We start from the raw sequence: 131,417 nt of genomic DNA, 5'->3' as shown, positions 1-131,417 counted from the left end.
TTTGAACATATTGATGTGTGTCATGTCAACATTTAAATCTTTACAATGAAGACTTGAAGAACTCACCAACTATATTTGTTTGCTTTGATTTATAACGTTACTATGTGTTTGAAACTGGGACCATAATCAGCGAGAACATTTGTTTCTTGAAACGTAGGTAAGAATGCAGTCAAGTCAAATGGGAATGTAATCTTGTAGGAGACAGGATTAAACATTTGGTGCTAAAATGTAATCTCCTCTTCAGGATACATTTGAACTCTGAGATTCCCAGAATGATTATTCCCTATTACCAGTTTATCAACTTGTAATTTGACAAAACTTTTGTTCATTAACAAATACCTGTTAGCCTTTTCAGTACCAAGGTCCCTCCAAAAGGAAGGGATATCATTTCTGGTGGAAATACAAACCGTTGGCTGACCAAATCCATATCTGCCATGTCATGTTTCTGCAATCTCTCCTGCTTAGTGTCAAACACATAGAGCTCTAAAGTATCTTGTGATTCACTTTGAATGTTGCACAGCCAGCATGCATTATGCATACTGTGGCCAGCAGGACATGTTTGGATTTCAGAGACTTAACAGTAACACTTGCATGCTGATCCTGCTCTATAAAAAAACGTTTTTTGTGAAAAGTAGGTATTGTCTCCTGCAGAGAACAACACATTTGATCCTGTTTGCTATTGCTTGTGGTGTCAGGCAATGAATACATACGAAGTGACATAAGATTTTCAACTGCATAATTACTCTGTAGCTATGTCAGATTGACAATAAAGAACCTTGAACCTTGAACCTTGAAGAGGTTAATAATCTAAGACACATCCTGCAGGGACATCTTGCTTCTTATCAATACTGTGCAATCAGCTAATCTCTCGAAACACTGAATCTACTTGTGAGTGATTATAAAGAAAATTATTTCTAATTGAACACGTGAGAATTAAATGGGAACTGCAAAGATTGCCACACCTGGAAAACTAACCCACCAAGCCTCCTCATCTGCATATTCACTCTCACAGGAAGTCATAAAGGATTTTTTTGATGTCTTGTGGCTTGATAGCACACATAATAATTTACCCTGTCGCTACCGTTTACAGTATTCATGTATTCACAGTGGGATGACTGACTGACGCGGTGCGTGTGGGGGGTGGGTTACGGGTGCAGGGAAGCTGTGTGCGTCTATGGGGGTGCATGTCCATTTAGTGATAGGAGGCATCAAAGCTAAACTATCCTCCCATTTCAAAGCATTAAGGAGACGCCGGTATAGTCTCCTCATCCCCTGTCAATCTGCTGTGTCTGTCCACAGCCCACTGAACTGAAGAATTAATGAGCGACACCACACTGGCTTCCCCATCGCCAGGGAATTTATGCATAATATTAAATCAGGTAAGCACTGCACCCACGTTTCTCACAGCTAACCATCTCCCCGTGTAATATCCAACTGCTTATATCTGTGTGACAGAAGTGGCACAAGAACTGAAGAAAAATTCCTAGCAGTCAACCAAGTATTATAAATGATTAATCCTAATGTGCACAGCAAAGATAATTGACTGTTGATGGGTTACGGTGGTATGGCGTTGAGGCCTCTGCTGATAGGCATTTTCTTACGAAGCACAATGGCATGACCAAAATACAAAGCTTAATGGTAAAGCATTGGGGCTTAGGTTCATACATAAAGACATGATATAAATATATAAAAAGAGAATACAACTCTGGTGAAAATGGAATCCTGCCTCAAAGTAGTGCTGCCTTTACTTCGATATTTCATTACAATGACGTGAGTGCCAAAAAAACTAGTCTTATCTCTGGAAAGAAATAAAAGCTTTTTGTTAGATACAAAAGAACTATAAAAGAAATGCTTTATTAAAAATGTCTGGATGGGCGAAGTGACTGAAGTATTAATATCCGAGTAAAGAATAATGCCTCTGGCCAAAAGCATAAGCACATTTGATCGTAATTTTTCGGTACGGGTTAGGAATAGCTTTGGATACAAAAGAATGATGTCTTGCCAAGAGTTCCATGAGTAGATTGATAGCTCTCTCATTATAAAAGTCAGTTAAATATAAAGCTACAGCCAGCAGCCAGTTAGCTTAGCTTAGCATAGCATAAAGACTAAAAAAGGTAGCCTATTCGTTTTTAAGAGTGCGCTTAAGACCTTCCTTTTTGATAAAGCTTATAGTTAGGGCTGATTAAATTCAGCCCCTAGTTTTGCTGCTATAGGCTTAGACTGTCGGGGGACACCTTACTTCTTCCTCTCTCTGTCTGTACCTGTGTACTCTCATGTTCCCAATAACCCAGCTTCCCCCAAATTTCTTTTTGGTGTCTATCTGCGCTGGGATCCTGAGTCGTGGCTGATCCTGAGTTGATTGATTGATTGATTGATTGATAGCCTAAAGGATACAGCTTTAGCTAGTACAACCATACCACTAAAGGTCAAAATGTAACCCCATATATCTAATTTAATCTAAATAAAAACTAAAGTTTGTATAAAGTGTGTCTGAAGTTCTATTTTCTTCCTGATGGTAAGCTAAGCTAACTGCCTGCTTTGTATTAACAGATGTGAGACAGTGGTATCAAACTTCTCTCCTATCTCTTGGCAATAGAAGGAACAAGTGTATTTTCTAAAATGTCAAAAGGGTTCTTTAATGGAAGTCACATTCTTGGATCTTTTGAGGATAATTTGAAAAAACTCACCAGAAGAAAACTAGCAACCTGAGAGAAAGTTTTTTAGTAAACAGCATGTACAAAATAAAGGGGGTTCAGTTCAGGTAACATCTATTGATTTTGTGCCAAGGTACTGAAACTACATGACAAAGATATCTGGGATTTTTTTGTTCACTCAGTAATCAGTGTTAGGTCGTTGTTTGATCAAATCTACAGCTACACACAACAGGAGTTCGCACCAAAACATAAAATACAGAAATATGTGAAATCCATATATCCTGACTTCAACCATTCTTCTCATCTATATCTGTCTCATTCAAATTCCAGCATCTGAGCGGCCTAGTGCTGCAGCATATCCTGCCTCCCTTTAATCTAACGGTGCCTTTGAAGCCGCTGGGACTAGAACAAAGTCAGGTGTTCTTTAAGAGACGCTGGTTTAGACGACGTGACGGAAAGTGGGTGACACGTTGTGTGTGTGTTTGGGTGTTGAATGTGTTTGTGTGTCCATTAGCGTGGCAATATTAAATCTCTTGAATATTTAAATCATTTTGGTCATAGATGATATTTCTTCTTTAGTTTCTACACCTTTCAAGCTTTCTGTTTTAGCATGGTGCATAAACATGTTTACAATGAAATCAGTTGTAGATTGACCACTTTCAATTTGTGGTTTACTTTGAACATGGGTTATGTATTTCGTACAGCAATGAACAACAGAATGGTTCTCATTTCGAGTGAATCCCGTCAATTTTGAAGGTGGAAATGAAAACCATCCATGGAAAATGTTATTAGCTTATCATCCAGCTAGCAAAAATAATGCAAAAACTGTAGCTTTGCTTGAAACTGTGTTACTAGTTGTCTCTTCGAATTGGTATCTTAACATGTGAAATTATCTTAAATGCACACTTGATGACTAAATAAATAAAATTAGTAACTTATTCAATACTGTGGACAATCCCTGCAGGAGCAATTTGGGGTGAAGTGTCTTGACCAGGGACACAACGACATGCTGGCTGATCCGAAGATCAGCGCACTATACCACTGCCCCACAGCCTCCCTTAGTATGTTCAGAAAAGTGAAAATAGGTCATAGTATCATATGTCGAAAAAAGTGAGAAAAAGTCATAGTACAGTATGTCGAGAAAAGTCATAGTATAGTATGTCGAAAAAACGTGAAAAAAAGTCATATGTCGAAAAAAAAAGTTGAAACATTTGGAAATAAGTCATAGTATAGTATGTCGAAAATGTCGAAAAAAGTAATAGTATAATCCCAATCAGAATCAGTTTTATTACAAAAGAAAATGTGTACAATTATAAAAGCTAAGACTATTGCAACAAGGGAAAAGTATGTTGAAAAAAGTCATTGTATTTCGAAAAAGTGAAAATACGTCATTAGGTTATTTAAGAAAATGTTTCGCCTTTTTCTGTTTTTGAATTTTCCGATCATTTTTTGCAGTGGTAATACATAGGGCATTAATTTTGTCAAGGGTGTGAGGTTTGTTTTAGATTTTTTTTTAAGGTTTTTTAAGTTCAAATTTTGGAAATTCAACCTGTCAATTTAACCAATCTTGTGGTAAAACCTCAGTTAAAATGAGTGATGGTCCCTCCTAGCTCGGCACCTGCCAGAACACGACCATGGCAATTAACCCCCCATTGCTCCATGTGAAGTTGGTGAGTGTCAACCAGTGTAAGACTGTCATTATTTTGAAAAAAAGCATGCATGCTCAGCCGATAAGGGGAAACAAAACAATCAGCGTTGTAAACTCTTTACAAACTTAAAAACTAGTGTTGAAAAAACCTGCAGATAAGGATTTCATCAGTCAATGTTGTTGCCATGCCAGCAACAGCCAAATCTGTCATATATTTTAAATATGCAGAACAATCAAGAGTTGTGTCTTATTAGGGAATAAATGACTGATTAGGGCAGGGTAATGACTGATCATTTCCCATTCATTAAACCTCTATTCATGGCCTCAATTATGCGCTAATGGCTCATTCAGATTCAATCACCTAAATGGATATTTTTTACTGTCTTTTCCCGATGAAGGACAACTAACTACTCCAGTGGAACTTCAGTTTCAAACACAGTCATTTCAACACTGTTTTTATTGTCTTTGCTGGTACTAACTAATGTCCTCTTCTTGCAATGCTACTGTCATGATTTCTTTCTAGGATTTACACACAAGGACTGTCATTTCATTGTGAATGGGTGCTGTGCATTACTCACAAATCAACCTTTTGGAACCTTTCTGCACTTGATATCAATTACACAAACATAGGAAAATATGTCAAGACTCACTGATACATGGGGCGAAGCCTGCGAGCCAGTTCAGGCAGTCAACTCGAGCACCAATGATACATTAACACGTGACGCACCTCGTCCCTCTTACAACCAACCAAACACATTCTCCTAAACATGCCGCTCTATTTAAGCTGCCAGGCCTTCCTGCCTCTGCCTCGCTATGCTGCTGCTGCCACTGCTACGTTCACTTGCTAATGCTACGTTCATGTTCCTGCTGCTGTGTTTCATGTTGCTGCTGCTCGCCTGCCCCACCACCACCCCAGCTTCCACCTGTAGGCTCGGGCGGATAGTTATCCAATCATCACTCAATGTTCTTTGTAAATCTGTGGAGTGATGAGGCCCGAGCCTAGACGCCAAACTCAAACTATACGCTGCTTATAAAAAAACATATTAAGAACACGTGAGTTGTCTGACTGAACTGGCTTTAATCATGCTTAGTTAGATAAATGAAAGATTCAGAGGACCAGTCGCCAATGCAGATTTTACACTTGGTAAACAATATAAACAATACATGCAGAGGAGGTATGGTGGCAGATGAACAAAGTGTTCTTCAGTTGGATGGTGGAAGGAGAAAAATAGGCATAGTAGGTGCATGATTTACAGAATTTTGCACATGGTTTTTAATTCGATTTTTTTATTTTACCTGAAATATTGTGAGGTTGATGAACCTACTTCAATCTGAATAAAAGCCTTTATTTATTACAAGTCTTAGTTCTATTAAAAGCTTCAAGAAGTGAGGGAAATAAAAGATACTTCCAATAAAACTTAATTACATTTTTTGCTTTGTCACATTTTTTATTGAATCTTTTATTTAACAAGAAACATCCCATTGAAATAGGATGTGTTTTTATTCTAAGGAGTCCGTGTCATTAAGGGCATCAAGTAAAAAATGCACTAAAATACAAATTGATAGGGAGGGACTGATAATGTCACAAAAAATGAGAAAAAGAAACAGCAGATACAAAAAACGATCAATTCAGACACATTTTGCTGTATATTACAAGTAAGATATGTAATTCGAGGATAGTGCGTTGATAATATCTATCAAACTATAGATACATATCGACTGGACGTGGATTCTAAAAGTACAATATACACTTCTCGCTAGAAATCTAATCAAAAAGCGTTTTAATGGCCAAACTATCCTACAATTTAGGATTTTACAGAGAGGGTTATTTGTGAATAAACGACCATTTGTAACGTTAGCATTCAACGGGCGAAAACTTTAAAACGTAATTATAGGACGTATTAAGCGCTTGAACAAACGACATATTTGGTCGCAATAAGGGCCTGAACAATCGGCCCATTTGGTCGTATGAGTTGGAGGACTTGTTGGTGCGTTGACATAGTTATTTTCGCAGTCTGTCAGCAGCGTTCGGTTGCAGCTGGTTTCATAATCCAGCCGATCTGACACCTGGATTATCCTGAGAGACGGAGCCGTTGTGTGTCAGGCTCTCCTGAGTGTTGAGGGCTTTGATTAGCGGTGATGTGCTCCACTATTGATCTGGCTGACTGCTCCTTATCTCCACCCGTTATTACGGCTTTACTGCAGAACGCTGGGTGGCTCAGTGCTCTCGAGTGTTGTGCTGGGAATACAATCTCTGACCCACGCTGCGAGGATTCAAAACTCGGTTGAGCAGAGCTAAAGTCCTGGAGAAATATCAGGTTTTTCCTCAAATATCCAAAATGTTCTACTAAAAAAAACCTACATGTTTTGCTTATTTAGTTGAAATACCAAAGACTAGATGTCCATTAGCCTACTTTTAAAATAATGCCAGCAGACATTACATTTTTTCCTCAAAGATTGTATGCTTGACACCAAGTGATGAATTTTCCACAGATTTCTGCTTTTGATTAGCCTCATAATTGCCACAGAAAGAACTCAACAGTTTCAATTTATATATGCATTTAACATTATGGTGGTAAGTGATGTAATGCTCGGAGAAAAATTGCAATGCAAAAGATGTTTAACACAATGTTTTACGCTGTCTCGAAATGGGAGAAATGGGAGCTTGGAGGTAGGGAACAAACATGAATGGCTTTGGATAAATACAGCTATAGTTCTGAACATTTCATGGCAAAGAGAAACAGGAGAAAATGGTGGTATTGGGCTCAGTACTAGTGTTTTTTTTATACAAATACATCAGAAAAGGGTATTAACTTTGAGTTATTATGAAACATTCAATCAGTTTAAGGGTCTTAGCAGCTTGTAATACGCCATGAGTGCTATCATGAGCCTCAGCTGTACTCTGTGTTAGCGCTAATTAGCAAAAGATAGCATTCCACACGGCTAAACTAAGATGGTGCAATTCTTTGAACCTTTTATGAAAGTCTATTGACCATATGGATCATTGGAAACTGAAGTGTTTTCACCAAGTTACTTCATCCTCCTCAAACAACTCCCTAACCAAGTGTTATTAGGCCTGATGAAAGCAAATTGATTCCAGTGGCAAGAGGATTTCTACAAGAGCCTCCATGAGATTATCTTAAACAGAGAGGATGTGGGGTTTTTTTTAGGAAGGGAAGGGGGGGAACAGATGGTGCTCCGTTCCCCTACAGTCCCTGTGAAGCTGTGAAAAAATAAGACAGTAAATGAGGCAAGATTCAGGTCCTGCTTGGAGTAATTGATGTGGCTCTATGAGAAGCTGCATTGTGATTGTGTAGTCACTTCACTGGGACCTGTGGGCCAATCATGCGGAGAACAATGAGGTGAAAGGAGGCGTAAAGATGCACCAGGGTCAATTAACAGAGAAGCAATAAAATCTGTTTAATCTAAAAAGGAAGTCATACTCTCAGGAGGACACCAAGATATTTTCTTCCCGGACCGCAACATTTGGATTAACCTATCCTTTTGTTGTCACCAGCAATTTTGTCTCATTATTGTTTGGATCATTTATTTAGTCATGTAGGAAAAAGGGTGGGGTAGGTGGCTGGGGGGATTGTAAGTGTCTTCATTTTATTCAGAACTAAATCAAAGCTTTTCATTTTGTGTTAGCTTATTCATTTGTGTCAAAATTAAATAAATGTATCTACCCTTAGTAGTACCCAACAACACAATTTGACAATACATACATACTTTGCTGGACATATTGTTGGATATAGAAAGAACTTCAAATCTCCTCTGTCTTAAACTGTTCCCTGAACAACAGCCAAAACATCAGATATGATCTAAAAGCGATCAGCGATGTGAGGCTTAGGCGTAGTTAAGCTAAATGCTAACATATCAATGCTAATGTTCTAACAAAGACAATGCTAACATATTCATGCTAATGTTCTAACAAAGACAATGCTAACATATCCATGCTAATGTTCTAACAAAGACAATGCTAACATATCCATGCTAATGTTCTAACAAAGACAATGCTAACATATCCATGCTAATGTTCTAACAAAGACAATGCTAACATATCCATGCTAATGTTCTAACAAAGACAATGCTAACATATCCATGCTAATGTTCTAACAAAGACAATGCTAACATATCCATGCTAATGTTCTAACAAAGACAATGCTAACATATCCATGCTAATGTTCTAACAAAGACAATACTAACATATTCATGCTAATGTTCTAACAAAGACAATGCTAACATATTCATGTTGAGAATCATTTTCATCTTCGTTCAGCATATTATTATTATTATCATTATCTGGGGAGCATGAATTTCATGGCTATCTTTGGGGTAGCTGAAGGGACATTTCACTCTGATCCATGCTTTACCAATATACACCTTATCATGGCACAAGAGGAAGAGTTAGGGTCACACAAGTCAGTAGGGTTCATCCTCTGGGAAACAAACTTGAATACCCTAAACATGGATGTCAGTAAGTCTCAGAAACTGTCTTAAAGTCAAACTGAAAGTGAGCATCCAGTGCTTAGATCTTTCTAGTTGGATTAGGATCAGAACTTCCTATAGATATTTTGTTATTTGGTTTCTTAAATGATCCATCCTTTCTTTGACAACATGTGTTATATAATACAAGATTGCTGTATATTCTCTAACTCTATCTGAGTGTATGTGGTGTAGTTAGTCAATATGGTTTAAAACAACATAAAATCGAACAAAATGCAGTACACTTATAGACGTTTGCAGTAAAGGGAAGGCAGGGTTTTGAAGGAGCAATTCAAGATTCATCTAAGCGAGAAAAGTAAGTTGAAAACACTAAAAACATTGTGGAACATCAATAAAAACAGCTTTAGAGCAAAGCAGCTTATTTGACAGCATGACAAAGAAGTGTATGCTTTGCAATCGATTACGCTAATGAACTGTTTCACACAGCAGAGCTCTGTAAATATCAGCCCAACAACCAATCGATAAAGACGAACCATCTTACATTCTGTGTGTTGCATTGCTCTGACTTCACAGACGTACATATGCCGCACGCTCTGATCGATCGAGGCACTATCACGAGAGAATTTGTCACGTAAGTCATCAGCATCGGACTGCATCGACAGATTTCAATAATTGCCAGAGCGGCCCTCTCATGATCTGATGGAGTAATAGTCTCATAAGTAATTGCCATTTGCCAAGGTGAGGCTGAAGAAGTGTCTCTGGATAAAGCACTGTGTAGAAAACTGTGTTTAAATGTGTATATCTAAAAGGAAGATAACATTTCTGAAAGGGAAAAATCACTATGAAACTTCCCCAGTCGGTTGCAAACAGCAAGATCATTATTTTCCATGTTTGTTTTTTAGAAATGAGAAAATGTACCAAAATAAAAGCCTAAGCATCAGACACTCAGGGTTAACAAGTATCTCTGTGGGACTAATAAAGGTATTCTGATTCTGATTCTGATATCTGGTCAACATAGTGGAGGATTTAGTAGATAAAGAGCGACGAATACTTCAGTGGGCTCTTCTCCTAAGTCCTTTTGAATTCTCCTATCCACTATCCCTTAACCCCGTGACGTTTGAGGTCAAGGGATAGACGATAGGGATAGACGTTAGGAGCAGATTTTTTGACTATTCGACCGCAACCCAAGAACAAACTTCTACATTGCAATTGTAACTCCTTAGTTTCCTTTTTCTCCCTTGTTGAAGAGATAAGCTCCAGGTGTGTTGCTCTCCACACCTTCTGTTCATTGGGAATGGGCGGAGCCACCTGGCCTCTGATTACCCTAACCCCCAGCTAGGATATTTCCATATGTTGTGCTTCCCCAAAGGAGGCGAATAATAATAATAATCAACCAACCAACTCAAATCCAGCACCAGACACTCAGCGGAGATGATGGCCAGAACTATAAAAATGAAGGCCAGATTTGTAGAGAATTGTATTTTAACTGTCTCTATAAAATAGTGACGTCTACAAAGAGCCCGGTATAAGACCACTACAGCAGATACAGTAACACTAGAGGATGAATGTTCTTTTACGTCAGTGCACATTTAAGGTGTTCTCCTCCCATCCCTTCTCCTCTGCTTACTGTATGTTCATGTTTTTCCTTTCTGCCCAGCTGGTTGCTTCTCCTAACATGTTGGCCTCCCTGCAGGGCTCTTTATAATCATGTAATCCATCCATTCACTAGATGGAACCTCCTCAAATCCCCCTTATATTTACCCACATGTTCTCCTCAGGGCGTCGAGGCCAACTAATAAGCAGCGAGCCACAGTGAAGCTAATGCTACAAATCCTCCAATCCCTCATCACTGATAGAGGAAAAGACCTGAGGAAAGCCGTGGGGGAGAGAGATAGACATGGCTATTAACACTGGACCACATCAACCGTGTGTGTACATCGAAACACACACACACACACACACACACACACACACACACACACACACACACACACACACACACACACACACACACACACACACACACACACACACACACACATACATACGAAGGGCCCCCATAGACATCTTCCATCTCTCGGGGCCCTGCTTCTCTCTCTCCCTATGTCTGGAACACATGCCCATACGTCTAAATTGTGTGTCAACACACAATCTAAATGCAAATGGTTAATCGTCTCTTCTGTAGCCCACAGCCTCCCAGGATTGGACGAACACCCCCAGCAGACATTCGTTCCGTTATTAGGTTAGCGAGGAAGCGATCACAGGTACGATCAAATAATTAAACCTGCATTTTTGAAACCTTCTATTGCCTCGAAAATGGCCAAGGGACTCTTTTGCTGGATGTTTGTGTTTGCCCCGGCTCCAACAAGGGATGCTGTTTTGCAAGTAGCATTATTTTTATTAAAGCATATGTAAGGGATACAGTACAGTGAGCGGGTCATTATTGCAAAATGAACCTTGACGGATGATAAAGGAGACCTTTGTGAATAGTATCCTGCTTATTACACGGCTTAATAAAAAACCCTGACCCAACATTTTTATATTTAGTTTTTATAATTAAAACGACATTGTATGACCTCCTTCAGAGTATGAATAAGAACTGCTTCTATAGAAGGAATCTGTTTTACATCAGCAATACAGAAACCACAGAACGTATTGTAGACCAGAATCGAGCATTCAATAACAGTGGTGCAGTCGTGACATGTTTTTGTAGGCTAAGAAGTAAAAAGCTAACGTTAGCTAACGACTATAACAGAATCACGGTTGCTGTGCATGACCACGGCTAAGCTAAAGGCGGCTAATATTCGGCCTGGTGACATTTAGTCTTCTCATTTAGTCTTTTGTTAGCAACCCATTTTTTTAATGACACATAGAAGCTTCAGACATTCACTAGTGGGGTATTTACTGACATATTTTATATTTTATACCGAACAAAACACACCTTATTTCAGGTATCTAACCAAAAACACGTACAAAATAAATTTGACTTCGAAAAGAGGAAAATGGAAGAGGTCAAATGCTAACTAATTTCCTGGTTTTAGGACTTATTCCTACACCACTCTATGCTGTGTAATTAAAAGTGATATTTAAGGATTTCAAGTTGTCATAATTTTGTTTTTCTATAACTGCTGTATAACCGTATAAAAGGAGAAGTGCAGATTACGTTCAAAAAGCCTTTATATATTATATGCAATACCTGTTTGTGTTCCATACTGGGAGTAGAGCTTAATTACATTTTAATGGTGGTGTAGGCATTTAACCTTTTCTGACACCAATACATTAGCTGTTGTCTGCTTGTTCGATATAAGCTCCAGGGAATATCCTCAGAGCAGGATTACCAATTATTGTTGGATAGTTCAAATCTGCGCTCACTCCCACACTAAGGGAGAAGGAGTCTCACATGTAGGAGTCCATGGTAATGAAGGTGGAAGGGGAAGCTGCTTCTTACCGGTATAATATCAAGTTACATGTAAAGAAACTTCATTTGTAACCTTAAAATGCTTCTGTTTGATGCATGTCAATTACACTAGACTGCAGCACGATAAGTATCTTCTCTCTTCAGGATTTTGGAAGATCACAATGATGAACCATGAATAATTCTGTGCGTTACTTCTCATTGAAATCCCTTTAGAGAGAATCTGTGAATATCACCACCATCTGCTTCTACAGTGCTTAAAGTTTAACATATCTTATCATACGATAACCTACATTTCTCCAGAATTTTTTGGGGCGTTGGTGAAGAGGAGCAGTGTGCAATTATGCAAAAAAAAAAAGAGGAAATAAATCAGATGTGGAGGAATCCCTTGCGAGGGTTGAACTCAAACTAAAGGCTACAGTAGTCGACTTTTGGCTCGCAGCATTTTCTTTTTTGAATAACTTCTCACTTCCTGAATTAATTATTGCCTTTTTGGTCTTTCTGGAGAAAAGGGTTCCACGCTCCAAGGGTGGGCTATCATGATGATGTGTCAAAAAACACAATGCTATTGATTTCAGTGCCTCTGGCATAAATGATGGGAAAGTGTTTCGGAAGCTGGATCTAAAAGACATGGAGGCCGCCCCCTACTGCGAAAGTGTTTATTGCATTAAGGCATGAATCCCTAAAGACTGAGAAAAGTGCTGGCTTAGTTGAGGAGCTCACAGAGAGCAAAAGAGAAGTACTGTAGAGAAAATAGTTCAATGTACTTTAAAAACAAAACAGACTGCAACATTTCTTAGACGACACGCCATTAAAGCTCCCTGCCGCTTTCCTTAAACAACTCAACGCATCACAAGGACGACTCATTCACCTCGGGGGCCTAGAAACAAGCATTTTTTTAGGCCACGCCCTTTTTCGTGAACGGCACACATCTGTCAAAAAAAAAAATACACATTTCCCCTAGAGCATTCCTAGAAATCTCCATCCAAGGACAAATCAATTAGCAGTGAACGACAGGCAGATGGTTCTGAAGGACGTCGGTGCCTGTGCCTCAGGTGAGAAGCGCTCAACGGCAGCGAGCAACTGTCAAGTAGCATACTCGTCTGAGCGATTCCCCCGATGTGATGCGCGCACATCTCCCCGAGAGCCACAGCCAAATATCAGACACACGCCGCCACAAAGAGGAAGCTCGCAGCTTACTGTAGGATGCAAAAATGAACGGCGGGAGAAGAGTGAATATTTCATAGATGTATTATCAAACTGAATCCTAGATGAGCATTCCTTCAAAATCACCCCCAGGTGATCTTAAAGAGGCTCCGTGGAAACTGGTGAATGTTTGTGCGCCTAGAGAGGTAAAAATGGGGGATCAGAATGTGAATAATAAAAAGAAAATGTTAATGTTCAGTGGTGGAGTAAGCAGCTAATCTATTTAGCTGATTGTGTATTGTCCTACAAAGGGACAATACACCAAAGTGGCTAATTATGTGACTTCCCAGCATCTTTCATTTTACCTTCCGACTGATAAGATAAGCGAATTAGCCTGGCTGCTTATCTGTACGTAACCAAGGCGACCGATTGGTAAATAATTGAGGTACAGAAGGAGCCATTTTGAGGACCTGTGGCGAGGAATGATAGAGGACCTGGAAGCTGGGAGAAAGGCCGATCAGTTAAAAGGCTCATTGTCTCCCATTCAGTCGTAATTAAGGCGCACAAAGGCGAGAGGATATAGTACACAGTGGCTCGCATGGAGAGACAAAGCGCTAAAGACAAAGCAGCAAAGATGGGAAATCATTCATTATAAGACAAAACAACAGCTGAGGAAAAAAGCACTTCAACAATGAAGGTGAAAAAAGGCTGATTTTGTATTTTTGAATCCAAATCAACATCTTATGGCATATTTCTCTAGGTCTTTCAAATGTTTTCCATCCATGTAGTCAGAGGTTGAAGAAGAATTGTCACTTAGATGCACGAGTGACTGGACCCTACACTCTTCCATAAGTCGGTCAAAAAGGACCCGTATTAGAATAATATGTGTTTTTATGCCATTTTTAGCATTTTAGTGAAGAAAAATCACTTGTATAATATGTATTATTATAGTTTGGTTCACACTAGAAATATTTTATATTTATTTTTTCACTATTTGTAATTTTCAAAAAACGTTTTGAACATATTGATGCAAAGATCCAACCCTCTCTTACCTGCCCTGTAGCTGAACGACCTATCCTACCTTTATTTCCTCCCACCTTCACTACTGTAACTCACTTCTCTACGGCATCCGCTCCCCCTCCCCCTCCCTCGATAGACTCCAAATTGTAAAAAGTGTAGCCGCCCGACTCCTCACACACACCAGATTGTGGCACCACGTCACACCAGTCCTCAAAGACCTTCATTGGCTGCCCGTCTCCCAACGCATCACCTACAAAATACTGGCCCTCACCTATAGCCCCCCCCCCCCCCCTATCTCACTGGTCTTCTCACCCCCTACCAACCCCCGCAGATCCACCTCAGCCGGTCTCCTGTCCCCCCCAAGTCCAAACTAGGCAGCATTGGGGACAGAGTCTTTTCAGTGGCAGCTCCCAGGATCTGGAATTCCCTCCCCCAAGATCTCCGCTATTCTGAGACCCTCACAGTATTCCAGTCCCTTTTCAAAACTCATCTCTTCTCCTCTGTCTACTCATAGCCCACCCCCCATCAATCCATGCTGGTTGATCAAGTTTGATAGTCCTATGCCCCCCACCCTAACCTTCCCTTATATTGCAAAGTGATTTTGAGTCCTTGAAAAGCCCTATAAAAATATAATGTATTATTATTATCCTTCGCGTCGAAAGGAGCCAGTTGAGGTGGTTCGGGCACTTAGTAAGGATGCCACCTGGGCGCCTCCCTAGGGAGGTGTTCCAGGCACGTCCAGCTGGGAGGAGACCGAGGGGTAGACCTAGGACCAGGTGGAGGGATTATATCTCTTTGCTGGCCTGGGAGCGCCTTGGCTTCCCCCAGTCAGAGCTGGTTGATGTGGCCAGGGAAAGGAACGTTTGGGGCTCTCTGCTGGAACTGCTACCTCCGCGACCCGACCACGGATAAGCGGGAGAAGATGGATGGATGGATGGATGGATTATTATTATTATTATTATTATTATTATTATTATTATTATTATTATTATTATTATTATTATTATTATTATTATTATTATTATTATTATTATTATTATTATACTGACAGGTATCAGATCTTGCTGTGTAAAATAATCTTCCTGAGAGGTGTCACTTGTGATGTAGTGTGTGTGGTCCACAGTGAATGTATTCCTGTCAGCCACAGGTGATAAGAATCAAAGGTTCCCATAGGATCCCATAGAAAATGTATGCGGGTCATTTTTGACCCACTTATGGAAGCTTGGGGTAGAAATACAAAAACTACAATTTCTTAAAATGTATAACATTTAAATTTAAAATGTTTTAAAAATACTGCATTAAGAATGGGACTTCAGTAAAAGTATTTAAGTATGATCAGGCAAATTTACTTATGTACTCTTACGTATTTATTTACGAATAAGGAGTAAAAGTAAAAGCAGAAAATCTTTCTCATTTGAAAAGCTGGAACTGTGTAAAATGTTTACACAAAAAAAATGATTAAACAATAGGTAAAACTGCTGCAAATTATTTTTTTGTCAACCAAAAATGTGTGGTTTAATCTTCATCAAAACATCTTATTTCAAAAGTTCTTTATACAATTGGTGTGTAAACAATGGGAATTTAAAACGTGAGTAGTAACTAAAGCTGTAACATAAATGTAGTAAGGTAAAAAAGTACAATATTCTTAAAGGTCCCATGTCATGCTTTTCCGGTTATTACCCGTCCCCTTGTGTGTTATGAAGGTTTTTCTGCATGTAAACGGTCTGCAAAGTCACAAACCCTCAAAGTACACCCTGTAGCGAGTAAAACTCTAACACAGAAAAGACCTGTCTATGCTGCCCCAGAACGCCTCGTTGGAGATTTCTCTTTTTCCATTTGTTTCTTCCGGGAACCAAAATGGACCAATCCGCGGAGCTCCTCACACACCAGGATCCCTTGGCGTCACTATCAAACGCAGTGGGGGGACCTTTAGCGTAAATGTTCAACTAACAGGGAGTCCCATTGACTTGCATAGAGCTCCCTGGTTGGTAATAGACGAGTTGGGATCGCGGAGAAATGCTCTCCGCAGACCCATTCTCACAGCGTTTATAAACCTTTTTCTTACTCAATATCAAGCCACACTTATTGTTTTTACTTCGGCTGTGAGTGTTTGTGTGTGCTCAGGATGAGTTTCGCGCTGTCTCGCTGTATCGCCGACCCGGAAACCACACCAGTAAGCCAGCTCACTGAGCAGCGAGCCTCGCAACTTCCCGACCAATCAGAGCACACTGGGCTCACAGGGAGGGGGGGGGGGGGGGCAGGAGCTCCAATAAGCCGTTTAGGACAGAGACTACATATACTATACAGAGATGCTGTATGAGAAACCAATGCGAGTTTGGAAAATTGCACAATATAAATCTATTCGAGTAGACCTCAACAATGGAATTATGATCAATAGAAATGGCCATGACATGGGACCTTTAAGTACTTGAGTAAAATGTACTTAGTTACTTTCCACCACTGCATGAAGTTTATTAACCGCACATTATTGACAGACACTACGCAGGGTGCAATCCTGGGGATGGACTGAGCATAACTGCCATCAAACATCCTAATGCCTGCTAATTGAGATTCATGGCTTCAAATACCAATCAGATAAAGTGATTAAGTCTTAGCTTGTCCAGATCTTTAAATCATAGCTTCCCCTCCCAGAACATCATCCTCTGATAGTCCCTGTCTCATTATTAATCTTTCTTTGTTTTGGAGCAGTGTTGCTCCCTTGAGAGCTCGACTCGGTGCAATTAGAAACTTAATTATTCCTCCGCAGCACAGTAAATCTAAACAATCTATATCTGTCCCCCGTCTCCAGTGAGCTTCAATTGTGATGTACAGTGTTTTGAGCATGTTTAAGTTCATAATGAAAAACATGCGTGCTGTGCTTCACTATTGTCACACAGTTCATCATTCAGGGTTAGTAAAAGACAATAAATAGTTCAGAAAATGGAGGGGAAAAAGTAAGAAGTCCTTGGAAAATGTTATAGTCTTTTGTTTAGACACACTGTATGCCCTCTTATTCTAACCTATTTGTATTCATTGTATACCATGCTAACAGTCCTTTGTCAACATTTGCATATGCACTGTACCCAGCAGTATAGTGTTAAATATAATGTAAGGACATAATGTTCAACGTGTTGAACAGTGCTGTTTGTGTCGGGAAAGTCTTTTACAAAGCACATACTGTTGTACATGTGCAATGCAATAGGTCCAAACAGAAACAATACACATGTTAGGTTTAACTTTTAGTTCAATATGGAAACGTGTAAACTTCTGCATATAAGAACAGAGCAAACTCCATCTGCTGATGAAGATCATGTGTTATGTTTTAAAGCTCTGGAACAGCAACTTATCTGACCTTGTAGTGAGATTACTTTGTCAACTGCTGTTCCCAAGGTTAACAATTCACAAAAAAGATTGGGACTTGAACCGGCGACATGTTCTACGTTAGTCAATTGAACCTGCGACTCTTTGGTTCCCAAGCCAGGTCCCAAGTGAAAATAGTTGGCCTATAATATTAACAATACTAACATACATCTGCTAATGAATGCTAATGAGGCAAATCCATTTATTAGTTCCGAATCAATTAGCCATCATGTTTTGATTTTGCATTTTATCTCTCTTTGTTCATAGAGGTGAACAAAGGTAGCACAGGGAGGACATTCAGTAAAGATTCAGTCATTTGCAACAATTGGCTATGATAAAACAAGCCTACCTATTCTATTGAAGGCCACATCTTTGCCCTTGTCGTGGCCAAAAAAGCTGACATACATGTTCGTCAAAATTTAAGACAGGGCATCAGCTGATTGATTCCATAGCCATTATGTTAGGGTTAAGTTAAGCAGGATACGAGATAAATAAAACCCCATTTTTGTTACCTCCGCTACCGCCTTCTTGACTTGGTAGCTGAGGAAGAACTGATCAGATCCAACTTTTCTTTGTTGGGAAGGGGAGACATCCCATTGCACTTTTTCGAGTTTGCCAGTGTAATCACCATTGGATATGGAAAACATGTCGCAAATGGTCTGTATCATTACCAGGAAGCTGTAATGACCTTACCCTGCAGTGACAGCTTAATCTCTGTTGACCAATATCGCGTTTCCGAATCACCACTGATCAAAATGTAAAGCTTTAATCAGCGCCGGGCCAATATAAGTGACAGTAAGCCCGTAGCCAGCCTGACAACTGAAATAGTGTTCACTTCCACAAAGACTGTGTCATTTTACGATGGCACTGAATCAAAAAGGAAATTAAGCACTTTGCAAACACAACATTACCGTGATGAGCTCAGGGTAAATTATGATCAGACATCTTCATCATACTGCAGAAATGGATCATCTTAGTTGCCATCTGCTTTTATTGCTCCCAAGTGAGCGAAGAAATGGTGTTGGGGTTTTTTTTTTTTTTTAGGTAACAATACGCCGACACTAAGTAAATCCATCACCAGCTGTGAAGAGTGAGTCCACATACTGCACATTCAAATCATAAAATAATCTCTAAATCGAAATCTCTCTGCGTTTTTCATTTTCAATTCACTATATACATCAATACATCTCGGGCCAGATGCGCTATTGAAGGCGTGAGAGTGTCTTTTTGGCTCCAAATGTTAATTAAACCATAAATTGAATCTGGCCGTGAAAAAAGGCAACAGCCCATATCTATGATCGGTATAAGAGAAAATGGAGTTCACTGAAGAAGGTCCATTCATCTTGACTTTGAAGAACATTAGGCCGATGGTTGAGCGCGGTCCGTCCCTAACACACACACACTTACAGGGGAATGTTCCATTGGACGTTAAATTCATTTCCCATTTCGAGTCATTAACCTCTTAACAAATGAGTCCTGAGGAAGTGGAATCATTCCAGTCGGACGCTATTCTTCCCCCTATAAGAGCAGAAGAAGCACATAAAGATTTGGAAGTCCTCCTACTCTGCCATGACCTTCACTGCAGTCTGACCGTTGTGTCATGTTTGAAATACCCAAGACCTCTTAGCCATTCTGTTTCAATTGAGACACTCCATTGTTAGTGTCTTTGTATTTTGCTTTGTTACACCCGTGTTTCTCTGTCTTTCCCCAAAGTAGCGTTGATGTGGGTGACAGGCTGGGATCTGCTGCTTACAGAAACTGTCAGCACGGAGGAGTTGATGTATTCCCAGATCAAAGTAGGGCCTGTCTGAGTAGCTGAAGTGGCCTGAATATGTTCTCCCCAGCAGGAGCTGCTCTGTGACTTGGGAAAAGAGAGTATTTATGTAAGAGAAAGACAGATGTGTTGCCCTTCCTTTTAAATAAGTGTTCACTGGTATTTCTTTACAAGACTAATTGTCCATTTAGGATTATGCTCCAACCTCACCCCAGCCTCTAGTAAGAAATATGTATCAAGAGTATAGCATTGGTAGGTAAGGGTTGTTTAGAGCAATGCTGGTAACATTACTAAGAAAACACCCAATATAGAAGATAAGATAAGATAGTACTTTATTGATCCCAGTTTGGGAAATGTTTGTGTTGCATCAGCATAAAAGACATGGCAGGTGCAGGAATGATTCTTAAAACCCAGAAATGATAAAGCGTTCTACCACTTCTGGGTCCCTCCTCTCGAGGTCAACGGCATTTGAACGGGTTTGATTTAGAAGACTGAAAAGAAGGTCTGTAGTTAACACAAGCTTAATAGATGTTCACGGTTTTGTTACAAGACATCAAATATGGCAACACCCCAAAGCACTGAATGTCCAAAGCTTCTAAATGGCAGTTTCTAACCAGGGGCTAAATAAGACTACTACACGTCATCACACCGAACATTAGCCGCCTTTAGCTTAGCGGTGGTGACGCTCAGCCATTTGTTTGTGATGTCTTTCTTTTAAGGCCTAACGTTAGCTTTTTACTTCTGGCTAAAGCATTTACGCTTAAGAAATGATATTAAGTGGTGTTAATCCTACTGAACAAAACTTGTTAGTATCAAAAACATGAGTTTGCCACAGAAGTTGTTTTCTGCTCTTACCCATAATTATTTTGTTTTTTAATTCCTCTATGAGAGATACAGCGCCTTATAGTGCAGGTAGGGTTTCAGTTGATCATTGACTTGAGTTTTGCTCTTTGGAAACCCTTCACTGCCTTACACTGTTTGGGTATTAACCTTATTTCGCTTCTCCTTCTTTCTCCCTCTGAATCCATCTTTGAATTAGATGATTGTGAGTTTTCCCAATTACATCCTTTTCTCCGTGTTCCTTCGTTAGGAGCCTTGTTAGTCCCGTGTGATGCTATCAGTGATTGATCCCAACCATCAGCCTCATATCCTGGCTCACATCCTCCTCCCGGAACATCACGAGCGCTGAGCCTGATAAACATCGCTGATAAACTCTGAATGCATTTGATTAGCGCGACTTGGAGCCCTGCCAAGATGCCTTACCATTAGTCGCGCTGCGTTTTACTCATTGACATAATTTAGGAGCCACAAAGCAGTCAGGGGTAGAACACAAGTGACGGTGAATCATCTTCGTGTCACTGCTTTTACCTCGGAAGCTGTAAACAGATTGAGAAACAATGAGACTTTACAGGCTGCATTACTAAATCACGGTTTGTGTGTTAACGTGTGTGTTTTTGTACGTATGTAAACCCTAATGTCACACTGTAACCTGTTTATCACATGACATAACGGGGTAGTAAAGGGCTCTCATTAACTGTAGAGGTAAGAGCAGTAGTCGTAGAGTTTATCCTTATCGTCATGGGAACAGATGTGTTACTGAAGTGTTTTGCCACCTTTGAGAGGTTTGAATTTATACGGTGTGAAACACTGCATGATCTACACACCATCAATAGGGAGCAGACATTTAGTCTTGTCTTAACAGAGCTTAGAGCTTTAAATGCGTGTCCAAGCCGATCAATAGGTGCTCAATATAAAATAGACCCAGGTGGAAATTAACACACCAGGAGCAGGAGATAACTTGTTTTATTAGGGTTCATTTGGAAAAATACGCCTTGGGGTTGCAATATTGCTGACCATTTTTTATATTTATGACACAAAGTGAGTCTATATGTTATATAAAGATGGCAAATAGCATACTCGATTGGACCTCAAAAGGGAGTACAGATACTTAAGAGAGTTCAAAAAACAAAGTGTACCAGCCAGGGTGGGTTTAGGGAATCAAATGCAGTAAAAAGGCGGCGCAGGTACAAACAAAAGGCGAGATTTAATTAAAGGGGACCTATCATGCAAAATGCACTTTTGTACGTCTTTTATACATGAATATGTGTCCCCGGTGTTCCAGGGAACTCACCAAGTGTCAGAAAACACAACCCTCTCTATTTTCCTCCATACCCAAATCTCTAAAAAAGTGGCTGCAACGGATCTGATAAAAACTGATCCAGATTTGAACACTGTCCTGACGTCAGGACAGTGGCGCTACGGCTATTGGGCCAACTCCACCAATCAGGAGGAGACAGCCACGGCATTGCCGTTCGAAAGCGCTGGAGACGCTGTAGTACATATGCCAGGCCTCTAGATGGTGCTGTTGCTCACAGAATCAGCCCTTGCTAAAACAGAGCTAAAAAATGTCAAATTGAGCAAAATGAGGCATGGCTAAAATGCATGATCTGTTTGGTATTTTGAAAAAAAAAAAGTATAAATATGCCTTATATAGGTATGGTCCTACACTATATTATTTAAATATAGCATGATCGGTCCACTTTAAAGTAAAGCTGAGAGAAAACACAGAAAAATAAATATAAGGCATACATTCAACAACATCACTTCAAATGCATTAAAAGTTAGGGAAAAGAAGGTGGATGAACACAAGATTATAGCAGGCTTAACAAAGCTAAACACAAAACTGGCAATGAATAAACCATAAGTAAGTATATGACAATGTTAGATTGTTCCAAAATGTTAAACATAGGAAAAACGAGAAGAAAAAAAAAACCTGATGACAAAAGGAAACACAGGAGCAGAGACGGGAAATAACTGAATAACAACTATTCTAAGTCTAGATCTCACTACTCTTCTCTCATATTTCCTCCACGTCCTCTCCCAAATGCTCACTCTTTCCTTCATCGCATAAAGTTTTTTTCTTCATGACACAAACTTTCCTGGCACAGATTTACATTACTTATCTTTTATACATAGACAAGTTATTATAGGCTGTCAAAACATTTACTACATAGTATTTTAGCTGCACTCCATGCCTATGGTGGGATGTATTAATGATGATCTAATGTGTTATCATCCACATTTTACTCTCAGTTCTTATAGGCCTAACTGCTCTAGATGACATTTTTATCATTCATTTTTCGCGCCTTCTTCCCCAGACTTCTCTCTTTGACACTCTCCACTTACTCTTTCTCACGCTAAGAGAAACCACACTTTGATTCAATCCATAGTGGTGCTTTAAAAGTTATCAAAGTGTTTTACAACTTTGTGAATGTGCTGCTATCTTAACTTCTCCAACCTCAAGGGGTTACGCTCTACTCCTACTGAAAGTTGCTCGTACACCCTGAACGCAACACAGGCATTTAACATTTAGAAGTTACTTTTTGTCTGGTGAACTACAGCTGAAACTAAAGTAGACCTCCCTTGATCACTGTCGTGGAATATGATTCATTCCTGCGCGGCACCATCTTTTGACACACACATTAGATCACACGACTAAAACACACCCGCCAAGGTGCATATAGACTACAGTACACACAAAGTGAGCAGACACAGTCGCTGTTTCACACACGCAAACTGTGTATGTACACCAGACAATAGCCTGAAACTCCCCTCCAGCCTGCCAGGTAATTGCTGTCTATGGGGGGACAGGTGCTTCTACAATAGAGTGCCAGTGTCCAGGCAGCCTCTATTCACTGCCACTGTAATTACCTAATTGAAAAGCTCACAGGGGGGGAGGAGAGAGGGTGTGTGTGAGGGAGAGACTGTGGAGGATGGAAGAGAGGAGAATGGGAAAAGATAAGCTCTGGGCTTCTGGAATACAATACAGCTACACACACATGACTCACATATTCATGCACACCGGATGCTTCCATCATTTTTGCAGAAATGAACAAAAAGGTGCATGACAACACGCACACACATGCGCTTAAGTATTTTCTGAATCAGACCACTCTGGGGGCAAATATTGTCGGGCTGTGATCGAGGGATGGAGTGAAGGAGGGAGCAGTAATGGGAAAGCTATTGTTGTGCGATGAGGATGCGGCAGGGAGCAGAGGAGGGTCAGGGTGCGCTGGGATATAAAAGCGGCATGGTCACTCTAATTTCTGATGTCAGCCCCTCTATCTCACAGTCCCCTCTGCTTCGGCTTTGAGTTTTATATAGGATCTATAGACAGGGGAGAGCAGAAAGAGTGTGTGATGTGTGTATGCATTTCCTGTGTGAATGTCTATTGGGCACATGAGCATATAAATGTGCAGCTTTTTGTTCCCATTTTTCAAATTCTCTGTAAAATAGATGTACTAGGAATATTTTGTGTTAGAAATAAATCTCTGTGCTTTGCTGAGTTTAACATGAGTCAACATTTTGGAAAACAAGCTTAACTGTATTCGCTTGAGTGCAGAAAGTTAAATGAGAAAGTCTGCTGACCTGTTTTTTTTTTCTCACGAAACTGTGTCTCAGGGCTTTCTTAAAATGTAATAAACTATTAACCTGTTAAGCACCAAGCCTGTTTTTCATGTTTCAGGCTCGAAAATGACATGCCCAAAACAAATGACTACAACTTAACTTCTAAAAGGGTTATATGAATAATTTATTTTATCAAAGCAAGGTTACATCTGTGAGTTGGATGTAGAAGTGTCAGAATCAATATAAATGTTGTTTATTTTAAAGAAAATTCAGATTTTACATAGTAAAAAACTGTAAATTATAGTGTCCGTCCAAAAATAATTTTTTACAGATAGTGAAAACTACCCTTGGATGATGGGTTAGTAGACTAAAAGCTTTAGGAATCCAAAGTACAACATATAATAAGTACCCTGTATCAAGATTGATGCAAAACAAGTGACATTTGACCTTTTTAGAGAGGTTTAGCCAAAACCACCCCACCTCTGAGGTGATTTGGGTGAAAATGTTTTTTTTTTCCATATCTCTGGCCCCCCTTGCTCGATTTGGATGGTTGACACCTCTTTCTGACCATTAGAGCCAATAGAATCGAAGGGGGAGGCCCCCCCACACACACATTGTGAAGAGAAAAGGTGGGGGCTGTGTGCATGTAAATGTGCAGCAGAGTGGACCGATCTCTAGCTCTGGCATTTGGAAACGAAAAAGCAGTTTTATTGCTTATAGATTATCAGAAATCATTTCAAAGAGGGCACAGATACATTGGATGAACCTATGGATTAACTGCAGCATCGTTTTTTTATCGTTTTAATGCCATTGAAGACCAGTTTTGACCAAGGTAAGCCATGTTAGCATTTCTAGCTACCTAGCTCCACATGTTATGATGTACGCTTTCGTTTATAGCGTCGCAAATGTTTATCACTGAGTGTTGAGGTTTTTTACACAGATTCTGTGTCTCCAAGAGACCAAAAACGAGTGGTTGGCTGTGCATCTAGGATAAGTAATAAGGGAGTTATTGTGAGTTTAAGTGCCGTTTTAGGTTACATTTTTTTGCTCGTGGCTAATTCAGAGGCTGAGTGTTAGCATTGTGGGTTTTTTTTGAAAAAAAAAATTAAAAAGATCAGTTAGCTGAGTTTCTTCCCGTTACATGGATATAAAACATTCATAGTTTATTAAATATTAAGATTCCTTAGACGTTGTTTCCTGCAAATGACGCGTTTATCCGCCCGGTACCGGGGGGGCCGTGCGTAACAGGTTAATGTGTCATACTCACTTAACGGGAAGAAACTCAGCTAACTGCTGATATGAACCATTTTTACCGAAACAAAACACAAGTCTCACAAGAAGCGTCTAAATGAGCCCTGAGCGAAAAGATGCTAACGCACTTAGCACAGAACTCTAGGTATAAATACTGTATTACTTATCGGATCTGCACAAACAAGCTTTGCTAGCAATCTGAGATTCCACAGATTCTAGAAATATAAGTATCATCACTGAGCGATCAGAACTCGTGACAGGGGAAGCAAACACAGACAACACACGACGCAGCTTTAGGTAGCAAAAAACGGAGATATGCTTACCTTTAGCTGTTATTCTGATCAAAAGTTGTTTTCAATGGCATTCAAATGATAAAAACGCGGCTGAAGGTTAATCCAATGGTTAATCCAATGTGTCTGTCACTTTGAAAATGTTTTTGATAATCCGTAATTCAATTTTTATGTAAAAAACGGACTTTTCATATTAGCTGCTAATGATAGCTTCCAGAGTGTATGACAGCTTCCTGTTTTGGGTACTCTGGCTACGCGCCACTCTCACTCCTTATTTGGTAACGTGTCTGTATGTGGAACTGCCCCTCGATTCCATTGGCTCTAACGGTTAAAAAGAGATGTCATTCATCAAAATCGACCAAGGGGGGCCAGAGATAGGTCAAATCCACCCAAATGACCCCAGAAGTGTTTTTTTTTTGCTAAACCTCCCTAAAAAGGTCAAATGTCACTTGTTTTGCATCAATCTTGATACAGGGTACTTATTATATGTAGTATAGTTTGGATTCCTAAAGCTTTTAGTCTACTATCCCATCATTCAAGGGTGGTTTTCTCTATAAGTAATGTTTTTCTTTTGGACGTACACTATCATTTACATTTTTTTACTATGTTCAATCTGACTTTACTTTAAAATAAAAACATCTATATTGATTCTGACTTTTCTACATCCAACTCACAGGTTTATCATTGCTTTGAGAAAAAAGATGATTGATTTATCTCTTTTAGAAGTGAAGTTATGGTCATTTGTTCTGGGAATGTCATTTTCGAGCCTGAGACCTAGAAAACAGGCTCAGGGCTTAATTAACAAATGTCTATTTCCCAATGTAAGTCATCAGTTGACGGACCTGGAAGCTTAATTCAAAAGTTTGGCTGCTATTATGTTATATTATGGCTTTAGAGCCCGGACGTCCTTGGTGCTTGGAAGGGAGGACTGCCATGTTAACACAATCAACTCTTCTACTACCTGAGGCAGGAGCTAGTTAGCTTAGCTTAGCATAAACAAACAGAAGCCGGGTTAACAAGCTGGCTTGGTCCAAAGGTAACAACAAAAAACATTTTTTTAAAGTGTAGAAGTTGTGTGTTGTATGCTAACCATCTACTCACTGCTCTCATAGGCTATTTATTTATTGGACAGATCGAGAGAGCGTTTCTCAGCTAGCTAGAAAAAGCTAGCCAGGTTCATTTAAAAATATTCTCACATAAGCTCACTTCATAATGTAAAAGCATGTTTTATTTGTACAAAAACTGAGAAGTAAAATGGACAATCAAGCTAAGCAAGCTGGCTGCTATTGGTAGCTTTATCAAAAAAGTGAGTGTGAGTGCATTGAAACTGTAGCTTTTATGTTTTTACAAAGCAAAACCAGGAGCTCCAACCGCTTCAAAACCCCTCCTGAACATCCCATTTTGTTGCAAGCAGTAACTCAAAAACATTACCCCTGCCTGAAAAGGCAATAATGTCTCGAAACTGTCCTTGGATGCATTTGTTCTATACCTTAGGCACACATTAGAGACACAACAAGGCTGCTACCGTAAGACAAAGAGAAGCAGCTCATATCCCGAGGGCTAGCATTTCTAAGCAGACACAGACTCACTCTGGAGGTGAGAACGTCTGCAACACAATCCGTCTTTGAAAACATTCTGTTGCCATTTCATGAAAGATATGTGAGCATGTTTGATGAGCACATTGGGTATTTTTGTAATCGCAGTGTGGTTTGTCCTTGGAAGTTTGCATGCCTTCTGATGGGTGCAGGAAAAAAGAAATCTGGCATGAGAATCTAGGTCAGACATTGAGGAGGATTTTGAAAAATAATGTAGAAATAATGTGTTAAAATGGGAATAGGGGTAGCCTATAGGCAGGGAACAGATGAAAAGGGAAGAAGTATTAATTTGGACGAAAACAAGGATCACAGTTGGACCTTCCTTAGTGCCAAATGTTTGCAGAGAGCTGGACACAGTCTTCATGGAGTTTGCCGAGTGTGACAAACACACACGCAAAATAGAGCTGCGAAGTAAACAAACCAATCTGCTGGAGTCCCCATCACTCACTCCGTCTACGTGTGAAGAACCCGGCGACTCAGTGGAGCAGATTCAGTGTCAGAATAAGCGAAGATGTCGTATTCCATCTCATTGGGCATCAAATGTACCCCGGAGTCGCACACATGTAAATAAGAAGAAGCGTAGAACATGACATTCTGTTTGCGGGGAACGTTCAGGTTTGTGTGCCTCACTCTCATCTCCGACGCAGTGATATGTAGACCTTATTACAACATGTAAATGACCCCCTGCTGTGCAATGTAGGACTACGATGTGACAAACATGCTCAACTGTGCGGAGTGTGTGTGTGTGTGTGTGTGTGTGTGTGTGTGTGTGTGTGTGTGTGTGTGTGTGTGTGTGTGTGTGTGTGTGTGTGTGTGTGTGTGTGTGTGTGTGTGTGTGTGTATGTGTGTGTGTGTGTGTGTGTGTGTGTGTGTGTGTGTGTGTGTGTGAGATGCCTCTAATACACCTCTGCTCGCTGTAGCTGTGTATTATGAATCCATATATCATTCCAGCTGTCAGAGATAGACAGATGCTGCGTTGTCTTTCAAGTCACATGAATAAAAGGAACTTCTTTCGATCAAAGCGTACATTCAAAATAAATGACACGTGTATACAAGCGCACAAAGCTCACAGGGGCATATTGATATAGCTTGTGATAAGGCATACTTATGAAGGTTGTTTTTGTTTTTATTAATGGTTAATTAATTATTTATTTATGCTTCATGGACCAGCAATAGATTGGTGCAGTGATGACGTGTTATTGTAGGGAGTTAGCATCACAAGGGCTCGCTCGAGTGGGATGTTGTTATTGATGTCTGTGGCAAACACACGTACAATACTTATACATTTTTTTCTACAGGATAATCTCCACATTTTTACACCACTTTTAAGGTTTTTGAAGCCGAAATGCAAGCGCAGAAGTATTAAGCTAACGTTGTAAACATACTACATCAAGATCGCATGACTCCGCTTTACCACCGCTAAGCTAAAGGCGGCTAATGTTTGGCTTGGTGCCGTTTAATAGTCTCATTTAGCCACTTGTAGGCAAACATTAAAGAGTTTACTGACATATTTTACGTCATGGAACAAAACGTTTAAATCTGTTCAGCTTGTGTTAACCACAGACCTTATTTCAGACATCTTACTAGAAACACTTTTCGAGACGAGGGAACAGGAAGTGGTAAAATGCTAACTCATTTTCGAGTTTTAGGGACTCATTCCTGCATTACTACTATAAGAACCACATTGGGGATACATTTCTCATGCTGCATCTACCTCATAAAGTTATTTTGGCATTAATCAATTTCAAATTGTTCTTTAAAGGTGGGGTAGGTAAGTTTGAGAAACCGGCTCGAGATACACTTTTTGTTATATTCCATGGAATGCTCTTAACATCCCGATAGCAATGAATATCCATAACAAAATGTCATCTGTGGAAGCCGTAGTACTGTAAAAAGCACGACCAATCATTTTAGCCAGCCCGGCTAAAATAACTGGATGGCCTACCTGCCTGTCAGCCTTCCATCTGTGCACAAACTTATCTCGTGCCCTCATTGGTCATGTGCGCGTTCGTGTGTGTTGGAGGAGGGGCTCTGTAAGGAAGTGGCAGATTTTTTCCGGCTGTGTATTTTCAAATTCTAGCGCACTCGAGCTGGTTTCTCCAAAATGACCTACCCCACCTTTAAGGGTTGTTTATTTAGTCAATTAAAACAGTTCATAAGTAGATAAGTTCATGGAACAGAACTGTCCAAAATCAAAATGTTGTTTCATTACTTACTTCTTGTTTCGTTATCATCTATATTTGCTAGTTATAGTGGCATAGCATCTTTATAATATGGTAATACAGTGTAAATGATCCATTGTCTCCTAAGAATTTAACAAATAGCGTTATTATAATTTCTTCAAGTTTCCTGCATATATTGAGATTTCATCATTATCATTTATTGTTTTGGCCAAGATTATCATGATAACATATTGTGACAGCACACATACCTAGAATATGTTTGTTTTCTCCAGAAATCTCTCTGTTGCTATCTTCAGATGACACCATTTATAGGTCCAACTGTGTTTTCAGGAAAGCAATAACCAAAAGATGGAGCTCTGCAGCCACAAAGTGCCCTAATTGCTATATTGGCTATGACAGCCTTGTTCTTTTCTTTCATCACTAACGCACTCCATCAGCCCCTTTTTCTCTGTCCTCCCACAAAGCACTCATCTCTCCTCTTCAACATTTTGTCCCGTGACAATGGAGAGAAATGGTCAACCTTACCTGGATTAAAAAAAAAAAAATCAATGTCTCTTTTCTCCATCACAAACACACACACACATTTAATTACTCTGAGATGTGCCCATTTTCCCCTCATCTCCCACTCTGACCCCGGCCCTCTAAACGCTGGAGGTCACATATCTATTTTAAATAGTTTCTCTGCCGGCCATGATGGCACAAAAGAAATAAAATACGGGTTATTTATCACGATATAAAACATATAGTTTCAGGAAAAATGAAACCTTGGGAAGATGGAGGATATTGAATTTTTCAACGTGGTGCTCAATCCCCAGCCATTGTCTGCCTTTCCCTGGGGACCTGGCCTGTTACATGTTGCATTTAAGCACACAGTTCAATAAAGGTAATTGATAAGCTCTCATACGGATATATAGTGATGAATGAAGGATGTTTCTGCTGCAATGAATCAAAACACCTCCGGAGCCATAAATGGGCGGAGGTATCCCCCATCTAATGAGAATAAGCATAAACTCATTCTCCATAGTCAATGACATACAGTGTCACAGACAGGCGTCCATAGGGTGTGTTATTGGGCCATCACTTACACTTTATGAGCACCTCACAGCTGAAGCAGAAATGGTGAAGCACCACCGGTGGCCGGCTCATAGATTATCGGCAAGTCTATTGATCCAAAAGGAGGCGATAGAAATGAAGCATCAATCTTCTTCACGCTAGATCTTTATGGGATAATCTAACAAAGATGCCTCGTGTGGTAAAAGGGGAATCATGTAAACGACCGAGCGACTTACAGTAAGTGCAATAAACCAAACACAGAACAAGAGAAATTAAGATATATTTGCTTCGAATGAGCCAAACCAATGTGGTTTAATTGTTGATGCATAAGCTTCAAATGGGCTTAACTCGTGCTAATTATTATTTTATTTTTTGGGGGTGTGTTGCGTTTAATAGCCACGGTACAAGTCAAACAGGTGTTTTCAGTTTTTGACGGAAGATATGAAGACTTTCTGCTGTCCTGGTTCCACCATTTTGGAGACAGGAGAGCAAACAGGAGTGTCTTAGTTGAAGGAACCTGGGTCCCTTACCGTTACATGAAAAACTATGTAATCAGATTACTGTTACATTTCTAAAAATTGGGATGCTAGCAGGATTATGATGTAACAATCCATTTCAAAATAAAGAACGTTACAACATAGATCATTAACATTTCCCATGAGTCTCAAAACACCAAAGGAATGAGTGAAACCATAGCTAATTTTCCAGTTCATCATAGTGGCCTGTAGTTCACAGAATGGGTGGACATTTTGCATTTAAGAAAAAAGGTAAACAACATTACCGTTTAGTGTAAACTGTGCCTTCCAGCTGTAGATGTGCTGTTACTATCCAAGGAGTCCACATCTAATTAGAAAAAGCATTCACAATTAAATGCTTTGTAAATGTCGCTAGATTTGTAATCCACTTGAAATAGGTAGGCGTACCTGAATTTAGTTTTTCATTCAGGCTTCTTTCATTCTACTTTTTTCTTCCACATTGTCACGATGGGTTGTGGAGCAGGTTGGACCTACATGCAGTAAACATAACAGGGAGGCAGGTTTGAAACAGGAATATAAGTCGAGCAGGTAAGGCAGAAAAACGCAAAATAAAACGAGGAACTAACCCGGAAAACTTGGGGAACAGGGTTAGAATGTAGAATAGAATATAACTTTATTGTCATCATACAAAGTACAACGACATTTATTTGGCAACTAGTCACTGCAGTAAAACAATAGACACAATAAATAAATAAGAGTGGTAAAAGCAGAGGTAGTAGCGATGACAGTGCAACGAGATAAAATTCAATGTCAATGTGCATATTTACACTTACAGTCTAAATATATATTAGTAAAATAGCCATAAGTATGTTTAAATAGTAGTGCTTAGAGTCTTTGAGGGGTTGAGTTGTGAACCTGGAGGGAAATCTAGAATCAGAAGGAGACAGCAAACCAGGAAAATAACAAACCAAATCACACCGGGGAAACATTGATGACAATCTGACAGAGAACACAAGGGCATACATACTCACAGGATTTATCAAACTGACAAGAAACAGCTGGGGAGGGCAGCGAAACACAAGGACATGTTTTCATTTTGTGAACGCAGTAGATGGACACCTCTTTTTTTTGACAAGAATACTGTGTATGATTTATAGATTTAATTTTGTCTTGTGTTTTTTTTGCATTATATTTCATTTTGAGGTCATCTACAAGTAACGGAAACATAGAAGTTCTTACAGAAATACGTTTTAAAGTAACCCTCCCAAACCCTGATGAGATTAAGTCTGTTTGAGTGTGCAACTACGTCTTGAATTTATATATATATTTAAAGTGGACCTATCATGCTATATTTGAATAATATAGTGTAGGACCATACCTATATAAGGCATATTTATACTTTTTTTTTTTCAAAATACCAAACAGATCATGCATTTTAGCCATGCCTCATTTTGCTCAATTTGACCATTTCTAGCTCTGGGCAGATTCAGTGAGAACAGCACCATCTACTGGCCTGGCATATGTACTACAGCGTCTCCAGCGCTTTCGAACGGCAATGGCCGTGGCTGTCTCCTCCTGATTGGTGGAGTTGGCCCAATAGCCGTAGCGCCACCGTCCTGACGTCAGGACAGTGTTCAAATCTAGATCAGTTTTTATCAGATCCGTTGCAGCCCCTTTTCTAGAGATTTGGGTATGGAGGAAAATAGAGAGGGTTGTGTTTTCTGACACTTGGTGAGTTCCCTGGAACACCGGGGACACATATTCATGTATAAAAGACGTACAAAAGTGCATTTTGCATGATAGGTCCACTTTAAGTGAATATAACAACACCTTTAATTAAACTAGCTTGTTTTTTGTTTTCTAAGTTACTTTCCCCTTTTAATAGCTTATTTATCACAAATTATTCATTCACAACAAATATGGTTATTCTTAAAGTACATCAAGAATATATGTTATCCCTCAGCATTAGGGGATATAAAAAAATATAATGCTGCCCTCTGGTGGTTAGAAAACAAAGTGCTGTTCAAATCAAATTCAAATAGTCTTTAATGTGAAAAAACTAAACATAAACAAAACACATATATAACAAATAACATGTTCACATTACAACCATAATCACTGATAATAACATTTTGATTTCAACCCTTTGTGTTCTTAATACATTCAACAGTGCAAAACCCATAATTCTAGTAATAAAATAAATGCTTTGGCATCAGGAGAGGAACGTGTAGCTTATTTCACTTTGTATGCATTTTCTGTCTGCTGGCTGTACGGTATATCATAAACTAACTAGTATGAGATTAACATTTAATCGTGTCTTAATTGACATACTGTAACATATCCTTTTGTTAAATAAAAGAAAGAAACATGGGTGTTCGAAGTAACACAAATGACAATATAAAATGTGTAGTCACATGACCTCACATCCCTAAAGTGGATACTGATGTTTCTTAACATAACAATGACCTTTGACTGTTAAATCACCACATTTAACTTATCAGGTCAAAATAACCTGAGTAACAGATTGTACATTTACTCTGATAGAGGATCCATATGCTGTAGAACATCATATATATTCCATTTCTATAAATCCCATTACAAACTCAGAAATAGTTCTTCTTATTATTCCATGCATGTCCTCTGGAACGACTTCTCTTCCATCTCGTTGAAACTGGAGTGGTTTGTGAAGGTTGAAAAAGTGTTCCAGTGCATACATCTTTTAAAACGGGCGCCGCTGAAAGCCTTTTCCAGTTCTGACATTATTCGTTTGTCTCTTTTTTATTAAGAGTGTTTTACAGGGTTCAATAAATTCTCCAATATGGAAAGTCAAGAGCTACTCTTCAGATCTTTTGCAAGATTATCCACCAGCAACCAAAGGCACTGAGAGGAGTTACAGGGAAGACACTAAATGCTTTACTGTCCATCAGTAGTAAATATGTGAACTTTGCAACATTAAAGGTGGGGTAGGTAAGTTTGAGAAACCGGCTCGAGATACACTTTTTGTTATATTCCATGGAATGCTCTTAACATCCCGATAGCAATGAATATCGGAAATGCTTTGACAAAAAATCCATTAAAAAATGTCATCTGTGGAAGCCGTAGTACTGTAAAAAGCACGACCAATCATTTTAGCCGGCCCGGCTAAAATAACTGGATGGCCTACCTGCCTGTCAGCCTTCCATCTGTGCACAAACTTATCTCGTGCCCTCATTGGTCACGTGCACGCTCGTGTGTGTTGGAGGAGGGGCTCTGTAAGGAAGTGGCAGATTTTTTCCGGTTGTGTATTTTCAAATTCTAGCACACTCGAGCTGGTTTCTCCAAAATCACCTACCCCACCTTTAAAGTAGACTTTACATCACGCTCTAATCCAGAGCAATTTACAACGAGGCGAGTAGTATAAGTCTCACTTTGAGACAATCCCAACATGGAGCAGCTGATCACAAAATAAGCTCCACTCATTAGTTGTCCACGATGTAGTCCATGTATCTTTGAACAACTCAGGTTCATTGTTATGGCCCCTTGTCCACATAGCGACTTTTTTAAAAAGTTGAACATTTTTCAACTTTTCACACTACGCCGGAACGTCACTGTAGAATTTGGAGGAAAAGCTTGATGTTGGATGTCTCTGTCAGATGCAAACTATCACAACAAGTAGCAAAATGCCAGTTGCTGGAGCAGATCGGCCAGGTGGACCCTGCATGTTGCCGTCGATGAGACTTTTATTGCCCTCTTCCCTCGTTAAATGTCCATCAGACTGAGCGGTGAAGCTCATTCAGACAAAGTTTGACTGAGAGCAGGAATCTACTGGTTGGTGCTCAAATAGATAGTAGCAGTTATTGTCCGTCTTATAACAGCAAAGATACTTGTGGAGAGATCTTTGCCATAAGAAATATTAAAAAGTTGGGAGTGCTCAGAAAAAGGTGTGGACACGGGGAGCCCTTATTGAACATTTAGCCAGGTACAGAGCTGTAGTGGTTGTTGCATTGTTTGTACATCAGTCCAAAAACGACTCAAAGCAGGGTTGAGCGTCCGGTTTCTTGCTCAAGGACAAGTTTGTACGTCCATAGGCAACGTTTCTTCTTTTATCCCACCCTTGTGATTGAGCTGTCACCGTCCAGCGGAGGACTTCCTGTTGATGTTGGCCAGGCTGTGTGCCAGTCTCTTGGTGAGGAGCGGGTGGGATTTACCGCAGTAAGTGTGTGTCGTCGTCAACAGCTGCTCTTCCAACGGATCCAACAAAGAAGTCACTGGGTCGGCGCCGAAAGGGTACTGCAACGAGAAAGTGATTTGTGATTTAGATTAGGGCTGAACGATTAATCGATTTTAAATCGAAATCGCGATTATCAAATCGCAAAGCCTGCGATTTGATAATTGGATTTCTTTTTACATTTTTTTTTTTTGTTCTTGTGTGTCAGTCATCCACAGCAATCAGAAGTGCTGTGCTCCACATGTACCAGCCATTGTTAACCAATCAGAAGTGGCCCATGATAGTAGGTGATAGACAGATTGATCCAATCACCTGCCAAGTATTTTTGAAAGTGCCTGCCCTTTCCAAATGGCTTCCAATGGAGCTTTCCTGGATGGTTTGGTGAAACAAAGCATCTGAGTCAGGTTAGTAATGCTCCATCACATGTTTAACATCTATTACAGGGTGAATCTTAAACTGAAGCTTGACTTTAAAGCAACCCAACGGAAGTTTCATGTAAGTTTAGTTCTTTCACTCGTAGCCCGGGCTGCGGGGGTGCTAGAGACGGGAGCACGTTGATACGACCTTCCTAGCCGGAGATATGGCCGCATTTTACAATAAACTTCTGTTGGGTCGCTTAAAAAAAATATCGCTAATCGAATCGCAATATCTGTCAGAACAATCGCAATTAGATGATTTCCCCAAATCGTGCAGCCCTAACTTAGATTTGGTGTGATGTGTAGTTTTTACATTGATCTAAGCATAATTTACCAAAGCACTCTTTATTAGTCTAGACCAGGGGTAGCCAACACGGTGCCCGCGGGCACTTAGTCGCCCGCAGGGGCAACATGAGTCGCCCGCTGGGGCAACGTGAGTCGCCCGCTGGGGCAACGTGAGTCGCCCGCTGGGGCAACATGAGTCGCCCGCTGGGCATGTTCTAAAAATAGCTCGCCAAGCAAATCCAAAATGTATAAAATACACAAAACAAAAAAGGAAATGTAATTAAAAGAATCGACCCTTTGCATAAACGAAACCTAAATCATAGGGAACTCTATCTACTTACTACAACTCTATATCTATCTAACACCCCTCCTCCCCCCACCCCCCACAATGAATATCGACCAATCACGTTCTTGCTTGATTTGCGGGACCAGCGTTGCAGTCGGGAAGAAAAGCAATGTGGCACCTCCCCGCTGATTTTCCTTCTGGCAGATTCTACACAACACATCAGCCCCATTGAACAGCCTAGTCATGCCAGCCTATACTGCACATGAGGGGCATAGTTTTACTCGCATATATATTTATTGCAGTTGACGCACACACACGCATGGCATAATTTCCACTGGGGACAGGGGGGACATGTCCCCCCCAATTTTCGAAATCCCGTTTGTGTCCCCCCACTTTACAAATATGTTTATTATTATTTGTTAACGCAAGCCGTCATCGCCACGGAGGAGCACACAGCCTCTGTGAGCGAGCGAGCGTGCGAGAGAGAGAGAGAGAGAGAGAGAGAGAGAGAACCTTTATCTATTTAATATAGATAAAGTAAGAAATCATTCCAATGTGTACTATATAGGACAGTAAAAAAAACAGTTTAAAAGGGGAGTGATTAGTAAAATATGCATAAATAAAAAGAAAGAATGCTAACTAGGTAACATAAGATAAGAATAAACCAGTTTAAATGATTTGTTATTGGTGGTGATCATATTCTAAAGATGTTTGGATAATTGAAAAGTATACAGCTCCCTTTCATCTGAGTGTTGAGAGCTGTATCCATACATTCATGTTGTGCTCAAAGTGCACCAGATTGATGCATTTCACTTCAACATTTAAAAAAACATCTTCCCGGGGGAGCATGCCCCCGGACCCCCCTAGAGGAGGAGAGGTCCACCCCCAAATAAAGCAGGTTAAAATAATTAAATTGCATACATGTTATTTTAGTAAACACTGAAAACGGGTCCCACAGACCCAAACAGCACACAAAGGTTAAAGGTCAGCATATAATAATGTTAAAATGTGCTAAATATATACACTGCAAAAACACAACAAAAATTGAGTAAAAGTAGCTCACGACTTGTTTGATTTTTTGAAAGTAGCTCTCATCCTAAAATGGTAAGGAGACTTTTCCAATTAAGATTCCTCATCCTTTCTCCCCTGAGGACTTCTCTCAACCTCCTCTTGTTCTCCAGGAATTGATCAGAGTTGCTTTGGGCAGCATTTGTGCTTGTCCGTGGATAGATTACAAATCTGCAAGCCATGCTGATCTCATAGTAGATTCCAGATTAAACTGATCGCTCAGACCGGGGGGGAACATAAAGCGTCCGACTGTTGGAGTCACTTTTTATGCTATAGGCTTAGCGTCCAGTGATACCCGGGGATTACAGGAGGGGGTTCACGTCTTCTCGATAATGAAGGAGCCTTTACAGCGCTCCGAGGAAATCAAAGGGGAATTACCATTCTTTATGCCGGCTCATTTGCTTGTGGTTAGCTCTCTGATATTGGGTCACAAAGAAAATTGTGTTTTTATGAGCAGATACTTTCGCACACACACACACACACACACACACACACACACACACGGGCTGGTCATAAAGTTGCATTTACAGTTGCTGTATTGATTTTGTGCGGCTGATGGGGCGCTGTCGGTGTGCAGCCTCAGACTCTAAACGCACCATCGGCTGTAAAAATTAACTGCGGTTTCCTGGGCTCAGCTTTTTTCCATCGAGGGAAGGGAGGAGGGTTTATGAGGGACGGCCCGCTGAGGTCTGTGTGAGACAGACAGGCAGACAGACAGGGAGGAGCTGCTTATATCCCCATCTCTTTGTTTGAAGAAACAAGAGAATGGACACTGATTTAGGACTTGTCTCAGCTAATATATAAACAACTCAACTTAAGAGGTGGAATAATGACCTTATAGGGGGAAAGTGCTAAACATAAACAACTTTTCTGATAAAAACGTAATAATTAAACATATTTTAGGCAAATATGCCATAAGTCGGCTTGTCCCCGCCTTTTACGTTTTTCTATTTGCGTTTTTTTTCTCCAATTTGCATTATTGTAACAAGAATGTGTTCAGGTTTTGGACAAATGGACAAACAAAATTCATCAGTTTACACAACATCTATGACATTCATCAGTTTTATATTGTGGGGGCATGACTATACCTTTAAGTTTCATATATATGATTTGAAGTGATGTGTCGGACACTTTTACTAATATTCCAAGTGGCTGGTTTTGTGATTTTGGTGAACAGAAAGCTAGCTTGTAGCGTTTTAACTCAGATAGGACGTCAACTTTAATAAACATGAAAAGGAACGGAAAATAAATTCATGAATGACTTGCTGTCACTATCACACGTTCTTTTGCTCTCATGCTTTTTTTTAGCTGCCAATGTAGTACTGTCCTGTCTGTTGTTATTCCCTCCCAACACTTCACAGATAGCCTGAGGATCTGCTGCAGATGAACAAGAAGTGGATGAGATGATCTGTCCAGTGAACTGAAACACACAGAAGATCAATCCAGACTCCTGGCAAAAACAGACTTAATCACATATCTATGAAAGTGTCAATACAGATGGGAGAACCAGTGTTTTAGTGCAGCACAGGTACATGTGTGTGTCCTGCTCTAATTGATCCTCTCCTATAAAGCCACAGGTTTAACTGCAGGCCATGGATAAGGTATGGATCAGCCATCTCTGTGATGTACAGTCAATGCTTTGTTAATAGGAAAGCAATGACACTTCCACCGTTGATGGCTTCATTAAGTAAATGCCACCGGTGTCGTCAATATCATTACACTGCTGGTAAACAACCCATAAACATCCCCCTGGGGGAAATTAGCTTTCCAGCGCAGACAGTCCAAAGTCACTAACGCTTATGGTGTCTCGGGTCAGCACCAATCCAAAATCTCATCTAGCAGGGTGAAGGAACGGGGCAGTGGAGCAGAGCAGGGGTCACTGAGGTCGGAAAACAGCTCCTTTCATCAAATGTTGCACTAAAATACACCATGGCAACTTTGGAGCAACTTGGACTTTGTACTCTGATGAATTTGGTCATGCAGTTACACACCAGCCATAACTTAGTTCGAATGAAAACTCAACTTCTGGCACGTGTCCCTGGTGTTTTCACCACTGAAAATAAGGTTTCTATGGAGAGAGCGGTGCCGCCCAACGTGCTGCGCTCCGGTTTCAATTATTTAAATTGTAACCTTGCTGACAACCTTTTAATGCACAACCAATCAGATGACAGCTTTGGGAAGCAACGCAAGCTAGTAGGGAGGTAACCAGAAACAAAAATTAGCTAGCTGTTTTAACCCCAGTCACGATGAAAAAACATTATTATAAGATGAATGGAAAACCAAATAATCTGAGGGTAAACATAAATACCATTCAAGCTGATAAACCTCGATCAGCTGTTTTAAAGTATTTTTTCTCGTTCATGCCCACCTTTCGTATGGCTTCGTAAACGGCCCTGAAGGCAGGTTGCTTGTGGTCGTGGTACACCCCTCTGTTTCCGTGCAGTATGTTGATACCATCCTCTTCAGCTGACGCACAGTTACTGCCATAGATACAGTGATCTGGGCGGTAATTCCACATGCAGGGAAACTCCAGCAAACACTCTGTGAACAGACACAAACAAACACACAAACACACAAACACTTTAGCCAACAAATCAGTGCAAGTTTCAAAATCCGTCAAATTGTCTTTAGGGCTAAATATGATGATGTATGAACATGTAGAGTTGTGTATAATAATAATACACATGCTTGGTGTGCAGCCTTACCAGGGTTGTGGTGGAAAATGATATTGAGAAGGTCCTGGTCCCCCCAGGTAATGTTGAGTTTGTATTTCTGGAGTAGAGGCATCAGCAGCTCCTCCCAGCGCAGCCCCACAGACGTCATGTCATTCTGTAAACACAATTTATTACACAGCTTAGTTGAATACTTGATTCTGGTCAATTTGGACGTTTCAGAGGTTATGAATACTCGATGACAAACCGCTGCTAAGGAGGATCAAGGTAGAGTGGGAAAGAGGTTAAAAGACAGAGCGCTGGACGTCAGAGAAATCAACAGAAGAAGGCAGAGAGGAAGTAAACACTAACAGGAACATGGTGTGTGCTGCTCTGGCATTGTTGAAGGACTTGAAAATAAACTATGAACAGACTTGGACAGTTACAGTAAACATTGATCAGTGCTGTCGTTCATTATAAATGAAGTTTTTGTTGCCGCAGTTCCAGCCGCCTCGCTGCACATCAATTCAAATGTGTTCTTTACTGTGTGATCATAATGCCATGGTAAGTGAAGGCCTCACATTAAATGGTTTCACAGGAGGAGAAGGACATCTAGTGGCCAAACAAAGAAGCACAGGAACAAATCTCTTACTGAAAATGTGCCTTGAGCCCCACCTTGAAGAACATGCTCCTCATCCTGGTCATGTTCATGAGCATGACCCCTGAGTTGATGCCCGTCTTGCCGTAGTAGGGGTGGCGGGCGAAGCGGTTGTACCAGGCGATGCGGGGCTCCTCGTGCTCAGGGGCCATGGCAGCCAGCTGGGAGGAGTTAAAGCGGGTCAGGAAGGCCCAAAGGCGGTCTACGGGCTGCAGGAAGAGGATGTCCGAGTCCACGTACACCACGGAGTCTATGTCCTTTAGGATCAGCTGCACAGATTGGAACAGACACACAGAGGGATGTCACTGAGGAGACTAATTATGTGAATACAGTCTGCAGTGGTGCTTATTGACCAGAGTATATTGAATTGTGACAATTTACATGTGTTTTGGTTTGTTGATTAATAGATTTGATTCAGTTTTATTATATCTAAGAATGTGTAGGACTATAGCTGAGAAAAATGTGAAATGTCTTTGTTATAGGAGCTATAGCATAGGCTAGTATAGCTGTCAATCCCAATTTTATTTGAGGATTTAAACACATTTTTCTATTCATAGTGCTCCAAGTTTTTCAGATCTTTAATGTGTAATGTGTTGTTATAAGAAAATATTGGGAATGTCATAATGGCGTCAGATTTCCACTGTGGTTTTCATGCTTTTTATCAGAAACTCACAGGTAAGAAGAGCCTCTGGGAAGCGCAGGGTTTGAAGAGCTTCTTCCACTCGGCTGCGTTCTCACTGGGGAAGCTGATGGAGTACACTGTGTAGTTGAACCTGGAGCGAATGAAACCTGGCCATGACCCCAGCTGGAAAACAGACGACATATAGGGTTAGTACAAACTCTTTAAACAACGGCATGCAATTTTCAGACTTTAATTTTCTTAAGATTTGCACACCATCTGTTTGCATCTCACATATTTATCTATTAGTACGATAAGCAGTATTTTATTTCACTGTAAAGCATTTCATTTTACATTTTGCTAGGTCATCTTATGCTATTTGTCTTGCAACATTTTCTCTCTTGCACTATTTAATTCCTACTCTGTTTCTTCTTGCACTATTCATTTTGTTTTATAATAATAATAAAGCTTTACGTTTGAACTCACAGCTTCCATGAAACTGGTGTGCAGCTGATCCTCAGCGAAGATGTGCAGCTGGAGGTGTTTGATGCTGAAGAGCACAGCGGACTTGATCATGGTGAGGGTCTCCTCCAGCCTCTCCCCACAGGCCACCACAGCCAGGTGCATGGGGGCTTCAGGCTGGACGCTGCCCCCCCCTGCCTCCACCTGACCCCGCTGACGCATGATGTACCTGAGAGAGAGGATGGAGAGGATAACAGATGGTATAAAAAGTGAATTCTAGAGACCTGGGTATAATAGTAGGTTTACAAATATTGCCAGTATTATTATATATCTTTGTTGAACAAGACCATGTATAAAAACACATGAATCTCAAAAAGACACGAGATGCAATATTCCAGATTATAGCTCTGGGGAGGTACACACAAAACAAACAACAAACATTAAATACATGTAATAATGCCTATCACACTAACAAATAAAAGAGAACAAATACAGATGTATAAAATATAAATACTAGTACTCTGGTAGCAAGGTGACGTAGGATTTAGGATCAGTTATTTGACCCTTGACATTGAGGTCCAAATAAATTGAGTGCTAAAAAAAAAAAATATTGACATACTCAAGCTCTACTTTTGGATTTTTAAAAACATCACCTGATATCAATGTCAAGCCACCAGAGAATGGTTTAACGTCATTATGCCATTTTAGCTAATTCTCTATGCCACCCCCACATTTAGCTGTGGATATAGAGTATGTGATAAAATGATGTACCTTTTTTCACCAAAACAGCAATTACTCTCTGATTCCAGCTTCTCAAATGTGCTCTTATGTTTGTATTTGTCATAGTAAACTCTATGTTTTGGGACTTTTGGTCAGACTAAACAAGCAATTTGAAGATATCACTTATTTGTGATATATTGTCTGGTCTTTTCACAGACCAAACCACTAATGCAGAATCTATTACATGATTATTAAACAGTAGTAGGCTTTATCCCATGGATTTACCTATGACTCACTGGACCCAAACTTGCTAACAGTGAACTTTATTAGCTTCGCCTTCTCCCCCTATTTATCTTAACGTCTCCTCTCTAACCTGCATATCTGGCAGACACACAAACAGTCATGTGTGAAAGCCATAATGCAGTAAAGCTAGTTTCACAGGCTAAAAAGTGCATTTGAACAGTGAAAAGATGCTAAATTGTAAGGCAAGTTTGGTCATGCTCTACTATGTATCTGATGTATTAATTAATCTCGAAGATCACACACCTGTTCAAATCTCGCGTTACTACAGTAATCACAGAAATCTGTAATGAAGTTTGGGGCCGTTTTGTCAGTCAGTGTCACATTCCTATACATAACAAGTGTGGTACAGAGTAGATACCTACAACTTTACTCATACTTATTGTATGAAATGCATTTTTCCCCAAGTTGTACCCCATTAAAGTAAGAAAAACCTGCATAATTTAGTCCTACCTATTGTACCAGTGTGGGCTTTGGGGCCCGGTTTTGTCCACGGCTCCTCGCCTGATTCCGGGGACTCTCTGTGGGATGAAACCTCTCGGTCCGTTTCCACCGAGCGACAAGTCCGAGTAAAACAGTTTACTGTAAACATACACACCCGAAAACACGGCAAACACTGTGCACAGCATTAGTGCACGAATGTAGCGCCGCATTTTGGAGTTTTAAAACGCAACTCGGAGCTAAAGTCATGACACAGAACTAACTAGTGTGAAATAATAACTGCGAAGCTAGACGCAGTGACAACACACTTCCGGTTGACGTTTAAAAAATAAAGCTCTCATCAGCCGTTGAAACACTGTTCCCTGGTGGTCATGTTAAAAATCTGCAGCGTTTTTCAACATTTCTCCCACTGTTCAAGCTGTTAAACAAATGATGCAGTAGCTTTATACTGAGTCAGAAATACATTAATGTCATGTCTAATATGACAGATATGCTAACTATATTATATAATACACAAGTGCATGCTACGCCTGAAATGTATAATAGATCATAGCTCAGATAATTAGTTCCTACAAATGCATCACATTTGACAAACTTACTCCTAAAAGCCAGGAGGCTCGGAAATACAACATAATACAAATGATATGTGTGCAATCTTATTTGTATATTGTAAAACAATTTGAACATTTCGTAATATAGGCTAGTGACTAGTCTAAATTGCTTATGAGGTTGTGCAGCTCTCTGCAGTCGTTGTCCCTCATCACAATTTTCAGGCTTTTATTTTGAAGGCCATGCAATTCATCCTGGTTTCTCTTTTCCACCATCTTCACTTGATGCTTCTTCATGCAACAGAAGCCGGAGGTCGAGACCCTAAATGGGGGGAAGGGTGGGAGCGATAAGCAAAGTTGGTTCTCCCCTCTCCCTCCCCCCTCAGCTGTGTCTACTCTGCAGCAACTCTCAATTCATTTCACCTCTGAAAAGAGCCTTTCAGGCTTTAAGTGACTAGTCTTTATTGTTGTGGTTCCACAAGACCTAAACTACATTTCCATCAAGTGTGGGAAAATCAAGGTAATTGACTGTAGTGGTTGATTAATTAGTTTGTAAACCATACCATATACTCAGAACTACTGTAAGCCTATATAATCAGGGCTATACGATTTGGAAAAAACAATAAATGCAATTAGTTTGACTGGTTTGCAACTGCGATATGTAGGCTACACAATATTGGGGGTATTGATAAATGACATCATTATCCAATAACATTGAAAAATACATAAAAAAATGACCATAATTAGATCTTTTAAGGAGGATTAAAAATGTGCAAGAAAAATATGTGTGTAGAATCTGATTTGTTGGCCGGGATATTGTTCTTCATTGTGTGCAGTGTGTGGGAGAGAAACTTTAGGATTTTAGCCTTTGCCGACCATTGACATGCACAGAAACTTATATAACACTCTACAGGAAAGGGGAAAACCCTAAGAAGCATGATAGGGCCTCATTAAAGTTTTAGGCAAAGTGAAACGACAAAGTTAAATGATATCATTTGTTTACATTTTCTTACTCAGACATGTAATAAACAAGTTCACACATTTTTAAAACAATTGAACATGGCAAAGCAAGACAACAAATAAAATATCAACAGGTGACAACCAACATATATTTTAAGTGTCTTTCAAATTTTGCCACAAACGAATAACAGATGTGAGTCGGGACAGTTCTCACAGGTCCACACAGCTAGTCCCAGCTAGTGGTGAACCCCTGAGATCTGCCACACACGAAACGATGCTAAACAAACTAAGAGACAAAGCCTGTCCCACAATATACCGAGACCGTAATATTATCATGCCATGACAGTTCTCAGGATCTGTGCTAAACATGTTAAAAGTAAAAATCTGGACAGTAACACTGCTATGATGGATAATACAACCACATCAAAACATTGTAGTACAATATTTTTTTTAGAAATGTATCTCTACAGGTTTCATAAGTTATCGTGTTGATCTATAGTTGTTCTGCTGGGGGTTTAGTATATTTCTAAAGCTCCCCCACTTTGCTACGTCAAAATGGAAGAAGCGGTTTTCTTAAGTCCGTCACACCGCAGGCCGTCACATTAATTGTGCGTGTCCAGAAGTCAAAGCCCCATTTTTCGTTGTAGAAGCACCACGCTTTGTCCGAACTGGGTCCACGGTGGGGGCCAAACAGCATGAGCCCCCTCTGGTCGTCCACTGTGGCGCTGAGCAGGTGCAGCGGAGATTTAAAAGGAGTATACCGGAGTCTTTTACAGCCACAGTCCCTTAACTAAACACTACATGTAGTTGACAAATAACCACTTTCTTTCCATCTCTTAAAACAAACATTTCCATGGTAAACCTGACTTGAAATTTGCTTATTTTTTCGAGAAACATCAGTATGAAGAACTGTTCCTGTATTTGCGTAGATATATCTCATTCTGTAGAGGTCATGTGATTGACAAAACACCTTTTTTTTTTTTTTTTTTTTTTTTTAATCCTGTCTGGACGAAGTATGGACAAAGTTTCAAGACTGTTATTAACAACAAAGCTGCATTAAGTGATTTTTTTTCATTAGCATGACTCTGCAAAGAAACCCACCCCTGAGAGACAGATTGTAGCTGTTATGGCTAATATGTTAGCATTGTATTACCTTCAAAATCCTATTGGATTAGCATTTCTAGTGTGATTGGTCATTATTAGCCCAATATCTCTGAGCGCTTGACAAGAATCTGGTGATACAATCCGTATCGTGATACAGGTGTAACAATTAAATACTGTCGTGCTATTAAAAACACAACTCTATGAGCAACAAACAAAAAGTAAAAAGAACATTTGTAGTTTTTTTAATGCAATCAAAACAGCGGGATTTGCATTTATCACAGTCCCTGCATCACCATACATGAGAGCACTTCTACCAGTGCAATCTGAGCCACACTGGCTGCATGTAAAATATTAAATTAAGATCAATAGTGTTTTTGACGACACTCAAGTGTAATGACATTTTTTGACTTACAACCCTAATATTTAGCCCATTTTTAGCCCAGGGTTGATCTGCACCTCTATCGTAGCGAGTTAGCTAGTAGTAAACTTCAATCTTCTGGGATTTCATGTTTACCAGGTAGTTTAACAACAGCTTGTCAATAGACTATCCATTGCTGCCCATGGATAGTCTGTGGTTGGTCTATGAGGACATCAAAACAATGAGACTAGCTAGAGAAATGCTAATTCTGTACAAAAAAGAAAATCACTTAATGCAGGTCTGCGGTTGTTGTTTATATTCTGCACAATTAATGGCTGCGAACGTAGAATAACAAAACCCTGATAGTATTTCTAGCACATGTGACGTAAGGGGCAGTGTAGACTACCGGTATTATCCTTTACAATCATATTCTGCACCTTTACCCGCACCATATAAAACAGGGCTTTTATCAAAACCTGCCTGACGCCCTTATACAGTCATAACAAGCATTACCTGAACTAAACATCCCGCTCCGAACATTACCCAAAAGCACCAAATGGTGCCCGGCAATGCTGCGTCAAAAAAGTCCCTCCGCAGCAGAGGCAGTCCACGAGTAAAGGCTGGGAGTAATGGCGAGCAGGAGCGAGGGTTTGCAGTGAGGTTGAAGGTTCAGCGTCGGGACACCGAGTGCGAAATTCAGGGTTTATAACGCGAAGGATTCCAGACAGAGGCGCAACGTTCCACATGGGGGAAGGATAGGTCACTCTGCCGGCCACTGAAGGTAAGGGTGGGCTGCACATTTCGAAAAATAAAAGGGCAGGAGTATCTGAAGGAAAACCGCACAGGGTCCTTAAAGCTCGTCCAAATTATTCAGACACATCTCAGGTCAGTTCTGAGGGAGTTCTTCGTCAGAATAAAACTGTCTTAGTAAGTATTCTAGCAGACAGCGTGCAGGATCGTCTCCATTACAACAAATGTCCGGGAGAAAATGTCTAAAAACGTCCAAGACAGAGCAAAGGTCTTCCATATTGCTTTCTAAAGAATCATTTAAACGTTCTAAATGCGATGTGTTTTGGTCACAGTTCCTATATATCCAAAAGAAGGTGATGTGCAGCTCTCCACCTTGCCTGCAGATGAGATGGGTGTGGAGGGGGAGGTTTGGAGGGAGGGGGGGGGGGCTCAGTGGGACTCTCCGTTGACCGAGCTGCCCTCCCCTCTGGGTGAGGAGGAGCGGGAAAGCCCCTTCTCTGTGGTCTCTGAGCTGGAGCCGTTCTGGCTGTGGGGGTCGGCGGCGGCCACGGTGCTGGACGGGGGGGCCACGGTGGACGTGGGCTTGACCTTCTCCTTAAAGTCCGTGATGATGACCGTCAGGTCGCCGACCGTCACCTCCAGGTGCTGGGCGCTGCTCCGGTCGATGTTTTTTAACCTCGGCCTGGTGAGGATGGGGAAATGGACATGAGAGCGAGATAAAAACCAAGCTGTGACAGTATTTTCTAATCTATTTCTTTTAAAAATGGTCTTGTATTAGTGACAGACAACTTATAGATGAATAGAAGGCAGTCTGTCCTTTATTGTAACCAACACAAGCACCAAGCTTTATGAAAAATAATGTGCAATGATGTGACAAATATGCAAATGTACACTCAGATAAAATCTTGAATGCTGCAATATTTTTCGCAAGTCTCGAGCCATTTCCTTAGCCACTTACTTTATAATGAGTCAAATCAAAATACTTGTTTATAGACGTATTCCTCTTTGATTCAGCCATGAGTGAAAGCACCTTGATCTTTTTTTCAAAGAGCATCTCCGAGACACTAATATGATTTTTTTACCTGGTGTTTCCCACCCTCATCAGGTTTATCTTTTGAAGCCCTTCATGAAATATGACAACCTCACGTCAGGTGGCAGAGTAAACACCATCCACAGTTTCTCCTGTTTATTCATGCGTCCCTGATATATCAGTTTGTTTACCTCATCTTCTTGTGACTGTTCTTCTTGAGCGCCGGCTCTCTGTCGCTCTTCTCCTTCTCTACCTTCTCCTTCTTTTCCTTTTTGGGCTGCGAGGGCAACACGAACTGCTGAGTTACCTGCTGCTGAGAGACGAGCTGGGAGACGGGACGAGGCTTCCTGATCCGGGGGGAGAGGAAGGGGGAGAGACAGAGCGAGGCAGATTAATGAGAGGGAAAATCACAGTGAGCACATGGCTCCATGCAAGCGCAGCACCGTAATCAAGAGGCAATAATCACTGCCAGTGCCGGTTAGGACGGTGCTGCGGAAGTGTTTTTAACACCGGCAGCGAGTGGCTCCACACACTGAGAATAAACCCGTATTCAGCCATCTGTGAGACGTGAACCTGCTCAGACTTGTTCCAGGACTCACAGGATAAACATCACGTCACCTAGGAATATGAAATCTTTTAGATTGTTGCTTTTAATTGTCTATTGTTTTTTACTTGTACTTGTTTTATGGTGTGTGTGAGCTGTGCTGTGTGATTGTTGGTATGTTTATTTGACTGTACAGCACTTTGGTCTGGAGGTTTTAAAGTGCTTTATAAATAAAGCTGTATTGTACCTTATCACACTGTACATTTATAGCAATTATCTTGTTTTTTACGTTAATATCATAATGAATAGGAATACACCATTATATATGATGTATTATACACATTTGTACATATTTATTGATATATGTTATGTGGTCAAATGTGCCCCTTTTTTACATTTTATTATGTATTTATTGACATGGTCTGTCCATACTAAAAAACATTTATTTTTACAAGCAGTTAAACTAAAACAAGACAAAGAAACATGCAACATCTCATAACCGTTCTTTCTAAAAAAATAAATAAACGCGCACAATATGCACATTTTGACTTAGTATGTTTGTTAAATATTTTTATTTTGCTGTACTTTTGTTCTCAAATGCAGCAACTGTTACAATAATGCATTCCCACCACAGGATAAATAAAGTATTCTGATTCTGAATACAAACGTGCAATAAAAATGTGAATTGTAAGTGTGCAAATTACACTGAATTAGTTATTTTATAAAAATTGCACTCACGTTTTTATAAAAATGTTCACACCCAGGGAGAATTGTAGTCGTTTATCCGAAATGTGGAATGACCTGATTCTCCTGCGCTGCAGTTTGTGTATTTAATAACTCAAGGCGTGCAAACAGCCATGAAGTATGACACCTGTGGGTGCTTCATGTAACAAACAGTCGTCACTCCTTCAGGGACTTGATCCCTAACCTGTGTTAGTATAAAAACATTATTCATGATGGATTTCTAAGGTTTGGATTTCAGGTTACGTACAAAAAACACACAGTCATGTTTTTGCTGCCTTGCTCTAAAAGTCATGTTCTAGTGACGTTGATGCACCTTCATATACAGAACGCTTAATTAAAAAGGCAGATCTGATAATAGAACTCGTTCTCAAACACCTAAATGTTCTTCCTCAGGCACATTTCAATCCTCCATGAGTGCCTGCTGTCTCAAAATTGATGCATTATGCAACCGGTCTGGCAAGACTTTGCACGCATGACGGCTGCGATCGTATTTCTGTGGCACTGTGTGTGTGTGTGTGTGTGTGTGTGTGTGTGTGTGTGTGTGTGTGTGTGTGTGTGTGTGTGTGTGTGTGTAGGGGCTGGCAACAGTCCTAGCTTAGAGGCAAGTGTGTTGAAAAGGCCATCTGTTGAAAGAGACTACACTATCTAGTGCCTGATTTTCCACGGGCACACACACTCGCACATGGACACTGTTGTATGTATGAATGCACAGTCTATGCACATCGTAGCATGCACACACACTGCACCAAAAAGCCAGAGTGGGGTAAACAAATCAGAAATGGGTGCACATGGAAACTCATGCATGCTTTATAAATACAATAAAACACACACACACACACTTTAAGGGACATGCAAGCGGCTGCACACACACACAGCAGTGAGGGCATGATAAGAAGAGTGTGTTGCCCTGTTGTCATATTTCAAGCTATAAATCAACACATTTCCTAACTCATCAGCTAGTTTGTGTGAAATTGGGATCAATAAAGTATATCTTAACTTATCTAAATTGCTGCTCATAAAATGCACACTCTTTATTTGAGAATGTATACTAGGAGTGAATTGCAGCTTTCAAACACTGCACAGTAAATCAGCTTTATTCACTAACCTGCGTATGAACCCTTCGAGGAGTATCGCAATTACAAAACACTGGCCCCCCAGGTGCTTCCTGAAGAAAATGCCCTTTTGCACTTAATGTAATTATAAGGGTGACACAGTACAAACACAGAGAGGACTCATGCACTGGACTTGAAGTACATCCATAAAATGAGCTTGAGAACGTAGCTGGAAAAGAAATGTCGTTTGGCCTTTTTCCCTAATTTTCGAAATGTATGAGCTTTGGCTGCTGGTCTTGTTCTCAGGGCAAATCTGTTGTTTAACAGTTCTGGGATGACCTAAATTGGGGCAGAGCTTCAAAGAGTCTCTCCCAGAGTTTTTTTTTATTTTTTTATCATCGCCTTCACAGAACATGCAGTGATGCTTGCGAGGCTGGAGTGAAATGCAAATGGGTCTCTTGGCCTACATAAGCGTCTGATAGGGAGGAGATGCCGAGATCCTCTGTCTTGTCAGCACGACGCTGCGGAACTGCTGACACCTTTTAAACAAAAAGAGGTCTCTTTAAATCCTCTGTATCCAGCTCCAGTAATCTGCAGCAATCCGTGACATCTTTTCAAAGCAATACGATGAAGAAAATACCCGTTTCTTTTCTTAATTTAGCGAGGCTCGCACACAAAACGTGTCTGGGCCATGCTGCCCTCAGGCCAAATGTTACCAGCCTCCAAAACAATAACAACAAGACAACCGTTTGTAACCCTTTGGGATTTTTAATTTCTGTTCAGGATGTCATCATGCACTTCCTGTTATTAACGGTTCGAGTTACAGATGAATTACTCCTGTCATTACCTCATTAATGCAGCAAACGGGTGGTGTATGTTTTTCTTGATGCACGATCAAGAAAGAATGCCGCCTCAGGCTAATCATGCTCTTCTCTATTTAAAACTAAGACTGGCTGCGCCCGAGAGGCAATTATTTTGTACATTCTATCTTCTTCAAGTGTGACAATGAAGTAGATTTCCACTAATAGAGCTAGCTCAATAACCTGGAGGTGAGAGAGGAGAAAAGCTGATATGACTGTGAGGCAGAGCAGCAGGCCTAAACAGAGCTGCCTCTGTTAACCCAATCAAACGGTTATTATTTTAGCACTTAGGCCTCCATCTGGAAGCGGAGTGTGTGTGTGTGTGTGTGTGTGTCTCTATTGATTCCAACAGGAAATTCTAGGCCTAATGTAAGAGCCCTATTCTTTCGGACATTAATACAGCGTGTTGAAACTGTTGTTCCGATCGATATTTGCTCCACTCATGCTTTATTCCACAGCAGCTAATGGAGATCCTCACTGGGAAATGTGGATGTTACGAGGGCTTAAACACGCCAAATGCTTTTGTTCCTGAAAATATAATCACAATGTCTCTGTTTTGTATCTCTTTTAATGTAGAGAGGAAAACATGTTGGAGACTAAACAGGAACTACTGGTTAATGATGATTCATTGCATGGGGAAATATGAAAATGTCATGTCACAATGATATCTGCCACCTACTATATTATCCCAAATGTCATCAACATGTGCTTTAAATGGTACTAATGTGTACTGGAATCATTTTACGAATCGCATAACAGATATGCGCATATCTTTTTTGAGTCAAAAACTAAAATGTATAAATAAAGATAATCAAAAAAAAACATAAGATTTCCCTTCATGAATAAAACATATCAACATTGTGTTAAGTCTGTTCTTCGTGCATTATCATTTCAAGCTCTATTTTTTTTTTTTTTTTTTTTTTTTTTTTTTTTTTTTTTAATAATTGTATTTACCATGATAGAGAGCAAGACAGCATTTTCAAAAGTCAAAACTTACCAACGTTTTTTATAGGAATTAAATATCGCCCCATCCTAGCTTTTTCTTTGACGCAATTTGTTCCAGTTCACTTCTGCTCACGATCCATTACTTGGTCATTCTAACATTTCCAAAGCGTGAGTGCAAACAGGGCAAATAATCGAAAATGTTAACAAAATTGCAATACGAACTAGTGCAATATTCAAATCGCAGTTAGCGCAGTATTTGTTAAAAGGTTAATTGATATCATTACCATTCTACGGACGTAAAAAACCTATTTGTACTTAAATGATGCTGAGGATGATGATACAAATGATCAGTCGCTCCAATATCATGAGTCATATCGCAATATCAGTCAAAATAAATCACAAATTAGTCATTTTCTAAACCGTGCTGCCTTACAAAACACTCCACCATTTTCTAACAGATGAAGCGTGATTTAGCTTTGTAGCCACAAGCTAACGACACACTCTCCCTGTGCTGCAGGAGCTGGAAAGTACAAACGCTGCTAGTCATCCTGCAACATTTCACTGATGGGGAAACTCTGGCTGACCCTTCTGCAAACACAGAGTCTAACGCTATCTCTCTCCCTCTGTTCCCTCCCCCTCGTCCGACCTCTCACTCCTCCACCAACAAAACAGTCGAGGAACCAGCGCTGCCAGGAAATATCTCCTCAGGTCCAGATTTGGTCACAAAACAAATGTATTATGACTCAGGGCCACAGCGGACAAACAGGTCATCAACACCACAGAGTCAGTACAGAGGGGGGGGGGGGGATCTGTTTATAGACCTATCATAATAACTTGCCTAAAGTGACTATAAGTGCTCTGGTCTACTTATCCCTGCTGTTGTCCTATATAGGGTCAAATGAGCCATTCCTATACGTTTGTGTTCATATAATGACCACTACCTGCTGCCTTTAAAAATGGTTTCAAAACAGAATCCGGACTAAATGTATGTGGCTGAGAATCCATCAAGATATGTTCCTCTGATCTTACTTGTAGTCAAACTAATTCTAACTTTTTGCCTGGTTTTACTCAAAAATAAGGATGAATTTTGTGTAAATGATGTCTTGAGGACCAACTTCTTTAATTCCACACTTTGAAAAGGGAGAAACCATTCAAGTTTAGGGTCTATCCAATTCACAAAACTGTTAATAAGAGGCGTACCGATGTAACTTCCATACTCAAAAACAAGTGTTTGAGTATTACATTGAAATGTAGGGCAGTCCATATAGTTAAAATGTATACTATAGTATAACTATTAGCAGTGAAATTGTAACACTCTCATAGGTTTGTAGATCTGACAGGGCACCTCTGTCCTTTATTCCAAAGCATTTACAATTGAAAAATATAAACTGGTTCCATCCTAAAGCTGGGCGATGTATGAAAGTGTATGATCCGTTATGATTTGGGCTTTTAAAAATAAAGCACATCATCATGTGGTTCACAAAGCGTGCATTTTTTGTAATAAATCTAGTACAATCGTTTCCTTTATGGTTACACTTTTATGAAACTAGAGGTCAAACATTTTCCCATTAATCTAAGCTCTTGTGTTTTCTTTTAAAAATGCTTATTTTAACATAGTCGTGCATTCCCAAAGACAGCACGTGGCTGAATTCTGCAGAACTGCTGGCTCACATTAGTGGAGAACACGGTGTGATGAGCAAACATCCCACAGGACAGCTGATGGACTGTGAATAAGCTCAGGAGTACGCTTCTCTAAACAGATCTCATCCCACTGCTCAGTGATGACTATACCATCGTTGTGAAATAGCTTTTTTTATGCGCTGTTAAAGGTTTAGGTGTGTGTCGGGTTCTATCAGCGGGTCGTAGACTGCTCCTGGGAGCTCCTCCAACCCGATGATTAATGTCCCTCCTTGCCTGTACATGCTACCACCATACGCGAGTGTGTGTGTGTGTGTGTGTGTGTGTGTGTGTGTGACAGATGGCTCTCTACGTCCTGTGGTTTATGACACCTTGTACAGCCCACTAGCCACACTATAGCACATTCTCCTCTCTCTCTTTCTCTCTCTCTCTCTCTCTCACACACACTGCTCTATGTGTGCTCAGTGTGTGATGCATCAGTGTCAGCGCAGTAATTACAGGCTTATCACGTAGCTATAATCTCGAGCCATAGTGACGTGATAACAGCCAGCTTCATTGTCCCTGGTGTACACTCGTGTGTGTGCTGTGAGGACTTTTATGAGGATGTAATCATTTAGATAGGGCGATCAAACATTGATTGGTGATTTAAGTGTGTTGTATTATTCATTTTACATATATGTATTCATATAAATAACACGCGCTATCAGTGTAAGTCGCAATCATGGCTCATAAAATGGGTTTTTTCAATAGTTGTTGCTGCCTGTTGTGATTTATTCTAGACTCGGGGCTAAATAGGGCTGCAAAATCTTTTTTAATTATTTTTAACCATCATTTGAGATTTCACAAAACAAACCCAGCTATTTTACTTAGGAGTCCTTAAGGGAATTAAAACACATGATGACTCTGAGGGGTGAGTCAAATGTTTGGCTCTGCACGCTTTATGTAATCAGTTTGGGGAAATTAACAGTCACATTAACACGGCAGCTAAATGGCGGCACATTTTGGTTGCATCTGATAAATTAGATTTCTCCTCCCACACATTTTACCAGCCAAACAACCAGATAGTGTTGAGATTTAAGAGGAATTTTGACCCTGTAAAAGGTTTAAAAAGGACGGGAAGCTAGGAAGCTATAGTTTTAAAAGCATAATTGATTTGTAAGGAAGGGGTTTTATAGCCAAAAGGAAACTGCGTTCTTCTAAGTGTATGCAGTATGTATGCACAGGCAGTGGAACGATATGGAAATATAACTAATTCACGCTGTGCATTTAAAACTGAAACATCTTCCTTCAGGCAGCATTTTAATGTATGTACATTTTAGTATTCCCCGGCAGTTACACACGACTTTACCAATGCAGCTACTTTGAGATGAAAAACAGGCAACAGAACATTAGTATTAATCAGATGGCTCCAGCAGGCTGATCAGTATCTCATATAGATATCTTCTGCAACCAATCACTGCTCTTTCCCAGATCCTAAAAGTCCAAGATGACTTTTCACATCCAAAGATATTCGATTCCATTTGTTATAAAACAGAATCATATCTTCATCGTTGAGAGGCTGAAAAGAGCATTTTTAGACTTTCTGGCATGAAGAACTACTTGAACGGTTGACCGAAAAAAAAGTGTGCACCACCAACAACAACTGAGCCGATTGCGCAATCACAGCCCACTTTTCAGTGCGTGCGCGGTGCATGTGAACTGCGAGGGCGAGCCTGTGCGGAGGATGATAAAACAACATCTAAAAAGCAGACAGATGTTGACAGTTTGCCAGCCAGCCAGAATGCCTTGTGCTTGTTTAGGTGGAGCTGACAAAACGCGCACAATCAGTCAATCTGTCACCGAGAGACGCCCTAGGTTAAGTTCAACTCGTGGAGAAAGAGAGAGGCAGACAGAAAGAGACCAAACAGGAATATCTGAGAGAAAGGAGAGGTGGGGAGCCGAAAGGCAGAGAGGAGAACTAATCCGAACACGATCGCGCTCACTGTCCTGACCCGTAGAAATATAATGCTGTGGAACAAGCTCCTGAAGGCAGAGCATGCACACACACTGAGTGTTTCCCTGGCGGGGGCCGACTTGTCAGGGCTCAGCTGGGTGAACAGATGCAGGTGGTGCAGGCGAGACACGGGAGAAGGTCACAAACGGCGCTCTATTACACCGGGCTGTTAAACTCAAACCTAAACACCGTCCTCAGCCAAATACTACTGTCTGTCAGCACCACTTCACATGGCATTTTCAGCTCATTCCTGCTCGTCCAAAACGCCAGACGGGAGCATTAACTCTGACACATGCCTTGTCTTTTTTCTTTAAACATTAAGATGACACTCTAATCCGGTACAAGGCCCATAATGGGTGCAGTGGGAGGCCTTCTGGCTGAAGGACGCTCTGCCGGGTGTGTTCCAGATGATCAAACTTGTGACCTTGCACTTATCAAAACAGCCTCCTTTATCCGCCATTGAACTGTGACTTTCATCTTTATCGTTTTTGCTTTTCAAAGGGAGTCCAAAGATGAGATGTCTCTCCCACGTTTTCTCAGGAAAAGTCTCAAGGTAATGAGGCTGCATGATATGTAGTGATCCCAAAGCTCCTAGTTAGTCGGCTTTAATTAAAAGCTGTTCACTTGCTGCAGGAAAAACAACATATTTTTCCATATTCATTCATCTGCTGCACAAATGACTGCATCACATTTGCAGCCAGTGTGAATTTCCTAACAAAATATTAGCTGTAGATGCAAGTCGCACTTTGTGTTTCATCACATTTGACTCCCTGGAAAAGTTTTCCCGAGCCGTTGACAGAATAAGCGGAACGTCGGCAGGTTCCCCTTCTGTGCCAATCTCCATCCCTCTTACATTTCACTCCCCTTTTTTTTCCGATAAGCGAGTCCAATCCTGCTGATGTATCCCTGCCTTCACTGCTTTCAATCAGCTGCCAGCTTCCAGTCCCTGCAGTAGATCATCTCTCCACATCAGAGGAATTTAGGCAGCGAGATCTGCTCAGCCTCACCTTCATAAAACATTTATCTCCTGACGGCTATCTACATGCTCTTCCTCCTGAAATACTCTCTGCCAATGCCTTGAAATGTACTTGCTGATCCCGTCAGAAAAAGTGCTTTTCTCTCCGTCCTATCACAAGTTAATTTCTCTTCCACCGAGCCAGCACTGGGCTGTCAAACCTGTGACCTTCAGGCGACGGGTCTCACCAGCGGACGCTCCATGCCCCTGTCGAGGAATAATTCATTTCTCCGCAGTAATAGCTCAGTCATGCTTGTTTAGTAACCAGCGAGGGAATTCGTCCTGTCCTACATTTATATTCTGCACGTGCTATGCCCTTTACCACCTTTGGCTTGCTCGCAGTGAAATCCGCTTGTCTGTTGTGTTCGGGTCATTAACAGCTGCGACCACCTGTGTGGCCATTTTGCTGCAGGATTAGGGCCTTCTGGGAAAAAACGAGACAAACACTTCAAACGTTTCTGCAGCAATGCAGTTGGGAAAGCATTTAGATATGACCTCCTCATGGACGCTTTTTTTTTTCTAAATGTGTCAGCTGTGAAGCGTGGAATTCTACGTCCTTGTGTCCTTGCCAACTTCCCCCAAAAATACCCAGATGGGGAAGACAAAGGGTGTCGCAGCTTTGGTGACGTGAGGATTCAGACAGGTTCTTGGCAAAGCTGCAGGCCGTTGTTTTTTTAGTCCCTGGAGTGTCCTCAACAATCAACGCTCTCCAGCAATAATCTGAACTCCTATGATAACAGTATGTGTGTCGCTAAATCGCTTTGTTTGCACGAGCAGCAACTGTGCACTTATGAGTGCGATCAAGGGTGCGCATATTAGGAAATGTGCCTGTTTGTGTACCAATAGGCATGCAGTCATGGGTAAAATTTGCATGTCGAGTGCATCTGTACGTGCGTGTGTGTCTCTGATGACAGCGGGCTGATTAAGCTGTTGCATAGTAATGAGCTATGGCTGTCTGTCTGGCAGCTGCTCTCACAAGCTCCTTTCACAACTAACCCTCCCACACACACACACAAGTGCGCAGTAAGAGGCGTAGAAGTGCATGCACTGACACGAGAAATACCCCACTTATGAAAAAGCATCAAAGCCCACAACTGCACTGATGTTGTTGTAGTTAAATGATTGGGAAAGTTGTGCTAATGCAGGATGATACATTGAAGAGGGAGCTCATGTAACACACACTGTTTCCCAGAGCTACACTTCCTCTCCTTCACCCTTTGTTGCGTTTTCATCCTGATGAGCCACTCAGGGATAACAGTCATTTCCTGCCTCAAATCACTGAAGTCAGGACAAGTAGCGTGTAGTGTGTGTGTGTGTGTGTGTGTGTGTGTGTGTGTGTGTGTGTGTGTGTGTACCTAAATGCTGTGTATTTGTATGTTGAAGTACCTTTGTGTGTGAGTTTGTGTTCCCCCATCGTCTGTTAGAAATATCTCCGGGGCAACAAGATGGATGTGTGTTTGTGTGTGGAAGTGTGTGCGGAAGTGAGCCATCCACTTCCCTCATTTAATGGAGGTCAGTGTGTGTGAACACCCGGAGAAGAACATGGACACTAATGCACTGCTGAGAGTAGGGCTGACCCTGTTTTGGTGTTAGTCGACTAAATCATTTTTTATATTTTTCATGCCGACTTATTTCCAAGAACTGGAGAACACATGATCTAAAGTGGTGTTTTTACATGATTCTTTATGGCAAAAACGGATATGTTGAATCAAATAAACTAATCACTATTCGACCAAATGGTATTGAGGATAAGGCGACTAAGAATTTCATTGGTAAAGGAAAGCCCCAGCTCAAAGAAAATGTAGAGTTCAAGGAAAACACGGAGTAAGTAGTTATTATTTAAAAACATACAGACATTATTGCAATTCTCGTTGTTGCTGCACACTTTTTTTTTAGTAGTTCTTAATGCCAGAATGTCTAAAAATGCCGTTTTCAGTCTATCAACGATGGAGATGTGATGCTTTTTCTCGGTTTTATAACAAATTAAACTGAATATCTTTTGGTTTTGGACTTATGAAACAAGAAATTGACATTTAGAATCTGGCATTCTTGTATACACCATTTTAATGGAGATAAAATAATTGTTAGTTGCAGCCTTCACAATAACGCATTTCAGAGTATCTAGTATACATCACCTAAAACATACATGAGAAATACAATAAAAAGAACTGGCCTAAACCATGTTTGTTTACTACCTGACCTGTATAATACTAACAACGATAAGGTTTTCAAATAAACGTCAACTGTATCCCCTTACAAAGGCACACATTGGTAATAGGATAAAGGGGTGGTAGTGAGATTATTCCTCATTCTGTTAGTGGGGGCTGACTCCCAGGGGACCCCCACCCCCCTCAGCTTGGGAAGCCGCCATTTAAAAAGAGGTAATGTATATGAATCCTTACCTTGTTGACGTCCCCTTCCTGACATCACACATCATGCACTTAAAAGCCTCTGCCGTGTTCTTGTACGTGCACACGCTGCAGTCCCAAAACCCCTCGTCGGAGGAGGGCTTCGGTTGACGCTTCGGCCTTTAAAAAACAATAAATGTACACACAAAATTAAAAAATAACCGAAGAGAGGTGGTAGTGGTGGTGGGAGACAAGAGAGAGTTCAGCTTGCATGCACGAAATGTAGCAAACATCTGTGTAAGCCTACAGGATTTAGGAAATCATCTGCACACACACACATGCAGAGAGAGAGAAAAGAGAGAGAGAGAGAGAGACCGTGGAGAAAACCCATTTTTTTCCGTGTCCGCTCCCCTCTCGTATCTTGAATATTTAGCCCGTTTTAACTCGGTTTTTACCTTGTGGGACTCCTCTTGTCGCCCATGCCAGACCGGGGTTTCCGTGGAGATGCTGAGACGAGCTCAAGTCGTTTTATTTCCGATTATTTTACCAAAGAAAGCGATGCGCCCGTGCCGCTCGGCTTCCAGCTGTCGTGGAAACTCCGCTTGGGAGAGGGTCACGTGATTCGCTCCGGCCAATCAGAGGCAGGGTTACTTCCCGAGGCTGACATTCCTCTTGATGAATCTATGCCGTGTTCATGTACCCGCTTGGAGGGTCGTACTTCTGTGTAACGAGGGTGTTACAAATCCATATTATGGGGGTTATTATGACTAACATGACTCGTTTAGACGCGGTTTGAAAGCTGATTCTAAAATACAGCAAGATGTACACCTTAAATTAAGGAAAAAGTCAAATTGAAACGGCTGATATCAGTTAATGCCTTTTAAAAAGATAATAGATATTATTTAAAAAAATTAAGAATATTGTTGTGCTGTAATTTGCTGTATTAAATACAAGAATGCCACATGCATTAAATGGCTATAAATGGTTATTTTCTCAACATAGAATCCCATCTTTCTTTGTAGAAGTTATCTCTTTATCCACTCTCCTTGTCATGAGATCTTTCATTTCCGGCAGCACCTAAATGCAACAAAAGCTATAGTCGCACTCGCTCATGTGTTAACCGTTTAGATCATTTCACTGTACAGGGATTCCTCTCTCATCCCTCTATATATTCTCATTTGACTCGCTGACTGCAGGATTTCCGCAGTAGTTTAGATCATTCGCCTTAAACACCGGGGAATACCTCGCCTGATTTCTGTGCTGACGTAAACGGGAATCAAAGGACACATTTCCAAACGCATGCTGGTTTTATAATGGGCCTGAGAAAAAGACCATAGCCTGGGGATCCTGAACCTTTCATGTCAACTAGATCTCCATAATGTCCCCAAGATGAGATTTTTGAGCAAGGAAACCATAACTGCTGCATTTTAGCTGTTGCAATATTTAGTATTTACACACACCGTCAAAATCACTACATGTAGTTCAGAAAGACTCATTACATTTTAATCCTTGTTGGTTGTGTCTCAATAGGAAACATAGCAATACAAAATAAACATATGACACACATCACTTATTTGGACAGTTTTGGGAAACATAATACAAATGAATGAACAAAATTCCACTCAGTTCACCGGTAAAAGTAAAAAAATGTCTCTTTCAGAAATCAGTATCTCATTATTTGTTTAACACCGGAACAACAACAAAGAATTTGGCCTGTCATTAAGAAGCAAGGTTTTATTGACTGACATATAAAAACAAATACAATGTTTGAGTTTTATGTACAAGAAGTAAAAAGAAAATCTGATGTGTATCTGTGTAAAGGATGCATCTCCCATATAATACAACTTACAAAAATAAAGGACTATTTCATGTATAACATAGGGCTTATGTCTAAACCCTGTGTTATAACTATATTATCATTATAATTAGTCGCTTAGCTCCTCCTCATCACTGAAATACGCGCTCTTTTTGATCCTTGGTTTCTTGGAGTCTGAGGATGTTGAAGCGTGAGCACTTTCTTCTTGAGACAAACGTGCCCGCTTCTTCTGCGTCTCCTCTGCCTCAATACTGGCTTGCTGAAAGGACACAAATGGGGAAAAAAGGGAATATAACACTGCTAAAAGCTAATAATTCAATTCAAGTGTATGGTGCATTTAAAGGTCCCATGTCATGCTTTTCCGGTTATTACCCGTCCCCTTGTGTGTTATGTAGCTTTTTCTGCATGTAAACGGTCTGCAAAGTCACAAACCCTCAAAGTACAACCTGTAGCGAGTAAAACACAGAAACACAGAAAAGACCTGTCTATGCGGCCCCAAAACGCCTCGTTGGAGATTTCTCTTTTTCCATTTTTTTCTTCCTGAGTAAAGTGACGTAACCATGCCCAGGTCCAAATGGACCAATCTGTGGAGCTCCTCACACACACACACACACACACACACACACACTCACTCACTCAGCCTTATCTTTTCTCAGCTGCGGCTCTGCGGATTTCTCAGCCTGAACTCAGCCTGAGCACACACACAAACTCACAGCCAGGCTGCGATGTCTCGCTGTCTCGCTGACCCCACGCAGCAACCAGGAAATGACCCCAGTAATCCAGCTCACACTGTCCGCAGCAGCGAGCCCCGCAACGTCTCGCCAACACGGCACCCAGACCCCACGCAGCATTCTCATCTGTTTGTCATTACTGGTGTCATTTTCTGGTTGCTAACAAACGCCATTGTAACACATAATCACTGATGTTCCGCTGTAACGGTGGTGGACTCATCAGAACAGAGTGGGCGAGCTGACCAATCAGAGCACACTGGGCTCACAGGGAGCAGGAGCTCCAACAAGCCGTTTAGGACAGAGAGTGAATACACATACTATACAGAGATGCTGTATGAGAATCCAATGTGAGTTTGGAACATTGAACAATGTAAATCTATTCTAGTAGACCTCAACAATGGAATTATGATCAGTAGAAATGGCCATGACATGGGACCTTTAAGTCAAGATGTCTATTTTGATTTCTATCCCTGCACACTTACCTGAAAAGCTATGGCTTGGCTCAGACTGTCCAAGGTTGGGTCCTCTCCCTCTTCTTCACTTTCTTCTTCTTCTTCCTCACTTAAATGGAAAATATGTAGGAATTACAAACACAAAACTCTTTAATAAAGAAAATCTGACAATATCAACTGTAAAAATACGTACACATGCCCAGGTTTTTCTGCCTCTTTCTTCTTTTTCTTCTCTTTCTTCTTCGGAGCTTCCCTTTCTCCCAGGATGTTTTTGGGGCATGCGTAGCTCAGATGACCCGTATCCTGTCATGTTTCATTTGAAAGCACACACAATCACTTAACATCCTCTAAGATAGTTTTCTACACATTCAGAAAAGAATACAAGCAATTGAAATAAAATAAGTTAAATATGCACTGACCCCACATTCGTAACATTTAGTCTTGTCCGTGTAGTTTCGTCTTTTTATGAACTCAGTTGCTCGTCCATTGTCTACGGCGATGCTCGCTTTCACTGTTCTGCCAAACAACTGGGAGACAAACATAGGGGTATATATAGGGTTGCAAAGGGGCGGAAACTTTCCATGGGAAGTTAAGCTGGGAATTTTGGAAATATTCGATGCAAAATTAAACAAAAAACATGACATTTCAACAGATTTTTTTTTTTTTTTAAGTAGAACAGAACAAGTTTTAATTATTTTATTGAACAATTATTTGTTTCATTGAAGAACGAAAACAGGAATGTTGAGTTAAATAGTACTCATCCCCCCCAACCCCACTCATTAAAAAATGAACAAAAATGCACCCCCCATCCAAAAATCCCCACAAAGTCCCATTCAAAATGTTAAATGAAAAGATGTGGCTTCATTTTTCTTGTGCTTTGGGCTCAAAAGTATGATCCAGTCTTCTCGAAATCATCTGTGCATGTGATGGAGGAATGCACAGTGCCTGTAGGGGGTGTGGTCTCAATAGCCATGCAGTAAGCAGTGTGCTATGGCATGGATATTCAAGTGTACTTGAATGGCATCTGTTTGTTTTAGTCAAGATTATGATAAAATATACTTTCCTCAACTATATTTAAGTTCCCTATGAAGAGCCAACCTTCAATTTAGAAAATTCCTAGTTAATTCCCATGGAAAGTTTCCATCTTTGAAAATTCCCGGAATTTTGCAACCCTAGGTATGTATCAAGTTTATATCTGTTATTCATTACAACATCACTGACTGCAACTAATACATGTCTGAAAAATAAGAACATGACAGACTGACCTGTTTGTTGTTCACTGCTTTTGCACAGTTATGAGCTGATTCTCTGTCCAGGAAGAGAACGAACGCCACCCCTTTACTCAGGCGAGTCTCTTTATCTTTAACGATTGTAACCCTGGAATAAACATGGCGGTTATTAATACCAAACGTATAATAATAATAACTTTATAAAGCACATTTAAATTAAGTTATTGTTAGGTGCTTTGACAACAAACGCAGGATCTCCAGAATGTTATAAAACAAGAAGGCATCACAGTAAGGCAAGCCCAAAGCAAGATTAAATTAAGGTAACATTTAAACAAAAAATTGAAAAACCTAGTAGAGAGAAGACAAATGATGGAGAAATAAATGAGTAAATACATTTTTTTAAATGATACAAAAATGCTAGTCTATAAAATGGGTTTTAAGAAGTCATTTAAAAGAGGTCAGAGATTAAAATTGAGTATTCAAAGCCATTAACTGCTGTTTTGGTGTACACATTACTAAAAAAGAAACACAATTATGCAAAACAAAATACGACAGAGCCATTACTTACTTTACAACCTTTCCATATTTGGTGAATAGCTGAAAAGAGACAAAGTAATCTGTTTCAATATTCAAGTTTCTTTCATTTAGATTCCATGGTGGTATTTTACTTATTTCTGTTGTTGCCAGGCAAAAGCATCCTTAATATTATCTCCTAACACTGTGTAGGATCTTACCTTGTGCAGGTCATTGTTGGTGAGAGAGAATGGCAGGTTTGACACATACACAGTGCTTCTGCTTGGTGCCAACCCCCCGCTCATACTGGACGCATATAACACACTGGAAGAGGAAAAGATCACAAAGTTAGTTCAAGTTCTACCTCTCTATGAACAATCTGCACATACTGTACTTACATACTGCAGCCTAATTACACTACCTCACAGTATTACACACTACTGTATCTATCTATCTATCTATCTATCTACCTACCTACCTACCTACCTATCTATCCATCTATCTATCTATCTACCTATCTATTGTATCTATCTGACAGACAGATAGACAGACATATAGTTAGATAGTTACAGCAGCTCAGTCATTCAAATAATTAAAAGGGGGGAAACAAGTATGAACATAATGCCATAAAAAACTAAACAATAAAAAGCAAGTATATATACATATCTACAGTTTAAAAAAAAAGGACATCACAAAGAATACTCACTATAAAATGTTCTAGATAGGAGAGGCCAATATACTACAGCAACAGAAATATAGACTTATAGTATGTATATGATATTACAGTAGCTGAAACATACAGTTAAAAAATACAGTCGTGTCTATCTATCTATCTATCTATCTATCTAAACATGTTTAATAATGCTCACCCAGCTTCTTAGCTAGTTTAGTAACTCCACTATTCATGTCGCGATTCACATTTTAAATTAAGTGCAAGCAGAGGAGTACAAACGACTTACCAAAACAGCCTCCACCTTGTAAAACCAATATAACAAATATAGTGTTTTTAAAAAAGCCGACTGATATATGAATGAGTGTGAAGCTAATGTTTAGCAAAAAGAAACAAATGCTTTCTTCTTCTTCTTTTCACGGTTTTATTGCGAGTGGCAGCTAGCGTTAGCATTAGCATTAGCGCCCCCTACTGTATTGGAGTGAATCTACCACAAACATTTAAATACAAAATAAATAAAACATTTAAATTATCTTTATTAACTGAGTCATTCCTAGCATTCGGTGCCATTTAGGTCCCCAACACATTATATCATATATTTTGTATTTAAACGGTCTAATGCTTATTTTTTAAAAGCTTGGTTTTAAATGTTTATCCCCCTCTACCATAAAACAACAATGTTATTTACCCAGGATATTCACAATTCTAAATAATTACTCTGATTTTAGCACAAGTAGGCCGAATTGCTGTGTCCCCAATCATGTTTGCTCAACTTCTGTAACAGATATACAGAAAGAAATCAAAGAAATACAAAAAAATTCTACATTTTTGTCACTGTTGTATAACCCTTTTGCTAATATTCCTCACCAAATTTAGTTTTTTTTATGAATTAATTTGTATTGTTTAAAGAGTGTGTGTCCCCTGTTTGAATGTCCCCCCTGTTACTCTGATTTGAATCCCTCTGGACAAACCCCTTTACTATTCTACTATTTGTATGACTCAAGAAGAAGGATACATTTTGAGTGGAAAAATCATCTTCAAGAAGCAAAGTGTATGCATTCTTCCTTCAACGTTTTTTTTAACGTTTTTAAAGAACTTAACTGTTGCGGTAAAGCATAACATGTCCACCCTGTTATGCTCATGTTAGTGGAAACTGATCATTTGTTTTACATTTAGAAAATATGGTGAATATATCGATCAAATATATGTTTCTGTTGTCACCAAGTGCTAGCTTGATTATCATCACACATGTAGCAATAGCCAAGTTTAGCATAAAATGTCCACCCTGTTACTATTTTTCACATTAACAGGGTGGACACACATTAGCCTATGTTAAAAAAGAATTTTTTTAAACATAATATCCTGAGCTTGACCAAAATATTTTTCTTATACTTTAACAAGCCATCATTCAGATTAAATACAAAAAAAACATGGAAAATTATGTTTTGTATTTTTGATTAACCTAGCTGAAATGGCACCGAATGCTAGGAATTACTCAATCTCTGTTTGTGTCAAATAATATAATAGTCTCCCTGACTCAATGTCTAATATTACTTTGGACCATGTATACATTAGTCTCAGAAAAGGGAAGAGAGGATTTATGCCAGATTTTAGCTCATTTCTGATTTCCATCTGCAGTATTTAGGCAGAATCAACAAACACTTAATAAAACATTGCGTAATCTCTATCACACAAGCAATTATAAAACAGATTAAAGTACAGGTGAATCTAATATTACACAGTACAGTTCAATTACATTTCAATAAAAAAACTCAGATTACTCTTATGTTAACTTGACTTATAACTTCACACTGTACACTTATATGCAATTATGTATGCCCTTCCTTGCACACTTAATGGTACACGGATTTGTTTGCTGTAAATTGGCCCTAAATAGTGTTTTATTTGTCAGATAGTTTACAGATTTGTAGATAGTGATATGTTATACTTTCTACTCTTTTAAATGTTTAGCTTTATGCAATGACTTGTTTTTTATGCTTCTGTAACGAAAGAAAAACATCCCAATTTGGGATCAATAAAGTATAATTTGTATCTTATCAATTTCCATTATCTCCTCATTTTGAACATGGATGTATAATAAGATTTTGAAGAGAAACAAACGCATTGACTGAACGTCCCCACTTGATGACGTATGCACCTCCCTCGTCCAATAAAGATAGCCGCCTGTCCATGTAGCTACCGGGAAATGCTAAGCTAACCAAACGATAGAGAGAAAGGTACGATTGTTTGCCTCTTTTTTTACTGGAATTAATGCCCTTTCCTATGCGTTGTTTAAAACGTAATGATCTCTGAGATGCAAGGTTTTGGCGTGAATTAGTATTTGGTGTTTTTGTGTTTTAATATCTATTGAAAATCCCATACAATTGAACGTGTGAATGCTTTCAACACGTATGAGGGCTAACTTTAGCATTGCTAGTATTTTGATGTACGTGAAACTACAGTATTAAGCAGTGTGTTGACATTACAGTGCATGAAGGGGTTTTTGTATTTAATAGTCTAGGTGCTATCAAGCTACTGTTGTGTTTACTTTTGTGTTAATCTGCAGACAATACTCTCAGCCAGCTCAATAACTGTTATGTTATGTGATGACATCTACTTGTCAAACAGTGCTTCATATCTTATCTTATTTAAGGAAACATGCAACCTACAACGTTTTTTTTCTTTCTACATTCCTTTTAAAGAACTGCTTCATGTTCTGTAATGAAGAGTTTTTACCTAAATAGTGGAACGAAAACGTATGGGATCAATAAAGTATATCTTATGTGATGACATCTAGTTGTCAAACCATACAATTACAACCTGTTTCCCCCTTCTTCTTATTTTTTCTTTATATACGCTCAACAGTTGAAAACTCAAAGTGTTTAATCTAACACTATTTACTAAATCTTTTTACAGATTGTCTTGAAGATCGGTACATCACTGCGACTGACAGAGGTCCAAAAGTAAGTTCTCATTTATTTTTTAACATCACCTTGACAACAAGATAAACGCAACTACTGCCTTTGATAGAGATCACATTACAAAACACAATATGTGGCACATGGGACACACTTCAGACCCTTATGTGTATATATTTCTTTATGCAAGACCTTTCTTCGTGTTGCATCATGCACTTGGCAAAACCAAAATTGATCGACATAATGAAAATCCCATTGATGTCATCAGATGAATCATTTACCATTATCTTCGTTCAGAATCAGAAATCTTTTATTTGCAGCGGGGGGAAAGTACAGTTACAGCAGCAAAGGTGAAGTGCAGATAAAAGGCAGAAGGAAAATAAGTAGACTTGCATAAAAAAAATTAAAAGGCGACAAGCATGAACTGCAAATACATTTATAGTACACATAAGCATTGGTATTGCATCAATGACTACAGGACCTTGTTTACATTTATTTTTGAGGAATTACCCTTGCCCGATTGCATGTTCGAACATACGGTTTCTTACATTGTTTTCATTTTGCAGTGACGTACAGGAGAGAGCGGAACATACGAGACGTGTACGATGAGCGCTTTTTAACAGAGAGACCGGTGAGTGTGGACAAAGTGACTTCTGCCTATTGTCTCTTCTCGCGGTACCGCAGCATCCGCACAAAAACCACCAGCCTCAGGGACAGTTTTATCCCACAGGCCATAAGACTGCTAAACACTTGAGCTCTGTTAAGTGCCTCGATAAACATTCCTGTTGTCATCTTGCAATATACTAATTTATATAAATAGTTATCACCGCAATAAACCGTATTTAATTTGCATTATTTAATTTCATATTCTGTTCTTGTACATATCATATTCTATTGACATGTATATAGGCTTTTTATATTGTAGTTTTGTATTTTATTATATATGTTGCATTGTTGGAGGAGCTCAGGTCAGAAGAATTGAATTGCCATTTCTACACTGTAGCTTTGTGCATATGACAATAAAAACCTTTGAATTAAACATCATTTTGTTATAAAATAACCTCTTTTAAAGTTTAACATCAAATCTCAACATATACCCATCCTTTTAGGGCGCGTACCTACGTCCTGCTGGGGCGACGGAGAGGAGGGTCCCCTTTGGCAGGCCGGAGGAAGATTATGGCCGCGGCGGGTACGAATACGAAGCAGGACCACGCTACTTCCCGAACGAAGGAGCGCCACGAAATTATCATGAAGATCAGAGGGCCTACCACGGCGACAACATCCACTTCCCTGCAGAGCGGAGAGCTGTTCCGCCTGCAAGGAGGGTGAGAACATTAAAAGTCATACTATCAATGTGTTTTTTTCTTCTTACCTATGAACATAATTGAATAGAAAGAAACTTCCACAACTGAGAAGGAGCATTTCACTTTGAGCTTAATTTGAACGAGACGACAAATGTGCAAACAAAATGTTCAATAGCAGAGAAATATCAAATATGAGTCAAAAAGTCCGTTTTGAAAATCAGAAATATTAGCATATGCCCCTGTTATCAAACTCGTAGATATTTTTGTGAATGTTTTGTTATTTTATAAACCCTTTAAATTAAGATTACTATTGATACTAATATTTGCACCACAGTTACTTACTGTACATATGAATTTACACTAACAGTCATACAATTGCTGCAGACATATTGCAACTACCTAGCTGTTCTAATGTTGATGGTTTTATATGCACACTCACAATTTAGGGCTTTTTTTGTAATTGTATAGGAGGAGTATCCTTACAGAGTTCCCAGGGAAGAGCCCCTCCCAGGAAGGCCTCTGGAGTTTGGGTAAACTGCTTTTTGTTGCAATATTTACAAAACAAAACTCGACCATATATTCCTCTCAGGCATGCCATGTTGTACAGAATGCAGCTGACCTCCCATATGTGTGTTTATTCCCTCAGCGCCCGTGCACCACAACCTCACAGCGCACGAAGCCAAGGCCTCTACCCGGCCCCCCGGTCGCTGCCCGAGAGCGGAGAGGACACGCTGGTGCAGGCCATCCTCAACCTAGACAGAGGGTACGAGTGAGTGCATGCTAACCCTGCGTAGCCCAAGTTCATGTGGTTTATTCATTGCAACCATAAATGCTGATGTCAGAAAGGAAGTGTGTTATTAGTGAAAACACCTGGTATAAACGGTCAGAATTAAACCTGTCATATGTCAAGGCCTGAATGCTAGATGGCAGTGTTGTACTGTGTAGGCACTGGAACCAAAAAATGAAAGAGTAGAAGTGTTTTTTAGATTCTCTCAAAAATGTGTGGTTGTTAAAGTATTCAGATTCACTTGACTAATGCTTAAAATAGTCTGTTACAAGTAAAAAGTCCTGCATTGAAAATGTAATTAAAGTATAAGGAAAAGTATTACAAAAGTGAAAGTACTCGATGCAGAAAAAGTCTTCACATTTGAGAAGCTGGGGGAAAAAATGAAAGAAATTCTGTCAATAAGCAAATTTGATTAAGCGTTTAATTATTTATATTACTTGTAGGCCTATATATGAATGAATGAAAACTTTATTACAGACTCAGTGTCCAGATAAAAGACAAGACATTACATATAATAAATTACATACACAGCATAAAAAAATGTCATAGTTTAAGAATAATTTAAATCAGTGTCCTACAAAGAGACAACTATACCAATGCCTCCACAGCTGTGATTGGTAGCGTGTAGTACTAAACCTTATGTTTGATAAGGCCTAGAGGATTTCATTATCAGAGTCATTAAGCCGGCAAATACATTTATATATATTTATATAAATATATATATATATTGCTGGATCGCTCAATTTATAACAAACCAACTTATTTTATGCATTATTTTGTGTTGAAACTCTAAATTGGCAAAGAAACTCAAGCTGTCAGATTAATGCAGTAGAGTAAAACATACTTTATATTCCCTCTGAAATGTAGAAAGTGGCATGAACACTCGGGGAAACTACAAGTACCTCAAAGTACAGGACTGCAGTAAAGTGTACTTGGTTATATTCACGCACTGGTTGTTGCATCTGTTGTCAAATAAGGAAGAGGATCGTCAAGGTTCAAGGCTTTTATTGTCACTTGTTCATAGCTACAGTGTAGTTATGACGAGGAAATTCTTAGGTCACAGGCTCCTCCAACAGTGCAACACAATAAAACAGATAATAGTGCAAGTAAATAAAACAAATAAGGATATGATAGAAATTGTGCAGAATAGTCTATATACAAGCAATTGGAATATTTATATATAAGTTGCAGACAGATGAATGTTATGGATGTTCTTTCAAAAGTTCAGGTGTTTAACAGTCTTATGGCCTGTGGGATGAAACGGTCCCTGTTAACATTTAGAAAAAAACACTGAGAATAATCTATTCAAATAATTCCCCTCTGCTTCTCCCAGGGAGGACAGAGACCTCTTCAGGAGGAAGGCCGCCCCGTTCCCCCCCCCCAGAGAGCGCTCCCCGGTGCGCCGCGAGGTGGCCCGCTCTCCCCACAGCCGCTCGGGCTCCAGCGTCAGCAGCAGAGGATACTCCCCGGACCGAGCCAAGAGCCTGCAGTTCCCCTCACAGCAAGGCAAGAGTATGTAGGTCCCGTAGAGACCCCACCCTTAACGCAGTATAGAGCCTCCCCACCCAACTCCCTAAAACCTCTGTCCATCTCGGCACAAGGGGAAATATAATAATAATACTAATAAAGCTTTATTTATATAGCACTTTTCATACAACACATGCAGCTCATATTGCTTTACAAAAATGACACATCACAAGAAATTCCCCTCAAAATTATTTGTTAAAAGGGACGCAAAATATAACAGTTAAGTTATAAGCGTCTAGTGTGATGTGTTTGATCAAAATAGTGGCTTAGTGACTTACCCAAAGGCTATGGGGTATCAAAAGACATACATGTGTAACGATATCTAAATACATGTACATGTACAGTACTTGTCCTATATATAGAAAATACATACACAAATGTATCTTAACTTGGATGCAGATGTATAAACATGTTTGCTTTACTGTGGAGAGGAGAGAGTGAAGACAAGAAAGAAAGATTGTCATAGGAAATAATGTATATTGTATAAATATTAATCATTAAAAATGTGCAAAATAAATACATTTTAAATAAAAATACTGATGGTAAAATAAAAAAAATATATATTATAATAGTAATTCATTAATTAGGATCATTTATAAGTGTGTGTGTATTGTTATATAATTGTTTTGTTTAAATAATTATATAATAATCATTCAAAAGTTACAAAATTGAAAAGGTACAAAAATATTATAATAGTAATAATGATTATATAATAAATAACAATACCCTTTTATAAATAATAATAATTAATACATTTATATACAAAATAAATAAATTGGGGAGGAGTGGGGGGGGCAGGAGAAAGACGCACAACATCAACGTTTGAAATTCAGGACAATCCCTCCCAAAACATGCATTTCCTGTCTTCATGTTCCTCTATTATTTGACTGCTTCCTCCTTTAACTCGTAATGTGGGTGACCGGCTTTTCAGGTGTGGACGTTCCAGAGGGTCATGCAGGTCTATCTGATCCCCTCTGGGGGGCGCTCTATCCTCAACAGATTGGACATGAAACTTTGGGTCTGTACATAAAGCCATTTGAAACAAGCTCAGACTTGGGTGACAATAAGCAAATCTTCTCTTCCTCTCCTTTCGTCTCCTTGCATCCTTGTCCTGTCAGAAGGAAATGTTGTGGCGTCCTATTACTGACACTAAGTTTGGAGAAGGATACAAGGATGGAGGACAGACTTAAGGGCCTGCAAAAGCTTTAAACCTATAGAAGATAATCAAACAAATGAACCTCGGTTAAATAATTGCCCTTAAGTATTCTCGCTATAATAAACTCCGAATTAACACGGAAGTGATTTCACCCAGGTCTGAAGTTCGTCGCACAGAATTCTGTTTGTTCACTAGATGCTAGTGGTGACTGTAATGGGTTCCTCTGTGGTAGCACCTTCCTTGCTTCCTACACTGATCTGTAAATATGACATAACATATGCTAACCTTGCAGATGCATGTAGACATTTTAAAGTAATTGTCCCTATTCATATGCTGGCATTTGGCAAACTGCATACTTGGATAGTCTTAATAAGGTGGTGCAGTGATGAGCTAAAAGCAAAGGGTCCCTCAACCTGTGAAACCCTCAATAGAGTGTGTTAACCACAGACCTTATTTCAGACATCTAAGCAAAAACGCATTTTTTAAAAAGTGACTTCAAATAAGAAAAGTTGAAAAATGCTGACTCATTTGTGGGTCGTAGGACTCATTCCTGCACCACTCTATGCCTGATTGAATCTTAGATTTGTATTTTTCTTTTTGATGTTACTGACACTGGACATGTGCAGCCTTTCAAGTTTTACATGACTAATTTCGCAGCATGTCAGCAACAAATCTAAGATTAACTGAACTTGCTAGCATACGCATTTGTTTATTTCTATGCTTTGTATACCTAAACCATCCGAGCAAACCGTTTCCTTCAGGTCTCCTACCATCTTCGATGCTGCCATCTCCTTTTTTGACATTTTTACTGGACCCTTTTAAGACTGGCAAGTGGTCGTCATGCTTACGTGGCAAAGTAAGCCTCGGTTGCCTCAATGTTTATGATGCATGATGGTAACCTCTTAAGAAGCTGAGCAAAGCACCGTTAAACATATTCTAGTGAAGCATCGGGGCAGAGAGTGTGCTTGATGGATGGCTATTGGATAAGGGAGAGTGTAGTTATTGTGTACATGGTCAGTGACCTTACAGTTTGGTCTTCCTACAGGATGTGAAGAGACTTATTCACACAGCAAGATCTCTGGTAAGTACAGTTCAGTATAGTTGTTGCAGACTAATAGAAAAGCAGTTGGTTTGTTTCCTCAGAAATCTATATTTTAAAGGGGACCTATCATGCAAAATGCTCTTTGTGATGTCTTTTATACATAAATATGTGTCCCCGGTGCGTCGGGGAACTCACGCAGCGTCAGAAAATAAAACCCTCTCTCTTTTCCTCCATACCCAAATCTTTTAAAAACGAGTGTACAACGAGCGGATACAGATTTCCATCCGCTGTGACGTCGGCGTATGTTAAAGGAGACCTATCATGCAAAATGCACTTTTGTACGTCTTTTATACATGAATATGTGTCCCCGGTGTTCCAGGGAACTCACCAAGTGTCAGAAAACACAACCCTCTCTATTTTCCTCCATACCCAAATCTCTAAAAAAGGGGCTGCAACGGATCTGATAAAAACTGATCCAGATTTGAACACTGTCCTGACGTCAGGACGGTGGCACTACGGCTATTGGGCCAACTCCACCAATCAGGAGGAGACAGCCACGGCCATTGCCGTTCGAAAGCGCTGGAGACACTGTAGTACATATGCCAGGCCTGTAGGTGGTGCTGTTCTCACAGAATCTGCCCTTGCAGATTGCAGAGCTAAAAAATGTCAAATTGAGCGAAATGAGGCATGGCTAAAATGCATGATCTGTTTGGTATTTTGAAAAAAAAGTATAAATATGCCTTATATAGGTATGGTCCTACATTATATTATTCAAATATAGCATGATAGGTCCACTTTAAGCATAAGAGCTTAAACTCACAAAATTGACAAGTGCATTAAAAATAATGTTATTTCCATGGATGTCTCAACATAAACAATCCAATGTACCTCCTCCATCATACTGTATGTAATATAGCCCCTGCCTGTCTTTCAAGTGATTCTTTTTTATTATTATTGTTGCCATACAAATGAATGAAAGCGAGATGAAATTCTATGCAGTGGGTTTGTTTCCGAAACATACAAAGGTTACAACCGTTAAACTCAACCTATTCCCGGTGTGGGTAACCCGAGAGAGAAGGAGTGTTTGTAATGTGTCCAGAAGCCGGATCACTCCCCGCTCCGTCTGCCACTTTGTCAGGCCTCGTAAAGATGCCACCAGGTCGTGTGTGGAGCGAGAGGGAGAGGGGATAGGATGTCTGATGGATATCCCTGAAGCTTCCAGACTGGATTGCACAAAGCCTCGGTTAGAATACTCGCTTGAGAAAAGAAAAGGAGGGAAGGAAAGCGATATGAGGTGTCTGATAGATGAGAGGGAATTTGTAAAAGTGACGTTGAATCTTTTCACTTCGGAGCGTGATTTGTGAACCATGTGTTTCCTGATTGTTCTAGCCTAGGTACCTGTGTGGATCCTGGAACCAAACATCACCCCTTACTTACACTGAATACTTCCCAAACCTACTAATTGTCTTCTTCCACTGCTTCCTGTCATTTTCTCCATTCTAAATCTTCTTTATCACATATGTTTCACTCAAGTGTCACACTTTGTTTTGTCTCTATTTCTCTCTCCAGACAAAATCCCTGGCCTGTCGAGAGAAGGCTCCCCAGTCAGCGCAATATCATTCAAGGTAACAAACTACAACTCTGCTTCATAAAAAAGCCTTTTATGCTTCTTTTCAAACGGGTCTTCTGTTACAAATAGCAATTCGGTCCAAAAAAAAAGCCCCTTTTTGTTTATTATACATCCCGCCTTTTGTCACTGTACAGCAGGATGCATCTGGAACGTCTTAAATGCCATCCTTCTAATAAGTGTTTAGTTGCATTGAAGTATGTTAATGGCTTTTAAAGTGGCCGTCGCACAGCGCGTAAAAGCCATCGGGCCTGTGCTTTGTTTACCTGTGCTGTAAGCAGACTTCAATCACAGGAGTTGTAGTGGTGCAGGGGGGGGGGAAAGGGGCTCAAGTATCTACGAAAGTACGAGCCGTGCTTCCTTTTTTTAAAGTGTTTTAAAAAAAGTATTTAATGTAGATATCTCCTGCCTGTTTGGCTGATATCATCCATCTCCAACTACGCAGAGGAGTGTAAATAGAATCAGATGTGATTAGGCGCAATGCGTCTGGCCCCGGCCACCCAGAAGGGAAGAGGCTAACTCGGTAGCTCGAGTCGCAGCGTTATCATATGATCTAAGCCGCAAAGCCAGGAGAAGTCCCTGTGGAACTCAATGGACTGCGTGCAGGCCGTTTTACAATGAACAATCGCTTCCTTTTTTCTGTTGAAGAGCAACTTATACTGTGTTTGGCAGCTGTGACTGTCGAGTAGATGTAGCATGTCAGCGACACTGATGTGTAAAAACTGCAGTGTCACATTTATTTCAGATGATTTAGATTGGTCAAATAATACTGAGTTACGCAGTTTGCCGTCCATTCTGAAGCATTCAAACCCTCTTTTGTAAACTATACTGCTCCTTCTTTCTCCTGATGTGCTCTTTGATCAAAAAGCCCATAAAACTATCCTTAAATGCCGCTTTAATGTCAAAGCAGGCTCGTTATGTATCCCATTAGCAGCCCTCTGATCTTTTTCAGAGCACGCTGGAGGTAATTAGAATGTTTTTAGATATTTTCTTCCTGAGTCGTCTTCTCAAGTGGGCGACACAGCTGCAAATCCATGCACTTGCTTTATACTCTCGAAATTACAAGATGCTTAACAAAGTAAAAACATAGTCCTCTCCTCCTTATGTGCACTTTTGTTAGTGCCACCCACCACCATCCAGCTGTGATGAAAGTTTTACAAAGTGCCCCACCCCTACACACACACACACACACACTGCTGCTGTGTTTGATCTAGCCTGTGGTGCATTGTTTTTTTTGTGTTCTGGGGGCACAAACCCGTAACCTTGGCCGAGATGAAAGGCCTGCACTGTGCCCCCCTCTCAAGCTTGCACTTATGGCCCCTGCCGCTGCCTGCTGTGGGGATTCAACAAACACACTCGCAGGCTCTCTGGAGCCATCCCAGACAGAAGAGAGAGGGGAGGGGTTGGGGGGGGGGGGGGGGTCTAAAGAGCAGCTTCGAGCCATGGTGGCGTAGCGGGTGGAGAGCGTGCCCTGTAACTGAAAAGGTCACCAAAGTGATGCATCGCTGTACAAGGCAGACTCTTTCATTACAGTATGACATTTACCCACCGAGATGATTACTGAGATCATGGGATGCTAACGGGGAAACACAAGCAGGCCGAGGATCACAGGGGTTATAAACCTGTTGTCCTTTCAGAAGTTTAGTTATTGTGATATATTTAGGGGTACAGCGTCGGTGAGTCTACTGTTTTCAATGCCTCCATGCTGGGGAAAGCCATTGCTGGGGCATTATGTTTTCTATGGAAGGAATTTTTTTAGAAATTTGGCATAAAAATCCAATCCGACTCTTGACATTTAGAATGTTGTGGTCACACATCAAGGCTACTGTGATGTTACAAAACAAAATATTTCGGGCCATACTTCATGCTAACAATGGCAAGTTCACACAAATGTATTTTAGGATGAATACAAAAATAATGACATTTTTCGACGGACATGGATGTTATTGAAACTTGAGTGGTTGATGTTCCCCTGACTTTTCCTGTAGCGTCACCATGAGGTTTCAATTCATGAGTGAAATTTACCAAAAACTAATTGGCTGAATGCCTTTTTTAATTTGGATTCTTTTTGGATTTCCATCATGGTTTCCTTGAAGGTAAAGACAGAGGATCGGGGCAAGTTAGATCAACAAGCTCATAAACATGTGTTGGTTAGATCCCACTCGGATTGCTGCTGTTCTTCTACCACGGTGGAAGAGTATGAAATAATTTGTTAAAGCAGTAATTAGAAAATGTTCATGGTCAGTTCCAGATTGACCAGATCAATTTGCAAGAACTTTAGGTCCAAAAACCTCTTTAAACATCCATGTATACGTTACGTTTCTTCATTTGAACAGGGACAAAGCACAACGAATAGATAAGATGTAATGGTTTTTAGCAAATTGCTATTTTCCGCCGGTGGTTCCTGTGCAGGTAGGAAGAGTTAATCCATCCTGATGAGATTAGATTGTTGTGCCTTTTTGTATAACGTATAGCTTCATATTGATGACGCTGTGCCCAGCCCGTTGAAGTGAAAGACTCAGACAGATATATTCTCACTGAGTCTAAGGAACTCTGACAAACGTACAGGCGTACTCCTCCCAAGCAAAGCTTCAGGGAGAGAATCAGACGGAGGAATAATTGGATGATGCTTTTATGAGTCTTGCCTTTTTTTTTTTTATCTCCGACCACACTCAGACATTGCGATGTACCATCCCCTGCGATTTTTCTCCCCTCGTTCATCTGGAGTTTTAATATGACTTAGTCCGCGGCCCGTTTTCCCTTTTTAATGTATGACCGGACCTTAGTCATGGCTGGGCAGCTCTGCTCCCTGGCCTTCAAACTCTAATAGAATCAGGAAATGAGCAAAAGAAATTGAGCGTTGATCCAAATTGGCCTCATTTCTCCCCTTTGCTCTTTGTTTTGGCTCTCACAGTAATACTTATGGGTGATTGAGTTTCCAGGCTATCCATTAGACAGGCTCATCTTGGCCTTTCCCGGCCCCATTTCCCATTATTAAGAAATAACAACATATCGCATTCTACAATTCACTTTGGAAAATGAGTGCAATGTTAAGCCAGGTTTTAGTCGTAGTTTCTAAGTAATAAGATCAGTGTGCAAAATGGAGATCTGGCAGATTTGAAGGCATATAAATCTGATGTAATTTCTATGGATTCCCAATTTGTCGAGTAGTTGTAAGAAGAAATCCACAGCACCCAACTTTCTCAGCGTATACTCGGGCTTTTCAGCTTCAAGAACTCCTGTAAATCTGAGCTTCATCTATTGGTACGCCTCATCACACACATCTTTGCCGTGACGTTAAACAGTCAGTAGGTCAGGTTGCACTGGCTCTATGTGAATGGCTACAAGTTGCTGACCTAAGTCCGTTCATTGTTTTCCTATTATATGTTTTTTATTGTCACTTCTGTAGTTATATGGCATTCATTTCCTGACTTTTCCCATGCTGTGGCAGTTGCTTAATAATAATTGTGCTCACCTCTCTGAGTCTTCCTTAGACAGTGAATCACCTGGTTGTCCTTCTACCTTTCCAGGAGGATAACCACGCCCCAGAAGGAGACAAAGAAGAGCCGCTGGTGACTCCCGTCGTGGAGGAATGCCAAAAGCTGTCGCCGGACAACTTCCAGGAGCGACGAGCAAGGGCCATCTCAGCCAAAGCTCAGGAGATAGAGAAGGTACTGCCCAATTTACATCTTAACTTTAGGCCTCTTGTAGCAGGGCTTTGTCAACAGGACCATAACATGACATGTAATGTTTTCTAGCGGTAGCCTCACATTTAAAGAGGACCTATCATGCAAAATGCACTTTTTGATGTGTTTTATACATCAATACGTGTCCCCGGTGTGTCAAGGAACTCACGCAGCATCAGAAAATAAAACCCTCTCTCTTTTCCTCCGTACCCAAATCTCTAAAAACGGGGGTGCAACAGAGCTGATCCAGATTTGCGTCCGATATGACGTAATATCTGAAATGTGGACCCACGGCCCTATCAGAAAGTTGCTATCAGAAACAATCAGGGTGCGTACGGGTGCTGGAAATCCTTGAAAATGCTTGAAATTGTACAAGGTGTTTTCAAGGTTTGAAAAGTGCTTGAATTTTGGGAATGGTGCTTGAATTTGGGATAAAGTGCTTAAAATTGTAAATGCTTTACTTCGCTTTTTAGATTAAAAGAAAATAAAGAAGTCGGAGCGCGCTTAATTGCTTCGCTTTTACATAAAACAGCTCCGCTCCGGCCTTCCCGCGCAATGCGCGTGACCGGCAAGTGTTTTGTTACGTGTGTGACCTGGGCATTCTGATGAGAGTGATAGATGACAGTATGCCAGGAGGTTGCCGTTTCAACGAGCGTTGGCTAGCAGAAGACAAATACAAGCCATGGCTAAGACGAGGGTCAAGCGAAGCCCAAGAGTAGCCTCCTGCAAAGTGTGCAACAATAACGATGCGAGAGTCTGCGCTGACGCCACACACCACACGAAAGGTACGCCATAGTAGAGCATTTTAGATTAGGCTATCGTTGCATGTAAAATACATGACACTTTTCTCTGTGCGCGGCAAAACAAGCTCGCCAAAATGGCTTCACTAGTCTGGCAGTATTTTAAGTGTCCGAAAGTGACAATAAAATAGCGGTATGCAACGTGTGTGTGAAGCAGAAATCCTGCAGCTCCACCCGCTGTGACGGACCGGTGAGCGAAGCAGAACACTTGGACCTAACACACTTAGCTATTTTATCTACCTCTGGAACAAGCTGATTCCGGCGATCGGCTCCAAAATTGGCGATCGGAGCATCCCTAATAATTGTATATGATATGTTTTATAATGATTGATCATTAAAGTGTTCTCAAAGCTGGTAAAGGTGCAGCTAGTTTGAATGACTTTGTATACTGCAGGGTAGCTTGTGAATTTACTCCAGGTGGAACTAAAGTCTGATTTAACACTTGATTATATTTCACATCATTCATCCAGATCTGTAAAGTAACTAAAGGTATTAAATACATGTAGTGGAGTAAAAGTAAACCATTTACCTCTGACTTATGTTTACTGCCAACCTAAAAGTACCTCAAAAATAGTAATCAATAATATATTGAAAAGTTATTTGGCTGATTGTTTTATATTGGCTCAGCCAGGTTATATGGGATGCCCAGTCTACGTACAGATGGGTCTCATTTTGAAATATTAAACTTAGTTTTCTTTTCTAAAAATTTAAATTTTTCATCCTCATGTAGAATGCTATTATGAAACACATTTGGTTGTTTATAGCATAAAGAACATCAGATTTAATGTGAGGTAGGGAAATAATCATTTGAGTATAAGTATGTGTATATAAATATGTAATTTACAACAGCTGTAAGATGCTTGAAAAGCTTGAAAATGCACCTTGAAAATGCTTGAAAAGTGCTTGAATTTGACTTTGGAAAAGGTGTAAGAACCCTGAACAATGCCCGACTGTTTTGGACGTAATATGGTCGGTGTTTACATTAGCATCGCTAACACTCAGAGCTAACCTGTACTGGAGAGCATGTGTGTGAAGAAGCAGGAAATAAAAAGGAACTCACCTTGTGGTATAACCGGCAAGAGAGAAAGCCTTTGAGCTCTATACTGTTTCAGAAACAATCCTTGATAATCCATGATATGGCGTTTCATCACGGCAGTATTTAGTTTAGACAGTAGCTGCCGGGTCCCGCATGAGCTCAGCCCCCCCTTTTTTTATTTTTTATCAATTTTTATTTTTTTTAAGCTTTATACCCAAATCATCACTTTTGAAACAGGAAGTGAAATAGAGGGATATGAGGCATGGCTAGAATGGATGATCTGTTTGGTATTTTGAGCAAAACACTTCATAGTCATGTTTTTTTAAATATGTTTATTTATCTGAGACTTATGCTATTGCCTAAAAATAGCATGATAGGTCCACTTTAAGTGAAATGCTTTTCATGTCATTTGGCATGAATTCCAAGCTTATAAAAGATTATTTCAAAGATAATCTGTGCCCAAACTTCCACAGAGAGTTATTAGAGTACGACTCAATCTCTGCCTGTAATACCGACTTCATCACCACTAACTATCTCCTGGGAAATGAACTAGAACAGAGTAGAAACACTGTTCTCTGTAAACTCACCATGAGCTCATAAAAGAAAATACACTAGTTTGGTTGGATACGGAATGAACTGGTATTTATGAATCATTTGTTTAGAAACTAAATATATGTGGTATTGGTAAATGATGTGTGTTTCAATATAGCTATTTTCGATGTGTTTTTGATCACTGAAAGCGCTTTACAATCTTGGTTCACCCGTGAGACATACTGTACCCTCTGCACAATCCCCTACGGTGATCTAGTCTCTCTTATTTCTCTGGATATGATTTTCTGGAACATCCATCTGTTATTATGGTCCTAATAAGGCAGGAAATTCACTTTTCTATCCTCCACTCACAGTGATGGGTACACCAATTGTCACCGCTACCAGATATGTCTCACAGCAGAATGATGGTTCATTATCTGGCGAATTTGGTTGTTAAATGCATCTCTGCAGCTCTTTGTGCAACAACTGCTCATTAAACCTTTACACCAGTTTAATATCCTGCATAGCTCAACAGTACAACCCTCTATTGTTTACACACACGGATTTAGAAACACTAGGCTAATGTACGTTACAGGAACATATAAACGAAAACAGAAACACAAGTAAAGCTCAGGCATGGTATAGATTTGTGCGTACAATAAATCGAGGGCACAACGGAGCTCAAACCGCCCCGGGGCCCGAGGTTCCAGCTCTGCTCAGTTATCTAATGAAGGCACTGAGCACCACCGCTGCTTTACTGGGATCATTAAACCCCATCCAGCTCTGCCCTGGAGCACACACTGCGCCCCCACATGGAGCTGCGCCACAGAGCCTATAGGGTTGCCTACGCTGCAGCTTCTGGCCTGTTTTATAGCCTCTTATAGTCTCTTTCTCCACACCTGCGTCTCCTCACATCACTCGAGCTATGCTGTGGTAGTTTAATTTGTTTCGATTGTCACATGGTACAGATTACAGAAAACGATTAGCAAGACGCATGTCGAGAATAGTCTTTAGGGCCTTTGGACCAACGTAGCTATTACAAGTTTTTTTGTGAGACTGGGTTGACAGGACTGTCCTCATCTGCGCTCTTATTTTGTAAGACAACTTCCGGTTACAGAATATGAAAAAACAGGTTTTTTTTTAGTTTCTGTTTACTAGTGGTTTTATTTTTATTTTTGAGAAGTATAAAATGAAATGCATCCCGTTTTTTTTAATTTAGTAAATCCCTTTTTGACCGTGATAAAGAAAAACGCCTTGTATTTCAATTTAACTTTTTCCATTTTAAAACAAAAATTAAATATCCACTGGTTTTTTGTTTTTGAATATCCTTTTGTGAAAAGAAAATCCAATGACCAAAAAACACACTGACCCTTTAGGTTATTATCGTGTTTCCATTTTCAGTATGCTCCTTTGCTTTAATCTTCGAATGTAGTCATGAGATTATTTTGCAATTGTGTATTCCATTTTCTCAGTGATATGAAGTTTCTTTGGAATTGTCCGTAGATCCAGATGATTATCAGCGGTTATTTTCCTCCTCTTGTCCTCCGCATTGGTCTTTGTGATTTCCAGAACACTTTCATGTACTGGGACCTCGCCTCAGTCAGCTGTGTTTCTCTCACACACTACTAGACCTAGCAGGATAATTACGTTATCGACTTAGCGTATCACGTGTGCACAGAACCTTGATCTTTTCTGCTGACCTCCATATCCCCCGTTGTGTTTACATTTGATTCGTTGTTACATAAGACTGTCACCAAACATTTTATCCAATATGATGCCCGGGGTAAACAGCAGGGTTCCCCTACCACTATAAGAGATTTACATTATATAGATAAACATTGCTAATTTTTGTTAACAGAGCCGGAGCGTTCATTTTATGTATTGGATTGGTGGTAATAATTCTAAGATCATCATAAAAAAGTTTAAATAAAAATGGTCCCATGTGGCTATTCCATATAAAACAAAAAAATACATAATTAAATGTACATAAAATCAGTGTTTTTTTAAAGAGATTTAAAAGAGCAGATAAAACAAAATACCATCCATCTCAATTATTTCCGGGTCAATATGTTGATTTTTTAAAATAAATATGAATGGACGATCCCGAAAGTATTTCAGATTTTTGTAAGTCGACACTTCTTACCCTTTTTTTAAACCCTTTTATATAAACACTGATTAAAACCTGTGAGAATCGCCTCACATAATGGTTAGTTACCTGGCAAAATGGCAGACAAAACAAACTGGAAAATGTCATAGCCTAAGTCTGGAGGCTGGTGTTCATTTCCCACCATGCCCAGGAGGACACGCTTTCCTTTTTCGGTCTGAAACAACAAGCACGGTTTGTGTCACAACCGGCACTCGATGTGTTCAGAGTCTTGACAAGTGTCGTCCAGATGTTTGGCTTTCTGCCCCCAATCTGGTCTAGCCATCTCTTCTGTACACACGGACACAAACACACTCCGGTCCAGTAGCTCCTCACTCACTACACTTTTCCACACTGGAGTTTCCATCATCGGCCCGACATCGTGCTGCGCCGCATCGTACCACCGCCGCCCCGCGTGTTTGTGTAGCTAAGTGAAACAGGTCTGCTGAAATTCAACCTGAAGCCCCTTCTCATTGTCAGAGTTGACTTTGGCTGCAGTTCAGACTAACTGGTTACAGTGAGTGACAAGGCATCGGAGGCAATAAAGGGTATTATGTTTCACTCCTCACAATCCAGGCTGTGATAGTTTTATTTCATTTGTTGAGGTTTCTAAATATATTCCGCTACAAGATGGAAAACCAGACAGTTCCAACCTTTTTAAAGATTGAAGAACTGTAAGCCCCAGTCAGGCTCACACAGTCATTCCTAACCCTTACTTTAACTGGCTAAAGAACATTTAAGAAGCTTCTAGACGCAGAGATGGTTCTGTACCGACCCCACCCAAAGTCAAGTCCTTCCTGACAAAGGAGGGGCTTCAGGAAGTTCATTTTCAGCACATTGTTATCTCGGAAAACAACTTTCCCTGTATTCAAAGAAGCAGTTGTCGGCACCCTTGATTGGATACTTCCTACGATACGTTGATAAAAACATTGACTATCTGTTATCAGCTGTTGAGGTTGTGATAAGAAATGAATCGGACCATTTGTTGTTGCTAAATTTAGGGTAGGGCTATCACAGGATTGAGTTTCATACGGTTTAGTTCGTCTGATCTTTGCAACGTCTTCCACTTCATCATGTATTGTACACGAGGAATGTACATGGGGTGTAGAAACACCCAGAATTTGTTTATTTTACTGAAGCACTCTTTCCTGAAAGTGTTTGTATCCTCATGTTCTACGTGTGTCCTCACATTTCCTGTAAATGAATTTATCCTATTGTTACAATCCGGATTTGTAACTGTTCACACAACACTGACAGAGTTTGCTGTGGGTCAAGAGAGAGGGAATACAGTAAGAAGCTCTCATCTCATGCGTTGACGCTGAAGTCGCTAAGTAGATAATATTAGGAGGAAACCGTTCTGATTGGTCGGTCAGTGATACCATTTTTCTATTATCAGAATCAATATTAATTGAAACACATTGGTACCTTATTAACAATAAAAGTGAAAAGAAAAATGTCCGTTTGTGCATAACAATGCATACATACACTAATGAAGCTTGTTGAATATGATCCCACTAGGTCTGGGAAATGTATCAATATTGTGGTATAAGATATTGTTTCAGATAGGACGACTGTGGCTGCGAGGCAGTGCGGTCGTCTTTCAACCAGAAGGTTGTGGGTTCGATCCCAGCCCATGCAGTCAACATGTCGATACTTAACCCTGAGTTGCTCCCGATGGCATGGCCAACGGTGTGTGAATGTGTATGCATGTTAGTTCCTAGAGTAACATACACTGCTCTCTATGAATGGGTGAACGACATGTATGTCAAGTAGGGCTGTGCGATTATGGCAAAAATCATAATCACGATTATTTTGGTCAATAATTGATATCACGATTATTAAACGATTATTCATTGACTTTGAAAACATCCATTTATTGAACTTTAAAACAAATACAAATAATAATTTGAACAGTATATTTTTAACTGTTGATTACACTGAACGTATAATTCATTTAAATAAATAATATCAAAATAATAAATACCAATAAACAAGATCAACAAATATTTTGGAGCGCACTTCAACAAGCTACTAAACATATGTAAATATGATAAATACAAATAAATTAGACTAAAATAAATTAGATCAAATATGTTGTAGTGCACGGTCACAACCTAGCAAAGCAAAATAATCGTTTTTTTCGATTATGTTGTTTTCGTAATTGTGGCAGGCCAAAATCGTAATTGCGATTAAAATACGATTAATTGCACAGCCCTAATGTCAAGCGCTTTGAGGGGTCTTAAAGACTGGATAAAGCGCTATATAAGTACAGTCCATTTACCATTTAGGATATTGTAAAGTGTTTTGCTTTCTTGGCTGCATAACAGCTAAGTGATATCATTTTGTGAATTTATCAGGTCGTCTAGCTGATCTGTAATTGGTCTTTGCATGCTTATATGTTAAATCCACATTACATATTATTTAATACATTCTCTTTGTGTAAACGTGTTGTAAAAGCACTAATGGTCTACCTTTACAATATGGTCATAAAACCTCATTAACATTGAGGTATTTGGTCAAACATTGTGGTATATGATTTTATTCATATCGCCCAGCGCTATCTCCCAAAGACAGATGTTTGGGCTAAACCACAGTAATCCTTAGTGGCCCCTGGACTCCTATTATTTCTAATGTGGCCCCCCCTAACAACAAAGTTAAGTATCCCTTGTTTACGTTTTAAACTGGACATTTTCTTTCATGCAGTGCAGGTTTTTGGAAAGTTGCCTCCTGTACATAAACTGTGTTTGACAACAGATCTTTATTTGTGATCTCTCCTGTACTCCGGCTATGCTCTCTGCTCTAGGAACGTAGTGAAAAGCTATAAATAAGCCAGCGAGCCTGAACGCCCCGCAGCATCGAAGCCAGCGTTGGTATCCGGTGAACGACTGAAACCCAGCCTGGCCTGGCCTAATTTTACACTCTCAGGCACACGTATAAACACACAGGCCTCGTCATTGGAGGTGCCCTTGTGTCCGCCCGCGGCACGACTTAATAAGTAGCCGTATCAGCGCGGTAATACATTCCCGCTCAGTCAGGGAAGATGGAGAGCAACTTTCTAGAGAGAAAATAGTGGAGGGACAGATGGAGACAAACCAAAAGAAGAGTGAGCAGCAGTCCAGAGAAATTGAGGTGTGTCTAAAATCTGTTCCATTTTTGTAGAGAAGTAGAGCATCACACTGGCGGATTACAAAACGTCCTGATGTGTATTTCTATAACGCCTCTAGCCAGAAACGGTAATCCGTCCATCCCTGGAGAGAATGAAATGACTTCTGGAACAAACATCAACTTGGACTCATCATGAACTGAATTGGTGGTCAAAGATCAAGTTCACTCTGACCTCACAAAACTCCTTTTTGGCCTCATGTGCTGCTAATTAAGACACTTGCACAGTCACACAAATGTCTAAAAACTGCAACGTGACCGGTACGATGGGCGTTTTGCTGCAAGGCAGTAATTCTCGTTTATTTTTGGAGCACTTTAAGCTATTATTAGATTACACTAGAGGAGGGACAACAGGAAACAAGGCAGAGAGATGCAGCAAAGGACCCTGCCTAGATATGTGTGGGAACCATCCACAGCCAATCTGGTACTTTTTCTGTGGAAAAAAAATATTTTCTATACAGACAAAGTAATGGGGCGAAGCCTGCGAGCTAGTTCAGGCAGTCAACTCGAGCACCAATCATACATTAACACGTGACGCACCTCGTCCCTCTTACAACCAACCAAACACTTTCTCCTAAACATGCCGCTCTATTTAAGCTGCCAGGTCTTCCTGCCTCTGCCTCGCTGCTGCTGCAGCCACTGCTGTGTTCACTTGCTATTGCTGCGTTCATGTTCCTGCTGCTGTGTTTCATGTTGCTGCTGCTCGCCTGCCCCACCACCACCCCACCACCTCCACCCCAGCTTCCACCTGTAGGCTCGGGGGGATAGTTATCCAATCATCACTCAATGTTCTTTGTAAATCTGTGGAGTGATGAGGCCCGAGCCTAGACGCCAAACTCAACTATATGCTGCTTCTAATAAACATATTAAGAAACACGTGAGTTGTCTGACTGAGGTTCAAGGTTCTTTATTGTCAATCTGACATAGCTACAGAGTAATTATGTAGTTGAAAATCTTATGTCACAGGCTTCTCCAACAATGCAACATAATAACATAATAACAATAAGAGCAAGAGCAATACAAAAAGAATAATAGTTATAAAATAAAGTGATGATGTGGAATAGTGCAGTACAAGTCTATATACAAGTTATTGGAATGATATATATATATATTAGGTATTAGATACATACTACTGAGTAGCAGATGAATGTTTGAAGTTGTTTCAACAGTTCAATTTTTTAACAGTCTCACTGCCCGCGGGAAGAAACTGTCTCCGAATCTTCTTGTCCTTGCCAGGATGCTGCGGTAACGTCTGCCAGACGGCAACAGAAACGACTGAACTACTATTATGACACCGTGATATTTTCCCACTTCTTCACTGTCTATCGTTGTCAGCTCATGTGAATGATCAGGAATCAGAAACGATCCTCTGGTGTTTTGCTAATCAGTCCTCTTCATGTAAAAGCCCCCACCCCCTGCATTGTTTTTATGAGACATTTGAGGCTGGGTGTGAAATGGCAGCTCCCAAACAAGATTCCAGCACCTCTTCCTCATTGTCCCTCTCACACCTGTTATGAGCCTCTAAAGGGGAGCTTTTATTGCTTCTTGGGCCACCCTGTCCTATATAAAAAGGGCCCTTATTAAACTTGAGAGGAAAAGTGTTTATCTTTTGACACTGCGTGATGTGTGTTGACACCAGAATGATCCGCTCGGCCTCAATGACACTGGGATATTTACACCTAGGCGCCAGGTTAGGCAGGAAGGAAACAAGAAACCTAACTGAGGGGGTGAAACGTTTTCTTTTATAGGCTTTGACCTCTTTACACTCCTCAGTAGGGCTGGGCGATTCAAAGAAATCGTATAACAATATATTTGTTATACCTTGATACCTTGGCCTCCCCAGGACCATTAGGGTAACACAATAATAATAATGGGGATAGCCCAGATATCTCTCTTTGAAAGATAGCACTTGTTTTTGACCAAATACCTCAATATCAAAACGGTGACAATATTGTTTTAGTTTAACATTAATGCTTTCACAGAATATTTGCAACATGAACATTTTGATAATGATTGGTAGTAGATAATGATTAAGTGGGTCAAGCAATAATAGAACGGCTAAAACAGTGAGGTAAGTTCTGAAAATGTCATAACTTTTTGTTTTCAAACAAGGGAAAAACCACACTTGTATCACAAGATCCAAAATCAAATGACAATGTCTAGTGTCCTATCTTTTAAAATATGGATGTATATTGCCCAGCCCCACTTTTAATACCTAAACTATACATGAGAATGGATGTAGATGTGTTTTCCTTAGAGGAAAGATTCGATTTGAATTTGTTTTGCCCAAAAGCTTTTTTAGAGGACATATTCTCATTTCCAGGTTATGTGCATCCTCTACCTCTACCGTGACATGTTTCCGTGCTTTCATGTTCAAAAAGGTATTAATGTTTCTCATACTGCCTGTGCTGAGTACTTGCATGCACCTAAAACCAAAATAACACACTACAGGAAAGGGATGATATGGAACATTTAACTCTAACTTAAAGGGGACCTATCATGCACTTTTGTACGTCTTTTCTACATGAATATGTGTCCCCGGTGTTCCAGGGAACTCACCAAGTGTCAGAAAACACAACCCTCTCTATTTTCCTTCATACCCAAATCTCTAAAAAAGGGTCTGCAACGGATCTGATAAAAACTGATCCAGATTTGAACACTGTCCTGACGTCAGTGGCGCTACGGCTATTGGGCCAACTCCACCAATCAGGAGGAGACAACCACGGCATTGCCGTTCGAAAGCGCTGGAGACGTTGTAGTACATATGCCAGGCCTGTAGATGGTGCTGTTCTCACAGAATCAACCCTTGCTAAAACAGATCTAAAAAATGTCAAATTGAGCAAAATGAGGCATGGCTAAAATGCATGATCTGTTTGGTATTTTGAAAAAAAAAAAAAAGTATAAATATGCCTTATATAGGTATGGTCCTACACTATATTATTCAAATATAGCATGATAGGTCCACTTTAACTAACTTGCTTCTGTGCACTTCCAGGTGTACCGGCAGGACTGCGAGACATTCGGCATGGTGGTGAAGATGCTGGTGGCTAAAGACGCCAACCTGGAGAAGCAGCTGCAGGTTCCCCTGAGGGAGAACCTCGGGGAGATCCGCGAGCGATGCCTGGAGGATCTCAAACACTTCATCAACGAGCTGGACGAGGTGGTCCGGCAGCCAGAAGCCTCCGTGTGCGACTCCACCACCCCATCAACGGGTCATAAACTCATAAAGGCAGCAGCCAATCACAGCTCGTCTTACTGACACATCGGCTCCATGAGAGAATGAACATGATGGTTACTCGGATATATTTTGGAATTGCTGGACCTGAATTGACTTCCCTCAGCAACTTGAACACGGGACAGCATGCATGTGTGGATGAACAGTGTTAATTTTGAACAGACCATTTTTTTTACTTCACGGTCTCTGTTGAAAGATGTTAACTATTAAATATGATTAAAAACTGTTTTCTGTCATGTTGGGTGAAATAAATCACTTTCTTTATAAAAGTCACATCACAGTGGTAATGGTTAACATGGGTTTTGTTATTAAACCTGTTTTGATGAAAATATGTTGTTGGGAATACAAAGACTTGTTGTGGCAGTGAGATGTATGACTTGGTGCTACTTCATTTACAGTTCTACATCATTGTATACATTTGTACTGTCTAGAGAAATGCCAGTTTGGTTGCGTTTTCATTGTCGTCTCATTTTGCCTTTTTCTATTCTCTCTTCCTCCCAGAAGAACCCGCACAAGGCTTCATTATTCTTGATGACGTTGAGACCAGTGTTTGCACAAACTGAGGTTTCTCTAAAGATTGCAGTAAACATGATTCCTGTTAACTTTGAGGTATTGTGATCTTTTACACAAGTTACACAAATATCCCGCTGACATAGTGACACTTGAGGATTGGTTCACTGGCATTATCAAACACTACATTCCATAACAGGGTGTCCGCGCGGTCTTAAAAGTTGATAAATCAATTTAGTGAAAATGAAGGCTATTAAAAAGTATTAAATGGCATTTTCCAAGGTATTACATTTTGTAGCTTGTAAGTAATAAGTATATAAATTGTCCAAAGAGGTTGTATTCTACAGTTTGCCTGAATGTAATCATTGCGTAGGTGTGTAGTGGGATTCTTCGTAGTTTATTTATGGCATCCCGTTGGATTTGACGTCATCTGAACAGGACATCGCACGCTCACTGCTTGATAGCGCGCGAAGGTCCGTTTACGGCGGTTGTTAAACAACATCGTTATGGGGAAATGCAAGTCTGCGTCCAAATGGTTGGAAGATAAGGAGGAAGGACAATCAATACTGTATAAAGTCAATGTGAGGTAAAGTGTGTCGCCAATGTAACCGGTTAGAACTCGAAGTGGCGATGAGGTCTTAAAATGTATGGAAAGGGTCTTAAAAAAGGTCTTAAAAAGGTATTACATTTGACTTCAGGATTCCTGCGTATACCCTGCAAAAGGATACATCCTGTAATTTTAAAATCCACTTTTGTCAAATATATGAGGAAAAGAAAAGTCATCCTTGAAGCTTTGAGAGGAGAAAAATATTTATTACAAGCGTTTTTACATCACAAAGCATTTATCTGGTTATGTCAGAGCAAGGGTAGTGAACAGTTCAGCTGAATATGGAAAATACAAGTGTTACTGCCATTTGTTTCGTATTTGGTACGGCAATAGTAAGCATTGTGGAATATATGTAATAGACATTGTTACAGAGTAACATGGCACTTTACCGTGAAGAACACAGTTTATTAAGTGGCACCTTCTTTGTTTCGCATAAAATATTATAACGAGGTCTGTTCGTTTACCTTTACACCTGCTCTTTTCTAAAGCATACACTTCCAAGAAAACAATTCTTTAAACCACGGATATAAAAATACCAGTATTAAAATCTTAACTTAGTATATACATTATCATTTTGTACTATAATGCATTAAATAATTATTTGGTTTGATTCTATTTTCTAAGTTATCAAACTCTTTGTACAATGCGTTTCCATTTTAATGCTCACAAAGATATTGCTGCAAAATGTATAACTGAACATAACAAGAATAGTACAACATCAAATAAAAACAACTTAATGGCAAATTATGAAAAGAACAAAAGGTTTTATGTTGCCACTCTGCCTAATCCTGATCAAAAAAGACTTCCAAATGTACCAGTCTATCCTTTAGTGCTAAATGAAGACCAAATTTGAACATACACCAACAAATGTTTCTATTCTGAATATATGTTACACAGAGTTGTTTGAATTAATTTCTTCTTTCAGTACAATTGGGCCTAAATATGATATGCATCTTGACATCTGGCCAAGCACCTTCTGTAATAGGCCATATCTACAAATGGGTTTGATCCGCAAAACCATCATATGATCAGAACATCTGACTTTATTGCTGAGCATAGTGCAGGTTATAATGTAATTGCACTGAGAGCTGTTAGGAGATGATACAGTTTTTGGAGCGGTGGCTCTTCCTGCGACCAGTCTGTGAGCCATGACTCAGGGAAGTGAGGGCTGTAACCCTTGTAGGGTAGTCCTCAGCGTAGTACCGCCCTGCCGCTCGTGGCTGAGGGATTGGCTGGCCCAGGAAATAGCCCTCTTCCTCAGAGTCCGATGATGAGGAAGAGCAAGTAGAACAACAGTCATCCTCATCTCTGTATAGATTCATAAACTGCTCTAGTCGTGGGTCTCCTTGAGCTGAACCCTGAAGCATATAGTCTGACCGGGTTTGGGAGTAGGCCAAAGGCAGCCTGTGTGCAGGATGCTGTGGGACCATGCCTCCACAAGGGGGGTTCACTAGACCCTGCTGCTGGGGCTCAAACGGCCTCTGTGCTTGCTGGTGAGGCTCATATGGCCTCTGTGCTTTCTCCAAAGGCACCAAGTGAAGGTTGTTGTCTGAGCGGGCTTTGCGGCTCTTGTGGTGCCGGCCCTCCCGGTGGTGTTGGTGATGCTGCCTGCTGCGCCCATGCTGGCTGGATGGGCGGCTTCTTTCTTGGCCCATCTCCTCCGAGCAGTATGCCCTCCGCTGTGGCTTCTCACTCATTGGATGCCTTCTAATATTGACATCGAACCCATCATTATATCCGTTGTCCACTGTGTCTTCTGAAAACTTGACCATCTGTGGAGGCCGAGACTGGGACTTGCTTCTCCTAAGAGCTGGTGCATGGATGAAGGAGGAAGGGAGGCCTTCCGAATGTGGGGACATTGCGAGATGTCCTCCTGGTGCTCCTCCCCTCATTGCCAATGCTACGTCCTCATCATCTCCCTTCTCCATGTGAAGGTTGAGAGAGTTGGCACTGTGGTGAAGATGAGATGAATTAAAGGTCCCCATGTTGCTCATCTTCTCGCAGTCATCTACAACTGATGGATTCTGAATGGCAAGGCTGTAGACCATGGGTCTATCCCTTCCATCTCCATCCACTGATGCACCTAAAAAGAGCAAACGGGAGAGACACGTTTTAAAAAGCTGTTGATATAATAAGAAGGTCAATCTTTTCTCTGAACACATGCAACAAGCAGTCTGCTTACCAGTGATATTTGAAAGTGCCAAGGAGTCCATGGAGTCTCCTGCGCCTTGCTCAACTTTCCTCAGCTCATCAGCGATACACTCAAGGGAGTCATCGTACCACTCCCTGTTGTCTTGCCAGAAGGCCCGTCTTCCTGTCCCAGATTGTTCCTGATCCTGGTCCAACTCCAACTCTTGAATCTTTCTGGCACTGGCAGGGCCTGGATGACTTCCATAGGCTGAGTCCCCCAACCCGTCCTGGGACTGGGCCCAGTACATTTCAGGCAGATGCTTCTTGCTCATCAGTCCGGGGCTGAAGCTGTTGGTCCGGGATTGATTGGAAGTCTGGCTCTGGGTTGGACTGGCAGGGGTGGGAGAGGAGGCGGTGACCCCCAAAGATGTTGTATCAGGTTTTAGCCAGGGGTCTGAGACACTCATTACCCTGGGTCTATCACTGCTAGGACTGGGAGATTTTAGGGACGGCTGCTGAAGTTGTTGTAACATCCCGCGGTCTCCAAACTTGAGAAGGAGCTGAGTCATATAGTCCTCATGCTGGGCCCACTCCTCTGGATCCTCGTCTCCACCAGCATCCTGCTCCTCCCGCTCCCTCCAGAACCTCTCCTCCTCCAGACCTAGACGGGCCAGCTTACGCCCTACGATACCAATGTCGCAATCAGCCTCTCCATCTCCAAACTTATCCTCAAACGCGGGGACGGAGGCTGGAGGGTTGATCAGCTGTGACTGTCTCCACTGTTCGGCAGGCTTGCTGCTCTTCCCCATGCGCACACTGCGCCGTGATTCACGTGAGCGTGCAGACTGGAAGGCAGAATCAGATGAGTCGGAGGCAAGAATATCTTCCCCCTGGCTGCAGGCCTTTGAGCAATAGATGCGACCCTGCTTTGGAAGGAAGGGACAGCCTAGCAAGGACGTCTTGCACTGGGCACAACAGAAGCACTGGTCTGCGGCATGCCAGTGTACACCTTCATAGGTCATCTGGGCATGGTCAACACCTGGACATGGTAGGATGAAAATAAAACCATCATAAGATTGGGATTAGAACATCTACACAAGTAGTCGAATATCTACCTAGCTTGAACAGCAGTGTTCAAGCTAGGGTATACAACATTTTAGTTGAATCCTAAGAGAAACAAGAAAGCTAGCACCTCAACAATATAACTCACCAATGTTTTCACCACAGGCCTCGCAGTACTCTGCATATAGAGACTCAAAGCAGCAAGTACAGTAGGGCCGGCCATCTTTCATGATGTAGCGCTGTCCACCTAGCATTGTCTCGCACTCAAAACAGGCAAAGTGCTTCATGTGCCAATGACGACCCTCTGCTTCAGTGCACTCATCGGAAAAGATGATCTGAAAGGAGACACATACTCTGTTAGTTTTTTGGACATTGCTATTGTTAAACATTAAGTGGGTAGTGCTAGTACTGTGTATTACCTCGTCACAAGAAGAGCACCGTGGTTTGAGAAGCTCAGCGTGATGTCGTCCGCAGAGAGTCTTGCCATTTTGGTGGAAATATATCAGATCCACCAACAGTTCTTGACATGTGGCGCAAACAAAGCACGCTGGGTGCCAGCAGGGGCCCGGCCCCGCTCTGGAGGCAAAAATAGCCATCTCTCCTCCATTGATGCCTCCGTCACACTGATCAACACAACCAAAAGATAATCCATTAGATTTATATTTCAAGGCATCTCCTGGATAAGGTTTTGCAAAGTGTCATAGGGGTTCATCATCGAGAACGAAACTTAGGCGATAAATAGCGACAATCACAAACAGAGATGAGATTTCAAAACCGATACGATACAGTTTATCCCTGTGACACATGGGGAATGCAACATAAACAAAAGATGGATTATGGAGATAACTATTCAAAAATATATCGCGTATCTTCTGCCGTTTTATTTGGACAAGGAAGGCCAAACAACAGGTGATCATACTGCAAGTGCCAAAGGAATATGATCCACATCAGTGAATCCTACGATGATAACAATCATAGCACGAGTACATGATAACATAACAGATGATATTTTAAGAATGGCTGCACCGGTGACAACCCCACCCAGTGTCTTCCTGACTTATTGTATTGGCAAAGGGGCAGATTCTACATTTTAAAATTGTGAGGGTTAACTCGGAAGGAATGCATCTCAAAGACACTGTTAAAAGTTGGAATTGACAGCATGTTTGCCACATAAGCTTAATTCACAGGCCTTGGTCTTGAGTCAAAAGATCATATGACTCCACAGAGATCGTAAGAGCGTGTCTGAACGTGAAGTCTTTATATAACCTAGCCGCTATGGGATAGTATGCCCAGCTGTTAACCATTATTACCAGGGTGGACAGACATGGGCCTTGGAAACGGGGGGTGTTGTGTGTCCCCACCAGGAAACTGGAGCCTGATGAAGTGAGTGTGTGTCCACCCACATCTTTATGAAATATCCTTTTGAATACATAGGCATGTCAGATGAGTCAGAGGGTGTGTTTGCAGAGCATATATGGATACACTTGCATGTTCAGTATGTCTAAGAATGTGTGCTTCTATGTGTCATTTCAGGGTGTGTGTGTGTGTGTGTGTGTGTGTGTGTGTGTGTGTGTGTGTGTGTGTGTGTGTGTGTGTGTGTGTGTGTGTGTGTGTGACCTTGCATCCCTTAGCATCTGTGTTTGAGTGATGATGGACTTGATCTGCCTGTCTGGAGGGATTAACACGGCCGGCTCTTCCTCGATACACGGCAGAGGATGTGGTCTACTTATTGGTCGGGGCTCATTTTCCCGGAAGCTACATAACACTAATATTTATGTTTGATGCAGTGAAAGGACGTTTTTGTTCAAGGCGGCTGCTATCACTAACTCGCACGTAGAAATCACGGGACAAGCTTGAGGATGGTTTTCAGTTCTTTGTTCATTTTTTTCATTGGTCGCTAATAATTCTTCCGGACCTATTTGAACATATTGTACTCACACTACCTCACTGCTTTTCGATTTTTCATTTAAACTACTTTGCCTATCAATAATGTATTTAGTATCTTGTGTTTATATGTTTTTCGTTTAGTGGTAGATTAGTGGTAGAGTGTTCAAACTTGATATTTTGTATTTTTATACTTTACAGATATACAAATGTCCCTTCTTCAACATTTCTCCAGTATTTATTGGTTTTCTTAATGACATGAAACTCTCCAAAAGTATTTTTTTACTTTATTTATTTATCTTAATTTTTTCTGTTTTCTGTTCACATTGTTTAATTTCAGTATATGAACATTGATGTGAAGTGCCTTTTCCTGATGTTTTTGAAAATGATAGATATACATCTTTCTACCCTTGATACGTATATATTTACTGTGTTTATTTTAATTTTATTATTTAATTGTATTATATTGTTATCTCATATATATATATATATATATATATATATCGTTATATCTTATGTGTAATGCCTGTCAACATGCATAAACACTGGCCCTTTTACTTTCCTTTGACAGTACGTTCTTACATAATTCTGTTTAATAGACCAGCTGCATGTCATTACACCAGTAGATGTGGATTAATGTGCCTCATACTGTGACTTGTTTGGAAAAAGTAGGATTTTTAAGACTTTCTGCAAGAATTACTCCCTAACCTGCACATTTTCTTTGCAGTCTGTCATGCTGAGATATAGATGGGCGGCAGGAAATGTGGCGAATTCCTCGTGAGGAACTGGTTTCTCCGCCCGGCTTGAGCGTGAGCCTCCCAATTTCCCCACTTCCCCTCTCGCCCTAATGAAGAGGTTTATGTCCGTGATCAAAACCATTAGCCAATCAGGGTTGAGCCTCGGGCTGCTGGATGTTAGCTGCGCGCGATATAAATAACTTAAGAACCACAGGTTGGTTTCCTCGTAACTTCTAGCTTACCTTATGGCTATGTGAGCGATAAATGTGTGCATGTGTGAGTATCCACGTATGGCACTTACACTTTCACAGCGGGTGTGGTGCAGAGCTCGGGGCAGGATCTTGGGTGTTCCTCTCCCCAGTGCCTCCCTCTTCCTCTGGGCACTGAACATGTGGAGCTCCCTCTTCTCTTCCTCCGTCAGGGAGTGGCAGTAACGCACCTGGGGAAAAATGAAAAAGACAATGAGTTGACAAAGCAAAGGCCAAAAAGATCTCAACTTCTGATATTTTATGGTTTTTGTATTCAGTGCATGTCCAAATAAGGCTGGAAAAAGAGTTTAATTGAAGCAAATTCCCCTCGAGGCTGCGTTGAAAGGATGGCGTGAGCAAACCCTTTCTCTGTGTTTAGAGATGGTGATGAGGACTAAGATAAAAGACCATGACTATCCTAACAACGAGCTTGGTTGTTCTCTAAACAACAGTAACACACACACACACGCACACACACACATCCCTATGAACCAGAGTTACGCAAATAATCCTCCGTCAGTTTGATCCCTCCAGAAGCAAACATCATAAAAATTGTCAAACACTGTGTGTGTGTGTGTGTGTGTGCGTGTGCGTGTGCGTGTGCGTGTGCGTGTGCGTGTGCGTGTGCGTGTGCGTGTGTGTGTGTGTGTGTGTGTGTGTGTGTGTCTCTCTGTCAGACTGTAGGCCTTGCCTGTCCCTCCCCTCAGGTGATAACCCCTCCACCATATCTCCTAATGCAAACTCTATTAACACACATGTGAAAGGAGTGCTGCTTTACGCACCATAAAGCCGCTATACACAAGAGACTGGAACTGCTTTACTGTCACAAGACGGTTTGGGAATGTGGTCATTGTTTTAGTTTTACAAGAAAAGGCTAGCAAGAGTGTTAGGGCTTTAACCAACTGCTGGCTTTACACTAGTTAAGGCTGAGGAATGTTTTAAATGTTCTTGACTGCAAGGAAATTGAGAAGAATCCAATGAAATGTGTACCAATCAGGTTAAGCTTTGTTGTGGTTCAAGAAATGAACGTCTCCCTCTAACTCATCCACCTCTCTATGGAAATATCTCTGACAGATTTTGACGACATTTGAAAAATATATATATTTTTAAACTTCAAATACGAGCTTTAATTATTCAAAATAAGGTGGCATGTCTGTTTGATCACTATCTCTCCTTTCATACCTCGTTGTCATGAGGCGGCAGCTGGTAGAGGAGCTGTCTGATCCGGTGCTTCTCTCCGGGACTGTTGACGTACGGCACCTTTTCCTCCGGCAGACAGGAGAAGTACATCTGGACCTGAGGATGAAGACGGATAAATGAACTTTAAAGGTCAGAGAGATTGTCAAACCATTGCTTGTTTTGATGTGTAGTTTTTGAAAGTTCAAAAGACCCTATATTGTCATTTTCTGTCTGTCATACAGTCAGTTGTTGCTATGTGTCCTTATTAGTTTGACAATGTGGGGCAAACATGTCAATCTCCATCCAGTCACATGCGTCTGACTGTGGAATGTCTCGACACAAAAGAGATAGCCAGGCTGGAAATGTTAATGTTTGCCTTGGCTCATTCCTGCAATGACAACCCTGTTAATTAGATTTCAGTCATTTCTGGTAATCAGGAGAGATGAGACACACCTGTGGCACCTGGCTCCGGCCTATTTAAGAGACCACACCAGCCCTCCTCAGTTGGATTTTTGCTATTTGGGACCAGTTTTGTGGTTGTAAAGAAATTGTTTTTTTGGGCAACTTTTGTTGAAACTTGCTCTCCTTTTGTTGCAAGAAGGAGCCAGCTTGTAACACTGCTGACAGGGGATAGAAACATTGACTGAATGTTTGTCTGTGTGCATTTCTAGAAAGAAATATGGGAATATATTGCAGACTGCCTGAAAAGTACTGAACATCTGTATCCTAAATACACACTAATGAATGTGAAAACATCCACTGCCAGATGTCGGGCATGTGGCACTACTAATCCACCAGCATGGCATAGAAGACAGAATGCCTGCAAACATATCCTCATTTGAACTAAAACCACATGCTGTTAGCACACAGGTTTACTCTCTCATGCTATGAAAACATATATTTATATGTATTTGACTTTCCTATATAAAATGATGGAAAGATATTATTAGATAGCTATTAGACAAAGATACTTCTGTATATAAGAAGTGGAGGTTTGTTTGAGGACATTTTTGCCACCGACATCTTGTTTTTTGGAACCAGAGGGGGAAGTTAAGCATATCCGAACACTGAACAAGACATTTATAGTTTAATATAAGACAAAAACATGGTCAATTACAAGGTGGCCCAGCCTCAAAGATTAATCATCCAGTTTACTCTAAATGTCTGCAAAATGGAAAAAGGGAAAAAGTGATTAAGACCATAAATTCATGACGAGTAGTATTTTCTTAGACTTCTATACAATCAGATTCCTTTTCGAATAAGGGGAGTCACGTCAAATATAATTGGAAGTTTAGGGAACTTCAATTGTTGTTGTGCTGCTCAGTCAAGTTAAGTAATCTTGGAGGGAAAATGCAACGGGGTCTTACCTGCTCAGGCCTGAGTCCAGGTGGCACCCACGCATATTCCTCCAGCGCACATCCAGAGTCATCGTCGGAGGTGGAGCTCCTCTGGAAGCCCACGGATATCTTCCCCATCTTTCCCCCAGCACGAGGCTCCATGTCCGGGCCTCGAGGAGGAGGGCGCTCGCCTCTTTCGCTGCGCTCCATGTTCATCACACACGGGCGCTGTGGATAAAAGGGAGGATTTAAGAATCACATTTCAAAAACCTTCAATTCTTTTGGTCACTGATTGGCTGGGATTTTTTTTTGCCACTTATTGTTCATTCCTCTGCATTTTTCTGTGCTTATCTATGTTTCCCAACAGAATAACGGTTTTCCCAGGAGTGTTTTAAGAGAGCAGAGTATACAGCATTACAGAGAAGAAAGGAAAACATTTCACAATTTAACCTCTTGTCACACTTTTTGTTATTTTCCATCCCATTAGTGTAGTATGTCATACTTCCTGTGATGATCCATTACAGAATAATGCTTGATAAAGAGCCTAAAATACTGCTTAATCTTTAAAGAGATTTAAAATGGAAAGTCACGCAGGCTTTTTCCAAAATGGTGCACTTATTCAACAACTAGCCATACAACCCTACATTGCAGTACAGAGTGAATTTCCTTTCAAGATACAAATCTGTGCAAATATGCTGTGCGTCAGTAAAAAAAAGTACATTTCTTCTAAGGAGGGATTGTAAATGTGATGCAACAGATATGTCCAGCTGCCACCAAACATCTGTTGCTCTTATCCTCTGCGCTACGAAGTACTGAAGGTTGTGAAACACGTGTAAGCAGCCTTTAATATTGTGCTAGGAGTCTAGGACTGTGATGTACTGGTATGTGCAATAAATGGATGTGAATAATAAGTAAAAAGCTACAAACAAATGTTGTAATCTTTCAATAAAGACACGATTAACCTTCAAAACAATCTGCATGTATTCACTCTGCTGCAGCATAAAACCACTTTCAGCAGCTCTCTCTTTACAAGCTGATAACGGTTAGACTGTAACATGAATAGGGATTAGTCGTTGTCGTCGTTGTGAGTCTCCTGCCTTCAGCAGTAGCCCTCTTATCTCAGCAACCATGTTCATCTGAGCCCTCTCAGCCGGATAACACCACTTTGTGATCTGCCTCTTTGACATGCTAATATGTACTAGAGAATATAACTGGTTTGGGTTGAAACTTCACACAGGCCCTTCAAACCTCATGTAGGTTTGATCTTCCACACAAAAGCAGCACATTAGGATGTTGATGGCTTCTATTAACCAAACATTTTGCCTGTTAACTGTCAGTTCAATTCATTTAGACCAATGCGTGTACCAGGTGATACTAAGGGACTGTACTAAAATGAATAGTGTGGGACGGTTGTGTGAAACAAGAACCTCATTAGGGTTATGAATATATTAAAAAAAAAAAAAAAAAATTCAACCCTGGTTCCAATCGATTAAGCAATAACTTTTTCATAGTTCAATTCCTACATTTTAACTGAACCTAGTATTGCCAAACTTTTCATAAACATACAAAAAAAAAGGTGTGCCCTGTTTACCAATCATTCCATATTTTATACTTATGAAACAAGAGCTACTAAATAAACAGTTATTAAAACTGTTAGAGAATAAGCAAAAGGTGCACATGCAATTTTTATGTAATTCATCTAATCGATTTCACTCGCAGTAAAAAGGATCTAGGCTAATAAAACATTGAAGACCTCTCAAAAAAAATCAGCTTCACACATGACTTGGGAAATGTTAGAAATAGCCAATTAGCATACAGTTGGATGAAGCCCAGGGCCTCAAAACACTGAATTCACAGATTAGAAAAGCTGTTAACAAGTCAAACCAAAGCTCTTATCAAGGCACAAAGGGTTATTTGACTGTGGCTTTGTTCTTCAGTGACTAATCTATCAGGTTTTATGGTAGGACAGATAATCTTATCACCCAGAAGCTTTTCTTGACCTGTTCTGCTTTATATCTCGCTTAGCCTAGTTCAGACCATAGTTTAAACTACACAAGGTACGCTTTTAGGGCCATTGTCTCAGTGGAATAATGGTTGTTTGTGTAGCTTGGAGTGTTAAAAATACAGGGCCAAAGACAATATTAAGATGTGTCATTTGTTAAGGAAAATATGTGGGTTGGTGCAAGGGTTCCTAAATGTGGAACAAAAGCCCCAAGGCCACCATAAACTTAAAAACAAATTGTACTTCTCCAAAGCATGATATCACATGATCCCATTAAACATGTCACAAAACATTGCAAGCATGAAGAAAAAAGTTTAAAAGAAATGTTCCCCCCAAAATTGGTTGGGCATCCTTTGAAATGTTTTGTATTAAAACAAAATCCAAGCCAAGGTGTTCAAATGCTTGTTTTGTCTACTTAACAGTAACAAAATATTAAGATATTGGTTTTACTGTCATAACTGGCAATATCAAGCAACAAATCCCACTTTTCAAGAAGCTTATACCAGAGAGTGTTTGGTATTTTTGTCTTGAAAATGACAAAAATGTAATTATTCAACTAATTGACTTTACATTTCTGTCTTTCTTCCACTGCCCTTCCTGCATATCTTTCAAAAAGTTATAACGGAGAAAAAGGTGACTGTGGATTCTTGAGCCAACATACACAGCAACTCACATTACACCGTGTCACCCTTTGGCCACAACACAATGGCTGTCTTTGTGGAAAAACAAAAACAAAATGTCCAACCATTCCCTCCTCTAAAGCCCAGCCGATGTGGAGACGTGACAGGAGGAGGTTAAGGGGGTTAAAAAGGGAAAAGTGTTTGAAAAAGGCATTTAAAGAGTCACAACATTGGGTCTGTGTAAACACGGGCCAGATGTAGCGAGCTAACGGTTAATTGTGTGTGCCTCCCCCGCTCAACCGACACTTTTAAAGGGACTCTCCCTCAGCAAAGAGTTAGTTAGTCAAACACGTGGGAATTTCAAATGATCACAACCCCAGGAAAACTAACGGAAAAACATCCAAAACCACCAAGAAGTTGGACTTTTCTGTGAGGCAAAGTAGTCCCAGGTTTGGTGACTACTTTGGAGTGCACTTTCTGAAACCAAAACCAAAAAAAGAAAGTATATTTTTCTATGCATCATTGGATTTACTTTAGGAAAACCATTAAATTGTGGAGTTCAAAGGCCGAGGTCATCGCTCTTTGACTGGCAAAGAGTGTTATTTTAAAAAGCCAAATGGGTGTCAGGGGGTGCACAGGAGACCTAACACAGCTGGAGTGAGACCACCTGCACAGACACATAAGGACTGTCTATATACACTATCACAACCACTGCAATACATGGGCACTTATTGAGTTTAGCTTAGACCAAAACCAAGGAAATCTCCCCAAATCGCCTCTTCATTAACAGACCTAATGGTGGAACTTAAATGCAAGAACCCTCCAAAGCAGAGCTGCAAAACTGCTTTTCATCTCACAAAATCATTCTGCTCATCTATTTGTTCTCTTACCTCCAGGAACAGCATCTCTCTTTCCACCTTTGAATAAAGCTCTCATTCACTCCCACAATCCCCCACACAGTCGCTCTGGCTCTGGCTACATGTCTGCAGCATCGAGCTGAACGGATCCACGCTATAATCAGATCCAGATCCCACTCAGCCAAGAAGTGCTCAGGCTTTTTGAAAGTCAGCTGAGAAGGGTTAAGTCTGAAAAGACACCACTCGCTCTGCAGCCGGGGGAAGCAGCTCATTCAGTGATCCAAAAGAAATGTGAAGTCCAAAGAGCAAAGCAGGAGGGCAGAGAGGTGGTGTCTCTATCTGGAGTGTCTGTGATGCCTGTGAGTGTGTGTGTATATGTGTGTGTGTGTGTTCTTGGGTCAGCCCCTCCCTCATTCCCCCTGCACCACACACACACACACACACACACACACACACACACACACACACACACACACACACACACACACACACACACACACACACACACACACACACACACACACACACACACACACACACACACACACACACACACACACACACACACACACACACACACACACACACACACACACACACACACACACACACACACACACACACACACACACACACACACACACACACACCCACACACACACACACACACACACACACACACACACACACACACACACACACACACACACACACACACACACACACACACACACACACACACACACACACACACACACACACACACACACACACACACACACACACTTCAGAGTCAACACCCCACCTATCTCCACACCCCCTTCCTCCAGCAGAGTGACATCAAGCCCCTCCACCCAGCCCCCCCCACCTCGGCTGCAGGATTCCTGAGAGCCAGATGACATGTCCACTCGGCTCTTACACTCTTTGTCTTTCTGAAACTTTTTTTTTTGTTCCACAAGCCAGACAAGTGTCCAACTCAAACTCAGCGTTTTACATGCACACAAATAAGGGGTTGCCTTCATTTGGTTAATGGAAGTGGACCAGCTGCTCTGTTGTGTCAATGAAATCCAAGCTAAATTAGAGTATGTAAAGGGTTTGATCTTAAATACTTTTTTATTAAAAACAATGCTGAGGCAATTGATGGTACTTTTTAAATGATATCAGTTCACTTAAACAGGTGATAACTGTTGTTTTTGCAAATTGTTAATATGGCTTTGCTATTGTTTGGTGCTGGGTTTTTGCCCAAAAGGCTTTTTGCTGGGGCCAAATATGGCAATCACAGCAAGCAATAATCCAAAAATATGCTATACATGTCAGTATAAAAGATAATTATATGAATGGGTATAACTGCAACTGACCTCTTTCACATAAATGTGGACACAGAAGGTATTCGATTTCCATATCCATTGAATTAAGTATTGTTGGCCAACGTGGTTTAAAGGTATGGCATCATTTAAAGAAGCAAATGACGTTCTTTCCAAAATTAAAGTTTGTTGGTTAAATATTGACTGTCCAAGTCAATCTCATCCATTTTAGGAAGTTCTCACGCAGGGGGTCTTCCAACCTCACCCCATCACTGGTACCACCACCCCTTCCTATTTTAGAGATGTGAATGAGATAGTGGAGGGGTCCCCTGTCATCATCTCTCACTTCCGCCAATCACAAAGACGTTATTGTGAACGAGCGTTTCACGTCAGGAAACGCCTGACTATCTGGCAGAACTAGAAGTTAAGAGTTGTCAAAATGTGATATCCACCATGAGGAAAAGGTGCTTCATAAGTTAAAAGAGGGGATAAGTTGCACAAAAACAGTGCAGAAAACCAACACAACAGGAGACACAAACACAAGCAATTGACATAATAAGCCTGGGGAAGTTTGTTGTCATTTCTTTGGACAAGCTCTGTACCATCCGTCATTGTGGAAGGCTGAAAAGCAGCAAGGGCTTCATTTAAAGAGCCTAAAATGACAAATGAGTTTACTCAATTGTCCGGCAGACAAAGGCGCCCTCTCCCTTGACAACCCCACAAAGTGACTTGCAGACTGGGCAACGGAGCTGTTTGTCACATGCCAAAATACCTGTTACAAATGAGAAATGGCTCCGTTAGCTTACTAGCTTAGAAGAGCGAGAGATTCTCTGTGTGCATAGAGATGGAGTTGTTATGCTTTTGCCAAAACGGCCATCTTTCCTGTTATGCCAACACACATTTGGAATTAAGAGAGAGAAGCTTGGCAGTCCAGTCTGAGGGTAAACCTTTCAGAAAAGCTCTCAAGTTTTCCACGGGTCTTGGCTGCACTCTGTCAACCCTCTAAGAGATGTGCATCAAGATTTTTATCTCGATTTGCAAAAGCTCTCAAAATCATAGGGTTGAGCGGAAAAAAGCTCTATTTCTGTGATCGACAAGTACTTAATTCAGATAACGGAAAGAGACAATGAGTGGGTGAGAAATGCTCTGGTGTGAATGGAGGACAGGTCAGACGATGAGTGGCTTTATCCAACACAATAGGCAGATATAAGCCCTCCAGACTGGGCCTGGGCTTGTGGCCAAAGACCCCTTGTCCTTTGGAAAAGACAAGAGGACAGTTGACCTTGCTGTCTCCTTTGCTTCCTCTGGAAAAAGATCAGGGTGCACCAGTTCAGAAACAATCAGAACGTTCTTTAAGACAGTCTTTTTGTTGATGTGGAAGGTGTCCGTTTGTTGTGTTCTTAAAAGTCAACAAGGAGGTCTTTGACGTTTACTTTTTTAGTTGGATTCTTTGGCTTTAAAATGTGTAGGGTCACAACCTAACTGCAGACATCTATCTTCTGTTCTTCCTTTGCATTATAAATGGGGGTTTTTACTCAAAGTAATGGGTCTTTTTCAGGCAATGGCGTAATGTATCAGGACTCCGTGGACATGTGCTGAATGGATGATACTCCCGTCTTATTCACATGTCCGAGGCTTATGAGCAGGAAGTAACAAATTGGGGGTTTATGCAGTGACCTTTGACACAGGCGCTTACAAATACAAATTGATGATATCGACATGGTAAATGTGCACAATTGCACAGTTTCACAAATAGCTACAACTGCTTAAAATGTGGCTTTTGAAATGTAGTAAAATGGCAGGTTTTAAGCCCAATTCTACCTAACCCTAACCCTAACAATTCTAAGAAAAGGAAAAATGACTGACATTTAATGAGAAATAATCTGATGGAAGAATCTTGGGCTGTTATCCAGTAATATTTAAAAGTCCATTATCTGCAAAAAATAGGGGTCTAACCTTTAGCCCAGTAAAGTAATTTGGGCAGAAACGTTTTGGACCTTCTGAGCAGAGTGTTATTTTTTTGGCATAGGCTTTGGACAATAGCCGCGTTCACACCAAGTACTTTCCTGTACTTAGTTCCGGCACTAAGAGCCCTGGCGCTTTTAACCCCAGGGTACTTAGTACAGATCGCGTTCACACCGGAGTACTTTTCCCTGAGGGAAGATTACAAGTACAGTAGGTGGCGGTAAGCACCTTAAAGTTGTTTGCAACCCGCTACAAAACAAGAGAAGAAGAAAAACTGATACAGGATCTGTTTAATCGCCATGTCGGTTTTCTTTATTGCACTCTCAAGACATAACATTAAATAGAAATATTTTAAATGTAACTAAAGTGTCAGTTGTACATGTCAGTAAACATTGTCAATATAAAATAAAGTGTCAGTTGTACTATATAATAACAGTAATAACAATATAAAATAAACTCCCAGCTGTAGGGAGTCTCAGCAGCAAACCCACCTTTATTATATATCTTCCTGAGACCCACTGCATCCGTCTGCCATAAACACTATGCAAACATACATGTTAGTTTTGGCCCATAGTGGACTCCATGTTGTGTTGTGTGAAATGGGGGGGGAATTAAAAGTTTAGGTCAAATAATATTTAAAATGATATAAATTATCATATTTGTGTATGTGCCCCTGCCATTCCCCCACAAGGTTGCAACATTGATGATAAATAAATGACAAATAAAGCTTTGCCAGTTTATAACCGATGAAACATGATGGTATCAGAATAATCACTTACATGTGATGTATAGGATGCTACACAGGTCACAAAAGATAAAGTGTCAGGAGAAATAAGCTTAATCGCCATGTCGGTTTTCTTTATTGCACTCTCAAGACATAACATTAAATAGAACAATTTTAAATGTAAATAAAGTGTCAGTTGTACATGTCAGTAAACATTATATATAAAATAAAGTCATAACAGTAATAACAATATAAAATAAACTGTCCCAGGTGTAGGGATATTCTCAGCAGCATGCACACCTTAGTGCAACGTTGTGTGTCGTGTGTCAGTATTTACAAAAACTATACCAAATAAACTGTTATTAAATGCAGTTTGTCGCTCATCCTGCCGCTGCGCCGACGCTTCCTCATGGCGCAGCGCCCACACTTCATCCTGGTGCTGCTGGCGCTCCATCTGCTGCTTGAACACTTCTGCCTGGCGCTCCATCGAGGTGAGCATCTTGTCCTCCGTTTCCTGGGCCTTGGTGAACAGCACCATCTGATCTCCACGCAGCGACTCATTCACCACGGCACGCCGGTCCTCCAACGCCTGGGCGGTGTCAAAGAAATTCGCATCCCGTGTCCGCTTTCCTAAGAGGGGAAAATAAGCAATATACAATATACAAGTTTAGTCGCCATGTAGTTTTACAACATACTAGGAATGTGTTTTTTGTATTTTCACAAATAGAATTAAGGTTTCACAAATCTGAAACTGTGTTATAAAGAATGTTTAGACCCTCTGGGATAATCCAGTCCAAATAAATCGGCTATGCAGCGATTTAAGAGGTTCAAACACGGAGGATTGTTCCTTTTTGAAGAGTGCTTCATGTATGCTTGAACTTTGTTTAATGTTGTTGAGGCAAGTTAAACATAAAATATGATGAATATTATGAAATAAACATGATTGTGAACATCAGTTCGATGCGTAACGTTCTTTCAAGACAAAGTTACAGTGTGTGTGTACTGTGTGCTCGGGGCCGGTGTTAGCCTATTATGGCTAGCATGGCTAGCTTGATCTACTGAGCAAATAAAAGTACATCTGAGACCATTATTGTGCAGATTAAAACCCCAGTGCATGTAGTTGATTTTACCTTCGTCCTCATCGTTGGCCACTGAATCCGCCGTTTGTAGTCCTGCCCGAGTTTCTTTATTTTTAGCCGGTGTGCCGTGGGGCTGTGCACATTCCCAGGTCGAGTGAAAGCTACTGAACTGGCTTCAGTGCATTCCCTGGGTCGCGTCCTCTGCGTAGATCTCCAGAAGCGCCGACACCTCCTCATCATTTCTTGATGCTTACCATAACTGCTTTCAAAAACAAACACAACGCACGGAGCGTTGTGTTTTTGTAGCGAGGAAAAACAATGGCGGCTCTACACAACATTTTCAGAGTTGTACGGGCGTGGTTTGCAATTCGCCCAGCCAATCAGCACTGGGGCACTTTTGGAGAACTTTTCACCCACAGAAAAGTACGCTCTCTGAGTTGGCTCTAAAAATGGGGGTAAAAGTACCCGAGATTAAGTACGATTTTTGGTGTGAACGCGACTCACGGAACTAAAACGCGAAAAGTACGGTGAAAGTACTCCGGTGTGAACGCGGCTATTGGTTCAGAAAAGATCTAGGGGCTTTTTCTATACTTCCAAGACCATGTCTGGACAACACACTCTTACACACAAACCCATCACACTTAGGCTGCCTTTACACGGGAACGTTTGCGTTTATGCACAGTATGCGTTTTCAAAAAAGTATTCCGTTCACATGCATTCGTTTAATTTAACGTGTCTGTTCAAACGAGACCGCTGGAGACGCTGTAGTACATATGCCGGGACTGTAAGTGGCGCTGTACTTCCACACGAGACCGCTCGAAAACGCTGGACACGCTGTAGTACATATGCCGGGACTGTAAGTGGCGCTGTAACTTCCGCCACAAAATACACCAAAAGCAGCGAAGAAGACCCCGGAGCAGCCCCGGAGCAATGTTGCCATGGCTACCCTTCTGTTTATGCCCCGCGGTGGATTTAGCAACATGTTGTAGTTCATGTAATTCTCCATGTCCACTTGTTGCTGATGGTTGTGGTAGAGGAGCTGTAGATTTTGCACTAACATCTGTAACATGGTTGAGCTGTAGATGTTGTACTAACATCTGTAGCATGGTCAGTAGCAGTAGCTACTGACAATAGCTACTGACAGTAGCTACTGGCCATGCTACAGCAGTGAGCAGCAGAGGTGGGGAGAGGTGAAGCTATCGTTATTTTTTCAGGAAATATTCGTATAGAGGCGATTACACGGACTCGTTTGACCCCCCAGAGAGTTTCGTTTGCAAATCTATCCACCTTGGGACCCGTTATCGTTTGTGGGGTCCGTTTGTTACGGCCTCGTGTAAATATTAGGGCTATACGCAAGAGAAACTATGCAGATACAAGCCGTTTCGTTCTCGTGTAAACGGCCCCTTACTCACTTATTCTATCTATTAGAACATAGTTTAACTGGTAATTTGGCCTTTTCTTCACCTTTTATTGTGCTAATCAGCTATTTTCTTCATTTCAATGTATAGCAGTCATTCACACCTGGACTCTAGAACCACTACTATGCTCCATCCCCAGGAGGCAAGAGGCCGTTTAACTGAAACCCTTAAGGCCCTGACACACCAGGCAGTCACCAGAGAACTCGCCGACATCCGACACCGACAGATCCATCGACGAGTTCTCCTGCGTATTGGCCGTGTGTCGCACTGAAATACACCGCTTTACTACAGCCGAGCACGTACGAACTGCGCATGCGTGAGTGGCAATAACTCTCCTTACCAGCAGGCGGCGGTAGTGTGTATTCGTCATTCAAAATAGGCAACAACCGGAAGACAGAGAAGAAGAACAGACTGATATAAACAAACAAATAGCATGTGCCGTTCCATTTTCACTCTCGTCCATCGAAAACATGTTTTAGAATATAAAAATACATGAATGATGAAATGAGCACATAAAGTGCAGACACACTATAAAATCACAGTTAATAGACCTGCATCTGATGATCGCAGTGTTCTGGCGGGTGTGTAGTTTATTGAGTCAGCAATGTAATAATGGCCACTTCTTGCTAAATTTACGATGAGATGAAAAACCGGACTTGACCAAACAAATCACGGAGCTCTCAGCAGAGGACAGCCGGGGACGCTCCCGCCGATATCAGAGATGTCCCTGCTATGTGTGGGAGGTAAGAGAGGACATTTAAATCGTTTGTTTACGTCCCTCACTTCCGTTTCGCTTCTCATTTGCTAGCTGAACAGCTGATCAGAGTGGTTTCTTGGCCCGATAGCTTGTGTCCGACACCCGGCCGATTCAACATGTTGAATCGGCCGGGTGTCGACCGTGAAAGGCCAAATAAGGCGTGTCACGGCCGAGGGTTCGGGACACACCAAATTGACTTTGGGCGACAAGGAACCCGTTTTCGCCCAACAACGCAAGACGGCCGATATCGGCCTGGTGTGTAGGGGCCTTACGAATGCAAATATCAGGAGTGACATCCCTTTGGTCGTTCGAAACAGATATAAACAAGGACAGTGACATGTCTCAACTTGTTGCAAGACAGGTCGTCATGAAACCTAGAGACCATTCTTGATGTTAAAGTAGTGTAAAGTGCAAATTAAATCTAGCTCTCCTACAAAGGATTACATCATAGGCTTTGAAAGTCTTGCAGGACAATACAATCATCCAGTTCAACTGTCATTTGCTCTGCCATGCTTATATCATTCTGGTACATTTGAGGGTGTGGAGGTCATTGTGGAGATATAAACGATCTGCAATTTAATATAATTTCTACGAAAAGATGACGTGTTTTTGGTCTTACCATCTTAAAAAGGGGAGTGTATGCTTGAAAGAAACTAGTTTGTACGTGAAGTTGTAATACCAAAAGGTAAACATGTTTATAGCTCTTCTCAAAGGCAGGGCACAAAGCCTGCCATCATACAAAGGGAAGAAACCCAATGAACCATAACAATTGGGCATGGTGCACACCTTTGTCTGCTCCTTGTTTGAGTTGCAAAAAGATCTTGAATACGTTCCTAACAAAACAAGTACTATCACTGAACCAAAGCTGACAAGCCCTGACAAAATCACAATTGGGGAATTTTAAACTAGTCTTCATTTGATATTAAAAGTCCTTTCTTTGGCCTTACGTCATAAACACTAACTTGTTCTTGTTTATACCTCTACCCAAAATACGTATCTTTCTAAAAGTAGCTTTACAATGAAAGACTTGAGTATCCTGACTGTATTTTTTTCTGATTATAATCAGCAGTGTCCTACTTTCAGAGGTCATTGTCACAACAGCTGACAAACCAGCTCACACACATATCTGCGTCACAAAAAGAACCTCCGTCTCAATTCACATCCATTATGAAGCCTCATTCAGCCCCATTCATGCCGACAGACACCTCTCAGCAGCCTTTCACACCAGGAAGCGGATCTTTAACCTTTGCTAACAAGACCCACCAGCTCGACTCGCTGCATATCAGGTTGTTGGAAGTGCAGCTCGGTGGTCTCGACAGTTCATTGTTAGTATCCCTTTGACACTCCCAGACCGAGTGTGATTTAAGTTTCGAGTCATAAAACCCTTGGCTGAGATTTGTTAACCACTGCAGGGTGTTACCTGCTCACCTCCGGGACAATGGGAGCAGCAATAAAATGGCAGTAAAATGCAGGAAATTGTCAGGTACCTGTGATGGTAGCTTAGGTAGTGATTGGTTTGGGATGCTTCCGCTAAGATTCTACTCGTTCAGACCTCTACTTAAACCTTTTATGAGTAAAGTTCAGAGTGGGCGTTCCATTTTTGATGTTAACCTATTGGAAATATCAATGTGGGTTGATGTGTCCATCCACAACTTTGGCCAACATTCAAATATTGCATGTGTTGGATTCAAAGATTCAAAGGCTTTATGTGAAAAAGCTACAGCGTAGTTCGGCAATTAAAATCCTAAATCCCAGGCCCCCTATCAAGAATGATGAAAGACGTTTATTGACAAGACATATTTTCCCCAGAGGATGACTTGTAATGACTTTGGTGGTAGTTTAGCTTTCCAGCTAGCAAAATCATCAAGTCAACATTTTAATTTGTCCAATACTTTGGATTTTGACCATTATAACTTATGACGTAGGGCCAACCAATGCCATTCCCTTCAGCCTCAACTGCACGTTGTGTTTTGTGATAATTAGCAGATGTTAGCCATTTAAATCGCAAATTAGTATTGGGAACATAATAAAAAATGTATCATGACTGCTTAACATTAACATGATAGCCTCTCTCATTGTTACCATGTTAGTAAGATAATGTTAACAAGTAGTTTGAAGCCCCACAGAAGTACAACTTCATAGAGCCGCTAGCCTTTTGATCAAAATTAGCTCAAGATACTACCAAACACAACACATGTTCAGATTCTACTTTCACCTTCCTTAACTGAAAAGTGTACTCCTTGACTATAAATACATATGGACTTTGCATTTGCACTCAGTCTTTGTGATATGTCACAATATCCAATAAGCTATTTGCTTCGGGGTTGAAAACTAGCGCTTACTTGTCAGCAGCGTACATCCAACAACTGTTATTACATGTTCCTTTTATTCTCTTCCAAATATTACGTACATCAATTTGGAGAAATCATTGCAAATGAAAATAATTGCCGTTTTAATGGGGCTACCGTTCAGCCTTACATGTGTATCTCTCATTTATATTTGTGCTTTTGGATCCGCCTTTGTTGCTGCATATGTAGCCTATTATACTGTCGTTTAAGTGGATTTTCTGTAAATCCCTTCACTACGCACAAGCTGATTAGAGTATGTTGAGGAATTATGTCATTTTAGAGCTTAGGGTTTTCAAACACAGTAAGGAGGCTTCAACAGTTCATGTCAAGACGTAACTTATTGAATATTATCATTCGTTTTCACGATCTGGCAGGGTCGCTTAATACGAGTTATTACCTGAATCTGACTGCATGCAAGTCCTCGATGGTCCCTGTAGGCTACAATACTTTGCCAAGACAAAGTATCCTCTTGCATTCAAACTGTTGCATCAGGGTAATATATCCACTTTGGAAAAACAACTCATAGTAGATGAAGAAATAATCTGTATTTCAAAATAACGTTAATTATGGTCTTAAAATGGGTTGGTCTTAAAAATAGCTGGTTGTGTTCTTTCAAATAAATGTATACTGCATTGTGGATTAGTGTACAGCTGCTCTATACATACTTGGTACACCTTGGGCTCAATAATTAGTGTCCCACAGTTCTTCCTAATAAGTTAATGTTTTGGTCCAGCACATTAGAGGAATTGAGACATTCAGACAAACATTTTTCTTGCCAAATCTTATGAATTCCCGATTTCTTTAGTCAGAGTTTCTACTAAACAACATCTTTCCCAGCTAACAGTGTGTGTGTGTGTGTGTGTGTGTGTGTGTGTGTGTGTGTGTGTGTGTGTGAGAGAGTTGTCTGAAAAAAGGGTTATATATCTGTAATGTCTCATGCATCCCATCAAACACTAATTTGATATTGTTAAGTGATGCATTCCTTCCTCAGGATTGTGTGTGTGTGTGTGTGTGTGTGTGTGTGTGTGTGTTTGAAGAGTCTTAATAAAAACCCAGACTGCTCTGATCACATACAACGTGCAGAAGAGAAAGAACAGACAGATATTAATAACTGGAACAGAGAGAGATGGTGATGGACTGATGATAGAAATAAAAAGATGTCCAAAACCAGATTTTCTTGCTCTTGTTGACAGGAAAAATGCACAATCCACTGCTGCTTTGTTTCACTTGAATGGATCATGATTGGATCACGGATGTAAGGTCTAGCTTTAATAAATTCAATAAAGGATGAACAGTGATGTATTCCAGGTGTTCGAGTCCAGACAGTTATTACGCCACAGATGTAAGAAACCAGTCTCTCTTGTTCTTGTTCACAGGGAAATAAAAGTGAAAGAGTTCAGCTGCACAATACACTTTTTCATATGTTTATTATTTCTGGCTTCAGGATACTTTGACTGTACAATCAAATATGCAGCGTTATTATTGCCGTTAAATGGAGTCATTGATCAATCCATCTGACTGGTTTACGGTTTGTCGTGCTTCAGCCAAACGCAACAGATAAATGAGGACCTTTAATGAGTTGTGCCAATCAAACTAGAAGGAAGCGTTGCATATGAAAAACAAATGTGAGAGAACAGTTGCATCTGATGAAATATAATGCAACAAAAGTGTCAGAGTTGCATCAGTATGGGAAAGCTGTTTGTGTTTAGGTTTCTGTGTGTGTGTGTGTTTGTGTGTGTCCCACATTTTGCATAAGACATAGATGTAGGCCGGGTATTTGGGTTGTTTACACAGGCTTAATGACAGGACCCTGAAGGGATGGCACATCAGTCAAGCGGACACACACACACACACACACACACACACACACACACACACACACACACACACACACACACACACACACACACACACACACACACACACACACACACACACACACACACACACACACACACACACACACACACACACACACACACACACACACACACACACACACACACACACACACACACACACACACACACACACACACACACACACACACACACACACACACACACACACACACACACACACACACACACACACACACACACACACACACACACACACACACACACACACACACACACTTTCCCATAACTTAGCAATAGAAAGACAACAAGAGCTGGGAACGGCAGGTTTGACCAAGTTCGCAGCCTCGGGCACTTCTTCACACTCTGGGACTGTTCTCTAGGCAGCAAAGTGTCGGAGAAGGGTGTGTGTATGAAACCATATAGCCTGTAGTTGCAATAGCGGATTCCCTGGGTGCTTCTAGTCTAGCTTTCTGTGGGTTAGTGAGCCAGAGACAGAAAATAAAACAGATAACAAAACAGCTGATATCAGCTTAGCTCAGCACGGTTATATTTTGGTGGCGGGTTCAGATGCCACGAAGGCGACAGATATCGAGGGTACGTGTTATATGAAAGAGGCTTTAAGCTTAAAGAGGCCCTATTATACTTTTTGTGGTTTCCCCTTTCCTGTTGTGTGTTATATAGGTTTCTGTGCATGTCAATGGTCTTCAAAGGCTAAAATCCCAAATTTCTCTCCCACACATTTCCCCCCTGCCTGAAACACCTCCATTGGACTCCTTAGTTTACTTCCGTAGCATTGTGACATCACTAAGTAACACTTGCACTTCTATTGGCTAGCAATCAAACACTGTAGGTGATAGGCTAAGGGGCGGGACCTTCCTGACACATCTCTAAGCGGTTCACCAATCACAACAGAGCCGGGCAGCTAACCAATCAGAGCAGACTGGGCTCTGGTTTCAGACAGAGGGTGAAAAGAGGTGCTGCAGCACAGGCAGTATGAGAAAAATAAAGAGCTTTTTGAACATTAAAGCATCGAAACATGTCACAGTAGAGGCACAACATTCAAATATGAACCTGAAAATGAGCAGAATAGGGCCCCTTTAAATGAACACACTATCACAGGGAAAGGGGGTGTTTGCCTCTCCTCTCTCCCAGGGACTGTGGTTTAATTTAACCAGGCGGCCGCTGTTGGCATTCCACACCGACCCTCGAGTAACGGGCCTGAGGTTCATTGGTAAACATTTAAACTGTTTGGTGGGCTCGCTGTTTAATTTTGGAGTTGGTCGCTGTCTCCCTCTCCTCAGATCTCCCCCCCCCCCTTTCCTCTCAGCCAGCCATATCCTCAGTTGGCCTCTCTGTTAATTCAGACCTACCTGACAGTTCTGACTAAAACCTCCTGGGTTTACTATCTGTCCCGCTCGGCGACCGGCTCTGCTCTCTAAACACACGCTGAAGACTAATCTGCAACAGATGGGAGACAGAGCAGGGAGGAAGTAGTATAAAAGGATATACAGCATATTTGTACCCCTCTAAACCAAACGATAGGGTTTTAGCGAATTTCCAAGCAACGCCGGAGGAGGGATGTAATGATGTGCGCGGCGGAGGCTCCCAGGGGCTTAACTGGACGTATAACTCGGAGATATAAGCTGTCCATCCGCAACCAGATGTCGGAAAAGACCCTGAGGGGGATTCTTGAGAGCTTCCTCTGGAGGGAACATGCACTCAAAGTCATTCACACACTATTACAGACATGTGTAAAGAATGGAATAAATAAAAACATATGATGGAAACAAGCAAATGGGCACACACATAAACAAGCCCTCACATGTTGGATTTCACGGGTGGCTGCTTATAGATAATGAGCGCCTTAGCCCCCCAGTTTACTGTCTGGTTTTTGAGGTCATTAGTGTAAACACAATAGACATTTATTTACTACCTCATTAATGCAAGTGGCAATTTAACAGGCATGAAAGAAAAATGGAACTAAGAACCCAGACGACTGTCAAATCACTGTTTGTATTGGTTTTTGCGACGAGCACTCGGAAAGCCCCGAGCTTTCATCAGCTAACCACAGCGGGTAAATATCTGTTACACTCGCCCGCTCTTGAGATGAAATTGTCCCAACTGAAGGATACACGGCTGTTTGATGCCTTGCCACAGAGCCAAAAGGCAGTTTGAGGGCTTGTTAATGGGAGGAGAGGTTATATAACCACAAAGTGTATGTCTTATAAAGAAGTGCATCCAATTGAGTTGTTTGCACTATTAAGAAATGCACAGTTTGTTAGTTAAACTAGAACTGTAGTTCGACAAATTGCTGAGTCTATTGATGGAAAAATATCGCCAACCATTTTAATAATGAATAAAATAATTTCAGTAATTTTCCTTTCATAAATTTAGCGGAAAATTCTGTTTTCAGTCTCTTGAATGAAGGGATTTTGTATTTGAATTTCTGAAACTGGAATGGACAGGTTTTGTATTTTCAGACATCTTATAGACTTAATAATTCAAAAATGTAATAAATGTTTAGCCTCTCAAATGAAGAGATTTTGAAATTGTTCTAATGTTGTACTTTGGATTGACCAAAACACCTCAAATTATTCCCTTCGTAAAGCAGGAGTCATGTGAGCGCTAAAGAAATTGTGCGGCTTTTGGTAAATTTGGTGAAAATCCGGTAATTTTCCCCGCCCTCACTTACACAGTATTTATCAAAAAAGGCCATTTCCTGATTCGGAGTGGCATCAGATTGGATTAAGCCATTTCCCCTTTGGGTTAATTGAGATGCTGGTTTTCCTTTGGGATGTTGTGAGGCAAGATGGAAAACCAGTGACAGATAGGGAGGGTCCCCGGAGACTTCAGCAGAGACCACCCAACACATCCCTGTAAATGTCAACTAACTGGATGTCTTCCTGTACCATAAAACTACTCCTCTACCTCATCTGCTTCTGTGTATTGAAGTTAACTGACAATGATTAGGCATTTAAAAAACAGAGTTGTATTTATGAGAACATCCTGTCCCATCTGAAGCGTTATGCATATTGGAGAGGTGAGATGGTGAGAGGAAGAAAGGAGCAGACTGTCCCTGATTAAACCTGATATAAGACACTCAGCTCTGGAGCTTATCTGAACACACCGTCCAACACATGAAACCCATTTAAAGAGGGAAGTGTTTTCTTGACGCCTGCACCCAAACTTTAATCCAGGAATCGTGTAAAAAAAAAAAAGGTGAGTGAAGTTATAGTTATGTTGTTTTGGTCTGTCCTTTCAGTTGTTGTTTTTTTTTGCCAATGATGGCTCAATAATACAGAAGAGGATTAGGGCCAGATGTAAAAAAGTTTTTGAGAGCTGATCGAAAGACACTTTTTTACTTGTGTCAGAATTCTAAGGGAAAAAAAGGCAAAACTTTGAAATTAAATATTTGTAAAAAAACATATATTTTTCTATTTCTGAGATTAGAGTCAGAAACTTAAACTTTACTTAAAAAGAAAATTCACCTTTGGTCAGATCCCAAACTCGTCTTCCATACGATAATACGCTTTTTGGATTAAACAAAAGTATTTAAGGACATTTTTCAAAATATACTCTTTGCATGATGCAAACAGTTGCAAGTTAAACTCTCTTGATGGAACAACACCACGTTTTCATCACACAGACTTGGCTCACGACACAATTGTTATATGTAAACCATTTATCTCTGAATGTCAGCTTTGCACTAACAACAGCGGGATTGTTTTTGGTTCTGCGGCGCTGCATTTCTGACATTATCCCATGGATTTAGAACGGGTGGCCCTTCATCTGAGCTGGAAATAAGAACATCAAACTGTGTAACGTGATCTTTAAAATTGGAATAAGGAGGTTTTCACATCACAACAGTGACATTTTGAGTAGCACCCAACACACCAGAATCTGTTATGGAGACCTTTTATGTTTTTCCCAATCAAAAACAAAACTGGAAGCTATCATTTGTGTTCTGCCTCAGGGTGGTCATTTGAGGAATAATTACGTGGTTGTTGCGCCGCAATCTTGTCTTCCTATACGAGACTGTGCTTCTATCTGTACTGTTTTCCTTTTACTTGAGCTTTAAAGCCTTTTAATTATTATCATCTAATAATCATCACCTTTAATGTCTCCCTAACCGCTGGGACTGGCGACTGGCAGTGTCTGGGCAGGTGTGTGTATCTGTGTGTGTGAGTGGCTTTAATCATCAAATAGAGCTGTGTGTATGGGTAATTAAGCTGGTGCCAAATCGACTCTCACTCGCAGTCAAGAACTCTCAACAGCACCTCAGTGTTGCTTAGCAAGTGCTGCGGGCAACTTTATTTCAAGTTTTAACACAGTGCACCTCCCTCTCAGAGTCCATTACTCACAGTCTGATATTCCTCTAAGCCTTAGATTACATTTGCTCCCCACAAGCTGACCATAATACCAGGCTTGTGGAGCCAATGCGGCCTGGAGGGTTTGGTCTGAAACCACTCAATGAGCACAAGGATCTCGATTAGTGTTCCAGGATCAAGGCCTGCCGTCTCAACCCCGCACACACACTTACACACCGCAGCACTCACCTCTTTCAGCATAGCCATGGTTTATGGCTACTGTAGGCCAGTATATAAACACAAGATTAGCTTCTCTTTCACCATTTATAGTGCAGTCTTTCCTTAAAACAGTCTGAAAGAAACCTCGATTACATTTTCAACTGATGTCTTGATTCAGAGTTTAGTCTACAAAATGTGACCAAAGCAGAACATTAAAAAGCTGATGTGACAGGGGGAATGTTTGACATTTTCCCCAGCACTATTTGTATGCAATTGCTTACTACACCAGTGATAAGGCTTCTGATAACCGGGTGGTTCCCATGCAACATTCAGAATATCAATTTGAGACTTGTTTAATCTCCGTTCTTCCAAGAAGTGACTGTTTTCCACTGTTCACTGTTCTGTTTCACCCGTTCAGTTGCTTGGCAAGTGTGTGTGTGTGTGTGTGTGTGTGTGTGTGTGTGTGTGTGTGTGTGTGTGTGTATTCTGAGGTTTGGAATGATTTACACAACCCCACACTCGATTAATTCCAGTATGACAGCACAAACTTGCCTGTATGTACACAAGTAGGTCTGAGGTATTAGGCTGACAGAGGCGCACAGATAAAACAGTGTTGACTTACTAATATATGGAAGTCTCTGTATTTTTCTTATAGACACACACACATGCAAACACAGACACTTCACATTCACGCTTATGTCTCTCATTGGTTTTCATTTATTTAATCTAATGCCAATCTGTCCTCAGAATCTGGGACACAAGATATCTGTGAATGCTGAATGACCCCCATGAACCGAGTCCACCAGACTAAATGAATACATTATTAGTGTGTGTGTGTAATATTATGCATTAAATGTGAGAAACTGCTCTACAAAAAACTATGTTCAATATTGCTTGTGAGCAAACTGCAACATGTTAAGTAACCACTATCTTTTACAAAGTTGTGAATTATCTCCATGTTGTTTTAATGGCAGCATCTTCATTTAAAGATTGGATATATTTAGCTTCGAACAACAATGACTACCCGAAACATGGCACATCTTGAGCTCGTCGAACAGCTACACTGCTGAGATCAGATGAGGTGTTTCAGCCGAGAAGCCAATGACTCTAAATCCAGAACACCCTTGGTCGCTGAGCAAAAAGGTTTTCCAGGACACTGTCCAACAATATCAAAACAATCTCCAGGCTGGATTTCCTCTCTGGCACTCAAACCCTAATAGAGAATGAGAATCTGGGTTGCATATGAGAAGAGGAAGAACTGTAGGATGAAAACTCTAATCAAAAGACACTCTGAAAAATGAGTCTGTCGGTTTAGAAAAGAGTCTATAAACAAAAAAAGGGGCTAAAAAAATAACCAACGCTAAGTGCCATCGCTACACTTAATGATGATACATCTCCAGTCATTCTCTGTCTTCCTTTAACACCTCAAAGGTCATCACTTCAAGAACAGCTCCACATCCTGCTCTGAATCACATCCTTGTTAGCCAACACATTTTCATCCCTTTGACATTTTTAAACAAAATCAACCTTTTCAACCCTGACTCTCATGTGAAGCTAGCAAGAAATCTTCCACCAAACTTCACAAGAGCACAAATACCTCTCATTGTGTTGGGAAGTACTATTTTTTGACAAGAGTTAGACAAGAAAATTGAGACCACTCTCCTGTATTTCTGTTGAAGATGAAGCTACAGCCAGCAGATAGCTTAGCTTAACTTAGCTAGCCAGGCTTAATACAAAGCTAACAACATCTACCAGCACCTCTGAAGCTTGCTCACTGACAAGTTATATATTGTTCTTTTGGTACAAACTTAAGTCAAAGTAATAAAACGACAGTTAGGTTTATGAATGATATTCTGAGCCTAAGATCTCTGTTGGTTGCCTTGCTATAAGGTGATAGGCCTACAACCCAGTCTCACGGCATTTCGTGTTATAGTCACGAAATTAATTTAATCTATTGATTCGTGTTCACCAACACGATTTTCGCATTTTTTTTCGTCTCACACAGAACGATTTTAAAAGCAATGTATTTCTATTGGTAGTATGTTTCGTGCCTGCACCACGTCTTTTTGTCCAGACGGGTCTTGGAATACCAGAAGCTGTGTGGTTCACTGGGCTTTGTAACCATTAAACATAGCCTTGCTTGCTGTCCCCCCTATTTCCAGTATTTAGGCTAAGCTAAATATTTCTTTACACTATTCTTGCATACTTTTTTACTGTGGATGGTAGCAAACATTTATCCTGCTCCTGAACAAGCAGCTTTGTCTAATGGGTAGAAAAACACATTCATATAAATTCACAGGGGGACAAATGAAACATGTTTGTTTTTTTTCCTCTGGAAAATCTGAAATTAAAATGAGTTTGCATTATTTGCAACATCTAAATAGGCTAATCAAGCATAATCAGCCACCAGGATGTGAAAGCCTTGCACTGATTGAGTGGAATGCTAGACCTGAAGATAATTGCAGGTAACAGAGAAGTTCCGGTACTGAGCTTTACGGGAGCACTCCTGCCAACCCTGATAGCATAAGGCTATATGAAAAAACAAAAGACCCTGTTCAGCATCCATCAAAAGCCTGGAATCAATTGTACGTCATGTATCAGGCATTAGTCGAGCCAAGCATGTCGATCAACTCAGCTCCTGCCTGACTTGACTCTCCCCCTGTGCTTCGAATGGCTGACCAATTAACAGCAGCTTAACTCCTGGGTCCAAACACACACATCTCTCTGTCAGAAGAAACACACAGGCATGCATGCGCGCACAAGCATACAAAGTAATAGATCCACGAGCACTTGCTCCCAGTACCACACACAGACGAGGACACACACAGATACATACTCATTAACAAAGGCTTTGCAGAGTGTGTACCCCCAGCAAAGTGTTGCATAGTCTGGCTGACTGGCCTCCCACAGAGGGGGAATACACCTCAGTCACCTGATACTCAGCGGCTCTCTCATCCTGGATCAGTTAACCACACAGCCTCATTCAATAACAGCCACCAAGCCTGCACGGCATGAAAACCCCACAGGACTTAGCCTACTTAAAATATTGATAAGTATGACATTTCAGATCAGATTGGACTCATTTTACTAAACAAGCTTTTTTCAAGTTTGATGCCTAAGTAGATTCAGTGGCCTGCATCTCTTTCTGCAGCATCTTTACAAATCTCTCCCACCACTAGGTGCCACCACTGGCTTCAAAACAGATCAGCCAGCACTGAACATCATATAGGACCTGAAGTCCCCGTAAAGGTTTTTTCTTTAATACTTTTCTATGCATTTTAAGACAAAAACCAGTATCTTATACCAATATTACCGGAAATAAATGCCCAAAAAAATCACACTTAAAACAAGTAATTGTGCTAAAAGAGACTATAGTAAACACTCCAAAGTTGTATACCTGTTTTAAAAGTAGATTTAAGCATGATCAAAAGGTCTTCCTTGATCAATTGTATTGTTTGGCTGTATTTGCTCTACTCCTTTTTGAGGATTTTGGGCTGTTTTTGTCAACACTGTCTGTTGTGATACTAAACGCTCCATGAAAAAGACTGAGTGAGCTCGTGAAGACAGGAAAAAGAGTATACTGACAGACAGATAGGGACCACCTGAGTGACAAGCAACAGCTGAGTCCACACATCTGGAAACCAAAATGCAACCCACCATTAAGTGCGTCTTTACGCACACACACTCTCCAAGCTAAAGCCCCAAACCCCCCACCCCGGAATCTGCCACAGTTTCACTTTTTCTCTCTTTCTTGAGGGAAAATATGTCACCGAGCCTCAACTAACTATTTTCTGCTGTGCGTCTGGCCATGAAGTAATGGAGAGGAAAATCATTTCCATCCCTAAATCTCGCTGGTACATGATGATTTCCAAGCATGCACATTTGTTTTTCATCACAAGTCTATTGAAAACTCACATGAAACCATGATGCAACATTAAGGAAAAAGTATGGTTACAAGAATTGTTCTGAGACAAAACTCACCTCAGAGGCAACAACTTGGTCCGGGCTCGGGTTTGGATATTCCGTTTATCAGAATGAAATCACGAATCTGGAGACATCCGGGCTGACTGCAACCAAATAACACAATTGAGTGCCGTTGGGAGTCCAAAATCAGCTCAAAGGATGAAGTCTTTCAGTGCATAATCGTGCAAAGAGAGGCAGAGAGGAGGACGCTCAGCCAGGGTTGAGCGCTGCGCAGCTCTGGCACAAAGTTAAAGCGTCGAGAAATGACATTAGCTGCTCTGCGCCTATTGGCTCAAACCTGAACTCCCCCCCTCCCCCTTTCCCTCTCCCTCCTCTACACACACTTCTCCTTCTCACTTACAGACACACAGCATACATCAACAACATGACTATATGGATATGCTTTGGAGGCTATCAAATCCACGTGATGTGTTTTCAATACTTTTCTTAGTGTAAATTACTAAGAGACTGAGTGCTCATATGAGTACAGCAGCAAGTATGTAATATAATGTCTTCTGGGTTCAGATCTTTTAAAATAAATACATGATTCAGTTTTTTTAGCAAATAATTGACTGTACGGACTGTAACCCTTAGTCACAGACACATTAAACACTTCTAAACTAACTATTGCATCATGTTTATCTATAGCATGTATGTCAGATGCTCACATACGACACGTCCTGAAAAGTAAAACTGGCATTTTGTTATGGTGCGTGGAGGTGTTATGTACTGTACAGTATGTCATACACCCGATATATGAAACCACGTATGTTCAGTATTGCAAAAATCCAGAAGCGGCTTCCTTCAGGCTACATTCACACTGCAGGAAAAATGGCTAAACCTGATTGTTTTTGAGCACATAAGTGACTAAGATCTGTTTTTTATAAGAATGGCAACGACACAAATCACATGGAAAGTGATTTCTTCAATTCTGATGCTATCAACTATGTGCTTTATTGATATGCTCCTAAATCCGATGCACTGCAAAGCAACCTCAGTCTCAACAGTCCTATTGGAATTGGCTTTACTACACTGTGCTGTAATTATTTTGCGCATGGGGGTCAGTTAAAGACTTTGGCCCGTTCACAATAGGTCTACGGTCACTGCTGGCAGAGTCTGTTTCATAACTGTAAGTGTCAGTGGCGAGCCGTCAGGGCCCTCTAGGCCCTCTGTGAGGGCCTAAGATATTCAAAAAAATAATATTTAAAAACATTAAAAAAAAATATATTTTTTTTAAATATATATTTTTTTAATATTATTTTTGTTATATTTTTCATTGGTTTTACCGAAAAAAAACTTGATTTAATAAAATAACATTTCCAAAGAAATAAATCCTTCGAATCTGCCTGTTCAGTCTCTGTTTGAATGTCAGTTACTTTAGCGGGCCTCTCTGCGATTCACAGAGGGCCCGCTATAGTAACTGAACGAGAGAGTAATGTCAAATGACAGTACAATTGACCAATCATATCTTCCCTCTAAATGGGTGGGTTTTATTATCGCGGACTTTATGACGAGTTCCGCCCGCTGTGAAACTGTTCTTGTTTCCATAGCAACAACAACTTCCTGTCAACAGCGTGAACTCGCCTTCAAAATAAAAGCATGCCAAATTACACTTAAGACATACAACTGCAACGAAAGTAACAAACACAATGCAATATCATTTTCAATGTCAAATAACACAAATTGGGTTCACAGGTGTTGTTTTGTGTGGTAGAGGGTCGCTGTCATTGATGCGTTTTGCACCCTGGGCCGTTGTTTTGATATTCCGCTGAAGTATACGCTGTGACGTAATAACTATTTTTTTTTCTTTTTTTCGAGGGAAGGGGTGGGGGTCAGAGGGCCTAGGTATAAAGCTCACGGCTCGCCACTGGTAAGTGTTTTGTCAGTGTATTTTGAAATTACTTGGCTAGCTATGTTAGCTAGCTTACAGCAGATCTGCAATAATATTGTGAGGGATCATGTGGACAAAATTGTTTAAATTCTTTCTTAGCAAGGGAGACATGGCCTTGTATACTACCTTTGTATTTAAGTACAACGTACAACTGAGTTTTCTTTCTTTCTTAATAAAGTATTGTTTAAAAAAGTTGAACTTATTACATGATTTAGCTTGTTTTCTTGCTCTTTTCCATTGTTTATGGCTAATGCTAGTTGAAGTATTTTTTGTACGCTCCCAAAATCTCAAGAAGAAGAACCACTGATTTAGAACAACCATCCTTCATGGTCACTATAATCAGCAGTTACTGTAATTTTTAAATCTTCCAAGCTATAAAATTGCTACTTGTAGTCCTCCATTTCTACCCATCATATTGTTGTAATTTTACACATCAATTCACACGTTGTTTGTATTGTGTTAACCTTACTTTAATGTTTAAAATACAACTCCTGCATGGACTCCTTGTCACATTCCTTGGTCTGGTTGACCTTATGCTTTTAGTGCAACCCTGAAGCTACATTCTACAAGGTAATAAATGGTGGTATCATAAAAATGTTTGAGTCATGAGAGGAACCAAATTAGAAGAAAACACATATCCTATTGTGAAGCCAGCGTCATAGCTTAATGAAAATGTGACTCCTGCCAGCGCAGAATGAACAAGTCATGACACTATTTAAGGTCATGGTTGTCAAAACTGTTTCTCTTCCACAGAGGTGGATAATCACAAAGAGCTCCGACAGGCAGCAGAATCTGATTTGTGGAGCGTTGCGCTTGGTTTGCATTTTCACTCTCAGCGGTGGGGTCAGGGGAGTGAAGGGAGCTGTTTGAATGTCTGTGAGCCTGGCATCGGGACAGACGGGGGGGGGGGGGGGGTCAAACAGTATGGCTTATTGTCCCTGCCAGCCAGCAGCCAGCAGCCCACACAGCGAGGGACCCACGGACGCCCCCGTTCACCCTGCTGGCTGCAGCTCTGACAGCATCTGACAGCTTGATTTATAACTTCGATTTACATTTAGCCTCTTAGCTAACCTGCATTAAAGGGGACCTATTATGCAAAATCCACTTTTTCACGTCTCTTCTACATCAACATGTGTCTTTCTCTCACTTTTTGTCCTGATCCATTTATATAAAAACCTGTCTGAAAATGAGCTAATCAGATTTTGGCCACTTTATGATGTCATAACGATTTTTTGACTTGTGTAATCATTAGCCAATAACCAACCAAGGTAACACCTGCTCACCTTGTCACCTGAATCTCCTCCTAGAGCACCATTGTGTTCTTTTTAACCAAAGATCTCTCAGAGGGGCGTGGGGAGTGGCTCCTTATTTTCATCTAAAGTAAAAGACAGAGAATCAGCACTTTTGAGACAGGGCTGAAACAGAGGGGATTATGGCATGCTGCAATGCATCTGTTTGGTATTACGAGCCAGACACTTCAGAGACATGTTTTGTATATATCTGACACCTATAATATATTGATAAAAAACAGTATAATAGGGCACCTTTAAGGTCCTTACACACAAAACTGACACCAAAGAACACCAAAGAACACGTCCCGACGGAACGTCGCCTCACGTCGCCTCACGTCGCCTCACGTCGCCTCACGTCTCCTGCGTCTTGGCCATGTTTCGCACTGGAACACACCGCAAAGACTTCAGCCAACGGCCAAGTTGCACGTACGAACTGCGCATGCGTGAGTGGCAATAACTGTCCTTACCAGCAGGCGGCGGTAGTGTGTATTCGTCATTCAAAAGAGGCAACAACCGGAAGACAGACTGCGTGATACACCGAGAGAAGAAGAACAGACTGCGTGATATAAACAAACAACAAATAGCGTGTGCGTTCCATTTTCACTCTACAGCGAGAAGCTCATGGGGCTTTCCCGAACCTGTGTCGAGAGCTGGAGTTAAATGAAATCTCAGATTTGCCTTCTTAATAGTTTGTTTGGGTCCCTCACTTCCGCTTCGCTTCTCATGCACTGATTCGCTAAGCTGAACAGCCAATCAGAGTGATTTATTTGGCCGACGGCCTTTAGCCGACAGCCTCCCAATTCAACATGTCGAATCGGCGGCGGAAGGTGTCGGTGCGGCCGAAAAGACACAACGGTGCGGGACACACCAAGACACACCAATCTGAGTAGGGCGACACGACGCTCATCGACGGCCCGACATCTATCGACGGCCGAAATCGGCTTGGTGTGTAAGGGACTTTAAGTGAAGCAGTAGAACAAGCTTCATTTCCAAGATCACCAAACACTGAAAACCTGGGAGTGTTAACACAAATATCTCATAGGGGCCTTAAAGAAGTGTCAAACAAGTTGAACAAAGTAACACTGACTGAGCAGCTATTCTGAATTCACCTGCTGTGCATCACCTCACACGCTGCTAAACTTTTTAAGGTGAAATCCGATCATCTTCTGTGTCCCGATTGCTCTCTTTCCACCTGTTCTCCTGGCCTGGTTGTGTAATAGAGCCGCTCTCTGTGCTTCGACTCGGTTCTTTGTGCTCGCCCACAGACATCTGTAACATTAAGCCTATTTACAGCAGACACAGAGAGAGGGAGAGAGGGGTATAAAAGGTAAGCCTATAGGCCTACACATGCAGCCCGAGAGGAAGCGGGGATCAGTGCAGCGTGGAGGGCACAAAAGGGGCCTCTGGGTCAGTAAATCCTGCTCCTGTCATCCTCCGGTTTGTGGAAACACGGCACGAATGATGAAAGTGTCAGAGGCAGGCGCAGCACGTTGTACATCTCCGATCCTGACTCTTATCTCCAACCCCCCTTCTCTTTTCTTTCTGGAACACTGCTTTGAAAACAATTCAGATTGATGTGGGACTGCGTGCTTTGTGACGCCAGCTTGGATGACTAAAGGTTATCTTCCTATCAGCCTAGTATCTGGTTGGAGACTTAATATTTGGCAGGAGGTATAAATAGGATTTTGCTTCTCTGCTCATGTTTGGTGTTGGGTTTAAAAGATGACAAGAAGGTCCAACCATTGATTTCTAAAGAGAACTGGATACAAGCGGAGACCAGTTAATTCCTGTAAAAGTTGCTCAGTGGCACATGTAGCAAAAAATGAACTAACTGGAGGTTCAAAAAATACCCTGATCATCTGGGGACTTTGGCCCACAGAGCATGCCTCCCCAAGCCACGCCTCCAATCCATTGAAGCACATTTTTGTATTGGCCAAAAGGTGGTACTACAACCTCCGTGTCATTTGGCACAACAATACTATTTTCCATTGACTTACAATGGGAAAGAGACGTCTGTTAATCAGTGAATCGAAAGCTATGTTTCCTCCTCTTTCTTTTCACTGAGCCGAGATTGGCAGATCAGAGGCGGGGCTTAAGGAAAACTCAAGTGCTCATTCTCCATGGGCCCAAGAACTTTTGTTCAGTCGATTTTTGGTTTCATGTGCCATTGAGCAACTGTCGTAGGTAAGAAAGGTGCCCCGCCTTCGAAGCTATATCCAGTTATATTTATACATCCATGGTCACGTTCGTTCCCGGCTCTGTCAGATAAATAGAGAGGGAAAATAACTCTTGTTTTGGCTTTAAATGCATTATACAACTTTTAGAATCTAATGAATCGAGGGCTTCAAGTGTTCATACCTGCTAGTTGGTTTACCTAAAAAATATATGGGCTGATCTACAGACGTCTCGTTACCAATGTAAGTCAATGGGAAAAACTATGTTTGGGCCTCAATGACGTCAAGGCAGTGTAGTACCACAGCTTGACCACTTCAAAGATTTTATTCAACAAACAGCTCACTACCAGGAAACGTAAAACTACAGAACCAGGCATACCATTTCAGGACTGATCTGAAAGTTGATATCCTGTCATTAAAAACACATAATAACCACACACCGTGTCTCTAACGTGACTAATGCATTAAAGTGATATTCGACCCTGTCACACAGATGAGAAAACGACCAGCTAGCGAAACTACAAATAGCCACAAACCATGTGCTCTGAATCCTGATATTTGGCACCAGAAGCTTTGGGATTATCGACCAATATGCACCAAAATAAAAACTTTTCCTGGTCGTGACCCACCGGGCCCCTTCTTTCTGTGACCCTGTATAACCCAGCTCAGAAATCTCCTCTCCCCTTTGTGAGAATGAGGTAAGTGGTTCCAGATTTGGCCCTTAAGGAAAACTGTCAATCAAGCTGTGGGAATCTGTGATTGTCCACAAAACATCATCTGGGGGAGACAGTGAAGAGGAATGTCGTCTGATTGTTTAGACTCAAAATAAACTCAGAGGGAAGCTTCTTTCTCCTCGGGTTAAAAGTAGAAGAACAAATAAAGTCTGTAACAAGTACAAACTCTTTCTTTGTGTTTCTACCAGGACGTCCCGCTCACTCACTGTCACTCATCGCATTTATCTACCTGTAACATGTTGTCTTTCCCCCGCTGTCGTTAGTCTATCTGCTTGTGTCATCTCTGACGTTACCACAGGCAGAATAGGGGTCGGTCGGGTTGGAGGGGGGGGGGGGGGTGCACTGTTATCTCTGAGCTGTCATCAGATGCGTAAGTTCACTCGAGTCAAGAGAGGTTCGGTTACACTTACTGGAAGCATCTACAGGAGGCATGACTCTGGCGTCCATTTTTCACATTATTTTGGAGCCATTTAGCCTGTTCAGTTTTCACTGGGACTACATTTATATTCTGGTTTGGAGAAGGAACTCATTTTTTTTAACAGACCAATTAAAGGACAGTTTCAATCCTTAGTTTAAACAAATGTCAAAGTTTCAATTTCAAGGTTTTTATTGTTTATTTTAATTTTATTGTCATGTCAAAGGTAGCTCAAGAAAATAAGCCTTTGGTAAATGTATTCATATTTGGTGTGAAATTAGCATTTAAGATTTTCTATTCTTAGTGTTCATTTTTAAAGCTAGTTTTGACACACTTTGTATGGAATATATGTAACTTTTTTTCAAATCTATGTAAGTATTTACATATGTATTCGACAACTTTCATTTTCTATTTGATTTAATTGTTTTATTATATATTTAATTGATTATTTTGACTATTTTAATAATTTGAATTTAGTCATATTTACTGTACAGACAGTACAGTGACATCGATTTATTTATCTAACTCCTGACAAGAAAAGGGAATAATATGTCACCACATTTAAACACATTTGACCTGAAAAAACATTTCTGAAGGCCCAGCGTCCCGTCAAAAGTGTAACTGAGCACTGCACCTCACCCCTACCTGCATGCTCAACATAAATCACGTTAGAGACGAGTACATAACTCAGAATGACGCGTGGACCTTCGAGTGTGAGATGTGGTGTGACACAGGAGAGGCTCAGCCAGCTAATGCAACTAATTCCGGTATTTTTATGAGAGGAAATGCTCCGAGTGGACGGGGCGGAACTCAATCTTTCCTCATTTCTGGAATTCCTGCCACCTGTGAGTGGTAATTGTTGAAAGTAAATCAACAGTCAGTGCACCCCCCACAGCGACACACACACACACACACACACACACACACACACACACACACACACACACACACACACACGCACACACACACACACACACACACACACACACACACACACACACACACACACACACACACACACACACACAGTTTCCTCACTCACTGGTGTGGTGTTTTTTTTAGACAGGTGTGTGACAGAGAGTGAGCGCACTGGTTAAATGTTAATCCTATTAGGTGGATGTGCTGTTCATGGCTCAAGGCACATTTCATCCGTACACACACACACACACACACACACACACACACACACACACACACACACACACACACACACACACACACACACACACACACACACACACACACACACACACACACACCACACACACACACACACACACACACACACACACACAAAACAACTCCTATGGTGATACCTCTCAAACTGCCCTAATTAGGCTAAGGACACACATCACATCCGGCATGCTACCTCTAACCTGTGGAGGACCTCCAGCAGTTCAGCCTCCATAGCTGGAATACCTGAGCACTTTGTCAGGCACTTGAACCTCTGAGAGACCGGCTGTTTAACTCCTGAGTCCGTGACCATATTAGGTTGGGTGGTCATTAAACTCGAGTGGATGGAAGTCGCCACATCGCTGCCTGCGGCTTCCTGCTAGGTGCCCACTCCTGAACACAATTACTGGACACGTCAGTCGCTCTTTGGCCTGAGAGACGCACACTTGTCGTTGGACAAAGGATTTAATGGCAGTCCTGAAGAATCAGAAATCTTTTGAGTCACACAGCAGGGAAATGTACATTGTTACAGCGAAGGGGACACAGCAGATAAGACAAACTAAAAGAACAGACTAAGATATTAAAAAAAGAGGCAAACACAGGTTAATTAAAAAGCAATAAGTACACATCCAAGGTATGGAAGTAGCATCATTATAAAAGTAATAAAAAAAGTCATGAAGTAGAAACCAGTACAACAGTAAATATTAAGTATACATTGCTCAGTGTTATTTTGTGTTGTTGCAAAGTGTTATGGTCTGCATCTGGTATCCGTCTTCTATGTCATGTATTTGGAAGATCTGTTCCGTTTTGCCTCTTCTTGACCAAGCTTAAAAAAAAGGTTTTTCTGTTAAGAGTTTCTGTCTTCTGCATTTTGCTCTACCCTCCTTCTCTGAGTTTCAGTGAGTTTCCCCTTACAAAACTGATCCTCAGCATTGGTTGTCCTGTAACTCCAGATTTAATATTTCAATCCAAGGTGGATCACGGGAGCGGTGATTTCCAGTTATTGTTAACAAGGTTTACCTTCAAGGATAATACACCAAGAAGATACATCATGCATACAATTGCTGTACTTGCTGTAATCATTAGGATTAGGTTATCCAATATCATAGCATTTGTTATTTTAGATTCCAGGTTATATATATTTAATCAAGTATAAATTGTCTTTATGTTTGTTAAAATGTTGTCAATTCAATCTTGATTCTGACAGCACTATAATACACTTGTGTTTGCTGTGTGCCTGGATCATATCTGTGACCATATATAGAAACCCCCTGAGTGGTCCACTCTATAGATCTTAAAGTGATTACCTCACTGAGTTAATGCTAAACCTCTCCTATATGACATTGTCTAATCTTTAAGCCTCTGCAGACCCAAAGACCTCCATATATGAGCAACTCTCCAAAGCAGTAAATCTGATGTTTGTAACTTTTGGTGTGTTTTAAAAGGTGCAACCCGTAACTTTAATGATGACAGATTTGTTACCATTTACAAAACAGGTTGTGTGAAAGGTTACGGTTGGGGTTAGGGTTGGGGT

At 40.8% G+C, this 131,417-nt stretch overlaps 5 protein-coding genes across 12 annotated transcripts; 1 reads left to right on the top strand and 4 right to left on the bottom strand.

Moving 5' to 3' along the window:
- Window positions 1-33,970: 33,970 nt before the first annotated feature.
- gxylt1b (glucoside xylosyltransferase 1b) lies at window positions 33,971-43,220 on the bottom strand. 2 transcript variants are annotated; one of them, XM_034131222.1, is made up of 7 exons: window positions 42,844-43,150; window positions 41,395-41,599; window positions 40,963-41,094; window positions 40,307-40,558; window positions 39,686-39,809; window positions 39,349-39,521; window positions 33,971-34,987 (listed from the first exon to the last, which is right to left on the bottom strand). In XM_034131222.1, the coding sequence occupies exons 1-7, from the start codon at window positions 43,041-43,043 to the stop codon at window positions 34,826-34,828; spliced, it is 1,248 nt and encodes a 415-aa protein (XP_033987113.1). In that variant the 5' UTR covers window positions 43,044-43,150; the 3' UTR covers window positions 33,971-34,825. The 2 variants fall into 2 exon arrangements, with proteins under 2 accessions (XP_033987113.1, XP_033987112.1); XM_034131221.1 differs by lacking the exon at window positions 33,971-34,987 and adding an exon at window positions 36,981-38,400 and having other exon boundaries at window positions 42,844-43,220.
- A 1,140-nt stretch (window positions 43,221-44,360) lies between these two features.
- On the bottom strand, window positions 44,361-59,371 carry yaf2 (YY1 associated factor 2). The gene is made up of 4 exons (XM_034131350.1): window positions 59,176-59,371; window positions 58,775-58,900; window positions 47,773-47,928; window positions 44,361-47,233 (listed from the first exon to the last, which is right to left on the bottom strand). The coding sequence occupies exons 1-4, from the start codon at window positions 59,199-59,201 to the stop codon at window positions 46,981-46,983; spliced, it is 561 nt and encodes a 186-aa protein (XP_033987241.1). The 5' UTR covers window positions 59,202-59,371; the 3' UTR covers window positions 44,361-46,980.
- Window positions 59,372-60,145: 774 nt separating this feature from the next.
- zcrb1 (zinc finger CCHC-type and RNA binding motif 1) lies at window positions 60,146-64,544 on the bottom strand. The gene is made up of 8 exons (XM_034131349.1): window positions 64,421-64,544; window positions 63,683-63,785; window positions 63,517-63,545; window positions 62,985-63,096; window positions 62,139-62,246; window positions 61,913-62,022; window positions 61,750-61,828; window positions 60,146-60,795 (listed from the first exon to the last, which is right to left on the bottom strand). Exons 2-8 carry the CDS (start codon window positions 63,764-63,766, stop codon window positions 60,646-60,648), a joined length of 672 nt encoding a protein of 223 aa, XP_033987240.1. The 5' UTR covers window positions 63,767-63,785; window positions 64,421-64,544; the 3' UTR covers window positions 60,146-60,645.
- Window positions 64,545-66,276: 1,732 nt separating this feature from the next.
- Window positions 66,277-89,687, top strand: pphln1 (periphilin 1). 6 transcript variants are annotated; one of them, XM_034131343.1, is made up of 11 exons: window positions 66,277-66,368; window positions 67,048-67,094; window positions 67,616-67,680; window positions 68,159-68,374; window positions 68,822-68,883; window positions 69,000-69,116; window positions 70,474-70,652; window positions 71,599-71,685; window positions 74,435-74,490; window positions 78,023-78,163; window positions 88,846-89,687. In XM_034131343.1, coding segments are annotated over exons 2-11 (1,188 nt in total). In that variant the 5' UTR covers window positions 66,277-66,368; window positions 67,048-67,093; the 3' UTR covers window positions 89,110-89,687. The 6 variants fall into 6 exon arrangements, with proteins under 6 accessions (XP_033987234.1, XP_033987236.1, XP_033987233.1 ...); XM_034131345.1 differs by having other exon boundaries at window positions 69,000-69,122; window positions 70,474-70,646; XM_034131342.1 differs by having other exon boundaries at window positions 69,000-69,122.
- Window positions 89,688-90,387: 700 nt separating this feature from the next.
- On the bottom strand, window positions 90,388-122,428 carry prickle1b (prickle homolog 1b). Of its 2 annotated transcripts, none has more exons than XM_034131442.1 (8): window positions 102,292-102,306; window positions 98,810-99,007; window positions 97,446-97,559; window positions 96,317-96,454; window positions 93,814-94,017; window positions 93,543-93,729; window positions 92,385-93,371; window positions 90,388-92,285 (listed from the first exon to the last, which is right to left on the bottom strand). In XM_034131442.1, the coding sequence occupies exons 1-8, from the start codon at window positions 102,304-102,306 to the stop codon at window positions 91,294-91,296; spliced, it is 2,835 nt and encodes a 944-aa protein (XP_033987333.1). In that variant the 3' UTR covers window positions 90,388-91,293. The 2 variants fall into 2 exon arrangements, with proteins under 2 accessions (XP_033987333.1, XP_033987334.1); XM_034131443.1 differs by lacking the exon at window positions 102,292-102,306 and adding an exon at window positions 122,223-122,428 and having other exon boundaries at window positions 91,294-92,285.
- Between the last annotated feature and the right edge of the window lie 8,989 nt (window positions 122,429-131,417).

The sequence above is a fragment of the Trematomus bernacchii genome, unplaced genomic scaffold (assembly GCF_902827165.1).
Source record: "Trematomus bernacchii unplaced genomic scaffold, fTreBer1.1, whole genome shotgun sequence".
NCBI classification, from domain to species: Eukaryota; Metazoa; Chordata; class Actinopteri; order Perciformes; family Nototheniidae; genus Trematomus; species Trematomus bernacchii.
The sequence above is the reverse complement of the archived record's forward strand: the minus strand, read 5'-3'. Positions and strand labels throughout refer to the sequence as shown.

Excerpts from the sequence above, each read along its gene's own strand:
- gxylt1b (XM_034131221.1), bottom strand. The coding sequence starts at position 43,043 with ATGCGGCGCTACATTCGTGCACTAATGCTGTGCACAGTGTTTGCCGTG. Across the intron at positions 40,559-40,962 it reads CCCAGAGGCTCTTCTTACCT|CTGATCCTAAAGGACATAGA; the intron begins GTGAGTTTCTGA and ends CAATCTGTGCAG. Across the intron at positions 39,522-39,685 it reads CATTTTCCACCACAACCCTG|AGTGTTTGCTGGAGTTTCCC; the intron begins GTAAGGCTGCAC and ends GTCTGTTCACAG.
- yaf2 (XM_034131350.1), bottom strand. The coding sequence starts at position 59,201 with ATGGGCGACAAGAGGAGTCCCACAAG. Across the intron at positions 47,929-58,774 it reads AGGAAGGGGACGTCAACAAG|GAAGCCTCGTCCCGTCTCCC; the intron begins GTAAGGATTCAT and ends CCCCCGGATCAG. Across the intron at positions 47,234-47,772 it reads AACAGTCACAAGAAGATGAG|GCCGAGGTTAAAAAACATCG; the intron begins GTAAACAAACTG and ends CATCCTCACCAG.
- zcrb1 (XM_034131349.1), bottom strand. The coding sequence starts at position 63,766 with ATGAGCGGGGGGTTGGCACCAAGCAGAAGCACTGTGTATGTGTCAAAC. Across the intron at positions 62,247-62,984 it reads AAGCAGTGAACAACAAACAG|TTGTTTGGCAGAACAGTGAA; the intron begins GTCAGTCTGTCA and ends TTTGTCTCCCAG. Across the intron at positions 60,796-61,749 it reads GCCAAGCCATAGCTTTTCAG|CAAGCCAGTATTGAGGCAGA; the intron begins GTAAGTGTGCAG and ends GTGTCCTTTCAG.
- pphln1 (XM_034131342.1), top strand. Across the intron at positions 69,123-70,473 it reads AACCTAGACAGAGGGTACGA|GGAGGACAGAGACCTCTTCA; the intron begins GTGAGTGCATGC and ends TGCTTCTCCCAG. Across the intron at positions 71,686-74,434 it reads GATTGGACATGAAACTTTGG|ACAAAATCCCTGGCCTGTCG; the intron begins GTCTGTACATAA and ends TTCTCTCTCCAG.
- prickle1b (XM_034131442.1), bottom strand. Across the intron at positions 93,730-93,813 it reads GGTGCTCTTCTTGTGACGAG|ATCATCTTTTCCGATGAGTG; the intron begins GTAATACACAGT and ends GTCTCCTTTCAG. Across the intron at positions 92,286-92,384 it reads GGCACTTTCAAATATCACTG|GTGCATCAGTGGATGGAGAT; the intron begins GTAAGCAGACTG and ends TGCTCTTTTTAG.